Genomic DNA, 144179 nt, shown 5'->3' with positions numbered 1-144179 from the left:
GTATTTGCAGGTGAGCTTTATTCTTGGTTGAAATATGCCGTCTTACCATATATTCGTGCCCCTTAGTGGTTAATTACATGTTACTCCTTTATGAAATAGACGTAAACTTAACAGTTTTCTGTTTCCTGTAACAACTGCACTTCTGTCTTTGTTTGAACAACAAAAAACTGAAAGAATCCTACATGTTTCTAAAAATAAACACATCTGTATTAGTCAACCTTGACACTCTGGATCGCTGGAACCCTTATCATCAAATTCATGCCCCTTGGTTCCCACCTTTCAGCAAAGGTCTCTATGATCAGGGGAACCAGTTCTATACTTCACAACAAAAGTTTTTTCATATCACTATAGATTAATATAAATTACATGAAGTTTTGAAAGACATTGTGGTAATAAATGCAAATAACTAAAAACACTGCCCAACTATTTACTAAATTTTAAAGACAAAGTTTTAAATCTGAACTATGAATATCAACATTTTTTTCTTACTTTTTAGCTCACCTGTCACAAAGTGACAAGGTGAGCTTTTGTGATCGCGCGGCGTCCGTCGTCCGTCCGTCCGTGCGTCCGTAAACTTTTGCTTGTGACCACTCTAGAGGTCACATTTTTCATGGGATCTTTATGAAAGTTGGTCAGAATGTTCACCTTGATGATATCTAGGTCAAGTTCGAAACTGGGTCACGTGCCGTCAAAAACTAGGTCAGTAGGTCTAAAAATAGAAAAACCTTGTGACCTCTCTAGAGGCCATATATTTCAAAAGAGCTTCATGAAAATTGGTCAGAACGTTCACCTTGATGATATCTAGGTCAAGTTCGAAACTGGGTAACGTGCCTTCAAAAACTAGGTCAGTAGGTCAAATAATAGAAAAACCTTGTGACTTCTCTAGAGGCCATATTTTTCATGGGATCTTTATGAAAGTTGGTCTGAATGTTCATCTTGATGATATCTAGGTCAAGTTCGAAACTGGGTCACATGCGGTCAAAAACTAGGTCAGTAGGTCTAAAAATAGAAAAACCTTGTGACCTCTCTAGAGGCCATATATTTCAAGAGATCTTCATGAAAATGGGTCAGAATGTTCACCTTGATGATATCTAGGTCAGGTTCGAAAGTAGGTCACGTGCCTTCAAAAACTAGGTCAGTAGGTCTAAAAATAGAAAAACCTTGTGACCTTTCTAGAGGCCATATATTTCACAAGATCTTCATGCAAATTAATCAGAACGTTCACCTTGATGATATCTAGGTCAAGTTCGAAACTGGGTCACGTGCCATCAAAAACTAGGTCAGTAAGTCAAATAATAGAAAAACCTTGTGACCTCTCTAAAGGCCATATTTTTCATGGGATCTGTATGAAAGTTGGTCTGAATGTTCATCTTGATGATATCTAGGTCAAGTTCGAAACTTGGTCACGTTCGGTCAAAAGCTAGGTCAGTAGGTCTAAAAATAGAAAAACCTTGTGACCTCTCTAGAGGCCATATATTTCATGAAATCTTCATGAAAATTGGTCAGAATGTTCACCTTGATGATATCTAAATCAAGGTCGAAAGTGGGTCACGTGCCGTCAAAAGCTAGGTCAGTAGGTCAAATAATAAAAAAAAACCTTGTGACCTCTCTAGAGGCCATATTTTCCATGGGATCTGTATGAAAGTTGGTCTGAATGTTCATCGTGATGATATCTAGGTCAAGTTCGAAAGTGGGTCACGTGCCGTCAAAAACTAGGTCAGTAGGTCAAATAATAGAAAAACGTTGTGACCTCTCTAGAGGCCATATTATAGAAAAACCATATTTTTCAATGGATCTTCATGAAGGTTGGTCTGAATGTTCATCTTGATGATATCTAGGTCAAGTTCGAAACAGGGTCATGTGCGGTCAAAAACTAGGTCAGTAGGTCTAAAAATAGAAAAACCTTGTGACCTCTCTAGAGGCCATACTTGTGAATGGATCTCCATAAAAATTGGTCAGAATGTTCATCTTGATGATATTTAGGTCAAGTTCGAAAGTGGGTCACGTGCCATCAAAAAGTAGGTCAGTAGGTCAAATAATGAAAAAACGTTGTGACCTCTCTAGAGGCCATATTTTTCATGGGATCTGTATGAAAGTTGGTCTGAATGTTTATCTTGATGATATCTAGGTCAAGTTTGAAACTGGGTCAACTGCGATCAAAAACTAGGTCAGTAGGTCTTGAAATAGAAAAACCTTGTGACCTCTCTAGAGGCCATACCCTTGAATGGATCTTCATGAAAATTGGTCAGAATGTTCACCTTGATGATATCTAGGTCAAGTTCGAAACTGGGTCACGTGCCTTAAAAAACTAGGTCAATAGGTCAAATAATAGAAAAACCTTGTGACCTCTCTAGAGACCATATTTTTCAATGGATCTTCATGAAAATTGGTCAGAATTTTTATCTTGATAATATCTAGGTCAAGTTCAAAACTGGGTCACATGAGCTCAAAAACTAGGTCACTATGTCAAATAATAGAAAAAACGACGTCATACTCAAAACTGGATCATGTGGGAAGAGGTGAGCGATTCAGGACCATCATGGTCCTCTTGTTTGTAGATTTATTTTACAATTTTGATATTTTGATGTAGTTTGTCATTACTGCTGGTCACAGTTTAGGCATAGGAACTCTGCCTTATAATTTAATGTCAGAAATCTCAGATTATATAAGAATTTACTTTAAAGAGACCTCAATCTATAATTGGATTGTAATTGGCATTTTGTATGAAAATGCGTAGCGCAACTTTTCGGTGTAAGTATACGTTACAGGTAATTTTCCATGATCAGTATCACGTGACATGAGTGTGTCAAGTGTCTCCATGTTCTTGGAATGCAGAAGATTGTAAACTACGCAAATTTAAGGATTTATGGGCCATTTCAGACAGAATTGAACACATTAAAGACTTGAGGTGTTAGGGTATTGTTGTAATAGCACTATTTTTACATGCTTCTGTCGCATTTTGACTGTTAAATTGATGAATAAAAAACTTGTTTCGAAAGTTGATAGGAACTCGGACACGCGCAGTGGTCGCGCGAGGCGCCATTCCTTCCGTTTTTGGGGGCACGAATTTGATGATAAGGCACGAATCAATGATAACTGGCCATAAATAGCAAATATCTTAGTTGAAAGAATCTACAGGTCTTAATAGCCAGATGGTCTGTGTTTATAAGTTGACTTTTATCACAGGTTTAACGATACAAGTTGAAATAATATCGTTATATTTATATTCATGTTATTTATTCCATTTTATTGAGACATATTTCCAAAGATAAATAGAGTAGGGCTTGAAAAACAGGAATATCACCAAAAAACAACAACACTGTTTCACATTTTATTTTAGGAAAGGCACAGACAAATAACATATTGATAGCAGCTTTTTACTGGTAATAAATTTGGGTTCTGTCAAAAAACTAAAATAACAAAAAAAAAAAAAAAACACTGATCAAATTCAGTGATATACTGCACTTTATAATTTCTGTCTGGCTCTGTACTCTTTCTCAAAAATTTCTGTTTTTTTCCTACTATTTCTGTGTGTAGGCAAAGCCTACAAACCATGCATAAAGATGAAGTACAGTTTAGTACACCCTCCTTATTTGCTGTTGAATACGATATATAGAATTAAACTGTTTCAAAGAAGTCAATAATTGTTAAAGTGTATGTCAAAATTAAATGGAACATAGTAAAAGAACTATGATTTAGGTAAAAATGCTTTGGTATTCTTGATGCATCAATAAAATTTGTTGTTTCATTTTTAGCTCACCTGTCACAAAGTGACAAGGTGAGCTTTTGTGATCGCGTGGCGTCCGTCCTCCGTCCGTCCGTCCGTGCGTGCGTTCGTGCGTGCGTAAACTTTTGCTTGTGACCACTCTAGAGGTCACATTTTCATGGATCTTAGAAGTGGCAATGTCACCTTGTAACTGTCAATTCGAAACTAGTCAGTAGTCAAATAGAAAACTTGTACTCCAAGCCATTTCTCAAGATTTCAGAAATTATCAGTTCATTGATGATATCTAGACAAGTTCAAAACTGGGTCACGTGGGGTCAAAAACTAGGTCAGTAGGTCTAAAAATAGAAAAACCTTGTGACCTCCCTAGAGGCCATATTTCTCAATGGATCTTCATGAAAATTAGTCAGAATGTTCACCTTGATGATATCTAGATCAGGTTCGAAACTGGGTCACGTGGGGTCAAAAACTAGGTCAGTAGGTCTAAAAATAGAAAAACCTTGTGACCTCTCTAGAGGCCATATTTCTCAATGGATCTTCATGAAAATTGGTCAGAATGTTCACTTTGATGATATCTAGGTCAAGTTCGAAACTGGGTCATGTGGGGTCAAAAACTAGGTCAGTAGGTCTAAAAATAGAAAAAATCTTGTGATCTCTTTAGAGGCCATATTTCTCAATGGATCTTCATGAAAATTGGTCAGAATGTTCACCTTGATGATATCTAGGTCATGTTCGAAACTGGATCACGTGGGGTCAAAAACTAGGTCAGTAGGTCTAAAAATAGAAAAACCTTGTGACCTGTCTAGAGGCCATATTTCTCAATAGATCTTCATGAAAATTGGTCAGAATGTTCATCTTGATGATATCTAGGTCAAGTTCGAAACTGGGTCATGTGGGTTCTAAAACTAGGTCAGTAGGTCTAAAAATAGAAAAACCTTGAGATCTCTTTAGAGGCCATTTTTCTCAATGGATCTTCATGAAAATTGGTGAGAATGTTCACCTTGATGATATCTAGGTCAAGTTCGAAACTGGGTCACGTGCGGTCAAAAACTAGGTCAGTAGGTCTAAAAATAGGAAAACCTTGTGACCTCTCTAGAGGCCATATTTCTCAATGGATCTTCATGAAAATTGGTGAGAATGTTCACCTTGATGATATCTAGGTGTGGTTTGAAACTGGGTTACGTGTGATCAAAAACTAGGTCAGTAGGTCGAAAAATAGAAAAACCTTGTGATGTCTCTAGAGGCCATGTTTCTCAATGGATCTTCATGAAAATTGATCAGAATGTTCCTCTTGATGATATCTAGGTCAAGTTCGAAACTGGGTGACGTGCGGTCAAAAACTAGGTCAGTAGGTCGAAAAATAGAAAAACCTTGTGACCTCTCTAGAGGCCATATTTTTCATGAGATCTTCATGAAAATTGGTGAGAATGTTCACCTTGATGATATCTAGGTCAGATTCAGAAGTGGGTCACGTGCCTTCAAAAACTAGGTCATTAGGTCAAATAATAGAAAAACCTTGTGACCTCTCTAGAGGTCATATTTTTCAATGGATCTTCATGAAAATTGGTCAGAATTTTTTATCTTGATGATATCTAGGTCACATGTGCTCAAAAACTAGGTCACTATGTCAAATAATAGAAATAACGACGTCGTACTCAGTTCAACACTGGGTCATGTGGGGATAGGTGAGCGATTCAGGACCATCATGGTCCTCTTGTTACACTAAATGTTTAAGATTAGATGACAGATTGTGTTTGTTTTTACAGCTTTATGCTTCCAGGGGCTTTGTAGAGCAGTATCAGAGATCATATTGAGAGTTAAACCCTTGCCCTGCTAAATTTCTATAATGAGCTTGTCCATCTTTCAATTTGGACAGTACCATTAACTGTTAAAAGGGGTGCTTACCAAAAAGATACTGACTGAATGGTGAACAGTGCAAATCATGATCAGACTGCACGGATGTGCAGGCTGATCATGATCTACGCTGGTCTCAAAGGCAGAATTAATCATGTCCAGCATGGTAAGGGTTAAAAACACAGTTATAAAATTGACCAATGGATACTTTCCTGAATTACTTTGGTATAAGTTTTGTATTCTTCAGTATTTTTCATGCATTTCTTTTTGATTTATAGGAATTGCAGAACAGCCAGAGACAATTTTGTTTCAGAATTATCTTATCAGTATATTTATGAAGTAATTTCAAAGAAATCTATTACAAACCTTTATATAAATATTTGTTTTCATAAATTAATTATGTAGTTGATGTTTTTGTTGCAGGGCATTGGTTTTAATTTAGATTATATTGTATTTAGATTGTTAGCAGTTAATTGTCTAGAAATGAATATAAAAACATTTTGTTTATCTTTTTATATCTAAAATTTTGAATTTAGTACAGGTGGTTATAGAATTTATTTTGGCAGAATATACATCAGGGAATTTTTCTTTAAGGAAATAAAATTGCCATACAGGAATTGAATAGACAGAAATACTAAAAAAATGTACAATATTTGTACATTAGTAGGACATGTGAAGTCACATTTCATTTTGTTGGCATGCAATATTGAGTGTTTTGCCAAACAGCTACTTTCTGGGAATATGAATTCATGGATTTCAACTTTTGGAGATAAAAAGAATGGGAATTTTATTTGTTTATTTGAGACTGACCCAAACTTGAAATCCATGAAAGCATGTCTCTCAGGAAGATTGAAGTTTTCACAGTATGATATAAGGGAGTTTATTTTTCTGCTTTTTAGTAACAGTAAGTGTTCGCTATGTGCGATTTCTTTGTTTGCATTTTATATGTAGCATCATGTTAAGTATACTAGAGATATTTTCAATTTTCAGGTCACATACATAAATTCTACCTCTAATGATATTTCTTTTGATACTTGGTTATATTGATGATGCATAAAATATGTTTGCTAAATTGATTTCACAGAAACAAGGTGAAGATATTTTACTGCCAGGCTCGGCCAATTTTGATAAGAAAGAGTCCTCAAGTGGTCGAGCAATTTCAGATGGTAATAAAGCACTTGTGCATTGGGAATGGCTCATATAAACAATCTAACCTGTCTCAGCATTGTGATAATAACATGTGATTATAACATAAAACTTTACTTGAATGGTGACGTTGGAACGTAGCAAATCTACTTTATACTTTAAGTTAACATCTACTCCTTCTTTAACATAAAACTTTACTTGAATGGAACATTTGTATATATCAATACTGATACCCTAACTCTTTCGCATTTTTACCTTCACATAAAACTTAACATCTATTCTTTCTACATAAAACTTTACTTGAATGGTGATGTTGGAATATATATCAAAATCTGATACCCTAACTCTTCTACTTTATACTCTTGGTTAACATGTACTCTAAGACTTTCTACTTTAACATAAAACTTTACTTGAATGGGACATTTGAAATTATCAGTACTGATACCAAACTCTTCTACTGTTTACTATAACATAAAACTTTACTTGAATGGTGGCACTGGAATCTATTAAAACTGATACAAAAGTGTACCCTAACATTTATGCATTTTACTTTAAGATAAAACATTGCTTGAATGCAAACTAGTCTTAGTTATTTTCTTATACTTAACCAACAATCTAACATTATTCTCAAATAGACTGATATTTGTAGGTCCTTACAGGTGGACTAAATTTTGATCATAAGCTATACTATGATTACTGATTTGATGCGACACATATCTTATTCATAGTACATCCTCTTACTTAGTAAAGTTCTGATGCACAATAATAATGTAGGCATTCTGTACTGTCTACTTCATTCTGTTTTCTTAAAGATTCATGAAGGCGTCTCCAGATTACCAGTACGGTCCTTTCTTCAGTCCTGCAAAAACACAGAAATTTTACATTTATTATAGATTTTGCTCAAAGTTGCATGTTTGAACAAAGCTTTCAATAAATTTGATCTTATTTAATAGCATATGAATTAAATTTGATGATAGATGTGTTACAAAGAGGCTTCAGTTTTGAGAGTACCAATTCCGGAATGGTTTGGGAGGGTAAGAATCACTGGACATTTTGTAATTGGGTTGTGTCACACTTTGATAATAATATTTCCATGGGTTGTGTCACACTTTAATAATAATAATGTTTCCATGGGTTTTGTTACACTTTGATAATAATGATGTTTCTATGGGTTATGTCACACTTTAATAACAAAGATGTTTTTATGGGTTGTGTCACACTTTGTTAATAAGTATGTTTTAATGGGTTGTGTCACACTTTAATAATGATGTTTCCATGCCGGGTTGTGTCACATTTCAATAATGATGTTTCTATGGGTTATATCTCATTTTGATGTTTTGTGTCAAATGGTAGTGGCCAGGTTGAATATAGGATTGCATCTTGGACACATAATGTGTCATGTTTCTGCTTGTATGCTGCTCCAACATAGATGTGATTTTGTGTGAGTGTTAATGTTGACATCTTTTATACTAACTCCTATGTGTGTCATTTTCACAGAGTGGTAATACAAGGTGATATATCTTGAAAAGGGAAAACTGTCATATTATTATATTGTATTTTGGTTTATGATTTCATTAAGGAACAGTTTTCATTAAAATTCATTGGAAGATGTAATATAAATTATGATCTGCGGATCACTAGGTAGTGAGTTTGATACCTGTGCAAGGCATATGTTCTCCCATGATGATTTGGTAAAAGACATTTTGCATAAAATCATTCATCCTCCATCTGCTTCATGAGTTGTTTGTAGTTACTGCGGAGAAAAAGGTAAATACTGGTGTGGAAACCTAGAAAACTTGCCAGGTTAACTGCCCACTGTTACATAACATATACTCACATCAATAAATACTGCAGAAAGAAGGAAATTAACTGGCTGAAAAATGTATTAAGTAGCTCCTGTATTTAGTGGTATTATTGCTTTGTAAAGCTTGTGTTTGAAAAGATAGGAGACATTTTGTCCTGTCTTACTGACTCCGTCATGTGATAAGCGTTTGTAGTGTATTTTTATGCCCCCAGCATCTACTGATAAGGGAGACATACAGTGATTGTCCTGTCTGTCCGTCCGTACGAGGTTAACCAAATGGGACTGTTTCGTCTAGCATCAATACCCCTTACTAGAATGACTTGATACTAATGCAGATGTAACCTGTGACCATTCCTCATCTTCAGACATCACCTGACCTCAGTTTGACCTTGACCTCATTTTGGACTTAGGTTGCTTTATATGGGCCATCTCTTGGTTAACCAAATGGGACTGTTTCGTCTAGCATCAATACCCCTTACTAGAATGACTTGATACTAATGCAGATGTAACCTGTGACCATTCCTCATCTTCAGACATCACCTGACCTCAGTTTGACCCTGAACTTGACCTCGTTTTGGACTTAGGTTGCTTTGTATCAACAAGGATGCCACCGGGGACATCAAGCGTTTATTGAACGCAGCTTCTTGTTCCAGTTGTTTTGCTAACTGTTTGAGCAGTTATTTTCACAGTTTATGTACACTGTCATATTACCCTGAATGTGAAGTTTATCAGGTTGTACTCTCTTAACTTTGTTATAAACACTTAATATTCTTTCTGTACTAACCCCATTCACTATACTTAAATCATCTAATTACAAAATTAAACAGTCTTTGATGAAGACTTATCTCTGTTTATTACTAAATTTTTTATTAAGAATCATTGACGTTAGCGTACTTTGCTTTATTCTTTAAATACTGCATCTTGATATACATAAACTACATTTTATTGACATAGTCATTTTCTTTCTTGCATTTTGTAGAAAAATTACTAGATTTAAAAAAAAAAACCTACAGTAACTGTTCTTTCAATTAACCAATAAAAATGCATAAAACAATAACCAATGGAAATGCTTCATACAAATCATAAATAATCTCAGTAACCAGTTAGAATGTTTGCATGTGTATGAACATTTTACAGGAGAGGAAAATGAGGTAGAAATTGGAATATACCTTGGAACGTCTGCCGACTCTGATATTGAGTCTGATGACGACGATGATGAGATACTTTTACCTGATGATTCACACAGATCTAAGCATGGGCATGATGTAAACAGTCAGTATTTGAATCTTACGTATATAGGTGATGGGAATGTGTAATGTAATTTGATTGTGAAATATTATGCTGATGATTTGTGTTACTCTAAGATTTGATTATGCTTTTTTGTGTTGTATGTGTAATGGAGCTGGATTTATGAAAATAATTCTTTAATGTGAGATCTGTGTTCCAAACTTCAGTTACGGTTTTGTGTAAGCACCTATTAGTGATAATTGGTTTGGGTTTAAATAATCAAAAGCAGCTTGAGGGAAAATGGAGATGTGTAAAGTTTACTTTGACAACTTCATTCTTTGAGTATGCTTTTATAAAGAAATGGCCTTGGTCCATAGCATTGATTGATTAAAGTTTGATTTAGTCTTTGATTTTAATTTGATTTCCTTGACTGTCTTATCTATAGCTTTTAGTCAGTAAGAGTGCTGATAGGTACATTTAAACAACATTTGTACAGTTTAGAGCTGTAGGTTTTTTGCTGTTTAATTCACAGACAAAATACGTTGATGCAGACAAAGTATTTATTATGCCTTCCATTCAAAGAAGTGGGGGTATATTATTTGCACATTGTCGATTGGTCGACGGACCTTTTGGTGTCTGATCAATAACTGGAAAATGTTTAGGCCTACAGTGGTCAAACTTAATAAAATGACTGCCTGTGGTCAGTAGATAGAACCAGTTATTTTAGAGGTCAGTAAGTCAAAGGTCAAGGTCACTATGACCTTGAGACTAAAAGCTGATTCTCCAGGATAATACATTTAAAAAAAAACAACATATGCCTACAGTCATCAAACTTCATATGATGATTGTGATCAGTATATGACCCGTATTGTTTTGGGGTCAGTAGGTCAAAGGTGAAGGTCATATTGATCTTGAGTCTGAAAATGGTTTCTGTTCAATAACTGAAGACCACTTTAGCAAACAATTGTCTATCGTTTTGGGGGTCATTAGGTCAGAGGTAAAGGTCAAAAGTGATAATAAAACTGAAGATGGTTTCTGATCAATATCTGGAGAAATGCTTGGGCCTGCTGCATTAAGATTCATGGGATGTTTGCCTGCTGTCAGTAAGTGAACCAAGCTGTTGTTAAGATGTCAGGTCAAAGGTCAAGGTTACAGCTTAGAAAAAATCATTTATGCCAAGTATTATTTTAAACGCATAGCCATCATTTGTGGGGCCAACTAGGCAGTAATGGTGTTAGTGAATTATAACGGGTACGCTGCATTAAGACTTCATGGGATGTTTGCCTGTTGTCAGTAGGTGAACCCAGCTGTTGTTAAGATGTCAGGTCAAAGGTCAAGGTTACAGCGTAGAAAAACATTTATGCAGTTACTTTTAACATGCCATCATTTTGGGGCATCAGCAGTAACGTTGTTGAGAATTATAACATGTACAGACAACAGTTGCTAGTGTAAACAGGAAAAGTCAAAATATTTAGAATTGCTGGCTATAGGTAATAGGCGTCACATAAGGTATAACAGTAACAAATGCTACATATTTCACTGTAACATTTTTTCTGCATACTTAATTTATACCAAACAAAGTATTTGTATTTATCAGTTTTAATTTTGTCTAGCTTTTTATGTTGTTAATTTGACAGAATGTTACATTTATGTAGAACTTTAGAAGTTACTTACCTTTTAAGAAGTTCAGCTAACAGGTTGCCTCAGAAACACAATTTGCTTCATTGTTAGCATGATTGTAATACTGAATACAAATATTATTAGCATATTTAACAAACTATTACTGAAAGAATGTGGCAAAAGATAAAATTGAAATGATAGTATAGATGTAACAATGAATTTGATTGGGTCATATGTTGAATGTTTAGATGTAACAGAAGATTTGATTGGTTGTTAACAGGTGATGTAGCCCCGTTACCGGAGCCTGAGTTTATAACCATGGTATAGTAGCTATAGAAGCAGCAGGTACTTGCAGCAGACATTAATTTGATGCCTTTTGCTAATGTTGCCCTTACTTATGAGTGAAGTGTTGCTATACTGAATGCCATTGTCATCAGATTCCAAAATTTATCAGACAGTTTCTGAAAAAGGGGGATTTTAACTTTTAAAATGCAACAAAGTTATAGAAAGAAAATGTTCACAGTTCAAAGAGAGAATCTTAATTGTAAAATTACCTTGTTTTTAATTTTTAATGTCATTGAATGACAGTGGCATAAGTTTGAGCAAATGTAGTTATCCTGTTATCTTTACCTTGCGTGGTAATCATATAGTTACATGAATGTGCATTTCTTAAACCTGTTTGCAGTCTCATGCATTGTTATGTCTCCCACCACAAAGTGGTGTGGGAGACATATTGATTTACTCCAGTCTGTGTCTGTGTGTGTGTCTGTTACAAAGATTGTCCGCACTCTAAGTCGAACATTTCTCATCCGATTTTCACCAAACTTGAACAAAATGTGTTTGACCATAAGACCTCGGCCAAGTTCGATAACTAGCCAAATCGGTCCAGGCGTTTTGGAGTTATGGCCCTTGAATTACCAAAAATCGGACTTTTTACTCTTGTCCGCACTCTAATTCGAATATTTCTCATCTAATCTTCACCAAACTTAAACAAAATGTGTTTGACCATGAGACCTCGGCCAAGTTCGATAACTAGCCAAATCGGTCCAGGCATTTTGGAGTAACGGCCCTTGAATTATCGAAAAATTGGCCTTTTTACTCATGTCCCCACTCTTAATCAAACATTTATCATCCGATCTTCACCAAACTTGAACAAAATGTGTTTGACCATGAGACCTCGGCCATATTTGATAACTAGCCAAATTGGTCCAGGCATTTTGGAATTACGGCCCTTGAATTATCGAAAAATCAGCCTTTTTACTCTTGTCGCACTCTAAGTCGAACATTTCTCATCCCATCTTCACCAAACTTGAACAAAATGTGTTTGACCATGAGACCTCGGCCAAGTTCGATAACTAGCCAAATCGGTCCAGGCATTTTAGAGTTACGGCCCTTGAATTAACGAAAAAATCCATCTGTTTACTCTTGTCCGCTCGCTAAGTCGAACATTTCTCATCCGATCTTCACCAAACTTGAACAAAATGTGTTTGACCATGAGACCTCAGCCAAGTTCGATAATTAGCCAAATCGGTCCAGGCATTTTAGAGTTACGGCCCTTGAATTACGGAAAAAATCTGTCCGTTTACTCTTGTCCGCTCTCTAAGTCGAACATTTCTCATCCGATCTTCACCAAACTTGAACAAAATGTGTTATAGGGCCACATAAAGACCATTACGCCAAGGTTTCGATAAACTATGCCAAATCCGCCCAGGCACTTTGATTTATGGCCCTTGAATTACTGATTGGATCCACTCATCCAGACCATCTAATTGGATCCACTCTTCTAAAACATCTAGAGAAACTAACATTTTTCATAGGGGCAGTTGTGGGAGACATGCGCTTTTCTCAAAAGCATCTCTAGTTTTTAAATGTTAACAAGTTCACAAAAACTTAAATGTTATAATATAAACTTTGTTTGGAGATATTTGTCAAAGGTGGTGTGATAAAAAGTACCGCTTTCCTGTTGAAACTTTACAGAAAGATAGGGCTAACAGCAAACTCTGTAAATTTTCATCTTTCTTTGTCTTGATTGACTGAAGATTTCTTGTATGATTCATTCAATGTTGTCATAGGTACTTTAAGGTGAATTTTTTTGTAGGTGCATTTTCACTGCCATCTACTAAACATTTTCATGTTTATAGCCCAGGTTATTTTGTTATTTTTATGCCCCCGAAGGGAGGCATATAGTTTTTGAACCGTCTGTCGGTCTGTCAGTCTGTCTGTCGGTCTGTCAGTCTGTCCGCAATTTTCGTGTCCGGTCCATATCTTTGTCATCAATGGATGGATTTTCAAATAACTTTGCATGAATGTGTACCACAGTAAGACGACGTGTCGCGCGCAAGACCCAGGTCCGTAGCTCAAAGGTTAAGGTCACACTTAGACATTAAAGGATAGTGCATTGATGGGCGTGTCCGGTCCATATCTTTGTCATCGATGGATGGATTTTCAAATAACTTGGCATGAATGTGTACCACAGTAAGAGGACGTGTCGCGCGAAAGACCCAGGTCCGTAGCTCAAAGGTCAAGGTCACACTTAGACGTTAAAGGATAGTGCATTGATGGGCGTGTCCGGTCCATATCTTTGTCATCGATGGATGGATTTTCAAATAACTTGGCATGAATGTGTACCACAGTAAGACGACGTGTCGCACGCAAGACCCAGGTCCGTAGCTCAAAGGTCAAGGTCACACTTAGACTTTAAAAGATAGTGCATTGATGGGCGTGTTCGGTCCATATCTTTGTCATCAATGGATGGATTTTCAAATAACTTGGCATGAATGTGTACCACAGTAAGACGACGTGTCGCACGCAAGACCCAGGTCCGTAGCTCAAAGGTCAAGGTCACACTTAGACGTTAAAGGTCATTTTTCATGATAGTGCATTGATAGGCGTGTCCGGTCCATATCTTTGTCATTCATACATGGATTTTAAAATACCTACGCATGAATGTGTGACACAGTAAGACGATGTGTCGCGCGCAAGACCCAGTTCCGTAGGTCAAAGGTCCTAAACTCTAACATCGGCCATAACTATATATTCATTCAAAGTGCCATCGGGGGCATGTGTCATCCTATGGAGACAGCTCTTGTTTCTTCTAATACTCTTTTCAAGAAACTAATACAGTTATTAAAATATGTGTTTTTTATTTTCAGTTTTTCCCTATAAATGATTAGTTCCTACTAAACATATTAATGTTAACATAACTGTGTATGACTGATTGAGTTTTAACTAACATCATAACATTTTGTCTTTGTCACATTGCTCAATTTAGTCTCTTAATTTCTTTTGTTGGATTGACTTTAATTTGTATATGCCACTTTTTTTCTATAATTATATTTTCAGAAAATGTGTAATTTCATTTGTTTTATAAAGCTGTGTCATAAAATTGATGAAATGGTATGACCCAAGTACATTTATTATTAGAAACAGACACCTGAGAATATTTGCTTATTTTATAAATCACTGATTCTGTTGTTCCTGAAAATAGAGAATTTGTGAAAAACTTTGTTTTAAAATAACCTCAGTCACCAAATACCTTAGGGCCTCTATCATTTTATCAATACTCTTAGGTTAACATAGAGAATGAAATATGCAGAAAGTCACAAAAGTTATATATGGAGGATGCATTTGGACACAAAATGCTTGTAGTATGGCAAAGATATAATATAGTATATGCAAAAGGCGGCTGAAAACTTACATAGTACGTATAACCTCCCCGCTCACTATTGTAGGTGTAAAGAAATAGGGGTGACCTCTAGTAGGTAAGATTTGGTGGTAGATGCTGACCTTCGTAATGCCAGTTATCGTGGTGGTGGTCGCACTTGCATGCAGATTTTGCATGTGTACAAGTTTGCTATAATATACTCACATAGCTCAACTTAAAGTTGCAGTTACACTTAGTTGTTCTAAATTGTATTTTACAAGATTAATAATAATGAAAATTGCCCAGATAAATTAGACGGAGAGAGGTTGGCACTTAGAGTTGTTTCATTATTTGATTTAACAGTAACATTTTTACAATGCTGTGTCAGGAATACTGTTTTGAAGGATATCAGATCTCTTCATTTTATTAATATACATGAAGATGGGAGACTTCAGTTTGAGTGAGTTTTGCTGCCCATTTAGGACAGTAAGGGCAGACATCAGCTTTCATCAATGTTGTTCTGCTTTAGTAAAAAGTTTGTAACTTGCATAACACTGTTACTAACAAGAACATTATTTTAATATGTCCTTCAAAAATGGTTAAAGAATACAGATTGAAAGATGATGAAAATTCCTGAATTGGCAACTTTCAGTTGAGTGTTCTGTTGTTATTCTGGTATATCATGTTTTCAGTGACAGTTTACAGCAATATTACTCAGTACAGAAATATTTCCCATATACTGCATTTGTTTAAGAAAGCTGCACCACAGCTAAGTTATTTATCAAGACAGCTGTTTTTGTTGCCATTTGTTTTTGCAATTTTCCTAATTTAACAAAAATTTGTTGTTTTTTTAATTGCTTTTCTTACAGTCACTGAACACTGCGAGTACTGCTTGTTGACACACTACTCTTTTAGTTGAAAATAGTTTTTAATGAGTGTTAATGTTTTGAAAAAATGCGTTGTATGTTCTTATTTTGACATTCAGTAGAGATTTAAGGTTCTTTTTGTTTTGAGAAAATTCTGTTTTAATGAGGATATAATGTTATACATGAGTATTTAAGGATTTTAAGGCTAAAATTTATGGAATTCTTGTTTTCATTTTGCTGACTAATAATTTTGAATGTTGTGTGTATACAGAGTTATCCTTTAAGACAGTATCAGTTTCCATATTTGTAAAGTCTTCGGTGTATTCTAAACCTTCTGAAAATGTTAAACATGCATAGAGCTGTTAAAGAAATTAATACACAAGAAAGAGTAGTGTTGTGCGCTGCTTCTTCGCTCTAGTTGATGCCTCTGTAAAGAAATTCGAAAATAATTTCCATTTCATTTAACGATACCTTTGTGGTAGGCTTGACAAATTCCTAAAGGTTACCATTTCTTATAAAGCATTATGGCATTAGATTTTAAGTTCAGAATCAACCAATTGGTTACATAACCTTGTGCCCAGGGGTTGTCAGTTCTAATCGTTCAGGCATGAACTTTGTCTTCTCGCTCCACAAGTCTTAATTTTAGCAAGAACACACTCATAATTTATGAAAGGTCAGGCGCGTCAAAATTTAAAACGCTACAATGACCATGAAATTCGGGGATTTTTTTTACAAAGGCATGTAACTGCAGTAACATTCTTTTTTCAGATTGTTAAATGCTTTTTATAACAGCTCTGGCTTGAATATTGTTACAGTTTCCTAGCATAATGGTATAAAGATGAAGCTTGTGTTTGCATACAGTACCCATGGTTGTATTCTTATATAAACTTTTGGTGTTAGTCAGTTAAGCAGTGATTTTCTCTAGATCATTGTTTTTTTACACTCTTTGACTTTCCATCTCTCCTGTCTTTAAATTGTATTTCTGTTATTCATTTTTGCTGTTAGATGTGTTTATTACAACTACTATATATTTCAATATGTATACATTACATACAAGTAACATCAAAAATTCTCTGAGAATTCCTTTACATATATTTTCTATGTGTTCAAAAGTACATTATGATCTTAATCACTACATTATTTCATTCCTGCTTTTGCAAGTTTGAACTAATTCAAAATCCCTTGTTTGGGAAAAATTTAGATATTCACAAAAAGTAATTTCTTTTACATCAGAAGTGTACTTCAGATATTCTCAGAAATCTTATTACATTTATCAGTTTGTACAATGGTACAATTTTTGTTTATGATAGTACCAATTAGTTGTGTGTTGTACATTATATAGTCAGTGTCTGTTTTGTTTTGTTTTTGTGTTAGAAAACTTTCTAAAGTATATGAACGTACTAGTATATTTCATTAAGTAGATATTATGTGTTCAAGTTATGTAACCAATTTTTATTTCATTTCTGATTAGTATTTATTGGATTAAGAAACGTTCACCTTGATTTTTTATGTTGTAGAAAGCATTAGCTAGACCAGCAGATATAATGATTGGTCTTATGTCATGAATTTCATAATCAGCATATTTCTTGTATTTGATAGGATCTGGAGGTGGAGCTATAACGAAGAAGGCATGGGATCAGCGTTACATGACTCCGCCCCTTGCAACAAGGCACAACTCTGTGTCTCTCCGATCTCCAGCAAGTTCTCCGAACCTCTCAGTAAGATCTGTTATATCTTCCCCGCCAACTATAAAGATAGAAGACTCCGTCCTTGAATTCACCGACAGTGCCTCTGATACAGATCTACCCATCAATGAATCCGACTCCAGCTCATCATCCAATCAGAATAAATTGTTCCAACTTCCTCCTGTAAATACCTGGGTACCTAAAGGAGAAAGTTTGTTCACAAGCATTTTAGACTCAAGGTCCCCACAGGTTTATAGAAGAACAACACCCACTGGTAAAACTGCCTCTTACCCACCGTCCCCTCAAAATGGTATTCAGGGCTCTAGAGTATCTTGGCCCCAGGTCTCGCAAGCACAACCTTTAGAACTTGATACCAATGTCTCAGATAGTGTAGCTGTTGATAGTTCAAAACATGGGCAGGTTACAAAATCACCAAAACTTCTTACAAAATGCACAAGTTTTGATCTAGAAAGGTCTAAACCATTTCCATCAAGGTCAAGTATGACTTCACCTATGCTTCTAAGGAAACATATAAGTGCGGAAGAATCTGATACTGTCCCAGGTACTTTAGATCAAGATTCTAAAGAAGTGTCTAGACATTCAGAAATATATGAAATAAAGCATGACTCGGAAAAGATTGAAGAAGATGATGAAAATGGCACTGTTAGAAATGCTGAGGATGTCCCTCAGTGTGAAAGTGTAGCAAATACAAGTCATCATGATACAACTGTTGAAGCCATTGCTGGTGATAGTGCAGTAAAATATCTAGTTATGAGTACAGCAGATGAATTTGATGCATCAAGAATAAATGAATCTCTAGAAGATCCATCTATTCCAGAGACAGATATAGTAGATGATTATTATATAGGAAGTACGACTTTAGAAACACAGGATTTAGTCGTTACAGATGTCACAGAACAATCTGCAAGTAGTAAAACTGTTAAAAAATCAAAAGGGAAAATCTTGTCATCTGATAAAGATAAGGGAGCAAAGTTGAAGAAATCGAAAACAAGTGACATTAATGGGCATTTAGAGGGGAAGAATTCCCCAAAGTCTGACAAGAAGACTAAAAATTTGAAGAAGGGATCAAACCAACCTATTGATGAAAGTAGTTCCAGAGCAATAAGTAAATCGTCTTCGAAAGATCGTTCTTCTGAGAAGTCAAGGTCAAAGACTCCAGTTTCTACAATGAGGTCTGCATTACTTACATCTGCTGCAAAACTGAAATCTATCGGGAAGAAAAATCCTGTCACTTTATTGAGTTACAAGTCACATTCAATCAGTATTCCAGATCATAGTAGAAAAGCTTACAGACCAAGTTCTGTCTCAGAACGTGGTCAATCAGCAAGATCAAAAACATCAAAAATTCATCAGACCGAATCTAGTCCAACTGTCCTTGTTACTTCACATGAAGTACGACATATGTCGGACGATGATTGTAAAGAAATCTTGAATAAACCAAGGTCAGTAACGCCACCATTAAACAAATCAACTTTGAGTAAAAGACAGAAGGCTTCAGAAAGACCTCCGGTACTTCTGTCAGTCCAAGGGTTAAGGAAATCTTCGGTAGGTAAGTCTGCAGAGCAGACTGTTGTCAAGACAAAGCCAACTTCAGTATCAGAAGACAACCAAAAGACAGAAAAATCTGCATCAAGTATTAAGTCATCCAGTGGCAAGCAAGTGAAGAGCTCACAGGCCAAATCTAGTCCATCGGCAAAACAAGTTAAACTAGAAAAACATAGTCAAAGCAGTCATTCTTCTGTGGCACCTAGACCAGTAAAAGATTCACCTGTATCACAGAGTAGTAAGACCTCAAGTAAAACAGGATTGTCCACCACAAAAGAGGACAGGTCAAAGGTCAGACAAAGTACTAAAAGGGGCAGTATCAGTTCTGTGAACTCTGATTCTTCCAAACATACAGACCATTTCCGTGACTGTTGTCATGGTAGAAGAAAAACTGATAAAAAGTAATACAAGCTGTTTTATTGTCCAATCAATTGTGTTCTGTTCCTTTCCAGTGTGTAAGTTTAACATGGCTGCATCCAGTTTAAACAACTTAATGGGATATTTATACTATAACCACTGGGAGGAAATATCACCAAAAGCTCGACTTCATTGCTGTTTTATTTTTTTCAAGGTTGAAATGAAATACTATGTCATAGATGCATTCAGTGCTAGTTTTTTTTACTATAAGGTAATCTGGTTACTTCTAGTAAATTTCCTTAAATTAAGCATTTTAAGTGGGGGACCTTGAAGTTGATTACATGCATTTAGAAATGAGTAATAATGTAGCTCAAATTTCATTCACTGTTTTTTGTGTTAATGTTTACTGTAATTAAGTTCATGTATATAGGACATTGTACAATGTGTAACTAAACTTGTAACATTATATTTTATGTATGTTCATAATATGATAGTTTTATAATTGTACATGCATGATTCATTTATGTACAGTTAGTATGTGTTATTAGCATTTATCAACTTGAAAATGTGCAATATTTGTTTGGTTGTGTATTTATAGATAATCCTTGAAAATATTTTTGTTTGTATATCAAAATCATCAATGCTGCAGAGAAAAACAAGTTATTTAATGCTTAGTTGAGTAAAAAATCCTCTGGCTTCATTGTTTTGAAAATAGCCAAATCATATCATTTATCTGTTGCTTTTTTAATGTGGATGTTACTATGTTTTATTTTTTCAAGAATTTACATTGAATATGTTTTACAATTACAGTTTTAAGCTCACATAACCGAAGGTTCAGGGTGAGCTATTAGTATATGTTGATGGTCCGTTGTCCGCATTTTCACTTAAACATCTTCTTCCCTGAAACTACTGCTCAGAATAACACCAAATTTGGTCTGTAGCATCCTAGTGAGGTTCTCTATCAAGATTGTTCAAATGGGGGCATTTAGCCCCTTTTAGGGGCCGCTAGAGCTGAAAATAAAAAACCTTTAAACAACTTCTTCTCATGAACCGCTTGATGGATCTTCATCGAAGTTGTTCTGTAGCATTATTATAAGGTCCTGTCTGAAGTTTGTTCAAATGGGGCCCCATGTGGTTCTGGGACGATCTGTGTATGAAAAGAATTGGAACCACTGCCTTACCATTGCATGATCATAAGAGGCGGCTAATAGGGTCTTAACACTTGGTTTTGCTGTAACTCTGTGATTCCAGCAGGTATGCAAATTTTGATTCCATACCTCATGTTTTTATTTTGATGTAAATGAGATGTGAAACCAAAACTTATAGTCCTGTTTGGCGCCATATAACCTATACTGTGTTGGTGCGCTGTAAAACCCAAATAAATAAATAAATTGTTCAAATGGGGGCACTTGGCCCCATTTAGGGGTCGCTAGAGCCAAAATAAGTAATACCTTCAAACCATTTCTCATGAACGGCTTGAAAGATTTCCATCAAACTTGGTCTGTAATATCATTATAAGGTCCTCTCCCAAAGTTTTTAAAATAAGGGCACTTGGCCCCTTTTAGGGGCTGCTAGAGCCAAAATTAAAAATACCTTTAAACGACTTCTTGTCATGAATCGGTGGTAGGATCTTCTTCAGAAATGGTCTACAGCATCATTATAAGGTCCTCCCCACATTTTGTTTATATGGGGGCACTTGGCCCCTTTTAGGGGCCACTAGAACTAAAAATAGAAATGCCTTTAAAAGACATTTACTCATGAACCACTTAATAGATCTTCATCAAATTTGATCTATAACATCATAATAAGGTCCTCTCCCAAATTTGTTCAAATGAGGGCACTTGGCCCTGTTTAGGGGCCGCTTGAGCCAAAATTAGAAATACCTTTAAACGACTTCTTCTCATAAACCAGTGGAAGGATTTTTTTCAAAGTTGGTTTGTGGCATTATTATAAGGTCCTCTCCCAATTTTGTTCAAATGGGGTCACTTGGCCCCTTTTAGGATCCACTATAAATAAAAATAGAAATGTCTTTAAATGACTCGTGAACCATTTGATGGAACTTATCAAACTTGGTCTGTAGCATCATTATAAGGTCCTCTCCCAAATTTATACAAATGGGGGCAGTTGGTCCTTTTCAGGGGCCCCTTGAACTAAAAATAGAACTGCCTTCATAAGACTTCTTCTCATGAACTGCTTTATGGATCTTCATCAAACTTGACTTGTAGCATTATTATAAGGCCCTTTACCAAACTTTTTCAATTAGGGACATTTGGCCCCTTTTAGCAGCTGCTAGAGCTTAAACTTGAAATACCTTTAAACAATTTCTAATGAATAGCTAGATGGATTTTCAACAAACTTGGTGTGCAGGATCATTATAAGGTCCTCTCTCAAATTTGTTCAGATGGGGGCAGTTGGACCCTTTTAGAGGTTGCTAGGGCCAAAAGTAAAAATACTTATTAATGACTACCTATCATAAATCACTTGATGGATCTTTATCAAACCAGGTCTGTTTCATTAATATAAGGTCCTGTCAAATTTGTTCAGATCGGGGTGTTTGGCTCCTTAAAGGGTCAGATGGTTAAGGTCCTCTTCAGGTGAGTGACTTAGGCCCATATGGGCTTCTTGTTTATATTTGTTGTATATGTAAGGCAAAGATATTAAGCATTTATGCATCTTTTGTACCAAATGTAGAAATATTTTTTCTTGGTGTAAAGATGTTGATTTTGATGAATTATTAAATATATAAAGGGAGTACTACTCAATGTGGAAACATGAAAGTGAAAACAATGACGTGGTTCAATAAAAGAAGATTTTGTTTTTCATTGTTGTTTTTTTAAATTATGTATGTGTGTTTGTTACTGACTGTTAATGTATTTTATATTGACTATGTTTAGTGCCAGTGTTGTGTAAACAAACCTTACGTCAAACCAGTAGCTAGTCATTTTTGCATTATTTATTTAAACTTTAGATTTACAGGTAATAAGAGGTTGTAGGATGTCTTTGAAACCCTAAAAACATATTTCTATTTTGTTCTGATACAAATGCATCGAATAACTACACATTTATAGTTGTAGTATACTCTTTGCTGTGTTATTAGAGAAACCGTATGTATTACAACATGAAATGCTGTCATATGAACAGCATTGGACATTTCAGAATTGGGGCTTTTGTGTAAATCACTTAGTTTTGTCTGTATCAAATTCCTTTTCTTTGGACAAAAACAAATAATTTGTAAGGATTTGAATTTTTGTGTTTTAAGGTAGCAAGAAGTGGAAATTACCCAGAATTCTATTAACAGGAATAGTAATTCAACAGCATATTCATTAGCAGGCTGATTTCATGCTGAAGTCCACAGTTAAAGATTGAACCATTTTACATAGATAATTTAATAGCATCTTTAGTTGTAATCATCATTTACACTTGCAGTTTGAAAGTGTAGAGCTAAGCTAAAACTAAGTAAAAAATCCAATGTTTAATTATGTGTACTCGTATATGTACAAGAATCATATCGCAGTTTCTCTGATATTAAAAAAATGTTTTGATGTTTTGACATATTGGGCTTTAAATTAAATAGAATGGCTTTTGAATGAAATACTTCTTGGCTTGATTTGTATGTCAACATCTAAAATTAGAGAAAAAGAATATGTAACTCACAAGTTTTGAAATCTTTGATGTACTTAGATATTGTGAACACACTAAATCATTTCCAAGAAATTGTCAGAAAAGTGGAATTTTTATCAGTAAAAGATTTTAACAAATTTCTAATGTGCATGTAAATAGTACACATGCTGTTAAGATATTTATATTCTTTTCCATTTATGTTGGATCTTGTTTTCCTTTGACTACATCCTACAAATAAGGCTTTAATGTAATCTGTAATAATCGTGCTGTATACATGGTAATTGTGTGATGTTATTGTGATAGGTATTCATATATCTGTAGATGTTAACGTAGGGCTTATATGCTACCTTTTCTGTTATACACTTTTTTTTGTACATGAATGTTTTATCATGTTCATATTTTTTGCTATTAAAATTGTACTACCCTTACATAACTTTAGAAAATAAAAAATGTAATAATTAAAAAACTTACTGTTGTTTTAAAGCCAAACGATGTTGTTGAACTGTGAATTTAGGTGAAAACCCCATCCTTTGCCCTCTTCGTAAACAAGGTAGTGTAACAGATTAACATTGAAATGCTAACACTGCTTTAAAGGAAAAAAAATAGAGCAAATATAAACAAGAAGTTTATAAATACTCCTTGGCTTTTGACTTTCTGAAATATTAATGTCTCTGATATTCTGAGATGGGCTGTTCTGCAGACAACAGAATTTAGCACAGAAAGCTTTGACCTGAAAAAAGAATTGTAACTTTATATATGGCTTGACGTTACGGTTACACTGGCAGAAACTTGTAATCATTCGAGGTACATTTTGTATTGATGATAAACTATAGCAATGAGATGATGTGTAGAGCACATGAACCAGGTCAGTAGGTCGAGGTTCAAGATCACAAATGGAGCCCAAAGGTTAAATTTGTCCTTTACATTTTTAGTCTGGAGCATAACGTAATAACTACCGGTATTCAAGGTTAGGTATTTATTTTAAACTAAAACTTAAGGTTGGGATGAGAAGATGTGCAGATCACATGAACCAGGTCAGTAGATTCAAGATGAAGGTTACAAATGGAGCTCAAAGCTCAAAGCTCAAATTTGTCACATTTTGTGTCTGAACATAAGCATTCAAGTTGAATGTATTTACTTCAGTGTTAGCATATATCTAGTTGGCAATGAGACAATGTGCAGAGTGCATAAACCAGGTCAAAGGTCAAAGTAACGGAATGGTCAAAATGTTAAAATGGTTCCACCAGAGTTAAAAATAGAAAAACCTAAGAGGCTAACCCACACATTTTAGGCAAAAAATAATTTCTCAAAAATCCATCAGAAGTGAGTATTCTGAAAGTTACAAGTGGTACAAACTTATTGACATAAGATTTTTGCAGGATATTCTTTTAAATAACCAAAAATAAGAGTTTTGCAAGATATTCTTTTAAATAACCAAAAACATTGTGCAGAAGGCATTAAACCATTGTAACACTCATGACTAGAGCTGAATATAGAAAAAACCTTTAAACAACTTAAGAGCCAAATTATGGATCGTAGCCACACTTTGTTTGTAGCAGCCTTGTAAGGTCATCTCTCAATTTCCTTCAAATTGCTTCGTTTGTTCCGTTTTAGGTGTCACCAGAGTTCAAAATGCAAAAAGCTTTAAACCACTTCTTATCATGAACCATCGTTGTACCCTCACCACACATGGTCTTTAGCATTCTTGTAAGATACTCTCAGATTTGTTCCAATGGCTTTGCTAGGCCCTGTAGAGGCTGCCAGGGTTTAATAACTTCTCATGACCAACATAATGTATCTTTATCAATCTTGGTCTGTCGTCACCATTCAAGTTTATTCAATGGGTTTTAGACAAAGCTAAAAATAGAATTATCTTTTAAGAATTTCCTCTGATGTACTGTTTGATGTTACCTTTGATGAGACCTGTTAAATGACATATATACAGTTTAAAATGGTCAACAACAGGTCAGTGATTTTATAGATACTGTAGGAGAAATCATACTTGCTCATACAATCTTGACGAAAAATTCTTAGTGTCGGAAGTTGTTACAACAAGCGCTCAGCGACATAGTGAACCATTTTCATTAGACTGGTTCTTGTCTTCGTTATGTTCAGGCTAATAGCCCTTTGCTTCGAACACGGATTGGTTCAGCCATTAGTGTATTGTTCAGCATATTTATGGGTTGATAGGTGATGACGTGTCTAAATGTTTGTAAAAGTAAGTGTTTTATAAGCTTGTGCATTATACATTTCAAATACCCAAGATGGATTTGGTTTTATAAGGGGGAAATGAATGCTTTACTTTGGTTAAACATATTTATTCATCTATGTAGTATCGCATAGCAAATAACAATTATGCAGTTTTACACATAGTATAGACAAGTGGATTGAATTGAAAGCTTAAGCTTATAGAAATTCTCTCCACCTCTATGCTAAATACTTGGTCTAATATACAATTTTATGCCCTCCGCTCTTGGGGGCAGCATATAGAAATATGTATGTCCATCCGTCCCTTCAGTTTCCATTCGATCTGAACATAGTAGGCAGCGTGATCAAGACTTGCAGATGCCTGTGGGTCTGCTGCTCAAAGGTCAAGGTCGCGATGACGTTAACCAGAAAATCGTTTTCATGTAGATAATTGAAGAAACTGGCCTATAGTGGTGAAACTTCATAGGATGATTACCTGTTGTCAGTACATGATGCCTATTGTTTAAGGGGTCTGGAGGTCAAAGGTTGGGTGACATTGAGCTGAAAATCTGTTTCTGTTCGATAACTTAAAAGGGCTTTGGCCTGTGCCGGACAATTTCATGGTCAGTATGTGACATCTTTTCTTTTAAAAGGTCAGTAGGTCAAAGGTTAAGATCACAGTGACATCAAGGCTGAAAACATTTTCCTTTCAGTAACTATTTGCCTACAGTCATCAACCCTGATAGGCTGGTTGACGACACCTATTGTTTTAGGGGTCAGTGGGACAAAGCCGCAGTGATATTTAAACTGAAAATGGTTTTCCGCTCAATAACCAATGAACGCTTTGGCCTACAGTTGTTAAACATGATATGATGATCGCTTATGTCAGTAGATTATAGTGTAGATGATCCTTGTTGTTTTTGGGTCCAGTAGGTCAAAAGTCAAGGTCACAATGATATTCGGACTAAAAATAGTTTCTGCTCAATAACTGAAGATCGCTTTGGCCTACAATTGTAAAACTTCATAGGATGATTTCCTGAGGTCCTTATATGGCCGGTAGGTCAAATGTCTAGGCCACAGTGACCTCTACAGAAAATGATCTCGGCCCAGTAACTTTAAAACCCTATTGCCTACTGGCTTCAAACTTCATAGAATAATTGCCTGCCATCAGTAGATTACCTCTACGGTTTTGGGTATCAGTAAATCACAAATATAAGAGCTTGACACTGAAATCGATTTCAGCTCAGCAACTTAAGAAAGCTTTGACCTACAATCCAAAAATTTCATAGGATGATTGATGGTGTTCAGTAAACGATCCTTAATAGGTTTAGGTCAGTAGGTCATAGAGCTAGTTCACAGTAATCTCTAGACTGAAAATGGGAAAGGTCTTCACGGGGGATGACGGGATCTTGTTCAGAAGAAGCTGAGATAGCTAATTTAAGAAAGCAATACACGCACTTATATTGATCACAGACAAAAATCAATCAGCCATACGGGGTTGTTTTTGCATTGTGTTACTTTTTTTAGAAGCAACGATGTATTTTCTGGTTTGATAATCCTTAAAGAAGTGTGTTTAGAAAACTGTGTCCCCTATTAAATCACATGAGATAATCTCATACATGTAATCTGTCCAACCTACACCTTGAGAATATTTAGAATGAATATAGTATTTGGCAAACAACAAAGAAATGAATAATGTGAACAAAGAAATGAATAATGTGCTTTTCATGTTCAAAATTCTCAAATATCAAAGATTATCTCTACAGCTTCCTAATTTCTTTTTAATGCTTTTATGCATTTTCTGAAATTTCGATCCATGGTAGACCTCGAACAACTTATTCAAAATAACTGATATAAATGTAAGTCAACAGGTATACAATGTACTCTAAATTTTTATTTTCAAAATTTTCAGAAAATGAGATAGCTAGTTATGTAAAAGTGTTTTTAAAATATGCAAAATGTCCTTGAAGTATTTTTGTGTGTTTCCCTGTTGAATTTTCGTCCTTGCATTTCCCCCTGTAAAATGATTGCTAATTAGATAGAATTGTGACAATTTACAATTCGTTGACATTTTGTACAAAATTATCAAATAGTACAAGAATTATATTGTTTCTACAAATAGGAAAGTTATGCTTTTTCAGTGTTTTGACCAGAATTGATGCATCTGACTTTTTTCATGAATAATCAACGACCATCCACTTTTTGTTTATTCTGATTAATCGATGTGGTAGATGAACATTAATTTGTCCTACCTTTATGATGAAATAGATACTCTTTTCCAAAAATGGTGGGTTTTTCCTCAATATTATTCATTAGCTCCCTTTTTAAATATATGAATATTTTGTTAGGTCATTGATATAATTCTGAAGAAAATAATGGCTGTTGCTTATAAACTTTGAGATAAGAAAGTCAAAACAGCAAAAATGAGGGTTTCTCGAACTTCAAAATTTGACATAACTACTTTTTGCACTGCTGTTTGATCCAAGCTAAACAGTTCTATCTCAGATCTAATGACTTTTCTTAGAAAATAAATTTGCTAAAATTACAAGGGCAAAAATCAAAGGTCCATCCAATTTCTTCTGTAGGTGACAGATGTTTTTAAGAATTGTAAATACAATGAGGGATTTCGAAAAATGTTTTTGAAAGACCCTGTAAAAATTTTGTCAGACACTGTATATTTAATTTTATTGCAGTTGTTACGAGGGCCATTCTAAAGACACTGACAATCGTGCTTGAATCTGGTACACAGTCTGTGTACAGCCATCAAATTTTGTTTATCCCTTTATTCGCCCTTGACTCCCGCGCACTTCAAAAGCCGAAAACGTTGCAGACAAGTCTCCCCTTGGTATGGTCTTAACCACCCACAAGTGCTTTATTTGATCAGCCAGCATCTTTTTAAGACTTGGAAAGAGGATAAAGTCACAAGGACTTAAATCTGGTGAATAAGCGGGATGATTATTTGTACCACTTTTTCATCCCTCCGAAAAGTTTTAACGATTGCACTTTTGTAAGTCGCAGCGTTTTCATGGATCAACTGGAGACCGCAAAGGCCAGTGCTTGGAAGTATTTTTATTTGTATTTTTGTTAAACAGCTTTCAGTACTTTGTCTCCATAAAACTTTCCATTGACTGACTTTCCTGACGGTGTAGAAATGGGCACAACAGCACCCTTTCAGTTAAAGACCCCTTTTGACACTTAGTTCTTTTTGTAATTACTGGTATACAATCACCTTTTCGCAGCCTCTGTCTGTTGTCAACGCGGCTGTGGTTCATTAAAATGTACCCAGGGCTCATCTCCTGTTAGAAGCTGTGACATTGTGCGATCACCTAACTTTGAAAACTTTTTCAGCGTTTCTAGAGAATCTCCGAGTTTCACGTTTACATCCAAGAAAGACGCTAAATTTTGGACACGTGTACCCGACGTCTTCATCAATCAGCGTCTTACAGCAGCAATGCTCTTTGACGTCACTTTTGTTCAGGCTGGCTTTAAGGACTGCCTTACTTTTTTAAATTACGTACACACCTCGAACAATATGAAGTATGCCCGTTTACTGAGTATCTTCTTGAGGTACCTTTTTGTAACAACGTACATTAATGTACGCGTTTCTAATTTCAGATTTTTGCCAAATGTTTCGCTTAGGTGGTCACCTTACAAAATAATATCTAAACGGTACAATATTTCAGTAAACATTGCAGGATTATTTTGGAGTCATTCATTTTCTCGGTGTAACCGAGTTTCTTGCTGTCAACTTCTCGAACGCGCAATTGTCTTTTTGAATGCCCCTTTTAAAATGAGTTGACGTTTACTTTTATTCCGTTACAACGATAAAGAAAACGTTGTGAATATTTCAGTTGACGTTATGCGAAAAGCTGAAAACTCTCGATGTAGGATGCATATGTCACGGAAATCTTCCGTTTTTCCCCGGGCAGTACAAGGGTTTCGTCTTTCAGTATCCCTTTTCGAGTTTTCTTGCGCCCACAAGTTTTCTATAATTTACTGGGGTCTCACGCCAACATTTCTGCTATTTGACGGATCATATCAATCGTAGGCCGTCTTCTCTAGTACCGATTGGTAAAAATCTGGTACATATTTTTCCGTCGGATTTTTTTGTTGTAGATGTAAAGACCATCGTAAGCTGTTGGTTTTAAAAAGTGAGGATGATCGTTTGTCTGTAATCTGGTCTGGGTAATGGGTCTAACAGCCACTGCATCGTTGAAACACCCGAAAATCTTGGTCAGGGTTTTTTCTGTAGGCAATGGCTACCCTTTAATCGACTCATCTGTTACACCTTTATATATTTCACCGCGTCCTTTCGCACCTTGGTAAAACACGGTGTGCATTTAATGGTTTGCCGTTTCCCCAAATTTTTCTCTAGCATACATTATCGGAGGATGAATAGTTGGTCTCAAGGGGAAAGTGTACTTTAGAATATTTTTCTTCTGTATGGGTTGGGTTTGTCTATTGGTTTGGATAATGCTTGCAGGATCCTTTTGAGGAAATTTTCTTGTCTTTCGTAATTTCTCTACCAGTGTGTATCGCCCCTTCTTTTTGTCCGACTACGTCCCCTTCTTGTCCATACTTGATATTCTACTGCCCCTGGGAGAGTTTCGGACAGACATTACGGTGCATTTTTATCATTTTCTTTAGAATAGTCAGCGCTTGATATTCAAATTTCCCGGCTGACCGGCAACAATTACTGGGCATCATCGGGCCCCGTACGGGAAAACGAGATTTAAGTAAGTTTCGTGTGTGTATGCTGGAACACAATGATCAAAATATCTGACTTGAACAACGCTTTTTACATCTCTGGGGACTCTAAATTTTATTCTCCTGGCTTTGATAGAGAATTATACAAAAATTTCAAATTTTTGAAAAACCCATGCTCTTCATTAGTCTCCTCATCGTCACCTCGTTTCGTTCACATCATGCATAAAATTGGCGTTTTCAACTAAAGAAAGATATCCGGGAAGAGTTTTGGCACGTTTCACCCCGCCACAGATATCACGTTGATTTCTCGGAAATCTCGCCATCTCTTCTGCAAACACGGAAATTTTTTAAAAATGATGACCATTTTTGGGGTTTATTTTAGCTTACCCAAATTTTAATATAACAGGTATACAATACAGTTTCTGACTTATAAGAATTCCTTTATAACATGATAAGTAGATCGTAAGCGAATGTGATATTATTATTAGTGTTTTGAAAGGGTATATAGATGATAGCATTTTAATATGATTTTAAACATTTAAGAAACTAACTTTTATTAAAAGTTGTAAAAATTTTTTAAAATTTCTGTACTTACATCTTTAATTCTTCAAACCTAGTTATTGATGTTAACGCATAGCTATAAGGCGTTTCTACTGATAATTGTCGTTTTAGGACTACTATCTTAATTTATTCAAACACAATTTTATATACATAGTGATGTTTTCATGCCCCGGGGTTTGGGAAATTTGCTTTAACCCATATTCACATTAAGTATTCTACTTTTTTTCGGTTAAAAATGCTCTTCATTACTATTGGTCAAAAAATCTGGGTTTTTTAAGGCAGTTCGACACTTAAAATTCAAACGATTGACTAAGAAGAAAATGCCAAATGTTTGAAGTTAGCTTGTGGTGTTCAAGCAAGTGACTTCTTATGGAAATTTGGGCGCCTAGGCAGATTCAGCTGTTACACGTTAATTCTTTCTTCGTTTTGATTTGTTCATTTAAGTCATTTACACTTTTACCGTTCCTTAAAACTTCAAACCTTCAAAGAATACAGTTCATCGTAATAGTGGCGCCCTTGCCGGTTGTGTTTCGTAGCTGATTAGGTGGTACAGTTTGGATCCAAGGCAGATGTTTTCATTTCAATAGATCTTAAACGGCCTCACTAACTGGATATTATTGAAATATGAGTTATACTGAAATCATATTTTGTTTTAATTCTATTATTATTATTTACATTATATGAATTCTAAAAAGTACTCAGGAATTAGCTTATGTAAGTACAGCGAATAAGAGTGATAATTTCAATGCGACTTGTGAAGCATTTTATATTTGCCTTTTTTATGGTCACGCATTTGTGAAACCTCCTCAGATACTTTGGTTCTTTCTGTAAATGCAAATATTCTTGGCATTTTAACAGTTCAGATATATGATTAAGGAAATACCTTCTTTTTATTTTGACAGTTTTTAAATGTTTGCCTCTTTTGACATTCGTTTTGCATCATTTATAAAAATACAATGGTTATATATATGTTTTGAACCGTTAAAGAGGTTTCAACTATTTTAGAAAGGTTACACATTTAACAGTTATTATTTTCAGGCGAAGTAGCTCTACGTATCAATAATGTCCAGAATGGATTCTATATCTTTCTCAACAGTAGTCAGTAACACAGTTTCTTTTTCAGATAATTCAATTATATGTACTTTAAGATCATTCTAAATAATGCAGAATACTTTAAAGACAATTCAGAAATGTAGACAAATTATGTTTTTAATTTACTATATCTCAGTATGTTGAATATCTGATATAGTTCAGTGCTTCACGCAATCATTTGTTTTGTTGTATTTCAAATTTTCTCTATGCGTCTAAATTTTTACACTTTATAGATCAAGTCTTTCCTTCATTATTAATTATATAATTATAGTGTGGGGGTGCAATTTGTGCAACGACAAACCCCGCTGAAAACGTTGCCCCGCACAACGTCTCCACGCCGAACGTCCCCCAGCAAAATGCACTGTTGCAATACCATCATCATGATACTTATATAGTAAATTGACAGTGTTTAGGTCTCAAGTATCAAAAAAGTATGAAGTCTGTATTGTGTACTCAATAAATCTAGCCTACAGTTTACTTGCCTTGTAAAGATTGCATTCATCCCCGTTCTTTATTGGACCCATATGGGGGTGATTTTTATATCTAAATGATCAAAAGGAAGTTGTCGGTATTCTTCTCCGTGCTTTATTGTGACATTGGATCTTGATTCTCAAGGTGGTGCGAAAACTAGCATGTCGAAGATGCCTTATTTTACAGTGAAGGTAATTGCCAGAAACACATATGAAAACTGCTTAGTGTTTTGTACACAAAGGGGCACTGTTGTACAGCATAGCAATATTATTCATTTAACATGTTATTGATGGAATTTATGTTAAAGCTTTCATACAGGGTTTTACCAGCATTACAGCCCCAGTTTCCCTTTTGAATATTATATAAAAATCGGTTTCATTATAAACAAATTGTAAGGAAGTGTGTTTTACATATCTAACTAGTATAGCTACTGTCTAGATAACTTTTTTTTTACAAAAAATATTTTTTATATATCTGACTTAAACAGTCTTGGTTCTGATTATAAAAAGGAATAATTATAAAAATTTGAACACCTCAGGATTATCTCCATGAACAAACAAAACGGCCGAACACAGACTAATATCTACTAAAAGATGTGTTTGGTCCGACGGATCATTTTACAAATAAAATTAGTACCCGAGTCTCAGACTTTTGAATTTTATCTTTTTCCCTCAAGGCAATGCAAACAGGGTCAATGCTAGATTTTGGGCAGAAAAACTGTTGCCAGTTTTATCTAACACTTTAAATTTACATGGCATAGCTTTACAGATCAAGTGGTTCCACGTGTTTAGCGTGTGAATTTTACGCCGATCAGATGGAGAAATATGGCCGAACTCAAATTCCGAATGTAGTATGATTAAAGATTTTCTACCCGTTAGATAAGAAATCAAATGAAAACAGTGGGTGAATGGAGCGCAAATGTGTCTATATTTTAGCATGTGTTATTTATCTGAGATTTTTTTCGTTTATTAAAACAAATTCTTTTACAGTCGGCGGGGAAGGAGGGTTTTTGACAGTTTTTGACAATATCGCCTCAAATTTGTGTTTTCGGGAGCAATAATGTTTTTAAAACACTTTTTATGTAAAGGGTCCTCTTAAAGCAAAGCGTTGTTTTATTTTATGATTATTCAGGGTTGTTTCTGAAACAATCGCCGAAACCTAATACAAAAGCCGTTTCGAGTGGGTCGTTGCAAAACCCAAACAAGTGGATCCGTCTGTTTTCTTACTTGCGAAGTTTATTCGTCTTAAAAACAGTCTTATTTTTTAAAGTCTAACAATGAATAAATTTTTGGAGAGTTTTATATCTTTATAATGGATTCCGCCATTTCTATATATTGTCTTTTAATTTTTATGCTCAATTAAAAATTTTCACTATTTTTCGGACATTGTCAAAACACAAAAACAATTTATAAAATAAAGCCCGGATGAAATGAACAATATATTAAGTAAATATGTATTTGTTCGTTTTAAACAAGAACCCGTTACGGATATTTTTCTCTCCCGAATTGACTGAACGCATGCGAATCGGGTTGACCCCTTTAATCGTTTAGTTAAGTTGGTCATTTTATCCTTAAACAATACATTGTGTTTCATACTGATTGTTGTGCATTAAAGCTGTTCATACAAAAAATAAGTTTGGTCATGATTTAAAAAAATTGATCGGTTGTTTGTATATATTTTCATTCATATTCCTGGTGAAACGTTCATTTATTTTCAGAGAGATAAATCACGAGACCTTTAAATTGGCAGGGAAAAGGCAAGATTTTATTTGTCCCCAGAAAACAGAAACGGTTAATAAAACTCTATGGCCGCGTTTTAAAAGAAATACAAATGAAATCAGACACCAAAGAAAAAAAAATTTTGTTTGGGGCAGTTAAATAGTCAACTGTAAAAACTCTTCTTGTATTGCAGTCCGTTTATTTTCTTTATTTGGGGTCTGTATTTCTTTGTTTCATTATAATTGATACCCCACCATTAAATCCGTTACTTTTACTGTGTTTTATCCCTCGTACTGTGTTTTTCTATCAAAAAGGTTGGAAAAAGGTCAGCATACGCCGTTGAAATAGGTCCTATTCAAGATCGTTGACTTGGCATAGGGTGTAAAGACTTTTTGATGTATATGTTCTGTTTATGGGCATAATGAATATCTTTTTCGGCAGTTAACGTTGGGTTTTAAGAATTCAAATGTGGGTAAGTTTACAAAGTCATGATCCACATGGCGTCGGCGAAAACAGAACGTTTGCCAAGAAAGGTTGCTAGAGTGAAAGAATAGTTGCTACTGATCAATATATGCAGCAATAGCTAGTATGATTGGCATCTCCCTAACAGCAGCTCATAAAATTCTGAACGTTAATTTGAAAATGAGGAAGATTCCCCAATCTGTTTACAATGAGCAAAAAAAGGCACGGTGCATGCGCAAACTTGTTGCTTAAATAGTTTCCAAATTACAATGCACGATCTTTCGCAAATTTTCGTCATGGGACGAGACAGGTTCTTTTCGAGCCCAAAAAGAAAGATTCAGAAAAAAAATGGGCAACAAAACCTGGCAAAAGAACCCTGCATTGCAAGCGGACCATGAGTGTCAAGAAGGTAATGTATCATATTTTAACAATGGGTCTGCCATTCAGTTGCTGTTCCTAAGGCAAAACCGTAAATTCGAAGTTTAACAAAACTAAAGTTTTCGGGAAAATGAAGAAAAATTTCAAATTTAAAACCGCAATTTTTTTGGCCAATGTCAATTGCTCCCTGAAAATGCGTCCACACAAGGCGTCTTTTTGACAGACTTCTGAAGCGGAAAGTGTTGTTGGTCCCTTTATCACCCTCTTATTCGCTGACTTGCCCGTGTGGCTTTTCCCCTTTTTGTTTCTTAGTCAAAATTCCTTTCGGTCGAAACTTTTTTGCAGCGAAAAAACCTCGGTTTTGCAATATTCCAGTGTTTTCATAGTTTATACCTGAAAATACTAGAAAAGGGTTAAAGGATTGGATTTGAACTGAATTTTGCAAATTTTGGAGTGAATACTTCGAGGGACCAAATAAATTTAATTGAAATCTATCAAGGTCCCTTTTTTTGTGCTCAGATCATTCATATTTAACATCCTCATAAGAGTCAACCCGCTTTTGCAATGTGTTTAGTTACCAAATTTTTGGAGGAATAAATGTCCTTGAATGGTCTTTTTTTAAAAAACTATTACTACCCTTTATTAATGTTTTGTTGATGTTCTCTTGCTTTAAAGTTTTTTGTGTTTATGTTTTTGACAATGCAAAAATTTTTAAATGTAAGGGGGCTAAAAAAGATTATATAAAATTTTTGTCAAGATATTTAAATGCGGATCATTATAATGAAAAAACTCACTAAATTTATTCATTGTTGGCTTTAAAAGACTGTTTTAAGAAATGGGTACTTCGAAAGTAAAAAACAGAACGGTATCCACTTGGTTGGTTGCATACGGCCAAATCGGGAAACGCGTTGATTAGGTTTTCGGCCAATTGTTCAGAAACAAACCCTGGATAATCTATGAAATGGGACACGCTTGTTTAAGGTTCCCTTTACATAAAATGTTTTTAAAAAGTTATTGCTCCCGATTAAAACACATATTTGAGGCGATTTGTCAAAAAACTGTCAAAATTCCCTTCCCCGCCGGGACTGTCAGAAGGTTTAATAAACGGCACAAATTCAGCTAATAGAAACATGTGCTAAAATATATACACAAATTTTCGCTCCCGTTTCACCACGGTTTTTATTTGAATTTGTTTTTTGGGCCTATTTTAAAATTCCTTTAATATACTTACAAATTCGGGTTTTGTAGTATCGTCATATTTCTCCATCTGATCGGGGTAAAATTCACGCCTTTTAAACAAGTTGGAAACTTGATTTTATAAAGCTATGGCCAGTGGTAATTGTGCATCTTTAAATTTCATGAATGTCGCGCTATTGAATTAATTTACATACATTAGTTTGAGCAAATCCCCCGATCGAGCTTTATTATATATAAAATCATCTGATTACATGTACCTTATGTGACTTATGAAAGGCGGGCATTTTCGTATATTTTTCTCTTTGTTGAAAGAAAGGTCATGGGAATCTTATTTAAGTTTGCAATAGGTTAATAATAATTTATGTATGCATTTGCATCCACATGAATAAAACCGATATTATAATGCTACTAAGGGGAAATCTGGAAAGATCTGAGGAAAAATTCTTTTTATTCAATTAGATTTGAAAAAAAACAAGCTTTACGTCTTTTTTTTTTGGGACCACAAAAATGTTTTTTATTTGAAAACATGTTAAACTATATTTTAATTTTCAATCCAGTTTAAAAGTACCTTGAAGAAATTAAAGAATTCTGAATAATATGAATTATAAAGTTAAACTGAGGTTTCTTCATTTCCCCATTTACGCATTGAATGAATGCCATTAATACTGCTGGTTTTTCACTTCTTCGAAAAACATTTTTCATTTAAAATGAAATGAAATACTTGCATAAGATTGGTTATCAGATAAGCCTAACTATTTCATATGGTATAAAGTTTTACTACACAATGGCGTTTACTATTTAGGCCAAGTATTATGAATAGATATCTTAATGATTACAGCTAATCGGGAAAAAGTTTGACACGTGCTAAGGTGCTACATTTTCTCGGCTTCCCGGTTCTAAAATCATTTATTTTTGTTTTTTATACCCAAATTTTTATGGGTTCGCCGCAAAGAAAAATCGTCTCATTTATTAATAATTATTATTGCCCCGTAACTGGTAATCATTAATCAAAAGCAGTCGTTTAAAGATAGACTAAGATATTCTTTATTATCATGTATGATAATGTTAATACACAGAGAATAACTATTTTTGTTCCATTGCAAGACAGAAATATCTTTCAACGAGTGGACAACAGATGATAGAGTAGGAGTGAAGTAAAAGCTTTCAACAAGTAAAAGAAATCTTGATCTTACACGAAAACAATCTTTTAATTTTGTCTTTAAATAGTTTTAACCAAATTTGAGCAATCCATGAAAAGTTCACAACATGACATTTGTTGCTTTTGTTACTAGTTCATATCGTTTATTTCAAAGAAATAGTTTCTTAATATAATTACTGCAGCAAGAATTCATATATATTTTTTTAAATACTTTAACAGACCGCATTTTCTTTTATTTCTACTTTTTTCAAAGTCTATCACAGTTTATTTTATATTCTTGCCTTCACTGAAAAACATGTCCTAAAGTTCTTCGTATCATTTTGAATAATGAGTTCGAAAACAATATATATATATAGTGTCTTCCTATTACGTACAATTTCGAATGTTTAATATGAAAGATCATGTGTGTAAACTGAAATGTTTTTCGCTTTTACAACACCATGTGAAATTTCGAGAAAAAAAAAAACATAATTCAAAATGGTTCATTTTATATACATGTTTGACAACGATATCAGATGTTTTTCTCTAATAAACAGTTTTAAAATTACCGTAATTCTGTCCGCATTCTCAAAACGGATGAAAAATAAAACCGGCTTTCAGAGTTCCTTTTGCAAACCGCAGTTAGTTAATTAATTAAAATTAAAAACGTTTGGCAAATCTGTTATCAAAACAAAGCGACCGTAACAGTTTTTCTTTACATTTTTAGCATGTTATTCATTATTTCTTAACGAATGGTGTATTTCATTGATAATGTTGATTCTATTGTTCGTGTAATTCTTCCATTCTCTAAAGAAGTTTGTTCTTTAATTTTCATTTTCAGTACAATGTGCCTTTCAGTCGTTACCAGCTCTTATTTTCATTGGGTTACTTATTGCAAAGACCACGTTATTTCAAAACTTCGATCTTTGGCAATGATTGGGTTTTCCGTCAATAGTCAAAAAATTACCTACCATGATTAGTGTCCTTTTGAAAAATATAGAAATTGTATATTCAATTTTTATAGATCTATAAATTCATTGTTTAATTCAGACAAAAATGTGCTCTACACAAAATAGCGTTTTTTCCTTAGAATGTTTCAAAATATGAAATGATTATTTAAATTAGTATTCGTTCTGTTGTACGTTGTTCAACAAATAATCTATGCCTTCGAGTGGTTTATCGTCCAATTTACCACGGTTCAGAGTTCAGATGCGTAGGAATTAAACCAAGAGGCGCTACCCCCAGTGTTTTAAAAAATGAAACATGTGAACGTCTGATTTTGTTTCATTCTGAAGGTATTGAATAGTTTTTAAAAATTTCTGGAATTCATTACGGGAGTAAGTTCGGACGTCATGCGGGATTGACGTATAATTCCTGTTAAATATTTTTTTTTGTTTTAATAATAATATAAGAATTAAAAACTTTATTTTTGAAGGTTTACATACTAAATGTCAAATTTCAGATATTTTACACTTTTTTCCGTAGGGCCCTTTAACTGATTACATTAACATACACACAGTCATAAAAGTCATTTATAATTTAACATTTATACAAAAATAACATGCAGAATTACTTAAAATTTTTTCGACAAACACGTCTCAAATTAAGAAGGCTTAATAAACGTATGTAAATAACCCATGTTTTAAAAGATTTTTCTGCGTCACAAAGATTATCATACATTAAAATACATCAAAAAGAAATCTGGGCCCATAAGATAATAAATATTCCCCGATTTGAATATAAGATAGTATGAATATTATTATTTGGATAGAATCAGTAACAACAAAATTTAAAAAAATTTTTTGTAATTACAGTATTAATTGTTAAAACTATTTTAACAAGGGAAAATCTTAAATTATCTTGAAGTAGTTTTAATTTTTTTATATGAAGTTTAATGTAAAAAAGGGAAGTAATTCAATGTGTGCAGCTTTGTAGCTAATTTTGTTTCAGGTAAGTTCGTTTTTTTAGGTTTAAACAATAGAAGATCCTGTTTTCGATTGAGCCAGACTGTAATGATTCATTATAACAAAATGTAGTAAATCTGAAATGGGATATAGGACAATTCCTCTTTACTTTTTTTACACTATAATGAATATGGTATTTGCCGGGTTCTCAAAAGATAGAAGTTTTGAATTTCCTTATTTCTCAAGTTTCTATAATTACGGATAACGCATGTTTTTTCATGTTATAACACTCAACGTCATTAAATTTCCACGAAATGCGCGGGATTGTCTGAGTTTTTTTACGTTTACGTCATTTTGTTTTGAATTATCCGTTTTAGGGCCGAATGACGTTAACGCTTTGCCACGGAACGAGTACATATAAAAAGGTGTTATAACAGCACGTGAGCGCGAGAATCACTCTGTTAACACATGTTTTTTCTTCTGTTAAAACACAGCCGAAAAGAGACGAGAACAGCAGTTTTATGCTAGAATGACGAATGACGATGTTTAAAGGTGATCTAAATTGTCAAATGTAAATGTATGCTATGTGTATCTTTGATATGACACTTTATGTTTTGTAAATGTGACATGCATATTATGTTACGTTATGACGATGAGCTGTTTGCTTACTATTGTTCTGTTCTGTTCATAATATAAATCACAGGTTCATAGTTTACGCCTTGTCTGTGAGTAAACAAATATAAGATGTTAGAAAATTAAGAATATTTCACAGGGGCCATAGTTTTGACTACTGACAGGCAAACCATTCAATGAGTGCATACTGTCCGAAACTTTGATATTGCAGGCACAAAATCATTCGTTAATTGTTTAATCATGTTTCGGAAATAAACTCTCTGTTTTTCTCTTCAAGTTTTGACTTTAGCTCTAAAGAATTTATTGTTGAAGTAAAGACTGGACAATAGATAAAACACATGTAATTGACGTAAGATGTAATGTATAAAACGATTGGGCATATTTTGACATTATTCTAAGTTTTATATTGGCCTATGTGTATATTTTTATTTTTAGTTCCGTAGAAGGCTCTATCTATATCAAATTAGAGGGTCAGTGCTTTTGTTTGTGACAATTATCAAAGAAATTTCCTTTGAGTTGTGGTAGCCCTGAAAAGGGCTTGGGTCGTTTTCTTGATGTGGAGATCTATTGGCTGTCTTGTTCTTTATATTCCTGAAGCGCTTTTACAAACAACACAACCATAAGTGCCATCGTTTCGGTTTGTTTTTCTAGCAAAAGATTTGCGACATCGTGCGCAAGCGGCGAAGATTCATATGCGGTTTTTCAATTTTTTCTCTCGCGGCCGCCTCAAGTTGGTCACAGTGTTTCCATGACTGCTGCCTGGCATTGCTCTCTGCACGTGTTAAGTATATTATCCAGTTTGACCTCTAGTTTGTCAAACAAGGGCACAAGATGCGAGTTTGTTGGTTTGGGTAGGCGGTACTCTCCATTTTCGAACTGCCTCTGGAAGTAGGCTTTCCATTCCTTCGCTACGCGCTGGTTGTCAGAGGCCCTTGCAATCGCTTTTCCTTTCATGGTGCCGTCATGTTGCAGCTTCTCGATGGGAGTCGGTGCTGGAAGTGTCGAATATTTCTTTGAACGCTGGTACGGAGCCCGTTGATGGTTGTTAACTCTTCCTCTTTTGTTTAAGCGAACTCTGTTAGAGCCGTTTTTGATGTTTTCTCGATTCATATCTGCGGATTTTGATACATTGTCAGAAATTGGTGTTTTATTTATGCTTTAACACGTTAAAGTACGAAGTATGCTGTATCGCAATTTCATTGGTTCAACGGAGACAACCAGTCCAGTGTTTTCGTTAGGAAATCTGTCGAGAGTTTTCATTGTTTCTATGAAAACAGCTGATCTGCAGGGCGATTTTACTGGTTCTAGGGCATGGGGCGGGACAGCCAAAGAGTCAGTTATTACCACCACTGTAGACTGATTCAACCGGCAGAGTTCAACTAAACATTGAGGTCAGCATGAGCTGGGAGGGGTCCCCCCTAAAATTCACATTACATGTTACACTTTTTGTGTATTCCAGTAAAGAATGAAGTAACCGGTTTCTGCACCATCTGGAAACTTGTTTATCTTATACCTATTCAACTAATAATATAATTCAAAATAATAAAACAATGTAATGGAAAATTAAGTTTTTGGAAGTAACGGCGACAGTTGAACATTATTCTCGACAGACCGTGTCAGATTTTAAATTACATAAAGCAAAAAATGCATTTTATCCAGCGAGTACATGGTGCATGGGCAGAAAGATAGTGGATTCCATGGGTACACTGGATAATATTGTATTTGCAATCTGAACTCGCTCATAAAATGTAATGATATAACTGTTTGGGACGGTTTTTTCTAATTTTTTTGTAATTTTACATTATCATTGCAACAGCCCCTAAATCTTGGTGACCCGGTATGGCAATACCCAATTTGGTTCCCCATTATAACACCCACCGTCATTTGGACCGGGTTTGTTGTTCCGTCCGTCCCTTTTGTTTCTGTTTGTTTAGCGCTGTAAAATTTTTCTGCACGCATAATTTTCAATAACTCACGCCATTTTACTAGAATTCGTGATTCATCACAACTAGCGGGTACTTTCAATACTGAAGTCACGCTCACAGTCGTAACAGATTTACCGATGGGTTTTCTGTTGTAAATGGATCTTCTATATGCAGGACCAATGGGTTTATTTTAATTTTACATTTCCATAGGCTTTATAAGCAAAGACTTGTTATTCTTTATGGTTTTTTAAATATTTTGCCAATGTCCACTTTTTAACAGTGTGCAAGTGTAAAATCCGTCCCTTTCTTGAACTTAAGGTCTACTTTGGGTTCAAGCTTCTTATGAAAAGTTATATTGTAACAGCAAAACTTGTCTGGAACATAACAACACAGTAAGACTTAAGAAGGTCAATGTTGTATTTTGAATTCAACTTACTCCTTAGAACGGTTAAAGTCGTCTTTCTGATGCCGCCTTAAAACACTTTTCAAAATAAGAAGAAACTACATTAAATGTAAACAAGAAACATGGAATTTCCACAAAAACCAGGCTTTCAATTGCATCATGCCAACAGGTTCTTTAAACAAGAGCTGTCGGAGGACAGCAGCGTCGACTTTTCAACAGCTTGTTAATTAAATGAAAATATTTAAGTCGAAAAAAGGGCAATTTTTTTAAATTGCAAAAAAAAAGGTTATAATCAGGGAAACCCGTAAAATGCATATTAGCTCAGACAATGGGCCAAAAATTTTTGAAGTTTCAATTCCTTCCATTAGTGGGTACTGGATACCAAACTTACTACAAACTTAAAAAAAACTGTTAAGTCGAAAAAGGGCATAATTTGTAGAATGCAAAGTTTGAGTTATGGAAACTGTTTCACTGCCAGTGAACAAGGGGTGTGAAATTTTCCCAAACCATTCCATTGTGGGTACTGAGATCAATTGGTACATACAAAACTTAATCAAACTGCTATGTCGAAAAAAGGGCATAATTTTGGGGATTAAGAAAATAAAGGTCATTGCTTAGGCACGGAACTGGGGTTACTAGTTAACTGGTTTTGTTAAAGGTTAATGGGTTTGGTTTGCTCGTGAACCCCCAGATGCGATTGGGAGAAATATTAAAATATATCAAATGTATTCAAGCGGATTTTGTGCTTTGGTTTCTTTTGGAAAGGACATTTAAAAAAAAAACCCCAACTTCGACAAAAATTTAGCTGACCTTAACGGAATTGTGTCCCGAAGTTGGTCAGATACGAAACTGCGAACGTATTTGCAAAATGTCAAAAAACAAAAGGGCCTTTCAGCAAAGTTTAATCGTTGAGATTTGTTTTTTAAAGGAGAGGTTGTGTGCAAGGCGTTTTGCATTGTTGGACTGCTTTCCCTAACTTTTTGCCAAAAGGCCAATATTTGGGAATTAAATTTGGAAAATTGGTCATATTTTGGCGAAACCATGTGCATATTAGCTACGGGATCGAATCAGAGTAAAATGGCAAATATTTCTAATGGATTTTAGGAAAGCATACAAATACATGGTAGATCTAACTGTATGTTTTACTTCTTTCAAATCTCTTTGGGTTTAAATTGATTTTTGCTGAAAGAAGAAGACGGGCTCCGCCGGCTTCAACAGTCCAAAAACTGGCATCTGTACGAATCTTGCAAACCTATTTATTGGTCGTTAGTAGCGATACAGTTCTCCCTTTGTTACCATCCAGTGTCGACCCAAAGCCCCTCACAATCGTGGTAAAAAGGTTATTTTTTTTATAATTTCCACCTGTGTTTGCCTAGCATTAATATTTTATAAACAAGGCCCGAAATAGTATTTAAAGGCTCAGCTGGATGTTTAATTTTTTAAAAACGATTGTTTTAAACTTGTCAAAAGGTTAAAATGGACTTGAGTTGCATCAGGGCGTGCCCCATTTAAATTTGGCAAGGGGTACGGCAAGGAGATTGCTTCGCAACATAACCAAAATGTTGACACGTAGCCCGCAATTTTAAATCATGCATGAAAGTCTCTTTTTCTCGCAGTTTGTGATATTTAAGTGTTTTGCGACCTATAAAGCTAGTATGTATTTTCACATGCATGTAGATCTTGTTTAAATTACAGATTGATTTAAAAAAAACATTAATTTTTCGTTCTTACCTTTTAAAAAAGCTCGTTTCCCTATGTTTTACGAAAGGTATTTAATTTTCATTATATTTCATTACTTCATTGCCTGCATTATATTTTCAGTTAATTTGATTTAAATTTATGATGATTTAAACAAATGATTGTTTCGTCATGCTAAGAAACTTTGACTTCATTTTCATTTGTTGGTGGAACCCATTTCTAGGAATTGAAGTGTCAAAACTGGGGGGGGGGGGGGGGGGAGGGGGGGGAGCAAGGATATTCTGTCCCACTCTCATAATTGGAGAGGCCGCCCCCCCGTTTCCCCCTTCTCTTTCATTATGTATGATCTTAACTTTGTTTACATTCGCCGTAGCTTGCTGTCCCATTTTGTCATGTTTCAGACTTTAGAATATGTCCTTTCGGGGAAATGTTTATTGTGCCGAGCCAGTCTGGTTTTAGCAAGGGCAAAAGCTTTAAAAATTGGGCGAAAAAAGGCAAAATGTTCAACCAATTTATTCAGATTCTAAATAAGACTAGTTAATTGGGCATTTTGGGAAAAATTTAAATTAGAGGACGAATTTCCCTACACGTGCGAGTACTGTAGATTTATTATTTATTCGACTTTGTTCAATAGCGTTTTTTTAGTAAATGTTTCAAAAGATGGATTAGTATTACTTTCCTCTTAACGAGTATTCATTAAACTGAATCTTACCGATTTTCCGAAAAAAATGTGAAGGGAAGGGATTAATATGTATTTTGTAAAATTGTTTTTTGGGCTGTTTTCAGACTGGAGAGACTTTGTCATTATTAAAATTTCTTTTAAAGATCGTAAAAAGCGTTAAATTTAAGTAAATATTTGTTGCCGGGCACAATTTACGCGGGAAAACGCAACTTACCTGGTTCATTTGGGAAAAACCAGCTGAGAAATTAAGATCGGGGGGGAATTTATTTCTGTTCATTGACCACTCTACGGGCATGACGTCAAGAACTTTTGAACGGGTTTCTCGTGAGCAAGATGGAATTAGACTTAAATTTTGAATAATGCCTTCTCAGGATTTCATTTTATGCACAAACAACATAAAGTCCTTTCTGGGATTGCAGTGAATGCCTATGATCAATGAATGAAGTTGGATTTAGAAACCCTACCTTTGTTCCGTTTTCAGCTAAATTAATGGTTACCTGTAAAAAGGGACTAATAATTAATATATCAGGACACGGGGGTATGACATACACACTAAATGTGCCATATGGAATCGGTAAAGAAGGTTGCGACAGAATGGCTGTGGATTGTGCAAGAGAATTTTACAGCGCACAATTGGCGTTTATTGCCATGGCCCTTTCGTCGTCAAACTGAAAGGGGCCCAAAGCATGTAAATTTAAAAATCTATGTTAAATGCAGTGAGGCCCTTAAGGCTGGTATAGATGAAAAGATTTAAGTGCAAATTTTTAAGTTCGGTGAAGTCAACAAGTTATGTTGGTAATGTGTATTAACCTTGCACTAGATAAGGATCTAATGAAGAAATCCGGGAGAGTCTTCATAACATCTGATCTGGGCGACATTTACGGTTTCCGTGACGACGACGGGCACAAACCCATAAACTAAAACGGGTTAATGCCTGGTGAGATTTGCTCCCGCTGGATATCTTTTGGCCCGGAAAGGATATCCATTTTGTCAAGATTCTACTTTGGGTTATGTCATTTGCAGGACATAAACTATAAATAGTTAAGTTGAGTGAATATATGAATGGACTACATTTGTAATTAGTTCTTCGGTATCATATACATGTATACATGTATTCTTATCTTTAAAAAGTTATTATAGTTATAGGTATATTAAAACTAAATCTTAAGTCGAAGACGTGTTTAAACTTTATAATATGATAAATTCAATGTTGTATACGCATTTGTGGAGGAAGACGAAGGCACCACTCCGGACTATTTTATGCACAGACAGGCTCTTTGGTAGATCCAGAGACCTTTTAACAAGCCATCTGTATATTGTTATGAAGCATGGCATAATTCAGTGGAATTTCGAAACTGTTAGACGTTAGTGCAATTTTTCGAAACCGGACAAGACCATTAGATACGGGAATGTTGTCCCCCTCCTGTACGATTTCACTTTGGGGCATGCCTCCGTTAAATTTCAGTAGGGCAAATAAGCTATACAATGGCCCCCGGCTGGACTGATGTCGTATATAATTACAAAATCCTAATTTTGTAATCCCTGATCGTTATATTAAATCGGTAATGGTTTACTACCAGTTATAATGTATTCTTCTAATTCCTTTATTTAAAATGTTTTATACATTCATTTAAAAGTGTCTGTTGCTTCTTACATTAATTGCAAAATTGTTCGTTTGCTGGAACAATTAAATTTCATGAATGAAAACGAAATAAAAAACTGGGTTATTACTTTCTTGTACATATAATTTTCATCAAAGGCCCGCACAATACCCCCAGAGTAGAAACGTAATGTTAGCGTCCTTACTTAAACGCAAAACATTATTTCACACCGTTAGCTGAATGGTGTTACATTTATTGAATAACCCGTTTTACTCTTATATAAATGCTTTACAAAATGTATTGAAATAAGATTACATTAAAAAAATTTTAAATTGTAAATGTGTCTTTATATCACCCTTTTTTTTGTCGTACGAAATCAAAACAGCCTGCCATTTTCAAAAAAAAACATTCTCCAACTGTCCCTGTAGGGGGAACGGTACAAATTTTGCATTTTTAGTACTGCCTGGTTTGAACCGGACATGCGCAGTTTTTGTTTGCAGATGGATCCCTTTGAACTTTCTTTTAATGAAACTCGCGAGTTACAAGTCTAGTATTTATTATTGCATGTAACGGCACTAAACCCAAATTGGCATGCGTTCCTTTGACATCTTTTGTCGAGTTTTCATGTCAATAGGGTTTCACATAACGACACAAATTTTTCTTTCGTTTTGTCACATATTTTTGTTATATTTCCCTTCCCCTTCTTTCAATACGAAATGTGGCCACTGTTTTTCAACATGCTTTTATTTTCTCCTTTGAGTTGGGAGAATTCTTTACGTTGTTTAAATGCTGTAATTATGGAGCGAAAAACAGACACATTCTGCCCGTGTTTGGATTAATGCTGAAAAGAAAACCCAAATTGTGTGTTCTTTCATGTATTTCAGTAATTAGAAAGGATCGTATAGAACGAAATTAATTAACATGCTATATACACGTTGTACATAATTGTAGGAATTCAGCTCACTATTCAAAACAAGATCAAACATCACCTAGCTAAATGTTTCTGCTAAAGCTGTTCGAACTGGAGGACTGTGTAGTACAGGAAGAAGAGGAAATACTTATGTCTATGTCCTATCTAAAAAATACTGGTTTTGTTTTTCTTGGTAAATTTATTTACTTTAAAACCAAATATTTACTTGACGTTAGAACATCCTATGACATCTATGTCCGATTTTTCGATCTGTTTTGACACTTCGTCTACTTCTTTGTAATATACAGTTCACACAGTTAACCATGACGTTGTCCGTATTTCCCAAGCACTAAATACCCACTGCGTCATTCTCCTCAATTGGCGAGTGACTGTACAGGTATTCAGAATGCGAGAAAAGTTCTTCATTGGGATTTGGTGTGTATCTGTAAAACATAATTATTCGTTGAATTGTTCAGCACTTTTTTAACAATGTGGTTCCTCTTAGATTATTAGACATACACTATGTACATATCTGCATAAAACAATACATGGACAAAAAATAGAGGCTATCCCTTTCAGTCATGTTAGCACACATTCAAACATTATTTTGTTATCATTCCGCATCATTTCGTACTAAAGTTTGCTTGTTTTCAATTTCCTAGGTATATAGTTATTCCTTTGATATCAGACAAAAGGGAAATAGAATAAATAAACCTTGGACCTGTTGGATGACAAACAATAGTTGTGAGTTATTACAAACGCTATCATCACCTCATGAATTACCATGATGTAATTAATTTCGCACAGGTTATAAACAAAATTTAGAAAGATGCTCCAAGATACTGATTTTTCATTCAGTAAAACTACTCCAAAGTAAAAAGAACTAACCTCTGTCCTGTTGTTTTTGCTTTCTACAAAGTTTCCACTAAACATGGCTGACATGACATCGCAGCGGGCACTCAAGATACATTTATGTGCATAAATGTACTTTCCTGCAAGGGATCGTTAAGATGCCCAGTTAATGTTTTCAGTCGAAATATACAATACTGTACAATAAATTCAATATATTACAATACAATATACTAAAAAGGATCGTTAAAACCACATTTAAAGTCTTTCATCGAAATAAACAGTACAGTACAGTACAACAAATATATGATAGCCTGTATTTTTCTATTTTTGTAATGAACAAAGTTGTCTACTTTTGCAAAAAAAATATTAGGCGAGAAAAACGGTAAAGGGAACTTCAACTTAAAAAAACATCTATCTTTCTGGTTGATTTAAAGAAAATTCCTTCAGTCTGGCTCCCGTGTTCATCATTTAAGTATGTGCCGATCTGGGATTCAGGGAAATCTTGTTCATGATGATATTTTTACATATCGTCTGCAAGTGTGTCAGTTAATATTCCTGCCACGCGCTCAAGTTCTCGAATGTCTTCTTCAGATACATCGTCAATGTCTGGAAATCGTGGAACTCCTGTCACATGACGAATGAAATATGATAGTAGAAATAACAACCAAATAAAACTTAAATATACTCGTATATAGTTTCTATCAATGTTACATTCGCAAGCTGTTAGTTGGGGGCTCCCACCACTTACAACCATTGTGTGAACTAATTATCACCAAACATCTTCGGCTTTATATGATGCATGTCTGAACTAAAGGGACAATGCTTTTTTTAAATCATTTATGATCACCCTTTTTTTTATATATATTCATTACTGGTTTTAAAATAACCCATTGGGAAAAATTCAGAAGAAAAAGGGAAAGTACAAAGGAAATAAAAGGGGTCCCACATATTTTAAATATTTAAAACTTGTACATATGCCCATAAATAAGAAAACAGTTACATATTTTGCCCATAACTGAAAATACATTCACATTCCCAAACCCGCCTGCTTAGCTCAGTAGGTAGAGCGTCGGGTTTTACCCTCCCCGGGGGGCCGAGTTCGATCTTTGGGCGGGGCGTATCTTCTCCTGACTATTTGAAAAACGACATTGTGTGACCTTTGATTCATGTGGGAAGTTGCAGTTACTTGCGGAGACAGGTTTGTACTTTGGGACAGAATCCGGGAAAAACAGGTTAGGTTAACTCCCCCCCGTACATGACTGAAATACTGTTGAAAAACGCCCCTTAACCCAAAAAACAACAAACAGTTCACATCCCGGTAAGAAATTTTCCCGAACTCTAAAAAAACGTTTTGGCTGTTATAATCTGCACTTATTTACAGTTTATGTTGATGGGCTGGCGGTTGCCTTTGAAAGTCAAACCCCGTTTTGGAAGGCGGTTTGCCTTGTATGGCCCCGATTAACGTTCTGCACTTAGTTTTCATGCGTTAATCTCTTTCATTGATTGTTCTGTAAAAGTACATTCCGTTTCTTTTTTCCTTCTTAGAAATGTGTTAAAAGTCAATCACTAAATGTTAAATAGATAGCTTGCTGTTCTGCTTATAATGTTAATTTCTCGAAAGACGTTTATCAGCGCATTTTTAAATCAAAGAATCCCTTAAAATAGGTCATTCTTTTTTTTTTTAATTTCCAGTGTAACATTTATAAATGGTTTTCCTTGATGGATGGTTTGATCCCCAGGATCTTAGAAGAAAAATTTCGATGCAGCACAGAGCCACGTCTTGTGAGGTCCAGTCGATGTTTCTCTTCCGAACACGTGACGTCACCAGTGTTTCGGATTTGCAACATCCGGGTTTCCCAAAGTTCTAAATGTTATGTCTCAATTTTCAATTTTGTGCAAATCCCGTAAAAAACATTCGCTTTTATTCCCGAGTATAAACTGGGTCTCCCAAAATTTAAAGCAAGGGCGCAACGCTTTTTACAGTTATGTCGGAATATATACCGTTAGCTTCATTCCAACGTTGGCGAAATAACGATAATTAATCATGACAATGTATTTTCTTTCTCAGAATAACTTGGTTGAAACTTTTCAAGTTAATAATCATATAGATCAGCTGTATATTATGCGCTACAGTTTTGTAGTAGATTTTTGTAAGTTGCTGACTCCCGACTACAATTTTTACCCTTGTAGCTTTTCTTGATAATTGGTATAAAGTGATTCATGTCAGAAAGTTGTGAAATAGTAGGAATCCTGTAACACCGCATATACTGTATACTTGACTGAAATTGAAATACTATTGAAAACGATGTCAAACATGTGTCAAATTAACAAAAAAACAAGTAGAATGTAATATTAAATTGTAAAAAGTTACCAGTAGGTGGCATAACAGGCGGATTTGGGATCTCTTTCTTTTTACTGCCAAAAAAACTTGCACCTTTCCTCTTCTTGCTTGTCTGACAATTTAATGCACTTCGTATCTGCGTAATTGAAAATAAAATCATTGTTAAGAATGGTTCGTATCAAGAAAAGTTGTTTTAAGACTAGTTCGTATAGATCTGTGAGTCAAAGGAATTCCTTTTCAAAACTGCCATTGTTAATTACAGTTAATGTATATTTAATTTTACTTCACAATCGTAAACATTTCGTATATATTTTTAATTCAACGAACTTATTCATAGGCACGGAACCTCATTTTTTTGTGATAACATGACTTGGAAAATTGAAAAGAAAATTAAAATCAAAAGAAACTTGACTTACAGCTTCGTCAAAACAGTTTTTCAAGCCTTGTTGTGTTAATGCACTGGTCTCGCAAAATCTCATTCCCAGTTTTTTAGCTAATGCGAGACCTTCGTCGTAGCTGACCATATCTTTTCTTGAACTTGTTCCTCTTAGATCTGCAATGCAAGATTCGTCACATTACTTTATCAATTACAATTTTTACTACGTCATACTTCAAACTTACGAAGAATGAGCGACGCGCATGAAATACTTATAACATTAGATGTTTCTCAATAAAGCATAAATTGGCAGCTGGGACCAAGGTTATATATCTGAATTTAGTGACCAGTTTCAAAACGCGAGCATCTGATTGACTAGCTTTGAGCCTATACTGATATAAAATTTATATTAAGCTGCATTTTATAAACTGTTTTTGTTCAGTTCAAATTATTTCAGAGTCTACTCGACCGATAGGCCATAACTTGGGTTTATTTCTATGCAAATTCTATTGAGTACAAGCCCAAATCAATGATTTTTTAATCCAAAATGGGCCACTGTTCACGGCCATTGCGACTTGGACGTACAGTAACCCCGTCACAACATGCTATTAATACAAACTGGTTAGCAAGACGCCCTTGCAAGGGCTGTTGTAACCGCTGACTGATGCAGAGTTGTGATGCCACGCAGAGCCTGGAAGGTTTAGGGACTTCTCTGCAGGCCGTTATGTCATCAACTGGTAGGCATTCGTCTTCACAATTGTTCGCTTTCTGAGCCACATTCTCCAGCTTCAGTCAGGACATTGGCAATTGCCCTCCAACTTCTGTAGACGCCCTGTGCCTTCTTGCAATGTGCACGCACTGGAGGGCTTGAGAAATTGGTCTTCATATGCATTTTATAACCTTAGGCTCTTGTCTATTAACTCGAAAAGATAGGTCACTTGACACATACCTATTTTACAAGCAACAAGCACCAAAGGAACGCTTGGGCAATGATGATGTACTTCCGGCATCCATTTGTAGGAAATATTTTCAAATGAACTCCTACTTTCAACGGAATAACAGACAAAGAACACATCTGTCTGTGGGTAAGCAAGTGGTCGAAGCCGGTCGTAGTCTTCCTGAAAATAATATACATTTGATTTCAATTTAAATTTGTGTAGCCAATATTGATAAACTATATACACTTTCTGGAATTAAATGGTTCCAAGTGCCAAATATGACCTTTAATGATAAAGCAGGACCTTTATGACAAAATCAGGACCGCGTCCTTTAGTCTATTGATCAGTGACTTAAAATAGACAATCCTCCATTGACGTTCACCACATAATAGTGCAAACTCTGTAAAGCGTGTATTTCTTGCACAACTGTTCTTTATTTTTTATTATGCCGAAAAAAATCAGGTCATATGGTGACATTTCCAGCTTTCAATGGTGGAGACTGATACCAGGTGCCCCTCCTGGCATTTTTTCAGGCATGGGCGGGAACCTAGGTAGAACCACCGACCGTCTGTAGGCCAGCTAGAAGGCTTCCTCATATGAAGAATTCTACACACCTAGCGACATTTGAACACCATCGGTGAGTTGCATTTTAATGATATTTAATTATTTAAAGTCAGCAACCTTAACCACTCGGCCAAGGAGGCCCCCACATACGAGAGGTTAATTTACTAAGAAACTTGTTTTGAGGGAAAGAAAACATCAGTCGTGTCTGGGAGGTATCTGAACTTCAATGGTGTTATTAACTGAGGCATATTTATTTCAAAGACTTATTTCACAGCTAAATTATAATACTTTTTTCTCCATCTACACTTTAATGTTAAGAAGCTCAAATAAGCACTCACTTGACCAGCGGTATCCCATAAACCAAGACAGATGGGTTTCCCATCAACCATGATATTTGCACTGTAGTTGTCAAACACGGTCGGTACATACTCGTTTGGGAATGCATTTGTAGTGTAAGAAATCAGCAAACAGCTCTTGCCGACGCCACCGTCCCCGACCACTGTCAATTTCATATTTGCAGCCATTTCTAAAAGTGAAAAAAAAATGATTCTGAAGAACCTGTATTACGAGGGTTACGTAATCATGAGCTAATACCACTTGTTATAATAATGATGATAGGTAGGTTATTATACATGTAGCTTCGTACTGCGCGACTTTAGGGGCGCAATATTCTTCCGCTAAAGAACGCGGAAAGATAACTTTTTTATTACATATACGTATCTACACGTACAAATGTAATGTAAATATTATTAATTTGTTAAATAGCCTGAATAAGATTGACAATACTGAACTAAATAAAAGAATTAATGCTACGACACACATTAAATTACGTCACGCACACGATGAAATTTAGACGTCAGTGTGTATACATGAAAATATTGAAGTTTCCGGTACCATGGTAATAGAAACGAGTATGTAATAACAATGAATACGGACGCGACGTCATAAGTTGGAGAGCTCTAAGTCATTTTTGGCTATATTTTCTATTAAAGAAGTTTCACAGTCGCTATCTATGATACATATATTATGTAATATATCTTCTGAAACTAGAAACCAGGTCTATTTCATTTTATAGCTTTTAGTTTAATCTAAATAAGCTATCAGTGATTTTTGTGGGTCTAAAAAGACCTAACACAGAAATTCTGCTGTAGAGATGTAACGGGAAATTTATGCATCCACGGTTTGGTGTCAATATACATGCATTTTTCGTAACTGTTATACAAATTTACAATGTAAATTGTGACAATCTGATATAAAACGCTCTGGATTTCATCATGTATAGTTACCACATGATTTATCAAAATATCATTAATTCATTACAAACTCTGATAAGTTACAATGGAACTTTAAACGTCAATATTTTCCATACTGACGCTCTAATCGTAGCGCTATTAGTGACGTCAGTTTCATTAACGCCATACAGCATTGAAATATTCATTGACGACGGTGTTTCAATTTCACTCTATATAATATAATAAATCTATACAATTGTTTTAAGTGTACATGCGTATGTAATAAACACATTATTAGATTTGCATAGAAAAGAGTGCATTCATTCGTTCTTTCATAGAAAATATCGCGCAATATTCAGACGGTGTCCTATTAACTGGACATGTATAGATCTAATTATATCCAGTCTGCTGTGCGCTAAGTTACAATGCTGTATGAAATAAATTAGCAACTATTAGAGTATTTTGAGTGTTTTTTTATGTAAATTATATACTTAAACGTTTCTGTATTATCCTAAATCTAATTGATTGTAAATTGTTCTGTTGTTGCTACGTATGTGTTCGATTACATACAATCCTACGCCACGGTGTACAGTACCACGGACCTGGCAACGCGCAGGTACCCATTACGAATGATGTATCTAGAGCTATACTAAATTTCCATTGAGATTAGAAAATAAACGTAACTTACTGTGTGTCCTTCCTTTTCTTACTTCTCACTTCAACTTAGTATCACACCTGTCAGCAAGGAACTCGTATTATTATATTAAAATTTCTATGTTTAGTTTCACTTTAATACGGAAAGTAGGTACTCTTTAAAAATAACTACCAATCGTAATCAAGATGTTTCTTAATAACTATTTTTAGATTTTTAGTCGATAGTTACTTCCTTAGCCTAATTTGAATACTACTTTTCACCGTGTACAACCGATAAAGCCGATGTACGGTAATGACGCCTGTGGCGAAATCTGCACGGTATGATAGTCTGAAAAGATCTTTTTACATATTTTATTTACAATATCACAGCAATTGTAAAGAAAAGCCTATGTGCATCCTGTCAAGAAAGCTTATAAAGATAATTTGATTTGGAAAACGGTTATTTCATCAGACATTCTTGAGAACCGACAATGAGGAGTGTTCCCATTGCAGTTTTTTTTTTGTGAGTTACTCTCAGCATTAAGAGGATATTACTAGGACTGGTCAGCCCGGTGTCAGTATAATGTGACTGGGTGGGGTATCATGTCATGTGTCTACGGCGTGATATTCCAGTGAGGCAGCACTATAAAGTTGGGCATTGTGCTCACTGCTACAAGTAGACACCGTCGTTCATATGACTAAAAAATTGTTGAGAAAGACGTTAAACCTGAACACACACACACACACACACACACACACACACACACACACACACACACACATTTAAAACTGTCTTGAAACACGTACAATTAGCTTGATAGACTTTCGGTTGAGACTGTCGTCCAAATAATACACCAGGCAACCGAGGCGGTTTTAAGGGCTCGTTATTGCTGATGATTACTGAATAATAATGTTTCTGTTAAAAAATAGGACTCTCATAAGCCTGCAGAAAATCAAAATAAGCTGCAGTAAAACCAGTATTCCGTGCAAATCTATAGACATACAGACTTCAACTTCGGGCAAATGTGTGAAGAATCAGAGCAAATTTTTCACATATCTTCAAGATGTATTTTTGAGTAAGTATTTGATTTTTTCAAATGTGGGAGAGACGATTATTTCATAAGTATTTTTTTTTTCACTTAACGAAGGCCTTTCTTGTCCTGTACATAATTTTGTACTTTCAGTTGGTTAAAGACTTATTTTCTGTAAAGTACATTTAGGTTTTACAGATTTCAAAACATTCTTTATCATATCAACATTAAACGTTTTTAACGATCTGCATTGTGCTGAGGTGAGCTCAGTTTCCACAATCTATCTAAGAGGCGACTGTTTTGTAATATAACGAAAATGTAATACTAAATTTTACACACCAAATTCCATGAAAACGGCTAGTTCATTGTCGGAAAGCAATTGTTATCAATTTAGGATTCGTCTCAAAACCACGATGCAGACTGACAAACTGAATTTTTTCCATGAAATGATAGGCAACAATAATATCGATTATGTGATTTGACTTGATTTACAGTATCGATTACCTATAAATCAAGTACTAAAAGTGCATTTAAAATTCAAGCTATCATTGATGGTCGACTCGAAATTTAACACACCTGTTGCAGGTACCGGTAATTAGAATGCCTTCTCTATTCATGTACGATAAGCACAACTTAGTAATCCTCGACTACAAAACAAAAGACCCATAATGACCCTAAATCGCTCACCAAACATCGACATTGAAAGACGCATTGTACCGTGAATGGGAAAAACATGAAATATGACAGATATGTCCTACACAAGAAACCGGACATATAACCTGTTTGACCCTATTTATAACATGAAAACATTGCAGCAAAATATTTGAAATGTTTAATATTCTGAATAAACCTTCATGTAAAGAAAGATGATGAAATATAAACTTAAACAGCCTGTAAAAACCCGTGTAAATAGCGTCAAGTAGAACCATAAGTAGGAGGTTACGAGAACTCACTACAAGGAAACGACAGACAAAGTTTGGTGAAGATTTACGAGATGAACTTGCTTATATGTTTTCTATTTAAGTCTGGCGGCCCCTGTAAGGGGCCCTTTTTGCACAAACATGTGAAAGAACTTTATAAGGATGCCTCATACAAAGTTTGATGAATGTGGTTCTTGAGGTTTAGGTCTAACAGTTTAGCCCCCCCCCCCCCAAAAAAGACGTACAACAGAACCATTGGAATAAATTTTAAAGGAAAGAGGTCCTTACAATGATGCCCCATACCAAAGTTGGTGAAGATCCATCAAGTGGTTCAGGAGATGAATTCTTTCAAAGCAAAATGGACGACGGACACAGCTCTATCACAATAGCTGACCCTGGACCATTGCTTCTCGCAAAAAGTAACATCGTGTTAGAAAAATGCCATGACTTTCTGAAATGTAAAACAGAGTTACGGGAAATGTGTATTGCATGTCAGATAATGATTCAAAGATGCTAGAGTGGATACCGAGATACCAGCTTACATATTAAAACTAAACCAAGTCAGGTTGCGGACACCGATGTGATTTCTGGCTTGTATTGATTTTGAGGTCAGTAGGTCAAAGGTCAAGGTCACAGTAACCCGGAACAGTTAAACGGTTTCCGGCTGAAAACTCAAGAACGCTTAGGCACAGGATCATGAAAGTTGACTAGAACGTTGGTCATGACTAGCAATTAACAGCTACTGATTTTGAGGTCAGTAGGTCAAAGGTCAAGGTTACAGTGACCCGGAACAGTTAAATCGTTTCATGACGGTACCTTGAGAACGATTCGGCCTAGGACCATGAACGTGGATAAGGAGGTTGGTCATGAACAGCAAATGACCCCTACCGATTTTGAGGTCAGTAGGTCAAAGGCCAATGTCACAGTGACCTGGAACAGATAACTTGTGCATAAGGATCATGAAAGTTTATAGGGAGGTTGGTCATGACCAGCAAATAACCTCTATTGATTTTGAGGTCCGCAGGTCAAAGGTAAAAGGCCAGAACAATTAAACCGTTTCTGGACGATAACATGAGAACACTTGGGCCTAGGATCACGAAATTTTATAGGGATGTTGATCATGACCAGCAGATGACCCCTACTGATTTTGAGGTCAAATGTCAAGGTCACAGTGACCCTTAACAGTTAAAACGAAACTTAATAGGGAGGTTGATCATATGACCCTTATTGATTTAGCGGTCAGTAAGTCAAAGGTCAAGGTCAAAATGACCCAGAACAGTAGAACTTGTTTTGCCAAAATACTAGAGAATGCTTTGGTCTGAGATCACATTTGATACGGAGTTTACTTATGACTGGTAAATGACCCATAATCATTGATTTGAGGTCAGTTCGTCAAACGTCCAGTGCACAGTGACCAAATAATTTATGTTCTTTGTGCAATTACTGAATGCATCAAGGGGGCATTTCTTGTTCTACGAGCTCTTGTTTTAAAGTTGATACTTAAAAGAAGCAAACAATACCACGTATGTCTTAAATTTTGCGGAGGTGGAGGAAAACCGAAGACGCCCATTACGGTGTTGTTTAAGGCACAGGTGGGCACCCGGGTAGAATCCAATGTCTTTCGTCAAGCCAATTATGTAAGCTTCCATGTATTCTAGATTCGAAACGGAGTTTTGGGCCTCCGACAAAGAGGGGCAACAAAATGGAAGTCCTAGTCACTCGGGCACGGAGGTCTTGTGTGTAACACGTAAATATAGGCAAAGCATTACTCAGTATATCATGTTGGATGCAAATAGCTGTGAATTACTATCATTGACGCCTTTCACTTTAACATACAAGTGAATATCGTTACAAAACCTGTGGTATTTTACACATGTACATGGCATGAATCATGTTATGTTCCATTTATGTGTGTGTTACTTTGCAACATAGCAGTTTGCTTGGTCACTAAATAACAAGCGAACAAAACAACAAACGCGAGTTTTAAGTATCGTACAATTATAGCATTATATTTGTTCTACATTATATAAAAACAAATACGCATATTATATCAAACACAGATGACAAACAGAAAATAACGGTTACAATGCAAATAGTCCATTTGAAACTTTCGTACATATATTTATACAGAGCATTCAAGCGATGAACTTCACGACGTAAGCATGTGTATTATACATTTATATAATATCACATCTTTGGAATGATGAAGTCCAAATGCCCATATATATTATACTTGTATACCGGTTTATGTTATTGCACATAATTTCGGCATCACGTAATAAACAAATGATTATAGTGCTTACATAAAGCATAAATTAAACATGCCAAAACATGATCACGGTGGTGATTGTAATACTTATAATTACAATTTCAACTAGCATGTTTCTGAAAAAATGGATTCATTTTCTTTCAATTACTGCAGGCTTTAGAAGCCAATTTAAATCAAAACGTTAGGTTTCTTCCACCCCTCCATCTGTCGCTTCTAAAGAGATTCTCATCAGCACAGTGTGTGCAATTTAGTGAAGTCTGGTTTTCAAAACGGACATGCGCAGCTGTGCACGGTTACATATAATTGGTTCTGCAGACTGGAACCATTCTAAGACTGGAAACCAGATAACAAGAAATGATTTCGGGTTTCACATAACGACACATTTATCTGCCGTTTTGTCACCATATTTCTTGTTATATTCTTCCACTTCTTTCAGATACGACACTGGTGGCCATCTGTTCTCTTCAACGTGCTTTTTATTTTCTCCTTTGAGTTGGGAGAATTCTTTACGTTGTTCAAATGCTATGTAATTACTGGAGACGAAAAACAGACACCAATCTGCCAGCTGTTTGGCGTTATATGCCTGAAAAGAAACACAAAGTTACTTAGAGAGGTTCTACAATAGATAAAAATGAGTACATGTATGACGATTAATGTACATTGATAAACAAGTTAACACACTATATACATATATTTTGTATATAACTGCCAGACTTCTGTTCAAAACAATACCAAATGTATCTAAAAGTAATAAACACTAAAGCTCTATGTGTAGTATAAAGGGCGACGAAAAACTTTATGTTCTTGTCTTATAGTTCGACTCCTTGGCAAAGGGTAATTTAATGCCAAAATATTTACCTGTGACGTTAGTAACAGTCCTATGACATCTATGTCCGATTTTTCGATCTGTTTTGTGACACTTCTGTCTACTTCTTTTGTAATATACAGTTCACACAAGTTAACCAGTCGACGTTGTCCGTATTCATCCGCAAGCACTAAAATACCCACTGCGTCATTCTCCTCAATAGGCGAGTGATCGGTGTACAGGTATTCCAGAAATGCAAGAAAAGTCTCTTCAGTTGTATTAGGGATGTGTATCTTTAAAAGAAATGAGTCGCTTGTCAGCCATGGTTCGATTTAATCATATTTCGTTGCTTTTTTGTCACAGATATAAATAAATATAGTTCAATCTATTAATCTATTTCTAAACAGTATAATCCGAGGGAAAAAATAAACGTCACACAACAAATTCTGTAAACAATAACGGGCTGTCCTCTCCTTTAATCTTGTTTGAGTCCGCCAACAACTTCGTATGAAGTGCGACGAAATACATTATCTAGTGTATTCACATTCAGTAACGTTCCTCATACATATATCTCTTTGCTTTTATACACGGAAAAAAAGGCTTAAAAGTTTTATCATTTAAGAAAGAGGTCGTTTATGTTGTTAGTTCGCAAAGACTATGAAAAATGACGAGAAATGATCTAATATACTTTCTTAATTCAACGTAAAAAACTAACCTCTGTCCTGTTGTTTTTGCTTTCTACAAAGTTTCCACTAAACATGGCTGACATGACATCGCAGCGGGCACTCAAAATACATTTATGTGCATAAATGTATTTTCCTGAAAAGGATCGCTAAAAGCATCATTAAATTGTATAGAATAACATCATTCTATTTTCTCCCGTTGGCATAGCTTGAAAAATACTATAGCGTGTGTTCATTTCTTTAATAAAAATGTCGTCCGCTTTTCTAAAATATTAGACAATAGATTTGTGATAACTAGTATTTGTACAAACCTTCAACGTTAAAAACAACATCTGATCTTTCTGGTTGATTAAAGAAAAGTTCCTTCAGTCTGGCTCCCGTTTCATCATTCAAGTATGTGCCGATGCTGGGATTCAGAAATTCTTGTTCACTGATGATATTTGTACATATCGTCTGCAAGTGTGTCAGTTTAAATATTCCTGCCACGCGCTCAAGTTCTCGAATGTCTTCTTCAGTTACATCGTCAATGTCTGGAAATTGTGGAACTCCTGTCATATGATGAATAGAATGTTAGTAGAAATGATCCTAAAAAGAAAACTTAAAACAAAAATATACAGAACTTTGTATATAATTATATTGGCAAGCTGTGATTTGCATTTGGGTCCGATACCATTGTGTAAACTCGTTACCAGCTTCGACTTTACAAGGTCAGTGCATGAAGAAAAATCACCGGACTTAAAGGTACATGTTTTCATTATGTGCATCGATTTTGTCAATATAAAGATTCGTATCTTTTGTTTTAAAACAAAACAATGAAACGATCATAAGAATACAATAACCCGGTAAACGTTGTGTACTTTCGACTGTATATTATACATTCAAGCAACCGAAATATTACATCTGGCATACCTGAGTAGAGAAATTCCAGAACTCGAACAAAGGTTTTGGCATTTATATCCGCACTTAATTCTACAGTTGTATGTTGATTGGCTGCTGGCGGTTGACCTTTGACGTCAGCCTCGTTTTGGTAAACGGCAGCTATGCCTTGTATGGCGCCAGAATTTAACTGTTCAGCACTGTAGTTTTCAATCGCGTTAATCTCTTTCATTTGATTGTCCTGTAACGTAAAGATCTACGTCTAAATTTCACATTTGTTATAAGAAATATGTTGAAAATTGATGTAACATTAAACATTAACATTAGATCTAGTAAATGTGGTTTCTTGCTCAGAACAAATCTGATTTTCTATAAACGGGTCCGCTGGTTCACTTAGAAAAAAAAAATATTGTTTAAGTATTTATTCCTTTGTTTCCTACGGTAACAGTCTATAACGTGTTTTACCTTGACAGGTTTGGAAATCCCCAGGATTTTAGAGAAAACTTTGGATGCAGCACAGAGCACAGTCTTGTGAGCGTCCAGTCGATGTTTCTCTTCCAGAACAAACGTGACGTCACAGTGTTTCGGATCTTGCAACATCCGGTACCAATCATCTCCAAATGTTGATGTCTCGATCTCAATCTTCGGTGCAAATCCTGTGTTAAAACATTCGCATTTAGCCAGAAGTATAAAAATTGAAGTCCGAAAAGAATAGTTGATGTCCGTCTGGCCTATTTGGCTTCATATTCATAATTGTTCATAATGGAATCAAACAAATAAAATCACAGGTACGTAAATACACGAATGTTTCTTTCTTACATGGCTTCATGTATAAAGATTCGAACGGTAATAAATCATATAACGATGGAATAATATCACTTGCTCTCTTCTGATTTATTTAAATCAAAAAATTTAACCAACTTCATAATGTGCATTTTAACAAGGCTGCAGTCTGGGTATATACGGCAAATATGTACCATATGTCTGCATTATCATGGATATAGGTCCATAAGACGATGCGACAAAATATACAAGTAATGCATTGGAAATGCATGCGAGGAAGTTGTCACCTACTTAAGGTAGTTCTACACGTTTGAGTCGATTTTTTTTCTACAATGTAGAATTTGTTTAAACTCTGATTTTTCAAAACTTCAGAATATACCTAGAAATTTCAGCAAATAAAAAAGATATGGTCGTGTGCTTGATTTTTTGCTAGACTGATCTGAAAAATTTGGACCTCATTCAATATTTCATAATGGGAGTCTATGGGAAAATCATTACTTTCATAACATTTTCGCGTATAGAATTTTTTCTACAATGTAGATTTTGATGAAACTTCTCACGGTTGTTAATAAACATATAGCCTATAATGTGGTGAAATAAAATGTATAGGTCCGTGTGCTTATTTTTGAGATATTTGACCATAATTGAATTGAACTGGACATTTCACGCTAATTTTAAGACATTATTTTGAATTGTTAACGTGCCATATGTTTTAATATCAAATTTTGACTTAAGAGATATAGCAACAGTGCCATTGTAATAAATTTACTCACATGTTTCGATTAATTCATTAATTCATTTTCATTTCCGTACGCCGAATCCAGGCTTTGTTCTACGTTTTCCGGATAAATGACGTTACGCCATCACTTCCGGTTTTTCAAACGTGCAGAACTACCTTAAAAGGAAAATGTAGGTAGCCATCAAATTTTACCAAACTGGAATACTCTAAACTTAGGTAAAAATTCAGTTTAAAATATTTACCAGTCTGTGGCATGACGGGTGGGTTGGGAATCTCCTTCTTGCTGCCAAATAAACTAAAGCCTTTCTTCTTCTTAGCTGCCTGACAGTTTAATGCTGTTCGTATCTGTGCAATTAAGGGAAACAAATGTTATCTGTGGTTCCAAGAAAATCATATTTTCTGAACAGTTCGTAACCAAGGTTCGTAGCTGTATTATTAACAGATGAACAATCATTGTTAAAACAATGCCGACTGGATATAAATTCAACGAAAACAATGTTGTCAAGAACATATATGTGCATTTCAATGTAAAACGATTGTTATTAACGGTTTGTATACAGTTCAAAGAAAAATCATGGTTTGTAGGCATTTTGTGTTTGCATTTCAACAAATGGTATAAAATGCTTAATTATTTTTTTATAGCTCTTTGATTTCAATAAAGAATCTTTGTTAAGAACAGTTTGTATATATGAATGTGCATTTCAACGAAAAAGTCATGGTCGAAATGTATGTTTAACTAACGAAAACCTATGTTAAACGCTTCTTGTATTAATTGTGTAGTTCAACAAACTGTAAAAAAAACTGTTCGTACTATGACTCGTTTTTATTTCTTTTGTAATTCATCAAAACAACTGTAAGAACTGTTCATCTCTGTTACAAAAATACTTAATTGTGATAACAATAATATTATTATTAGCAGATTGTCAAAACTTAATTTTGATGCTTCACTGTGCAGAGCTTCAAGTAAGAAGAATTGGTACAGTTTGGTTTAGAGGAGCACACTGCATAAAAGTTGATTTATTCGAGGTTATAACATATAAGTAGCTTGCTTCCTTAACATTACTTTACATACACGTTAATTCTGTTCTGTCCTAATTGAATAAATCCTTCTTTCTTTTCTGGTAATATCTCAGAAAATTTATAAGGTCTTAAAATGATATCTTTACACAGTACTTACAGCTTCGTCAAAACAGTTTTTCAAGCCTTGTTGTGTTAATGCACTGGTCTCGCAAAATCTCATTCCCAGTTTTTTAGCTAATGCGAGACCTTCGTCGTAGCTGACCATATCTTTTCTTGAACTTGTTCCTCTTAGATCTGCTATGACAAATCCCACAAATAACTTTACTGATGTGACTAGTCACTACAATTCACACTTTACATTGCTTCAGAATATGTACCACGCGTAAAACACTTTTATACAAAATCATGTGCATTGTAATATCCTATATAAGTAAAAAATATATTAATGAATGGTAAAGCGATGTCACGTGATACTTACCTATTTTACAAGCAACAAGCACCAAAGGTATATCTGGGCAAAAATGACGTACTTCTGGTACCCATTTGTCTGAAATATTTTCAAATGAATCCCTATTTTCGACGGAATAACAGACAAAGAATACATCTGTCTGTGGGTAAGAAAGTGGTCGAAGCCGATCGTAGTCTTCCTGAAAAAAAAGATGACTTTTTTTAATTCAAATAGTTCCTGCGGTTTAACTGTATTGGTCAGCTATGGGTCTATTAAGAACCTCCGCAATAGTATCTACTATCCCAATAAGGGAAAGTGACACTGAGTTTTTGTTTGGTCTGTTGATGTCTTGAGTGTACAATGTACAGATTATTAGTATTTAACTACATATTGACCTAAAATGGGCATGTCTCCTAAGTACATTCACAAAGCTGAGCAAGTCCGATGCCATCTCTAATTTAAGGAAGTCGTTGCTCTCCACAGTTGTACACCCACCAAAGTAATACACCTTCTGAACAAAGTTTGATTTTAGGACGCGGCGAATTACTAATGAGTGACTCACCTGACCAGCGGTATCCCAAAAAGCAAGACTGATTGCTTTTCCATCCACCATGATGTCCGCACAGTAATTGTCGAACACGGTCGGTACATATTCACTTGGAAATGAATTTGTATTGTAAGAAATCAGCAAGCAGCTCTTGCCGACACCGCCGTCTCCTACCACACACAATTTCATATTAACAGCCATTTCTAAATAAGGAAAAGAAAATAAAATCATTACAAAATTAGTCCTACTGACGTAATATATATTATTGATCCAACTATGGACGAATAAATATCGCGGCTCAGAGAAAGGAATGAACTTTTAGCAATTTTAATCTACAATAATTATTAAGTCTACATGAAGAGGATCGAACCTATGATATATAAAGGTTGCATATTATGTAAAATTTCATATTGGTCATTGTGTTTTTGGTGACAGTATTTAAGAAAAGTAACAATACTTTCACAAAATAATTTATTATTCATTATTTAGTAGTATCAATCCACATAATTATGGGGCATACTATAAATAATATGCATGAATACAGTCTATAGTGCGCTTATATTCAAAGAATCACAACTAATGAGAGAATACGAACATATACTTCAGTAGGCCTTTCCAACAAGAATACTTCTTTATAATACAAACAATTAACACAAAATTTTACATTTATTATATATCCGACGATCGATGAAGCCAGCGGAAATTTCAGCTCATTCAGTGAACACTGAATATATAATATATGACTCAACATTAATATAAAATTTAAAAAATAGATAAATAAATAAAATAAAGAAGAAGAACAACAACAATAATAATAACATTATTATTAATATCAATAATAATGCTAGAGATCTAATATTTTATTATAATAAATTTCTAATACACAATGAATTACTGATTGCAAAATGCAAAAATGCAGCTATTACTAGTAATTAATGAAGACAAGCAATGTTATATTAGATTAAGGCCATTTTCTTAATGTTAAAATAAAAATAACTTACTGTGCTTTCTCTCAGTTCTCATTTAACTCGGGCAAGGAAATGATCGTATTTTATATCGGTTTCACTGTTATCTAAATATATCCGTTATACTCTCTCAAAATAACTACCAATCATAAGCCAATTGGTTGTATAACTATTTTTAGATTCTTAAACTATTGTTACTTCCTTAGCCTAATTTTAATACTACCTTAAGTGAAAATATAACTTCATAACTGCTTTTGAGCGCTGATATTTAAAAATGAAAATTTCAGTTTTATATTTGATAAGAAGAACGAGTCAATTTTAAAGTATTTCTGTGTAACTGAAAGTATTTTGCTTGTAATAAACACTTATTTTAATCTGTAATTTAGTGTTTTTGTGCCCTGCTTTAGGATGACAACGACGAGTATTTTATATTCGTGCCTTTATTAGGTAGTAACTTTCTCGTCCAATCAAATTGCATCATTCGAAATGTGGAGCGAACTTTGAAGCTCTTGGAAGACGGCGAATGTAATCACAACATCTCAAAGTGAATTTCAAGTCATTAACACTGCCGACTTAGGTAGTATTATTCTTAATTTAATGTAGCATTCGAGAGTTGATCTCGTTGTATCTTAATTTTTATGATTTCCTACAGCGGATAGATTTTAGTTTTGAAATTTATGATAAATTTTATCGTTTTTTTTTAAATGAATTGTATTAATTTGACTAGAATTCTACAAATCCTTACACAATTCTGTTATTTGGTTATTTAATATTTTATAAAAAGTTACGTGAGCAATCATTGATATTGATGCAAAAAGACTGGACTTTCTTGAACAGCTCAGTCACAACTACTGTTTGTATAATTTTAGATATGGCACAAAATGTGCACCTCTGCACAAGTGTGTCCATTTGTAACCTACTATATACATTTGGTTACTGGGGTTACTTACTATATTGCTTTGGTTACTCTTCTAAATGTGTGGCAATACACATAACCAATGACTTTTGTGAGATTTTGTTGAAAAATCATGTCTCTTTTCTGGTTACCGGGTTACCCTTCTTTCCTTTGGTTACTCCTGGTTACTTTTGGTTACTAGAGTATATACTTATGGAACATGTATTGAAAATAATTTCAGAAAAAAACATGTCTCTTTTTCTGGTTACTGGGTTACCCTTCTTTTCTTTGGTTACTCCTGGTTACTTTTGGTTACCAAAGCATTATACTTATGAAACATGTATTGAAAATAATTTCAGAAAAAAAACATGTCTCTTTTTCTGGTTACTGGGTTACCCTTCTTTTCTTTGGTTACTCCTGGTTACTTTTGGTTACTAGAGTATATACTTATGAAACATGTATTGAAAATAATTTCAGAAAAATACATGTCTCTTTTTCTGGTTACTGGGTTACCCTTCTTTTCTTTGGTTACTTCTGGTTACTTGCGGTTACCAAAGCATTATACTTATGAAACATGTATTGAAAATAATTTCAGAAAAAAACGTGTCTCTTTTTCTGGTTACTGGGTTACCCTTCTTTTCTTTGGTTACTTCTGGTTACTTTTGGTTACTAGAGCATATACCTATGAAACATGTATTGAAAATAATTTCAGAAAAAAACATGTCTCTTTTTCTGGTTACTGGGTTACCCTTCTTTTCTTTGGTTACTTCTGGTTACTTGCGGTTACTAGGACATTATACTTATAAAACATGTATTGAAAATAATTTCAGAAAAAAAAAAACATGTCTCTTTTTCTGGTTACTGGGTTACCCTTCTTTTCTTTGGTTACTCCTGGTTACTTTTGGTTACCAAAGCATTATAATTATGAAACATGTATTGAAAATAATTTCAGAAAAAAATGTGTCTCTTTTTCTGGTTACTGGGTTACCCTTCTTTTCTTTGGTTACTCCTGGTTACTTTTGGTTACTAGAGTATATACTTATGAAACATGTATTGAAAATAATTTCAGAAAAATACATGTCTCTTTTTCTGGTTACTGGGTTACCCTTCTTTTCTTTGGTTACTCCTGGTTACTTTTGGTTACTAGAGTATATACTTATGAAACATGTATTGAAAATAATTTCAGAAAAATGGTTACTGGGTTACCCTTCTTTTCTTTGGTTACTTCTGGTTACTTGCAGTTACTAGGACATTATACTTATAAAACATGTATTGAAAATAATTTCAGAAAAAAAAAACATGTCTCTTTTTCTGGTTACTGGGTTACCCTTCTATAATTTCAGAAAAAAACTGTGTCTTTTTCTGGTTACTGGGTTACCCTTCTTTTCTTTGGTTACTCCTGGTTACTTTTGGTTACTAGAGTATATACTTATGAAACATGTATTGAAAATAATTTCAGAAAAATACATGTCTCTTTTTCTGGTTACTGGGTTACCCTTCTTTTCTTTGGTTACTCCTGGTTACTTTTGGTTACTAGAGTATATACTTATGAAACATGTATTGAAAATAATTTCAGAAAAAAACATGTCTCTTTTTCTGGTTACTGGGTTACCCTTCTTTTCTTTGGTTACTTCTGGTTACTTGCGGTTACTAGGACATTATACTTATAAAACATGTATTGAAAATAATTTCAGAAAAAAAAACATGTTTCTTTTTCTGGTTACTGGGTTACCCTTCTTTTCTTTGGTTACTCCTGGTTACTTTTGGTTACCAAAGCATTATAATTATGAAACATGTATTGAAAATAATTTCAGAAAAAAACATGTCTCTTTTTCTGGTTACTGGGTTACCCTTCTTTTCTTTGGTTACTCCTGGTTACTTTTGGTTACTACAGTATATACTTATGAGTCATGTATTGAAAATAATTTCAGAAAAAAACATGTCTCTTTTTCTGGTTACTGGGTTACCCTTCTTTTCTTTGGTTACTTCTGGTTACTTGCGGTTACTAGGACATTATACTTATAAAACATGTATTGAAAATAATTTCAGGAAAAAAAACATCTCTTTTTCTGGTTACTGGGTTACCCTTCTTTTCTTTGGTTACTCCTGGTTACTTTTGGTTACCAAAGCATTATAATTATGAAACATGTATTGAAAATAATTTCAGAAAAAAACATGTCTCTTTTTCTGGTTACTGGGTTACCCTTCTTTTCATTGGTTACTCCTGGTTACTTTTGGTTACTAGAGTATATACTTATGAGTCATGTATTGAAAATAATTTCAGAAAAAAACATGTCTCTTTTTCTGGTTACTGGGTTACCCTTCTTTTCTTTGGTTACTCCTGGTTACTTTTGGTTACTAGAGTATATACTTATGAGTCATGTATTGAAAATAATTTCAGAAAAAAACATGTCTCTTTTTCTGGTTACTGGGTTACCCTTCTTTTCTTTGGTTACTTTTGGTTACTTGCGGTTACTAGGGTATTATACTTATGAAACATGTATTGAAAATAATTTGAGAAAAAAAACATGTCTCTTTTTCTGGTTACTGGGTTACCCTTCTTTTCTTTGGTTACTCCTGGTTACTTTTGGTTACCAAAGCATTATACTTATGAAACATGTATTGAAAATAATTTCAGAAAAAAACGTGTCTCTTTTTCTGGTTACTGGGTTACCCTTCTTTTCTTTGGTTACTTCTGGTTACTTTTGGTTACTGGAGCATATACCTATGAAACATGTATTGAAAATAATTTCAGAAAAAAACATGTCTCTTTTTCTGGTTACTGGGTTACCCTTCTTTTCTTTGGTTACTCCTGGTTACTTTTGGTTACCAAAGCATTATACTTATGAAACATGTATTGAAAATAATTTCAGAAAAAAACATGTCTCTTTTTCTGGTTACTGGGTTACCCTTCTTTTCTTTGGTTACTTCTGGTTACTTTTGGTTACTAGAGCATATACCTATGAAACATGTATTGAAAATAATTTCAGAAAAAAAATGTGTCTCTTTTTCTGGTTACTGGGTTACCCTTCTTTTCTTTGGTTACTCCTGGTTACTTTTGGTTACTAGAGTATATACTTATGAAACATGTATTGAAAATAATTTCAGAAAAATACATGTCTCTTTTTCTGGTTACTGGGTTACCCTTCTTTTCTTTGGTTACTCCTGGTTACTTTTGGTTACTAGAGTATATACTTATGAAACATGTATTGAAAATAATTTCAGAAAAAAACATGTCTCTTTTACTGGTTACTGGGTTACCCTTCTTTTCTTTGGTTACTTCTGGTTACTTGCGGTTACTAGGACATTATACTTATGAAACATGTATTGAAAATAATTTCAGAAAAAAAAACATGTCTCTTTTTCTGGTTACTGGGTTACCCTTCTTTTCTTTGGTTACTCCTGGTTACTTTTGGTTACCAAAGCATTAGACTTATGAAACATGTATTGAAAATAATTTCAGAAAAAAACCTGTCTCTTTTTTCTGGTTACTGGGTTACCCTTCTTTTCTTTTGTTACTGGTGGTTACTAGAGCATAAACCTATGTACTGAAAGTAATTTCAGAAAAAAAAACATGTCTCTTTTTCTAGTTACTGGGTTACACTTCTTTTCTTTGGTAACTTCTGGTGACTTGCATTTACTCCAGGTTATGTTCAGTTACTAGAGCAAATACCTCTATATTTTGATGAAAATGAACAGTATATATTATGGTGAATGTGTTACACTTCTGTATTACTTTGGTAAGCATGTGTACTTGGTAAATACTTGTATATACATTCATTTACATTTATTATTACAAGAAAAAACTGGTCATCATTTCTGTTTATAAATTCGTTAGCATACTCACTATGACTTGTGATAATCCAAGCCTATATATACTTTTTGTATAAGATTATAAGTGTTTTGCAAAAGACAAGAACATGTCTGCATCCTAATCCTAGTTATATTTAAGGAAACAGTGCAGTGGTCATCTGAACTTAGATTAAAGTAATATGGGGAAATCATACTCAGTGGTTCTTTATATTGGATGTACAAACTGAGGAGGATACTTGTGTTTTTAAGAAATGAAACATCTTTCATTTTTGGTGTCCATGGGAAATGAACGGCAGAATAGAATCGGCAAACTGTGAATCACGCTAATAATTTTTGTATAATGTGCCAATCCTATTCTGTTGTTCATTTTGCATGAGCATCCAAAAAACTTTCATTTCATTTATTGACATTTCATTTCCTCTCCATTTGTAAACAAGATTATATTTTAAATTTTGTTGCTAGAAAAGCTGCCAGGAGCGTAGACAGGTATACGCAAATATGCGTAAACGTATAAATAAAATAGCCCCCAAAATGCAATAAATATTGATGCCTATACTGGATTAGGCACAAAAACTAGAAAACGCTGCAAATCAAAAAGTTAAAGAATGAGTTTTTATTAAAAAAAAAACCTCTTGTTACTTCTTGTATTAACCTGAATAAAATGTTTTCTATTATTCACTTGGTATAAACTATACAGTACAGTGAGAAACAATTATTGCATGACAGTTTTTGTTTTATCATTGTTTTCAATAAGTATCTGAATGATGTTTTACAACCGGGAAACTTCAAAGATGTCTTTGACGGCACGTCAGACAAGTAAGCGTCAAGTAATAAGCTTCAGATGTTAAAACTGTTACAAGGAGTGTACAGGTTCCCTTCTAGGTATACATGCAGTAAAGCTATGATTTAAGGGTCTGACCAAATATTGTGAATTTCATCAGGAAATATATCATACTTTTAATGTAGACCTACACCATGTTTTATCTCAGAAATACTTCAAAGTTAACTTATGTGTAACAAAAACCTTGAAACTTGTTCAAAATTATTAAGTTAAAATTTTGTCTCAAAGTACTCCAGAATGCACCTAATTTGATCCAGAATTCATAAAGTTTTTGGGGGAGCAAGCCCGGACTCCCCACCTCCTAGAAATATACAGAATTCTCATGTGCGAAAGGTGATTTTCAGGCCAGCTACGCCTCTGGCTGCGAACATTCTTCCTGAATATACAACATCATCAAAACACGGGCACAAATTTAAAAAAGTATCATTGACGCATCTTTCCTTCTCAGGGTGATAGGAATTAGGGGGAGGGTTGGGGGGGCATAAACCCCCATCCCCACCCCCAATAATTTGACCGATTAAGGTAATTATCATATGGAAATTTCTGAGTCAGTTTTAGCTGTGCTGTGCCCTGCAGTTCTGTAATTATTGTTTTTGATGGGCTAAGCACGCACAAGAAAATGCTTCCTACGTGCCTACTGCCAATAAAAAAGAATAGGGCAATAATTGAAAATACTGGAAAGTAAAATGAACTTGTGTAAGAAGCAAAACCAGGTCACAGAATTAAGTGGTCTTTTACCCATTTTTTAATTGTATTCAATACATGACACCAAATATTCTCTTCATTTTGTTTCATTAAGTATTCTGGTTGTATGTAACAATTCAAACATTGTACCTTTCAAAAACGTATATGCATTTGTATATGTATCTTGGTATTTTCCCCCTCTCCTACATTCTATTCAAAATGTCTGAATAACCAAGCACACAAAACCAATCAGATTATAGTATTATCTGACAATTTTTTAAGTGACAAAAACAAAATGATATAATCTTTATTTCAGTTTATTACGTTAGAATTTTATAATTACGTTACATATTACAAACAACATAGAAAACAATAGCTGTCGTAGGACAGCAGCGCTTGATTATTCAATAGCTTTTTCAATTAGATAAATACAAATATCGAAAATGGGGGATAATTTGTAAAGTTGCAAAAGAGGAACCTGTAAATGCATATCTGTACATGAAAATGGATAACTGTGTCAATTTTCAATCCATTTTCATTAGTGGTTACTGAGATACCAGCTTACATACAAAATCTTAACTAGAATTTGCTAAGTCAAGAAAGGGACATAATTTTGTAAAAATGCAAACCTGTGCACTGCATGTCAAATCATTGCAGTGCACAAGTGTGTGAAGTTTCAATGCATTCCCATTACCGAGTACTAAGATACCAGCTTAACCAAAAACTGCTAGGCATAATTCGTTATGGAACAGTGAACAAGTGCCATTACCTTTCATGGGTACTAAGATACCACCTGTAACATACAAAAGCTTAACCAAAAACTGTCAAGTCAAAAAAGGTGCATACAATGTTTTAAGTTGTTCAGTTGTACTGTCCTGCTATTAAGTTAGGCAGTGCATCAAAATAAGTAAAAAAATGTATAAATTTCTTTTAAAGAAATTGTTGGCTTTTTAGCCAAAGGTGTTTATTGGCCTCAATGATTATACCTCAATATACACAAAAAATTTAAATATATGTATTAAAATGTAAAGGATATATATACATATATACAGCAATGAGAAATTACAAATAAATATTAAAGTGGTTTTACATAAGGCTTGAAAAAATTCTTTGTTTCCGGTAAAATGCTCAAGGGTAGGTAGGTTGGAAAATTTTTTGGGGGAATTTTTTTTTCTGAAGTTGAACCGAGACATTTTATTATTGTGTCAAGATGAACACATATATGGGGGTTATGCCTTTAGAGCATTAGGAAGTTGATTTCTAACATCACTGACCATTTTAATAGCATAAAAAGTGCAGTTTGGCAACTTGTCAAAAAGTTGAAAAAAATATTCTCCAAGGCCATAAAAACATTTAGGGTCGGGCCTAAAAATTTAAGGTAGGTCGGGATACCGGAAACAAACAATTTTTTATGCCTAATAATAGGTAGACTGTATTCTGAAAGTGTTTCTTATGTTTTACTCATTATGAAGCTCTTCCCTGACTGTTCAGGAGTACCTTACTGTAAATAATGAAACACAGTCATTGTCATCAAATGTAATTACAACATTTTTAAGGTATAAGTAATTGGCTTTCTGCAATTTCCATGTAATCATGTATTTGGGAGCAATTTAACATTCTCTGGATTGAACTATCACAATCATTGCTTTCTATGAAAAATTAATAAATACTTAGCGTAACTAATAACTTAGCATGTTATTTCATGATTTCTAAACACTACCGCAAACTAACTATAAGATGTTTTATTTATTGTGGTAAACAAAGTAAATGGGTATTACTCCCCACTTGGTATTCAAACAACAGCATGTTTATATTATTGTTTAATTGTCATGGTCCTCATGCTCCAAAAAATTGTCAGTAATATTATACAAAAATGTTTAGGTATTGAAATGTTTAAATGATGAAAAATCATAATTAGTTATTGTGTGGGGTTTATAACTTCAGATATATATAAACTGTTTTTTGTTTGGCCTTCTCATTTACAATTATCACCTAAATTGAGTGAAAATATTGATGGTAAAATTTTAAAGGAGTTAGTTTAAAATTTCTTTCATGTCAGTTTTTGAAATGGTCTGTAAAGCATGTAAAGCATAATGAAAAGCATGTCATTTTCTTTTGGACTCTTGGCTAGTCTTGGGTTTTGAATTTTCAAGAAAGTTCAGTATAGCCTCTTTCAAAATGTTGACAGTATAAAAAGATATACAATATTGTATTGAATTTATTAAGCTGTGGAAACGTTTGAATCATAAACTATCATTGGGGAATTCCTAAAATCATTGAAACACTGTCAATATAAGAGTTGTCCATTTTGCTTTCAGATATTTTGAAAAGGTCATTTTTTTGTATACCAAATATTTCTATTTTTATTCATATAGAAGATTAATCAGCAATATATTCAGTAAACTGGTGCAAAATTTGCAATGATCAGAGAACCTAACACTGAACTATTTATAATAGTATCAACAACATTCCCAAGTCGTTTCGTTCCTTTGAATTTTCATGTACTGTGTCCTTCCTATCTCCATGCATGTTGCATGATACCACTGTTCACATATCTCGCACTCAACCCACCGCATGTCACTTCTCCCTCGCTTAAAGCACTTTTTACATAATTCGTCGGCCGACACTTCAGTGGGCAGCAATAACATGTCTAATTTCCTTTTCCCCTTAACCAGCTGCACTGGGGCTTTATTTGAATGAGTGCTGACTGTCTGTAATGGAGTTGCAGCTGGTGGTGTATGTCTTTGATCAGTCAGTGAAGTGGATACAGGTGCTTCTTGAGTTTCAGATGTAGATCTAGGTGTATGTGAGGTTGTCTTGATTTCAGGAGTTGTTGGTGTAGATGTTGTTGCAGATGTGGTAGGTGGTGAATCTTGAGGTTCAGAGGTAGATCTAGGTGTATGTGAGGTTGTCTTGATTTCAGGAGTTGTTGGTGTAGATGTTGTTGCAGATGTGGTAGGTGGTGAATCTTGAGGTTCAGAGGTAGATCTAGGTGTATGTGAGGTTGTCTTGATTTCAGGAGTTGTTCTTGTAGATGTTGTTGCAGATGTGGTAGGTGGTGAATCTTGAGGTTCAGAGGTAGATCTAGGTGTATGTGAGGTTGTCTTGATTTCAGGAGTTGTTCTTGTAGATGTTGTTGCAGATGTGGTAGGTGGTGAATCTTGAGGTTCAGAGGTAGATCTAGGTGTATGTGAGGTTGTCAGGATTTCAGGAGTTGTTCTTGTAGATGTTGTTGCAGATGCGGTAGGAGTTGAAGGTGCTGTAGTTTCAGTGGGTCCCAGGCATTTCTCTACCTCTGAAATAACAAAAGATCATTTTTGTCATTGTAAACCTATGTTAAAGAGAATGATTTCGCTGTCAACTTGCTAGACATTACAGATCATCATTAAATAACCATTTTTGCATACAGTTATTTTTTTATTCAATGAAAATTTACCAATTAAACATGGTGTATGCATTTCATAACTAACATACTTCTCATTGCAATACACTAAAACTGGCAAAAAGCAATGCCCTTTAAACTGTAAATGTGCATGAAGTGTCTCATTAAAGTCAAACTCACCAACCACCTATTTTTAGCAGCCATTTGCCTTAATCGGCCATTCTGCTTACTTTTACTGTTATTAAAAGAGATAATGACCTAAGGCCTGCAGTATTGTCTTTAAAACTTAGTAAAGTATGAGTTCTTTAAGGTAATGAATTTTGATTATTACCTCTGACAAGGTCTGGATGAAGGTTCCTGGTAGGGATATGTACCATTTTTCTGGTCCTTCCATTAATCTTTGTTGGCTTGTTTCGGACTGCCCCATAGTTGCCGATGGTATCCATCTCCCTTATTATAGACTGATCCACTGCCAGAACAGATCCACCTTTGATGATTGCAGCTGTGTTTGTGGTGATTTTCTATTTAGAGAAATAACAACCATTTTTATCATAAAATTCCTTCAATATTCAACTTTAGTCTATATGCTGTGAAATCGCATGAGAAAAATATAAGTTTTGTTTATTCCTTTTTTTTTTTCAGTAAACTTCAGATTTATCTCAGTAACACTAAACTTCAGATTCATCTATATGTAACATGTTTAACAAGTAATCCTTCATAGTGGCATAGTTTCCAGATATTGCTGGAAAGTTATAATTCAGGTTTGCTTCCCAAACCAGCATCTTTTCTTTTGTTGATTTGACACTTTAAGATAGCTATTATTAGAAACCAAAAATTGAATTCTAATTTTCATAATATAAACTTCAGCTTTAAAGAGAAGTCATTTTAGTCAAAATTAAGAGATCAGTGCATTTAACCTTTAGCCTGCTGGCGGCAACTGAATCTGCCTTTGCAACCAGTGCAGGCTGATCATGGTCTGCACTGTTCGCTATTCAGTCAGTAAATTTTCAGTGAACACCCCTTTTAATAATAAATGGTATTGTCCATATTGAATGATGGACCAGTCTATATTAGAAATTTAGCAGGCTAAGGGTTAAGTAATCGAACAAACTATTTTACTTTCACTAAACATTTTAACATTTAAATTTCTGTTGGATAAATATATGAATAATTTTTATTCATATGTTTAGGCAAATTTGTATTGATTACATACCTCTACATAAATCACAGACTGCACATCATTGTTTGTTGGGGCTTGTACATTTGGCTCTCTCGGTAGTGTGGCACTAGACAACTGGCGTTTGTAATATGGAACCATCGTTTCATGAACGTACTCATTCACCAACTTCATATAACCATACCGCCCAGCAAGGTTTAAGATCTAGAATAAAGGGTACTTGTAATATGTCATCAAAGAAAAAATAAATAATATTGTCTGTCTTTACTCATTAGAACTTTTTGAAGAAGAGTCAGTATTTATCTTCATTGGAAATGAATACTTGGATTTACTAATAATAATTGGAAGTTTTGCTAGCGGAAAGATGTCTGTAAATAACCATAAACAAGAGGGACATGATGACCCTGGATCGCTCACCTGAGTAATATGAGCTACATGTTTCAAATGTAAAACTGATGATTTTTAGAAATTGTTTGGAAGATTTTCCAATGTACAATCAAGTAATCCCTGGGGCAGGGCCAATTTTACCCCGGGTTAATGATTTGAACAAAGTTTGTAGAAGTCTACTAGGCAATGTTTCATATCAAATATCTAAGATCTCGGCCTTCTGGTTTATTTTTAGCAAATTTATGAAGATTTCCTTATGTACTATCAACTAACCCCTGGGACTGGGTCAATTTGACCCTGGAGGGTCAAGATGTGAACAAATTTTGTAGAGGTCCACTATGCAATGCTACATGTCAAATATCTAAACTCTAGGTCTTCTGGTTTATTTTTAGAAAATTTTGAAGATTTTTCTATGTATAATCAAGTAACCCCATGGAGCGGGGTCAATTTGAACCCGGGGGTCCTGATTTTAAGAAATTTTGTAGAAGTCTACAAAGGCAATGCTACATGTCAAATATCTAAGACCTAGGCCTTCTGGCTATATTCCCAATGCCAAAAAGTACGTATTTTTCCTAAAACAAGTGCAAAAATTCCCAATCTACATTCTGAAAAAAAATTCATCAGAATTGCACTAAAACTGACCAAATTATGGACAATTTTGTAATGGAGGTGTGCTTAAGAGGTTCTACAATGTGAAACATGTGTATTACTATATCCTATGGAGCTAAATATTTCCCAATTTGGAACTTTTACGAATCATAATTCCCAATTTTGAGGGTATAGGCTATGTTCCCAAATTACCTAGAAAAATCCCTAAGAGTGTAAGTTGCTTAATTATGTCTCCCACCACACAGTGTTGTGGGAGACATACTGATTTGTGTGTGTGTGCGTGTGTGTGTGTGTCACAAGTTCTAATTTCAATTCAGCCAAGAGTTGTTAACTTGGTTATATTCAAAGGTTTAATACTTGGGTAGCCTTGTGTAAAGTTTCAGTCCATGGTTACTTATATATAAGTTGCAAGCAAAAGTATAATCAAGGTGTTACACTTATAGCAAAGTTAATAAAATTAGAGAGATTCTTCAAATCTCTGAGGTACAACTTGAGAACAAAAAGTACAACGAAATTTAATCATGTACTTGAATTTCAAAGAAATGTCCATCTGTATTAGAATTTTAAGGTGTCTTAAATTACATATTAACGAGACTTACCCAGATTCGCAGAGGAGCTCATGAACGTCTCTTGTCAAATAGACACAGTTTGATGAACTTATCACAGGTTGCTTTTCACTGTAGAAGAAAGTGCCTTTTGCAGGGCATGAGTATCTGTCAACATTATAGATGGCACCACAACCTTTCTTGCACCGTGTTGTTGTCTTCATACCTGGCTTTGGTCCATTCATGGTAAACAGAGTTACTTGAACTTTGTTTAAAGGATAAAGTGTCCCACTGCATTGTAGACATTCACTGATTGGAGGTACAAGAAAAACTAAAAAACCTTCATCATATTTGTTTGTACAACTCCACAATGTATTTCTGTCAACCTCAAAACCACACTGATTAGCATACACTTGCAATGATCTTACATACTTTTCTACAAGATTTAGAGATAAGTGATTTCCATCACAATTCACAATCTTAAATATGTATTGATACCGTTCTAAGAAAGAATTTGGCACATGGCGGATAGCACCTAATAATCTTACTACATAGTTTAAGCCATATGTGCACACTAGACTGGCTGTGAGAATACTAGGATCCTGTACTTCAGTTCCTCGCAGAAAAGTATCCTTCACAACTGATATTTTCTCCACAAGAATATCATTATTGTCCGGTTCATCAAACAGCTGACGGAATTTGGCTCTTTTTGAAGGTGTATTTACTGGTTCTCGCTTTTGTTTTGAAGGTGTGTTAATATTCCGAAAGGTATGTCTTGGGCTAGCCATGCTAATATCTGCAAATATATGGAACAAAAGCTGTCAGTGGACAGCGCGTTCAACTATTCTCAGTGCTTAATGGTATAATATAAGCAATGAGTTAATCTTTAACATTACAATAACCATATTCTAAGTCGAAAAGGGGTCATAATTCAGTCAAAATGCTTGATAGAGTTGCCTCCTTCTTTTAACAGACTAGGGTCATTTTGGCAAACAAGTATGCAAAATATGAAAGCAATATCTCAGTGGACTTTGAAAATATTTGAGGTGGTACGCAAACTTTAACATTTATTCCAAGTCGAAAAGGGGCCATAATTCTGTCAAAATGCTTGAAAGAGTTGCCTCCTTCTTTTTACAGACGGGGATCATGATGGTAAACAAGTATGCAAAATATGAAAGCAATATCTCAATGGACTTTGAAAATATTTGAGTTGGAACGCAAACTTTAACATTTGTGTGACGCTAACGCTCACTCCCACGCCAACACCGGGGTGAGTAGGATAGCTGGCCTATTCCTTGAATAGTCGAGCTAAAAATGATTAGTGTAAAAAAAGTTGTTTCCAATATCCTGACCTACCCTAAATTTTTGGCCTGTCCCTAAATGGTTTAATGGCCTTTTTTAACAAAAATTAAGTTGCAAAACAGCTCTTTTTATGCATTGTGAACATGAGATGTTGGAAATCAATGAATCAACTTTCTGCTACTCTGAAGGCATTGCCCTCTTATATGTATTGATTTTTTACACAGAAATAATTTCAGAAAATACCCACTGAATAACCCCCCCCCCCCCCACCACCCCAATTTTTTTTTTTAAAATACCAACCTGTAAGACGTATCCCAATATTTTTATTCCCCGCGGATGAAATCGGTAGGGGTACTGAAATGGCGTTGTCCGTCTGTGCGTGCATGCGTCAGTCAGTCCACAGCCATTTCTCAGTAACTAGGCTAGCAGATATTTCATGAAATTGAAATAAACATGAACCAACATACTGCGATGATGCCTGTCAAGTTTGGTTTTTTTATTGGTCAATTTTCCTTAGAGTTATTGCCCTTTATTTACTGAAAAATGCCCAAAAGTGTCTGTCTGCAGCCATTTCTCAGTAACAAGCAGATGGAATTTCATGAAATTTGAAATAAAGATGAACCAGTTATTGCCCCTGATTTAATGAAAAATGACCAAAAATATCTGTCTGCAGGTGGTACCAATTAATTAAATTTGCTTGTTTAATTTGTTACACTGGAAACACACAATTTTTCTGATGCCTATAAACTGTGAGAGTAAAACAATTCAATAAATAAAAGATGAAGTTTTACGGCAACCTTTGTTTTTGTGTCATATCTTTATTTTTATTGCTTATATATCTTACTGTATAGTTTACATAAACATTGTCTAGCATAAAAAGAAAGTATGTGCAGGGCTGGGCCCATTATACCAAAGGTCAAGGTCACCAAGATACTTAGGTTATTTTTAAGTTTAAAGTTTTTCGACAACTTTTGTTTTTCTGTCATATCTTTGTTACTATTGCTTATATCTTACTGTAAGTTTGTATAAACATTGTCCAGCATACAAACAAAATATGTGCAGGAGCTGGGCCCACTATACCCAAGGTCAAGGTCAGAAAATTGCTATACTTGGAATTAATTTCAAGTTAAAGTTTTTGGAAAGCTTTGATTATTGACATATCTTTGGTTCTTTAAAAGATCCTGACCTGAAATTAAAACTATTTCTTTATAACATATGTGTTACAATTCCCATCGCTCTAATTGCATTTTTGAAAGAATTATGCCCTATTCATACTTAAATTTTTTGAGCAATCTTCGTTTTCTTGATGTTACTTTAGTACAATATAAGATAAAGACTTGAAACTAAAAATGTATCTTTATCATCATCATCTGCAGGAGTGGTGACAATCCCCATATCTCTGATTTTTCTTGCATATACCAGACGGGGATTTCTCGTATATTTACCAGTGCTGGAAAAATGCTGTAAATGACGTATAACGAACTACATATATGTAGAAGATTTATGTAGTAATTTATATTTTATTTTAAAAATGGAATAAAAATTCAATACCTTGACAATTCCTATTGGTTCCTGATAGTATATTTCTCGGTTCAAATCACGTTATTTTATCAAAAATTCATAACGTAACGCTGTAACTGATAAAACAAAAGCGGAACTAAACATTGTTGTTTGTTTCGAAGCGTCATGATGTCTTTCCTGTATACGGACGTTGGTTCCCCGTGCTTTGTTTAAATACACTGCCATAAGAAATAGTTCTAAAACAAAAGCCGTTCGATTGATTTTATTTTTATTAATATTTCTTGAAATCGGTATGCAAGAAAAAGATTCTGTCACTAGTTATAGGTGCAGATGGAAATATCCGGCTCTCGGGTAACTGTTTAGGCGGTAACTCGGCTGGGAACATCGTTACCGCCTAAACAGTTACCCTCGAGGCCGGATATTCCCACCTGCACCTACAACCAGTGAAAGAATCTTATAGTATTTATGACCAAATTATGACCCTTTAATATTTAATGTTTTTCTGGATATAACTTTGATACTATATAAGGTTATGACTTGAAACTCAAAATATATATTTTACCATCATCATCTGCATGTGTATGGTAACAATCCCAACAACTCTAGTTTGTGTTATTGACAGAATTATGTCCCTTGGTGTATCTTCCTTTTAAAGTAGAGGTCTCTTATTGAGACTTATATTCATTTTACTGTCAAACTGCCGAATAGTGGAGCACGCTGTCTTACGGACAGCTCTTGTTTAATACCAAGTTGATCATAACTGGAGATTGCTTGTCATGAAAAATGCTAGAAGTGCACAAATGTTCTCACGTCCAGGCTAAGAATATATTAAATTTAGTATAGGAATTTATTTGGTATCAGAACTAAACATAACTTTTACAGTATGGGTGAGTGTATGAAATCAAGGCTAAGTTCAATAACCAGTCAGTTCGGATCAGTATCTTTAGAGTTATGGCCCTTGAACTGGTCAAATTTGTCCAGGTTGACAGTATCCCTTGATAACTATTGCAATTTTTGTATAAGAGCTAAACATAGGGTAACTTATAAGTTATCATCTGTAAGTTATAACAAATGTGTAACTGTTTAAAATCTAGGCAAATTTCAATTACATGCCAGTTCTTGCCTGAGTATCTCCAGAGTTATGGCTCTTAAATTGGTCAAGTTTGCAAAAACTGACATTTTCTGCTCCAAACATTTTTCTGACTATTTTTTTTAGAAACCTTATTTTTATTTGAAACAAATATTAGCCTATGCAGCAATGACTAAGAGTATCATGACTTATAGGCAAACTCAAGTATAGGTCAAGGCATCACTTAGGTCATATATACCTTATATAAGGTCATATAAGATCTTTAGCAATAAGTTTAACATACACTTTACAGCAACAAGACACAGATAAAATGTGAAATAAAGATTTTTTTACAATTACATCCCTTTTTGTTTTTATAAATAGCTTTTATTGTATTTTTTTTTTATTTCTGGCCGAAGGGAACAATCAATACCAGTTTTCTGTGGTACATCATGCATGTCACATTCAATTTTTAGCTTGGCTTAGCTCGGCTATTCAAAGAATAGTCTAGCTATTCTGCTCACCCTGGCGTTGGCGTCACACCTTGGTTAAGTTTTTGCATACAAAGACACACATCTATCATTCAAAGGCATATAGCTTTGAAACTTATTTTTCTTTTTCTAGGTCAATTACCAGCCTCACTGGGTAAAGTCCCATAACTCTGACATGTATTTTTGAGCAAGTTATGCCCCCTTTTGGACTTAGAAAATTCTGCTTAAAAGTTAAAATTACATGCAAGTTACTATCTCCAAAACTTATTCCCCCCTAGAAACATTCTGGACACCATAACTAAAATCTTCACGTCTGAACACCCCAAGTTTACTCTACTTTAATATTCTTCATAAAACATTAATTCTATCAATTTTAAATTCTGTATTGTTTTTGACCACTTAAATTTATATCTACACATCTATTTAAGTAAATATTTTAGGTTGTCTTTTTATACTTTTTTTTATCTGTTTCTGATACATTTGGCACAAGTTTTTTTGTTTTTTTTTCAATATGTCATTGTTTTTCTTATTATTTTCTACAAAAGTTTTATCTTTTCATAAAAATTTCACCAACAATTCATTACTCATGTGTCTATCATATTGTACCTAATTTTGGAGTTAAAAAAGTTTTCAGCTACAAAAAATGTGCAAAAATATTAATTTTCCTACCAGAATATGAATTTTTCATAAAATATATTTAACTTTTATTTTCTTTGTGTTTGACCATTCAAATCAATGTCTGTACACCCAAGTAAAAGAATATAATCATAGAGCATATTTAATTGTAATCTATGTTTTGAATGCTAACATTTTGCCAAAATTCCATATAGCGTTTCTTTCTTGAAAGCAAAGAGCTATAAAAATAAATGTATTTTATACTTCTTTGTTGAAAGCTGACTTGTTATCTAAAAGTCATACGGAACAAAATTAATGCTTTATTTTGATTGGCTGATAACCAATCAGTCATAAAGCACCAAGCACCAAATTTAAGTCTGCCCCAAGGCAGTGCAACAGCTGCTGCAGATCAAAGATCCATAAATCACAATGTTCTGATTGATAAGGGCAATATGACATAAGATTATGTAATTACTTAGGATCTACTAATTAGTTAGTATACAAAAGCACATGTTCAAAAGAAATTTCTTATTTGATTTTAAGGCTATCAGTCTTTGAAGAATTTAATTAATGAATATACATTCGCAACGACTTTTCAGACAATATAACTAACTTATATATAAAAAATTTACATATATATTTTTTTAATTTAACAGAATTAAATAATGAAACAGCCTGTCATATAGAATTTGATGATTTAAGATAAAGTAGCACAGAATCAGACAGCAAACTAAGATATATTTATTTAATTTCTTATAGTCTTATAACTGAAAGTATCACCAATAAGGCATAATTATAATTTGTAGATTATCAAGTTGTATAATAATGATGTCTTCTATTCCACAAAAATGCTTTGGCAAAATAATACAGAGTAAGAGCAGACCTAATATATACAGCTTGTTATAAAAATAAAAACAGGATGTCATTGATGACATTAGTACATATAGGAGTCTAGGTCAGATGTGAAGCACCGTAGGTTCACACATTAGGGCATTCATCTACTTAACTTATACTAAAACTAGCACTTGTTTTCATATTTTTGTAAATATCGTATTATTAACCAATTGATTGTGTTCATAATTCTTCTTTACGTAATTTAAACATATCAACTTTTCTGGATTTGTAGTGATTAAAGTCAGTTCCATAATTTGCCTAAAGTGTTTGTAAAATCATACTTACATTTACATCAACTTGTTGTTAATAACATGCCAAAATTTCAGAACACACAAAGATGTATTAAATTGGATTCCTTTAACTATGAAATCTTGCAAAAATCCTCATAAAAGTGTTTTTCAAAGAAAATGGATGAATACAATCAATAAGAATAGATGTGTAGATTTTGATAATTTACTAGAAACAGGTTAAATGTTATATGATATTAATTAAATTAAATAATAATGTCATTGTCTGATTTTGTCAAAATTTGAAACCATATTGTGTTCTCAATTGCAAAAAAAACACTATCTGTAATTTTTAAGGTATTATCAAAATTATAAATGGCAGGTTAGCTTGTTTTTCAGTAGCAAGTGTCTAGGGGTACGGATCCGTACCTCTAGAATCTGATTCTAGAGGTACGGATCCGTACCTCTAGACAAGCCTGTAAGGGGTTTTCTAGGGGTACGGACCTCCGATTTTCTAGAGATTAAGGGTCATTTACATTTCAAATTTTGTTGAAAATGAAATAACAAATAAAACTTCATCATAATTCACATTAAACTTAAACCTAAATGGTTTACAGACAACACCGTTCACCCGATTTGCTACATTTTCTTTCGAAACGTAAATAACCGAGGAACACCAAATAAATCATAAGGATTCGAACTGGCAGAAAAAAATACAAAGATTAAACAAAATAATGTTAAATATGTTGGGGAAAAAACTATTTTTAATGATAATTAACCCTTAGGGTATTTATGTTTTCCACTCATTTGGTAGCCGTTACGAGATACAAGGGACGTTTTCACAAACAATTTTCTTTACTTAATGTCGGTTAATTGATTATTAAACAATCAGTTCCGTGCCGATTATCATTATATCTTGTTAAATAACAAAATAAATAGGTGCATATTATTATGCTTAATTTATTTTTTTTCTGCTGAATTTCAAATAGAAATCATTTAAGGGTTACATGCACTCACTTATATGTTATCAACAGTTTATTTTACAACAAACTGATCGGCACGGAACATTTTATTCATTTGGAGTCCCTCGGTTATCTTGGTTTTGAAATAGAAGGTAAACAATCGGGTGAACACTGGTATCTGTAAACCATTTAGATCCAAATTTTAAGTGAACACTGGTTAAGTCTTACTTTTTTATTTCATTTTCAACAAAATTTAAGATATATATAACCCTAAATCTCTAGAAAAAGGAGGTCCGTACCCCTAGAAAACCCCTAACAGGATTGTCTAGAGGTACGGATCCGTACCTCTAGAATCAGATTCTAGAGGTACGGATCCGTACCCCTAGACACTTCCTTTTCAGTATAGTAGTAGTTACTTTAAACCTAAAAATAATCTAAAACATTATAATATTTATAACAGATTCAATTAAATGTTGTCATGAAATCCATTAATACGCACTGTAAATGTATCATAATTAAATGTCTAGAAAGATGCCAGAACAATATAATAATCGGGAAATGTGTAATAGTGATGCTCCTCACCCTTAAAAAATACACATTAAAGATACTTTAATTAATACAAATTCATCATTATCTACCCAATAGAGTATCCTGTTATACTTTTAATATTCCTATTTGAATAATCAGATGATGACCGAATGGTTATCACAAATTAATTAATGGTAACATGTACATACCTTAAAAGATGTTGACTGTATATTTCTAACTCATGCCAGTAAAACTCACACTTGTTACCCAGTTCTTAAAATATAAGTTTAAAACAAGCAAAAGAAAAACAGTTCTGACTGAAACAGTAAATTATCATTTAATGATAAGATGCAGTTATCTCACATAAATTTTGATGTTCTAATCTATTTTGATTGGCTGTTAGCTAGGACCAATCAGTCATAAAGCACCAAAGTCTGCCCTTAGGCAGTGCAGCTGCAGATCAAAGATCCATAAATCACAATGTTCTGACTGATAAGGGCAATATGACATAAGATTATGTAATTACTTATGTAATTAATTAGGATCTACTAATTAGTTAGTATACAAAAGCACAGGTTCAAAAGAAATTTCTATTTGGAGAAAATTACAAGTCTTAGAAGAATTCCTATATATAAATTCACACAGGCAATGTCAATTGATTCTTAATTTTCAGTCATAATATTAGGGAAGCAAGAAAAGTATAACAGAAATAACAGAAAGCCACTCACCTTACTAAGACTCTTTTAAACTAGTGAAATATGCACCAAAGAAACGTCCAAGCAGTGTGGGGGGGGGGGGGGGTGTAAAAGTCAAAACATTCAGTGGAGTCTTTTGCAATAATAATTATTAATTAATTAATACCTTTAACAACTAAATTAAAATTTATGTGACTTACCTTGAAATTTTCAGTAACAACACCTCAACTTCCTCGAAAACTTCTTGAATAAGAATGCCGCGCGAGTAATGCATAAAATAAGAATGCCATGTGATCAAGCATAAAATAGTTGTATAAACTCATTCCTCCTAAATGAAAAAAGGACAAAATCATTCTTCAATACTGCAGTAACCAAATACTGCAGTAACCAAAGTCATAGAGTAAGTAACCTTGGTAACCAAAGGAATATAATGGTCTGTAAATGGACACTGTGCACTGACACTAAAAGAGTACAGTAACCAAAGCAATATAGTAAGTAACCCCAGTAACCAAATGCATGTAGTAGGTTACAAATGGACACACTTGTGCAGAGGTGCACATTTTGGGCCATATATGTATAATTTGGTACAGTGCTTTAGGATTTTAGGATATAGAGGATAGGTTGATAAATTTTGTATTTAAACCTGAATTATTGTATAAATTTTCATATCATTCTTTTACTGGCATGCAGACAGACATTCTAACATACACGAACTCCAAATAAGCTTTTGGTGCAATTGGGTATTTACCCATCATTTTTTGTCTGAATTGGGGTATTGGAAATCTGAATTTGGTAAAAATAAGATTATTACTACATGTAACAAGGCTTTTCAAAAGTAATTGGGTAGTTGCTTAAACCATTTGGGTATTTCACCAGTCTTGCAAAAACATTTTTTTTCTTGCACAAATAGTTCATTTATTTTTTCTTTTGGCTAAATTGCACTGGATGAAACATGCTTACTGCTACAGTATATATCATTAACCAGGTTTGACTAATTTGCTACATCATACAGTACATGTACATCATGCCTGTAAGCAAGGTAAACGTGTGTACTTTAATTTATAATTCTAATTATGTGTAACTTTAACCAAGGATATTTTTTTTCTCCAATTGTTTAATGTTTTCTTGGATACTTTCGTTCCATGATTAATTGTATTTTTTGCACTTTAAATGCAGCTGGAGATCAGTTATACACAATATCCCGAACAATGTATTCACCACAATATGTGCACTCCCGTAAGATGTCAGCAAGTATCGATGACACAGTATTATCACAAACAGTAGTGGTCTTTTTATCGGCATAATGTTTTGTTTACAACACCAATTAGACTCGCTGAATGGCCCTGTGCTTTTTCCGATAAATAGGTACCTGTTCTGCCGTAACGTATAACCAGTCTGTTGTCTAGCGTTAAAGTCTCGTACTCGTTCTATAATACGGAAAATGCGATGCGCAAGCGATTTTTAATGAATTGGGTATTAGGAATTTTAATTGCTTTTCAGTACGCACTTTGTATGAATTCAGTCAAAATTGGGTTTCCTGCAACTTTAATTGCGTAAATACTTATCTGGAGCTCTTAACAATAAATCAATAAGTATTGAAAAAAAGTAAAAACTTACTAGAAAAAAGGGAATAGAACTTATAGAAGGAAAAAATTTGGTCCAAGTGGGGCTTGAACCTATGCGTATGCCCCTTGAAAATTTGTCAAAAGTAGGTTTATGGTAGGAATGTTCATTTACTCTTCAAAAGGAGGTATACTATTAGGTACACATGTATCTAATACCTTAAACTGTCTTGAAAGGTCCTGGAAACTACAAAATGTACTTTCGTTTCTGATTCTTAAAACTGTTTAAAATGTCCATGAATATGGTTAGAAAGTCCTTATATTGAGAGTTTATTGCATGAAAAAAGGTGTTAAATATGGTGGCCATATAATATATATATAGCAGCCGAAAAACTTTAATGTAGAAGCAAAACAGTCCTGTAAAAATACATTCCTAGATTTATTAAACAATGTCAGTAGCATGTAACTTACTGTTTTTTACTTAAGGTAGGTGTTGGATTTATGTGACTTGGGCAGGTATATTAAATATGTCAAACTGTCACTTGCAAACTATGTGTAAGTTGTTGCATTTCTTCAAAAGATCATGCTTGCTTTCACAATTATTGCAGATTATTTCCAAGAAGTTGAAACATGGAAGGTGGGAAGGCAAGGGGAAATTATGCAAGCGCCTATAAGTTGTCTCGTTCCACTATCAACCAGAAGGCACTTCGGCGAGAAAGACGCTCGATTGAACAGAAGGAACTTAGGCATGGAGAGATTAACAAGCGTAGGAACTTGTGTGACCTTTCACCTCTACAAGAAGGCGACTTGACAGCAACCCAGGATAAAAGCTACAAAGATAAAACTCCTCAGAAACCAAGAGGTAAACTTGTATCTTTTTATGCCCCCAAAGGGAAGCATATTAGTTTTCAACTGTCCATCAGTTCATTCATCACAACGTTAACTTTTTGCATGAAGGCAACGTTAACTTTTTGCATGAAGGCACTTTACTCGCGAACCACTGCACCCAGGACCTTCAAACTTCACATAATGATAGTACTTACAGAGTATACGACCCCTATTGACTTTGGGATCACCGGGTCAAAGTTCAAGGCGCTGCGGGGGCATTTGTCACCATTAGTGACAGCTCTTGTTAACTCGACTATTCGAAGAATAGTCTAGCAATTCTACTCACCCTGGCGTCGGCGTCACACCTTGGTTAAGTTTCCCATAACTCTGACATGTATTTTGGGCAAATTATGCCCCCTTTTGGACTTCTGGTTAAAGTTTTACATGCAAGTTACTACAAGTTTTTCGTACCAGTTCATATTTAGACAAAGTCTTTTAAGATAAAGCTTTGAAACTTTCAACACTTGTTTACCATCACCATGGCCAGTTATAGGCAAGAGTACGTAACTCCATCAGGGATTTTGGCTGAATTATGGCCCCTTTCGACTTAGAAATCTTGATTAAGTTTTTCGTACCAGTTCATATTTAGACAAAGTCTTTTGAGATAAAGCTTTGAAACTTTCAACACTTGTTTACCATCACCATGTCCAGTTATAGGCAAGAGTACATAACTCCATCAAAGATTTTGGCTGAATTATGGCCCCTTTTGACTTAGAAATCTTGGTTAAGTTTTCGTACCAGTTCATATTTTTAGCTCGACTATTCGAAGAATAGTCTAGCTATTCTACTCACCCTGGCGTCGGCGTCACACCTTGGTTAAGTTTTTGCATGCAAGTACATACAGCCATCATTTAAAGGCATATAGCTTTGAAACTTATTTATTCTTTTTCTAGGTCAATTACCAACCTCACTGGGTCAAGTTCCATAACTCTAACATGTATTTTGAGCAAATTATGTCCCCTTTTGGACTTAGAAAATTTTGGTTAAAGTTTTACATGCAAGTTACTATCTCCAAAACTAATGTAGATATTGAATTGAAACTTCACATGTGTCTTCGGGGTTATAAAACTAGTTGATAGCAGCAAGTCCCATAACTCTGACCTTCATTTTGGCCAAATTATGCCCCCTTTTGGACTTAGAAAATTCTGGTTAAAGTTTTGCGTGCAAGTACATACAACTATTACCAAAAGGCATATAGATTTGAAACTTATTTTTTCTTTTTCTAGATCAATAACCTACATCACTATGTCAAGTCCAATAACTCTGACATGTATTTTGGCCAAATTATGCCCCCTTTTGGACTTAGAAAATTCTGGTTAAAGTTTTGCGTGCAAGTACATACAGCTATTACTAAAAGGCATATTGATTTGAAACTTATTTTTTCTTTTTCTAGATCAATTACCTACCTCACTGGGTCAAGTCCCATAACTCTGACATGTATTTTGAGCAAATTATGCCCCCTTTTGGACTTAGAAAATCCTGGTTAAAGTTTTACATGCAAGTTACTATCTCCAAAACTAATGCAGATATTAAATTGAAACTTCACATGTGTCTTCGGGGTTATAAAACTAGTTGATAGAATCAAGTCCCATAACTGACATGTATTTTGGGCAAATTATGCCCCCTTTTGGACTTAGAAAATCCTGGTTAAAGTTTTGCGTGCAAGTACATACAGCTATTACCAAAAGGCATATAGCTTTGAAACTTATTTATTCTTTTTCTAGGTCAGTTACCAACCTCACTGGGTCAAGTTCCATAACTCTTAACATGTATTTTGAGCAAATTATGCCCCCTTTTGGACTTAGAAAATTCTGGTTAAAGTTTTACATGCAAGTTACTATCTCCAAAACTAATGCAGATATGGAATTGAAACTTAACATGTTTCTTCGGGGTTATTAAACTAGTTGATAGCATCAAGTCCCATAACTCTGATATGCATTTTGGTCAAATTATGTCCCGTTTCGAACTTAAAACTCTTTTGATATTTAACATTTTGGGTAATAATTTCCTGCTTCTGTGACAGTATTTCGAATAGTCGAGCTTGGCTGTCTTACGGACAGCTCTTGTTTTGAAAAGGGTATAATTTATACTGTTCTACAAACTACTCAATAAGTAAGTCTTATGCTATACACTGGTAGCACATTTTATGATTTATAATCACAACCACATGATTTTGTTTGCAAACAGTGAGTGTATCAGCTGAGGAACCTCCCAGGGCAATTGAATTTCAAATTTTCATGTGACTGGCTTAAACTTTTTTCTCAAAGTCACCTTTGTAAAATGAATGAAACATTCAGATTTTTTGGATGAAATGTAAAAAGTCACAATGTAAAATATGCTAACCTTCAGAAAAAAAATTCTACTGATATAAGGTAATTTCAGTAGAGTTCCCTGATGTGAAGCTTGCAGAAAATTATAGAAAAACCTGCCCCAGCTCCATTTTGTGGCTCCCTCTTTAAGCACTGAGATCCCTTCTGTAATTGAAATTTTACCTTTAGCTTACATTGATAATTTTACAACAGCAGTCAGATGTTTTGCACTTGCTGCAACATGCATGTAAAGAAAATTATTAGTTTATTACTGTTGTATTTTTCTCAGTCTTAAGTATGCATGCATTTTATCTCTGTAGAAATGCTGTAGCTTCGGTATTAAGTTTAATTACGATGTTAATAAAAAATAAATTACCATTTGTAGCAAATGAAAAGGCCAAGAAGGGCATGGATCGTCTTGAGCAGCTAAAAAAGTGGAAAGAGGAAAGAGAAAGAAAGCGCAAAATGGAAGAGGAAGAGTACAGAAAGAAAAATCCTGTATTCCGTGTTAGCAAGGCTGTAGACCATGCTGATACTAGATTGTTCGGAAAATCAGCTACTAAAGTAAGCATTTAATGAATGAAAAATGCTTTTCTTGCTGTTGACATTGACCTGAACATTTGTAAAAATGCATAATATTATATAGTATCATTTTACTCAGTTTTTTTTAACAAATAAGCATAAAATAAAAAGGAAGTTTGTTTATTTCCATAAAGTATCGAAATAGATCGTCATCAGTTAATAGGGAGACAGTTCTGATATTTTCACTGCATTCATGAAAATATTTGATTGTCTCCCTTAATGGCCTTATCAATGAAGTTCTATTACGATGCCACACTGTAACAAACAGATATATATCAACTTTATACTTCTTAGTTGACAATAAAATAATTTTAAGAGGCAAATGCTTGAGCCATTGAAATAGACTTTTAGAATGGCTGAAACAGTAAATTGTAGGGTTGAATTTTTATGTATACACCTGTGCAGTCATAATTCGTGTCCGGAGTATACCTTTATAACCATATAACCATTAAAGGTATTGACATTAAACTTGGCATATAGGTAGATGGCGATGAGCATTGTGCAGAGCGCTTGAACCGACTAGGTCAAAGGTTAAGGTAAAAAATGATCATTATATTTTGTGTCCGAAGCATAACTAAATAACCATGCAAGGTATTGACTTCAAACTTGGCATACATATGTAGGTAGGTGGAAATGAATGATGTGCATAGCACATGAATATTGGGTCTGTAGGTCAAAGTCACAAATTGAGCTCAAAGGTCAAATCAGTCCGTCTTATTTCGTGTCCAGAGCATAACATTAACCATTCAAGGAATTGACTTCAAACTTGGGATGTATGAAGGTGGTGATGAGACGAAGTGCAGAATTCATGAACCAGAGTGGCGGGTTAAATGTCGAGGAAATAGCAAGGTGAAATCTGCCTCAGTTCATATTTCATGTCCAGAGCATTTATAACTTAAAAAATATTAAAGGTATTGACCTGAAACTTGGAGCATACTATGCTGCTTATGGTGATAAGACGATGTGTAGACTGCAACAGTTTACATTACCCCCACCCACCCCCAATAATCATTAGGTTATTGCCCTTTACTATCCTGTCGACAACACTGCACACACACCCTGCTTCCCCACCCCCACACCAAATAATACCTTTAAATTTAACTTTTTGTTTAAAGTTTGCTTTTGTCCTCTGATACATTCTTCAGGCATATACTGCCCTATTTGTTTCTTTATACCTAAATGTTGTACCATTCTATTGCTCAGAAACATCCAGTAAAACCAAAGCCAGCACCAGTTGGCAAGCCTATTAGTCATACTGGACCAGCTTCTCATCACAAACAAGTTACACACAGCAAACCAGCAAGTCAGACCAGTTCAGCAAGCAAACCAAACACTGAAAACAGATCAAGGCAACTTTCCGGAAAGCGACAGGCTGCTGGATACCAACATACAACAACAACTAAAGAAAAGACCAACAAAAAAGTAGTGAGTTAAAACTTACATACATATTGTGACAGTTATTCATTAAGAATTATTAATATACTGAGCAAACAGCATTAGCATACTGTTAATCATACTATGTCAGTGTTTTCCCTTGACTTTTGAAAATGAGGGTCATTGTGACCCCCAGTGTTTCACATCTGGGGGTCATTTCCAAATTTTGGGTGTCATACAGATATACTAAAATTAGTATTTTGAATAAAACTTAGTTCACTTATACTAGTGATTATACAGATTGAAATCTCAGGAAACCTCCTTTCCTTATATTTGTCACTGAATAAAATGATAAGAACAGCTATGTTTGACTTTTATTTATATATGTGCTAAAATAGGTTTTAGTCCTTTTTACCAGGCAGTGTTATAGTAGAAACAGGCTTTCTGAACCACTGGGTCCTATTGTACTTGCTGCCGACGATGTCATAAACATCGTCAGCTTGCTTTGCTTTCGAGTCATTTTTAGCAAACAGCAGACTGGTACTACTGGTAGTAGTAGCGAGCAGCGATAACATCTGTTATTAAATGTTAATCAGTCAAATTATCAGACTGGGTATTAAATTTGTGAAATGTGAACTGGTGAATCGACGCAAATATAGAAAATTGGTGACACAGTCTGCATATAATTACAAAACTGAAAGAACATTTTCAGAAAATCGCTCTTTGTAAAAAAATATTGGCCTGATTTAGATTTTCAAGAAATTGCGTCCACTGTGACGCACAGAATTTATTTTTACGGGTCATTTGTCAGAAAAGTGCGACTATGACGCAGGATTTGTGCGTCAGGGAAAACCCTGCTATGTTTATGGTATGCTAATACTGTTTGCTCAGTATATGCCCTTGAAATGTATCAGTTTAGTTCCATTAAACAAGTTGTATTTGTATTAATGTACTGAAGGGCAGTAATACATAAGATACCCAAACATGTCATTATACAGAGTTGAAGACAGAGGTGCTGGGCCCTTTGCACTCTCTTAACAAACGACAGCACCATGCAATATATTATCGCTATGACTACGCGAACGAGAAGAAGATGCCATTATACATGTTTCAGTTAATAAATTTATCATTACAGATATAATAAAGATGATTATTTAGAGAGAAGCGCTGTGATTGTAGATACAATGTGGGTTTCACATTTTCATAAAACAAAGGTCCTCTGTTTGTTCCTTGTAGTGTTGCAATAATACTTTACATTATCACTTATTGGCACTTAAGCATTGTACTGATTATACCTTCAAGATCTTGAATTCAATAAAATTTCTATTGAACAAACTTGTTTATGCAAGTATTTAAGAATAAAACAATCTCTGTAATAAAGGAGAAGGCCCCAGTTTCAACCACTCGAAGTTTGCGCAGTTCTAGACAGCCAGCTCCGGAGCCAACATCCCGTACTACCAGACAGAAAGCTAAGAGTAAAGGTACAAGTTTGTGTTTTATGTTGAAATTTGATTGTAAATGTTTTGTCTCTATAGCATTTTTAGCTCATCTGATTTTTTGAAAAAAAATGATGAGTTATTGTCATCACTTGAGCGGTTGTCGGCGTCTGCGTCAGCGTTGCCTGGTTAAGTTTTATGTTTAGGTCAGCTTTTCTCCTAAACTATCAAAGCTATTGCTTTGAAACTTGGAATACTTGTTCATCATCATAAGCTGACCCTGTACAGCAAGAAACATAACTCCATCCTGCTTTTTGCAAGATTTATGGCTCCTTTTGGACTTAGAAAATATCAGATTTCTTGGTTAAGTTTTATTAGCTCGACTATTCAAAGAATAGTCTAGCTATTCTACTCACCCTGGCATCGGCGTCGGCGTCACACCTTGGTTAAGTTTTTGCATGCAAGTACATACAGCCATCAATGAAAGGCATATAGCTTTGAAACTTATTTCTTTTTTTTCTAGGTCAATTACCAACCTCTCTGGGTCAAGTCCCATAACTCTGACATGTATTTTGAGCAAATTATGCCCCCTTTTGGACTTAAAAAATTTTGGTTAAAGTTTTACATGCAAGTTACTATCTCCAAAACTAATGCAGATATTGATTTGAAACTTCACATGTGTCTTCGGGGTTATAAAACTAGTTGATAGCAGCAAGTCCCATAACTCTGACCTTCATTTTGGCCAAATTATGCCTCCTTTTGGACTTAAAAAAATTCTGGTTAAAGTTTTGTGTGCAAGTACATACAACTATTTCTAAAAGGTGTATAGATTTAAAATTTCTTTTTTCTTTTTCTAGATCAATTACCAACCTCACTGGGTCAAGTCCCATAACTCTGACATGTTTTTTGAGCAAATTATGCCCCCTTTTAGTCTTAGAAAATTTTGGTTAAAGTTTTACATGCAAGTTACTATCTCCAAAACTAATGCAGATATTGATTTGAAACTTCACATGAGTCTTCGGGGTTATAAAACTAGTTGATAGGATCAAGTCCCATAACTCTGACCTTCATTTTGGCCAAATTATGCCCCCTTTTGGACTTAGCAAATTCTGGTTAAAGTTTTGTGTGCAAGTACATACAGCTATTACTAAAAGGCATATAGATTTGAAACTTATTTTTTCTTTTTCTAGATCAATTACTTACCTCACTGGATCAAGTCCCATAACTCTGGCATGTATTTTGGGCAAATTATGCCCCCTTTTGGACTTTGAAAATTCTGGTTAAAGTTTTACATGCAAGTTTCTATCTCCAAAACTAATGCAGATATTGAATTGAAACTTCTCATGTGCCTTCGGGGTTATAAAACTAGTTGATAGCAGCAAGTCCCATAACTGATATGCATTTTGGTCAAATTATTCCCACTTTTGAACTTAAAACTCTTTTGATATTTAACTTTTTTGGGTAATATTTTCCTGCTTCTGGGTCAATATTTCGAATAGTCGAGCTTGGCTGTCTTACGGACAGCTCTTGTGTTTAGGTTAGTGATGGGCCGATTAGCGGATATAATCGATTGACGGCTAGAAAAGTCCAACTGATTCCGATAATCGATTATGTTTTCTCAGAGTCGATAGCGGGTAGGAATCTACACGGGTATGAACGAAGGTTTCCGAAGGGAAATACGGTGCGTGAGAATTTATGTTTACCTTAGAAATATCCGAAATATGGACTACCTGCATGCATAACGGATAAAACAGATGTATGCCGACACTCAAACGTTAGTATTTCGTTTCAGTTATCCAATGAAAATGGATTTAACATCTTACAGTTAGGATCAGCTGTTAACATGGCGGCGTCCATAGCGTCAATAAAAGTGGGGCCAAAAAAATTAGCGAAACTTTGATAAATTTTCGTATTTTACAACGGTATGCCCGAGGGAATTTATCTGTTGAAACTGGACACTAATGCCGTCAAATTTTTGTGTCCATGACGTAATTTCAATGGAAAGAACTTTGGTGTTTTTATGCAGTTGCAGTTGTCATCGAGTTGTCATGATTTTGTTCTGCCAAAATTCCGTTTACCCAGTATCGTTGACCAGTGTACATATGGAAACAGATTAAACTCTGATTTTTATCTGATCATTTTTTACCAAGCTTCATGACATTGTTATATGCCATAGCAACAAGTAGTTGGAACATGGTGCTCAGTAGTGTCAGGCTATGGTAACCATTGTATGAAAATATTTATATTACCGAAAAATAAATGAATTCATTTAATGATTTTCTACAATCACGTTTTTTGGCAGCCAGAGAAAGACTGTACTTCCTTGCTGTATGCTAGATATGTTACAGGTACAGGTATACCAGTCAACTGTCACAAATGACAGCTATGAGTCTATGATACATGTATGTAAACCAGATTGCAATTTATTGTTGTTTCCCTGTCTGCAACTAATTAGGCATTACTAAACAAGTTTCTGTTTACCATGAACCAGCTTTAAAACATCTGATTAATGGTAGTTCTTTATTTTTCAAAAGAGCATATGAATTTTAAGAAAAACAGTCACTTTAAAGACATGACTATCTGAATAAACAAGTATGAAAATAAATTACATTCAACCGATTATTTTTCCGATACATCGCATCGGTTTGCTAACCGATTCCAACCGATAATCGGTTGGAGTTTTCCAACCGATGTCCCATCACTAGTTTAGGTCAACTTTTTCTCTTAAACTATCAAAGCTATTGCTTTTAAACTTGCAACACTTGTTCACCATCATAAGCTGACCCTGTACAGCAAGCAACAGAACTCCATCCTGCTTTTTGCAATAATTATTGCCCCTTTTGGACATAGAAAATATCAGATTTCTTGGTTAAGTTTTATGTTTAGGTCAACTTTTTCTCTTAAACTATCAAAGCTATTGCTTTGAAACTTGCAACACTTGTTCACCAGCATAAGCTGACCCTGTACAGCAAGAAACATAACTCCATCCTGCTTTTTGCAAGATTTATGGCCCCTTTTGGACTTAGAAAATATCAGATTTCTTGGTTAAGTTTTATGTTTAGGTCAACTTTTTCTCTTAAACTATCAAAGCTATTGCTTTGAAATTTGCAACACTAGTTCACCATCATAAGCTGACCCTGTACAGCAAGCAACATAACTCCATCCTGTTTTTTGCAATAATTGCCCCTTTTGGACTTAGAAAATCATTTTCTTGGTTGAGTATTATGTATAAGTCAACTTTTCTCATAAACTATCAAAGCTATTGCTTTAAAATTGCAACAGTTTTTCACCATCATAAGTGGACACTGTACATCAAGAAACATAACTCTATCCTGCTTTTTGCAAGAATGATGGCCCTTTTTAGACTTAGAAAATCATGGGTAGGACAATATTTCTATTATACAAAAAAAAATCAGATGAGCGTCAGCACCTGCAAGGCGGTGCTCTTGTTAGATTTTAACCCCATTTATATTTTTCTTAAAGCTATTTTTGGTCGTTGTATTTGAAACAAAATGACAAAGACATTTAGGTAACTGAATTCCAATAGAACTTGGTAACTAGTTAACACAGTCTTTAGTCTCCAGCAAATAAAAATGTGCAATTAACTAAAAACAAATTATGAAGAAGTGGTTTCTGACAGCAGAAGTTAATTCAACATATGAGGGTCAGTCTTACAGATCTATGCATTGTATATATGTGAGATTATTTTTTTTTTTTTGCAGCAATAGAGTTTGAAGCAGCAGCAGTCCCGGAGTCAAGTTTTGGGTTTAATGCTAGCTCGTTTGTGTTCCGTCCATTGAGTCCAACCAGTGCAGCAGGCTTCCTTTGTCCAAACCCAGACAGCTCATGTGTCTCATTCCTTGAGACAAATCCAAAAAGGTCTGTTTTTAGTATGATAATGACTGTTTCTTATATATTGAAATCATTGATTTGTGTACAAAACTTCTTACAACTGTTAAATGAATAATATAAAAAGTTTGGCTGCATAGATTGCTTTAGTTACTGTTCAGACTGATCCTGCTTTTCAAAAACCTTAGGCTATTTGTCTGGTCAGTAGATGACCCATAGGTCAAGGTCAGAGTGACCTTTAGACTGACAAGTGGTTCCGCTCAATAACTGCAAAACTTTTTTTACTGTATAAAGAGGCAGATGTGCAGTTACTTTACAATTAAAAAACAGCCTCTTCACAATCAGAAAAAGTTGGCCAGTTTCATACATTTTGTTCCATTTTACATGTACTTGTTGGCAGGTTTTATCCTCACTAGCTACCATCATTCAAGCATATGTAATATTCTGTCTGCATCATGCCAAAATTGCAGCTGAAAGTAGAGATGGTATTAATGGTGATCAAATAGAAGGCTTACTTCAGAAGAAAGATTTATAACATAATAGTCCCTCATAGTACTTTGTTAAATCTGAACTTTTTTACTCTTTTTTTTTAGCTCGACTATTCGAAGAATAGTCTAGCTATTCTACTCACCCTGGCGTCGGCGTCGGCGTCGGCGTCGGCGTCACACCTTGGTTAAGTTTTTGCATGCAAGTACATACAGCTATCATTTAAAGGCATATAGCTTTGAAACTTATTTATTCTTTTTCTAGGTCAATTACCAACCTCACTGGGTCAAGTTCCATAACTCTAACATGTATTTTGAGCAAATTATGCCCCCTTTTGGACTTAGAAAATTCTGGTTAAAGTTTTACATGCAAGTTACTATCTCCAAAACTAATGCAGATATTGAATTGAAACTTCACATGTGTCTTCGGGGTTATAAAACTAGTTGATAGCACCAAGTCCCATAACTCTGACCTTCATTTTAGCCAAATTATGCCCCCTTTTGGACTTAGAAAATTCTGGTTAAAGTTTTGCGTGCAAGTACATACAGCTATTACTAAAAGGCATATAGATTTGAAACTTATTTTTTCTTGTTCTAGAACAATTACCTACCTCACTGGTCAAGTCCTATAACTCTGACATGTATTTTAGCCAAATTATGCCCCCTTTTGGACTTAGAAAATCCTGGTTAAAGTTTTACATGCAAGTTACTATCTCCAAAACTAATGCAGATATTAAATTGAAACTTCACATGTGTCTTCGGGGTTATAAAACTAGTTGATAGAATCAAGTCCCATAACTCTGACCTTCATTTTAGCCAAATTATGCCCCCTTTTGGACTTAGAAAATTCTGGTTAAAGTTTTGCGTGCAAGTACATACAGCTATTACTAAAAGGCATATAGATTTGAAACTTATTTTTTCTTTTTCTAGATCAATTACCTACCTCACTGGGTCAAGTCCTATAACTCTGACATGTATTTTAGCCAAATTATGCCCCCTTTTGGACTTAGAAAATCCTGGTTAAAGTTTTACATGCAAGTTACTATCTCCAAAACTAATGCAGATATTAAATTGAAACTTCACATGTGTCTTCGGGGTTATAAAACTAGTTGATATAATCAAGTTCCATAACTCTGACATGTATTTTAGCCAAATTATGCCCCCTTTTGAAAATTCTGGTTAAGTTTTGCGTGCAAGTACAAACAGCTATTACTAAAAGGCATATAGATTTGAAACTTATTTATTCTTTTTCTAGGTCAATTACCAACCTCACTGGGTCAAGTTCCATAACTCTAACATGTATTTTGAGCAAATTATGCCCCCTTTTGGACTTAGAAAATTCTGGTTAAAGTTTTACATGCAAGTTACTATCTCCAAAACTAATGCAGATATGGAATTGAAACTTAACATGTTTCTTCGGGGTTATAAAACTAGTTGAAAGCATCAAGTCCCATAACTCTAATATGCATTTTGGTCAAATTATGTCCCATTTCGGAACTTAAAACTCTTTTGATATTTAACATTTTGGGTAATAATTTCCTGCTTCTGTGACAATATTTCGAATAGTCGAGCTTGGCTGTCTTACGGACAGCTCTTGTTTTTATATGTGACAGTGAGATGATCAATCAATGATGACATTTTGAAAACACCATGAATGAAAATTGGATCTGACAATAGTAAAAAAATTCAGTCCAACTAGAAATGTTACTTTAAAGAAAAAAAAATTCACAATTTAAAAACGGCTTCCAGAATACTGCCATACACAATAATTTTAAAGCTGAATATTTGAATATGAAGAGTAAAACTAAATCTAGTACAAATTCATCTACTTATATTCACAAAATTCTAGGAAAAACAACTCCAGAATTAGCACACTTGTTTTTCACAAAAAAAGGCTGGGGTCACAATTTGTGGGAAAAGGCCTACAGTAGCCAAACTTAAGGATATTTACCTGTGGTCAGTAAATGCCCCCCCCCCCCCCCAAAGTATACAACAGTACAATTCTTGTCCGGAGTATTTCCCAACAAACGCTGGTTGGTACATGTATTTGTTCCTGCCAAATAATTTTTCACCAAGTTATTGCTCTTTGATTATTGAGTATTTCTCCATGACCACTGCTTTGAATTTAGGGAAACTTCATAGGAATGTACATTATCAAGACGAGATATGCATAATGTCTTCATGTTCTGGCCTGATGATTTTTCACGAGTTTTTCCGTACCACAATATTGTTTACCTGCTATTTTCGCATGGTTTTCCAAAGTAATTGGAAAATGTGCTTAGATTTGCTGGAAAACAAATAGCATTGAGTATTCCTCAATGTCCGTAGCATATCTTGTGCTGTATGCCGTCTTTGACAATACTTTCAATTTAAACTTTCAAAATAACTAAAAAAGACGCTTTTCTTCCCCAAAATCACCAAAAAAACGCTCCATTTGATCCAAGGTCATGCGTTACTGATTCGGTTTCTCAAAGTAACGATTGGATACGGTCATATTGCCCTTTGATTATTCTGACAACATTAGTAAACTGTATAAATGTGCCCAGTCAGTGAATTCCACTTTTGTTCTGTTAATGAGCAATGATCATATTTTGGGGAGCATCCATTGGTTTTACTGATATTTTCTTGTTTATTTTTACTGTAGAAGCTCTACACCAAAGAAAGACCAGGAGAAGAAGAGCAAGGCTGATGAGACATGCAGTGACAAAACAGCATTCAACCAAACAGACACGAGTTTGACTCAAAGTAAATAACAGTGCTGATGTACATGTTTAATCAAGTAACTTTTGTTACATTTCTAGAACCTGAAACCATTTTTTTCATTTTAATACTGTTAAAAGGTGGATGGGTAAAAAAAATTTAGAATTAGATAAATGCAAACACTGGTTTGAACAACACTTAGCCTGACTGAAACTGACAGGACCATTCTTACGCAACACACCAAAGTAATCTTGTATTCCTGCAACATATCAAATCTGCAGATGTCATTAAATCTATGTGATTCATGAATTCTGATGTGTTTATGTGAATAATTTTCAATTTTTGCAGACATTACGCATATGAACTCCACCACCATTGAACAAAGTGAAAAAACAGTCGTAGATACCCCAGGTACAAAGAACAGAAGTGTCCGCAGATCAAGGCGTTCTGTTAAATGTGTTGACAGTGATGTGAACACAATAAAAGATCAAACAAACGTTCCAACAGAGACTGCAAAAAAAGATTTAGAAAAAGAAGAAACGCCTCGAAGAAAATCAAGACGTTCAGTTGTATCTGTGGTAAATGAGGAGAAAGAGGAGTTGAAGAATTTGGAGAAGGTCAAAACAACGCCCAGAAGAAGCCTTAGACGATCTGTTTTGTCGGTCAATAGTGAAGTAGAGGAAGGTACCAAGTCAGAGGAGGATGTTCAGAAACCAAGGCGTTCAACTAGACGTCGCTCTGCTGCTGCATCTGTAAGCTCAGACTCTGACGCTAAGGAAACTGAGAGTGGAAGTCCAGTAAAGAATGGTAGAAGTCTTAGAAGTTCTGTAGCATCTGTTGGTTCTGACAGTGAAAACATAGTTGAGAAAATTACACCAAAGAACAGAAGAAAGAGTCGTAGATCAGTTGCATTAGTGCATGAACCAGAAATTCTACCTGAAATTTCTGAAGATGCAGATACTTCTAATGGTAGTAGTGACGTGTTTGAAGATAACACAGATGAGGATAAAGAAAATTCAGGACCTGCCAGAAAGACCGATGCGGTTCACATGAAGCCTTCATCTGATAGTGGTGTTGATCTGGCCATACCATTGGAAGAAAAGACCCCAACCAACAAAAAGACTAAGAAAGGAAGACACAAGTCATTTGGGGGATTCAGGTATAAACAGAATTCTGTAGTATTTTTAGCTCACCTGAGCACGAAGTGCTCAAAGGTGAGCTTTAGTGATCACCCTGTGTCCGGCGTCCGTCGTCGTCCGTCCGTCCGTCCGTCCGTCGTCAACAATTTGACTGTTAACACTCTAGAGGTCACATTTTTGACCCAATCTTAATGAAACTTGGTCAGAATGTTACCCTCAATAAAATCTTGGACGAGTTCGATATTGGGTCATCTGGGATCAAAAACTAGGTCATCAGGTCAAATCAAAGGAAAAGCTTGTTAACACTCTAGAGGTCACATTTTTGGCCCAATCTTAATGAAACTTGGTCAAAATGTTACCCTCAATAAAATCTTGGACGAGTTCGATATTGGGTCATCTGGGGTCAAAAACTAGGTCATCAGGTCAAATCAAAGGAAAAGCTTGTTAACACTCTAGAGGTCACAATTTTGGCCCAATCTTAATGAAACTTGGTCAGGATGTTACCCTCAATAAAATCTTGGACGAGTTCGATATCGGGTCATCTGGGGTCAAAAACTAGGTCACCAGGTCAAATCAAAGAAAAAGCTTGTTAACACTCTAGAGGTCACATTTTTGGCCCAATCTTAATGAAACTTGGTCAGAATGTTACCCTTAATAAAATCTTGGACGAGTTCGATATTTGGTTATCTGGGTTCATAAACTAGGTCACCAGGTCAAATCAAAGGAAAAGCTTGTTAACACTGTAGAAGCCGCATTTATGACTGTATCTTCATGAAACTTGGTCAGATTGTTAATATTGATGATCTTAAGGTCCAGTTTGAATCTGGGTCATGTAGGATAAAAAACTAGGTCACCAAGCCAAATCAAATGAAAAGCTAGTTTACACTGGAGTCCACATTTATGACCATACCTTAATGAAACTTGGTCAAATCTTGATGATCTATAGCTCAAGTTCAAATCTGGGTTAGGTGGGGTCAAAAACTAGGTCACTAGGTCATATCAAAGGAAAAGCTTGTTAACACTCTAGAGGCCACATTTATGACTATATCTTCATGAAACTTAGTCAGAATGTTAAACTTGATGATCTTTAGGGCAATTTTGAATCTGGGTCATGTCGGGTCAAAAACTAGGTCACCGGGTCAAATCAAAGGAAAAGCTAATTAACACTGTAGAGGCCACGTTTATGACCATATCTTAATGAAACTTGGTCAGAATGTTAATCTTGATGATCTTTAGGTCAAGTTTAAATCTGGGTCAGATGGAGTCAAAAACTAGGTCACTAGGTCATATCAAAGGAAAAGCTTGTTAACACTCAAGAGGCCACATTTATGACTGTATCTTCATGAAACTTAGTCAGAATGTTAAACTTGATGGTCTTTAGGTCAAGTTCGAATCTGGGTCATGTCGGGTCAAAAACTAGGTCACGGGGGACAAATAAAAGGAATAGTTAGTTAACACTTTAGAGGCCACGTTTATGACCATATCTTTATGAAACTTGGTCAGAATGTTAATCTTGATGATCTATAGGTCAAGTTTAAATCTGGGTCAGGTGTGTTAAAAAACTAGGTCACTAGGTCAAATCAAAGGAAAAGCTTGTTAAGACTCTAGAGGCCAGATTTATGACTGTATCTTCATGAAACTTAATCAGAATGTTAATCTTGATGATCTTTAGGTCAAGTTTAAATCTGGGTCATGTGGGGGCAAAAACTAGGTCACCGGGTCAAATCAAAGGAAAAGCTAGTTAACACTTTAGAGGCTACATTTATGACCATATCTTAATGAAACTTGGTCAGAATGTTGATCTTGATGATCTTTAGGTCAGTAGGTCAGGTGAGCGATACAGGGCCTTCATGGCCCTCTTGTTATATATAGTAGAAAATAGCCATTTGTTAATACCTTTATGAAGCACAATACACTCCAGTCAAAAGAGAACAGTTGAAACTTTGGTGGATATTGAATTGTAAAAATATTTGTGGACCTGACATAAAATCATTGGATTTTCAGAAGTAAAATTTCATGATTTTACATAAATAATTGGTCGGTTCCGATAAACAAGGATTTTCATCATAAATTTGTTCATGTAAATATCAAATGATTGAGATGTAAAATATAAAATATTAATGACTTAAATGTTTTTCATGTAAATTTACGATATATACAAGCAAAAAAGACATAATTCATGAAATTTCTTTGTAGACTGCCAGATGCTGAATCGGTTGTGTTATCTGCAAGAAGAAATCCGCGGAGAAAGACTTTAATGCCCAAAAGCCCGGAAGAATGGTATTAAAGTGTTTTATATTCAAAATTCAGCACTTTTCATGTTGATTGGAAATGAAATTCAGTGCTTTGTATTTTAATGGGGAAAAAGGACCAGTGTTTGATAATGATCATTTAATTATGTATCACTTTTATTTTGAATGTATCATTGTAGAAATCCTGTATCTCTAAATATAATAATTGGACAAGTTGCCAATCACTTAGGTGACAGCAGCTTAATGGCTATTAAAATGATTTAATAATTGAAAGATAATTTATCCACATGTAAATTGTGAGAGAATTCATATTTCTTTACACATTTTTAGGCTATAAAATTGCTGTTTTCCTGTCAATATATAATTGCATTAATTAGTGCCTTGCATTTCCCTTGATTCTTTTTTTGATAAGGATGTCTATCTTTAAGATGTGTGACGATGCTTTGATATATATTTAAGCTTAAACTTTTCATAGATATGTCATAGCTTTAAAAGACTTCACACAGTATTAGTTAACAGCTAAGTTTGTCGATGAGTACTTCAGTATATTTGTATTATATGTGTTTCAGTTATTGTGTATATGCTGGAAAAATATCCACATTTTCTAAGACTAGCTTCTTCTTAAAGTGAATTGTTTATCAACGAAAAAGCAAAAGATTTAATGTGTGCAAATTGATAAAGGTTCTTGACACACTTGACAAAAGAAAGAATGGCTTGTTATTTAGGAGGTTATAAAGTTAAACGATCGATTGATTATGTTGTCAGGATAGAAGTGCTGAGCAATAGTCCAATGGTAGAGATGTCAAGACGCAAACATAAGTATGGTATGATTCAACTTCTTTCACTTTTTGCCAGACAATTTTATTCATTCTCAGATTGATTTTATTTTATGAAATGTTTATTTTCATGGATATTGTGGAGGTATTAAATTTCGTTGTCATTACAAGATTAGATTTTGTGGATTTTGCTAAAGCAGTTTAAATTTGTTTATTTCACAGATGTAACTTATCTCTGTTTGCTTGTATTTAAAAGCTAAGAATGTCATTTTCTACCGTTTTACTCATTGTCTTCTAAAATTATGTTAACTGTAACTTGAGTAAAATTTTATCAACACAAGAATTTCAGGGAAATGTTGCTCATTTGGTCAAGGTCCCAAAATCTTGGGATACAGGCTGCATGCACATTTTTGTGTTAGTTTACATTCTAACTCGTCCAGTATATTGTTTAGGAAACACATCTCTACCAACCCTTGACTTTGATAATATTGACCTGGAAGAACCTAACAGCGCCATGGTAACTGAAGGTACAGAGGTGAAGGCCTCAGAAGCAGGCTCAGAGAGTCCACAAGGTGTTGCTATGGAGGGGAATGAAGTATCTCCTGTTGCCATGGATATATTGAATGAATCTAACAAAGAGAATGAGCCTCAAGCTGAACTTTTGACAGAAACAAGTAAGGCATTTGATTTAGTTAGTATCATAAATCCTGTCTATAAAGATCACCCTTGGGACATAATAAGTGAATTTTTATAACTTGTAAGCAAACTAGAAGAGAAAAATGGTGATCTTACAAAGCTGGTTATAAACTTTAAATCTATGTTCAGATGATTTTTGTATACAGGTTTTACTGTTTTAGTATAATTTAAAAAAAAATGTTACAACTACACAAATATGAAAAAGCTTTTATTAAGCAATGACTTAAGTTTCTTGAGTGTTGTCTTAGCCATAATGTGTTATGTTAATTTAACCAAAATGAAAGTGACTTGCAGACCAGTTGAGGTCAGATTTCATGTTTCGAATACAGTAATTTATAGCACTTTCAAGTACATAAACATTCGCATATTTATTTGTAGATGACCAGGCTGTGGTTCAAGTTGGTGAAGTAAGCAGCACACAGGATGGACCACTTAACGAAGGTCTTTACTTTACAATATGTTTATTTCAGTTTATAGAAATTGAAAATAATATATGTGAATTGAATTGAAAAAATAATATATCATAAACGGTTATTTGTTGTTGAATGAAATCATTGGAGATGTGAAGAAATTATATCGTAAAAGCGCAACATGAGCAGTTGAAACGACAGTGATTATATTCAAGGACAAATCAGTATCTCTAAGGTGTATTATTTAGATTCTAACACATTACCAAGGATTATTATGTTCATCCTCGAGGACACCACTAAATATTTGCTTGTTCTGTGTGGGTTTCTTTTCAATCGCGCCACTAAAACATTTGACGCTATGACGTAATAACTGTGATATACAAACAGTGAACTGTTGCATAATAACACACAATTTAGTCTTTTTTGTATGTTAGGAAAATAAATCTAAAATAAATCTGGTCATTTTAGAATTTGTCTTAAAATGAAATTTGTCTGTTACTTGTACACACCATGATGAAAGCCTTTTGGTGTATTTTTAAAAAGAACTTAAGGTACCAATTGCCATATAAGTAAAGCAAAAAACAAAAGCTAATAATGTTGATAACATCTAATTACAGATAGCAGCAGTGACTCGGAGCAAGATGTTCCCTATTTCCGTAAGCTATTGTGTACTGAGACTAACAGACTGAATGGGCTTAGTGATCACTGGAATTTGATAAATGAAAAAACGGAACTCACAGAAGAAGGTATGTTTACAACTTAAAATTATTACAGTTTTGGCTGTTACAGATTGGGACCACAATTGGAACCAACATTGACATGTTATTACTGGCAACAACTTTAAACAGCCTATTAAAATTGGAAGAAACTAAGGCAAACACATGTAACAGTTGATTGTAGCTTTCCTTTAACTGTCATTTTCATTCTGATGTTTGTTTAACTTCATGTTTACAGAAACCTCGCAGTTTTTTTGGGTATACCCAAATTTAGGTCCTTCGAGTGGCCTGTGCCTGATGTGATATGGTGGTGATTACAGGTATTTGAATGTAGAACGGTTGAATTAGAAAATTAAAAGGTGTTTGCATCATCATTCATGTTGGTTTATTTTACTTATAGTTCATGGTCAGATCCGCACAACTGTAGGGCAGGCAAAGTTACTGATGAACCAGAGATTCAAGCAGTTCTCAGGTCTTGTAGACAACTGCGAGTTCAAACTTGGGGAGAAAGAAACAACCTGTATGGACCTGAAAGGATTCTGGGAAATGATCTATTATCAGGTTGGTTTACCATGAAATTTGCATACAGTCAGACCTGTTTTAAGCAGCCAGCCAAGGGAGCAATACAGTCTGACTGCTTATGGCAGATGGTTGCTTAAGACAAGCTGAAATTAGAACAAAAAGCTAGCGTGGAATGTTAGCTTACTGGCTGCTTAAGCTGAGTGGCTTTATAATACAGGTGACTGCAAAGGCAGGTTCAACTGTTTATCAGTGAAGGAAAATTGCTCTGGCAGGAAAAAAACACTTCTAATCTAAATCTTGTTGGTCTCTATGTTACGTTACTATAACGTTGCTTGGGATTTGTACTTTCTTTCTTCTTTTCTTGTGAAGAAAAATTAATGATTTATGAGGTCAGCTTGGTTTTCTAAAGCCTTGAAACAATATATATTCAGATAGAGCAATCTTTGACTGTCTCAAAGGTGTATTATGTAGTTTAGTTTTGCTATAGTTTATTTGTTGTTTGCCATATCGTAAACTAGCCATCAGTACTTAACAGAATGTCAGTAAAGAATTACAGGGTCTGTAAATTTATTGTTATTATCATGTTTTTTAATAGGTTGAAGACGTAGATAAAAAGTTTGATGAACTGACTAAACTGAAGGAGAATAACTGGGTAGATGATAAACCTAAACCTGCTGTACAGAAAATCAAGGTAATATGAGTTTAAAAAGAAAGTAGTTATTAAGGAAGTATGAGTAACCTTCCGTTTGTTTGATATTTGTGTAATATTGGACCTTTTAAAATGTCTGTATTTCATTTTATAAGCAATCACATTGTTGCAAGATATTAGGACTGTAACTGTCAAAAAGTTTGCTCTCTTAATTTCCAATTCAATTTTTAAGGTTTTCATTTTATCTCTGTGTTCAGACATGGGATAATTAAAAATGTAATTGTAATCTAATTACCCTTCATTGTTAATTCAATATAATTTGTAATTGGGTCAATTACTTGTCAGAGCATTGTTAGTTACTTGTTACTGCCAAAAAAAGATACCTTTGAACCTGATATTCCAATCTGCATCTACAACTAGTGAGTGAGATATATTTTACTCTGTACCTGCAGAAAGACTGTATTTGCAGTTTTTAACCAGTATGATGTATGATATGTGCCTATGTCAGTATGTGTAATTCAGTTGTTTTTTTAGCTCACCTGTCACATAGTGACAAGGTGAGCTTTTGTGATCACACTTCGTCCATCGTCAGTGCATCCGTCTCGTGCGTCCGTCAACAATTTCTTGTCTGCACGATAGTGGTTTCATTTATGATTTTATTTTAACCAAACTTGCACACAACTTGTATCACCATAAGATCTCGGTTCCTTTCTTGAACTGGCCAGATCCCATTACAGATTCCAGAGTTATGGCCCCTGAAAGGGCCAAAATTAGCTATTTTGACCTTGTCTGCACAATAGCAGCTTTATTTATAATTTGATTTTTACTAAACTGGCACACAACTTGTATCACCATAAGATCTCGGTTCCTTTCTTGAACTGGTCAGATTCCTTTATGGGTTCCAGAGTTATGGCCCCTGAAAGGGCCAGAATTAGCTATTTTGACTTTGTCTGCACAATAGCAGCTTCATTTATGATTTTATTTTAACTAAACTTGCACACAACTTGTATCACCATATGATCTTGGTTTCTTTCTTGAACTGGCCAGATTCCATTATGGGTTCCAGAGTGATGGCCCCTGAAAGGGCCAGAATTAGCTATTTTGACCTTGTCTGCACAATAGCAGCTTCATTTATGATTTGAATTAATCAAACTTGCACAAAACTTGTGTCACCGTAAGATCTCGGTTCCTTTCTTGAACTGGCCACATCCCATAATGGATTCCAGAGTTATGGCCCCTGAAAGGGCCAAAATTAGCTATTTTGACCTTGTCTGCACAATAGCAGCTTCATTTATGATTTGATTTTAACCAAACTTGCACAAAACTTGTATCATCACAAGATCTTGGTTCCTTTCTTGAACTGGCCAGATTCCTTAATGGGTTCCAGAGTTATGGCCCCTTAAAGGTCCAAAATTGGCTATTTTGGCTTTTGCAGCCATATAGAGACTTCATTTATGGTTTTATTTGATACAAACTTCCAAAATATCTTCAACAACAATAAATCTTGGATTCCATGACAAATCAGATCCATTTGTAGGTTCCAGAGTTATTTTATATCTGATTACCGCCCCTGATTGTAATCAAAATGGATTTATATCAGTAAGTGCTTATAGGACTTATTTGAAATTTCATTATTGTCATTAATTGGACTGAGCCAATGAGGGTAGATAACTATGGACTGATTTTATTTCAAATTACCTCCCATTATTTCAAATTAAAATGGGTATATCTCCGTAACAAATGAAGATACTGATCTGAAATTTCATTTATGTCAACAGATTTATTTGGCAGATTCTTCTTTTGTTAACTTACAATCATTTTTTTTAATTACTTCGCTTTTATGTTACTATAAATAGCTTGTTTTTAGTAACTTTTTTTTTATTGGCCGTAGGGAAAAACCGAGACCACTTTTCTGTGGTACAACATGGATAGTACCTCCAATTTTTAGGTGTATTTTGACATATCTGTACCTTGTAAGAATTTTTTTTTTCTTTTTGGTTTAATTTCTTCCCTTTGTTGTTCCTGTCCTTTGGACTTAGATATTTTTTCTGAGGACCTTCTTGTCCTCAAGTGCAATGATAACAGGTGAGCGATATAGGGCCATCATGGCCCTCTTGTTACATTTTAAATTGACATGATCTTTTTAGAAGTAAGAGAAAAAATTTGCATGATTTTATATTCATTTATCTAGAAAAAAGTTTCAAAGCCAGTGGTCAGTAAGCCAGCAGTTAAGTCGAAGTTTGCAGCTTTCCGTGCCCAAATGAAGAAGCAAAAAGAGTCAGTGAGCAGTCCAGTAGCTCAAAAGGTGGAGGAAGAAAAGGTGTTTGAAGTACCGGGATTCTTTACTGTCGCATCACCAGTGAGATCTCCAAAACCACATTGTGAAGGTAAAGTTGTGATGTAGAACTTGTATTCAGGCATCAGTTTCTTCAAAAAGTTGATGTTTATATATTTCAGTGGAATTATGTCTTTAATTTATTGCACACTAATATGTGGTGAAAAAGCTTTTATAGCAAGATTTCTAGGTTGTTTGATTATTACTACACTTACACACTAATTAAGTAGCTAGATTTCTAAGTTGTAAAATTTAGCATGTAATTTATGTTAAACTGTCTACTGTATGTTTTATGTGATCGTCTGTTTGTCCACAATTTCTTGCGAACAATATAGAGAACTTATTTTGCAATCGATTTAATCAGACTTATACACACTTGAATTGGCATAATATCTTGTTTCCTTTCGAAAACTGGCCAGATCCCATCATGGGTTCCAGAGTTATGGCCCCTTAAAGGGCCAAAATTTGCTATTTTGGCTTGTGAATAAGAAATCACATTTTGCAATTGATTTGAATCAAACTTGCACGCAACTTGTATTGGCATAATATCTCAGTTCCTTTCAAAACCTGGCCAGATCCCATCCAGAGTTCCAGAGATATGGCCCCATTAAGGGGCATAAGTTCCTATTTTGACCCTTTCAGCCATATAGAGGTTTCATTTATCCTTTAGTTTGACACAAACTTGCACAGAATGTTTGTCTTGGTGATCTCTAGGCCAAGTTCAAAACAGCGTCATTTGGAGTCAAAAACTAGGTCACCAAATCAAGTCATGTGTCCTTTTCAGTTTTTGAAATACATTATTTCAATTAATGACAATTCAATATCTTGGATGCATTCTTTTAACATTACTCCTTCTATTCAATTAGGCGGTACCCCAAGAAAACCTACACCTACATTTAGCAGTGCGGAGAATAAGATATCTAAGGACACACTGGTTGTCCAAAGTAGCAGTGAAATGCTTGCCAATAGAACACCATCAAGAAAGAGCTATATCCCTGCAGTGCCAAGTCCACTATTAAAAGATACCACGCCCCTCCCACGGCCCACTAGGACATGCACTCAGAAGACTCCACTACCAAAACGTATAATTGATGAAGTAGACAGGTCCGAGCATTGTAGTGAAAGTGAAAGCAAACGAGTGAAGAGAACACCTGCTAGGTAGTATATTTTTACTAATTCTTGGTATTAACTTATATGAAAAGAGTTAAAATAACTCTTTCAAGGATAAGAGAGGAAAGTCTTGAGAATGCTTTATATTTCAAGGGAATGTCACATAAATCTGTATTAAGTGATGTATTGTAAATTGTTTCAGGAGAAGTCTTCGTCCAAGAAAGTCTGTGAACTTTGCTGATGAGATAAGCGTTGGTCAGGTATCTTCACCAACAGTTGAAGGAACAGATGCTGATTTTGCTCGTCTTTTACAGCCTATGACAGAAGAGCCTGCAGGTGATAAGGCTGGAGATGTTTTAAACGACTCCTTATCCAGATATCTTCAACCACTTAGTAGTCTTGAGAAAGGTCTGTATTTTGTTGTTGTTTTCAAATAAAAAGGCTGGTGGCAGGTGGGGTTGGGTTGGGGAGGAGGGGTAGCAATGCTTAATAGAACAAAATCAGTTTGATTTATTTCTAGACTGAAGATTCTGACAGAAGTTGAACAACTGTAAAACTTGGGGTTTGGATGTGAAAGGATGATGTCTTGTACCTGTATGTCCATTTCCAAAAAGCATACTTGTCAACTCCATATAAATTTGCATATATATTTTTTTTTTTTCAGGGTGAAATAATATGATTTTTAAAATGTGCAAATATACTTTAAGAAAAAATTATTGGATGGTCAAGAGTTTAAACCCTTATAGTTTTTAGCTCACCTGTGAGTTTTTCTGATCGCTCGATGTCCGGCGTCTTTCGTCCGTCAACATTTAGCTTGTGTATGCGATAGAGGCTGTATTTTTCAACTGATATTCATGAATTTTGGTCAGAATGATAACCTTGATGAAATCTAGGCCGAGATCGAAAATGGGTCATCTAGGGTCAAAAACTAGGTCACTAGGTCAAATCAAGGAAAAACCTTGTGTATGCGATAGAGGCTGTATTTTTCAATTGATCTTCATGAAATTTTGTCAGAATGATTACCTTGATGAAATCTAAGCCAAGTTTGAAAATGGGTCACCCGGGGTCAAAAACTAGGTCACTAGGTCAAATCAAGGAAAAACCTTGTGTATGTGATAGAGGCTGTATTTTTCATTTTATCTTCATGAATTTTGGTCAAAATGATTACCTTGATGAAATCTAGGACGAGTTCGAAAATGGGTCATCTAGGGTCAAAAACTAGGTCACTAGGTCAAATCAAGGAAAAACCTTGTGTATGCGATAGAGGTTGTATTTTTCAATTGATTTTCATGAAATTTTGTCAGAATGATAACCTTGATGAAATCTAGGCCTTTGAAATGGGTCACCGGGGTCAAAACTAGGTCACTAGGTCAAATCAAGGAAAACCTGTGTATGCATAGAGGCTGTATTTATTTTATCTTCATGAATTTGGTCAGATGATACCTTGATGAAATCCAAATTCGAAATGGGTCATCCGGGGTCAAAAACTAGGTCACTAGGTCAAATCAAGGAAAAACCTAGTGTATGCAATAGAGGCTGTATTTTTCAATTGATCTTCATGAAATTTTGTCAGAATGATAACCTTGATGAAATCTAAGCCAAGTTTGAAAATGGGTCATCCGGGGTCAAAAACTAGGTCACTAGGTCAAATCAAGGAAAAACCTTGTGTATGCGATAGAGTCTGTAGTTTTCATTTTATCTTCATGAATTTTGGTCAGAATGATTACCTTGATGAAATCTAGGCCGAGTTCGAAAATGGGTCATCTGGGGTCAAAAACTAGGTCATTAGGTCAAATCAAGGAAAAACCTTGTGTATGCGATAGAGGCTGTATTTTTCATTTTATCTTCATGAATTTTGGTCAGAATGATTACCTTGATGAAATCTAGGCCAAATTCGAAAATGGGTCATCCGGGGTCAAAAACTAGGTCACTAGGTCAAATCAAGGAAAAACCTTGTGTATGCGATAGAGGCTGTATTTTTCAATTGATCTTCATACAATTTTGTCAGAATGATAACCTTGATGAAATCTAGGTAGAATTCGAAAATGGGTTATCTGGGGTTAAAAAGTAGGTCACTAGGGCAAATCAAAGAAAAACCTTGTGTATGCGATAGAGGCTGTATTTTTCAACTGATCTTCATGAAATTTTGTCAGAATGATAACCTTGATGAAATCTAGGCTAATTTTGAAAATGGGTCATCTGGGGTCAAAAACTAGGTCACTAGGTCAAATCAAAGAAGAACCTTGTGTATGCGATAAAGGCTGTATTTTTCAATTGATCCTCATGAATTTTGGTCAGAATGATTGCCTTGATAAAATCTAGGTCAATTTTGAATATGGGTCATTGGGGATCAAAAACTAGGTCACTAGGTCAAATCAAATAAAAACCTTGTGTATGCAATAGGGGCTGCATTTTACACCGGATCTTCATGAAATTTAATCAGAATGTTTGTTTATATGAAATCTAGGTGGAGTTTGAATATGGGTCATATGGGATAAAAAAACTAGGTCACCCGGTCAAATTAAAGAAAAACCTTGTGTACGCAATAGGAGCTGCATTTTACATTGGATTCTCATAAAATTTAGTCAGAATGATTGCCTTGACGAAATCTAGGTCGAATTAGAATATGGGTCATCTGTGGTCAAAAACTAGGTCAAACCAAACAAAAATCTTTGTATATGCAATAGAGACTGTATTTTTCAATTGATCTTCATGAAATTAGGTCAGAGTGCTAGCCATGATGAAATAAAGGTCAAGTTTGAATATGGGTCATCTGGGGTCGAAAAACTAGGTCGCTAGGATATATCAAAGAAAAACGTTTTGTATGCGATAGAGGCTGTATTTTTATGCCCCTGAAGGGAGGCATATAGTTTTTGAACCGTTTGTCCGTCTGTCAGTCTGTCCGCAATTTTCGTGTCCGGTCCATATCTTTGTCATCGATGGATGGATTTTCAAATAACTTGGCATGAATGTGTACCACAGTAAGACGACGTGTCGCGCGCAAGACCCAGGTCCGTAGCTCAAAGGTCAAGGTCACACTTAGACATTAAAGGAGAGTGCATTGATGTGCGTGTCCGGTCCATATCTTTGTCATCGATGGATGGATTTTCAAATAACTTGGCATGAATGTGTACCACAGTAAGACGACGTGTCGCTCGCAAGACCCAGGTCCGTAGCTCAAAGGTCAAGGTCACACTTAGACATTAAAGGATAGTGCATTGATGGGCGTGTCCGGTCTATATCTTTGTCATCGATGGATGGATTTTCAAATAACTTGGCATGAATGTGTACCACAGTAAGACGACGTGTCGCGCGCAGGACACAGGTCCGTAGCTCAAAGGTCAAGGTCACACTTAGACATTAAAGGATAGTGCATTGATGGGCGTGTCCAGTCCATATCTTTGTCAACCATGGATGGATTTTCAAATAACTTGGCATGAATGTGTACCACAGTAAGACGACTTGTCGCGCGCAAGACCCAGGTCCGTAGCTCAAAGGTCAAGGTCACACTTAGACGTTAAAGGTCATTTTTCATGATAGTGCATTGATGGGCGTGTCCGGTCCATATCTTTGTCATTCATGCATGGATTTTAAAATAACTACGCATGAATGTGTGGCACAGTAAGACGACGTGTCACGCGCAAGACCCAGCTCTGTAGGTCAGAGGTCCTTAACTCTAACATCGGCCATAACTACTCATTCAAAGTGCCATCGGGGGCATATGTCATCCTATGGAGACAGCTCTTGTTTTAATCGAGGTTGATGAAATTTAGTCAGAATGATTGCCTTGATCAAATATAGGTCAAGTTCGAATGTAGGTCATCTTAGCTCAAAAACTAGGTCACTAGGTCAAATTGAAGAAAATGCTTGTTTACACTTGAGAGACCACATTTTTGATCCAATCTTAATGAAAATTGGTCAGAATATTTGTTTCCATGAAATCACTATGTCAAACATGTTTACACTGTTATGGTGTGTTTATCAGGTGAGCGACCTAGGGCCATCTTGGCCCTCTTGTTATTATACACAAATCAGTAAAATTATAGTTTATGAGGACAACCATGTTTAGTTGAAATAAGTTGTCTTGTAGTATTTAAAACCTTATTAAATTAGTTTGCAATATTAATCAGAATTTAATGAAAAATCTTTGCCAACAGAGTAGTTTGTTTACTGACAAAATAATATTTAGTTTTAGGTAGTATCATTGTTTTTGAATTTTATTAAAAAAAAAATTGTCTTAAAATCTTCTTGTCTGATATTCAGAAGACACCCCAAAACAAGGAAGAAGCAGGAGAACAAGTCTGAAGGGCTGTCGATCAACAGAGAGACGTAGATCTCGTCAGCGTAGTGTTCACTTTGTCTCACCAACTGCAGAAGAGACTTCACATATCAAACTACCACATACACCTTACAATAGAGATTCACTTGGTACGGATAATACACAGTTCTGTGACAGTAGATACTTTCTTTGAAAAGTTGCATTTCATTAAGCTGGACACCTGCTTCTTAATATCATTAGATTTTGTGGGCATAAAATTCTGCGGTTTTGGTCAGTGTTGCTGTTTCATGGATGTAAAAAAATATGAAATACAGGAATTACTTGTTTTAGTTGGGATTTGATTTTTAATACAAAAATTAGTGGCCTGCAAATATTATTGTTTAATATTACAGTATTGTAGTTCAAACTTATAGGCTTGTCAGTTTGAAAACAGAAAAACCTCAATAAAATTTGAAAAAATATGACTGCTGCTACTTTTTTTTTTTAAATGATTGCTAAAATGAAACAATATTAAAAATGGTTTCCATATTTTCAGTAAAACAGAAGAGAGTGACCAGGAAGTCCCAGCAGCTAGAAGAGGATATTTTCAGCATTGATAACATTGATAACGATGAAAATGTTCCCCCACCTTCTTTTAGATCCCCAGTAAGTTTTCTTGTTCATTTGCATTTAAATCAGTTGCACTCAGTTTAGATATTTATAGAACTGTTTTTGGCCTCTTATTAAATGAAGTGAGATTTATTTGATGTAAACATGATCTTTCTATCAAAACTGTTGTTGTTATTTTGCTTTAACTTTTATCATTTCTTTAAAATCTTTTGCCTTTAGCATGTTAGACTGTAACTGCAGTTTTATAAACTCCAGGGATTCTAAAATATTTACCCAGCTGAATCCCACACACTATATTGGACAAGAGGTCTGCAAAACAGATATAATTATGTAATATTACCTGATAGGACCTTCAGTGTTATATGTCATTTCAGCCAAGATGATTATAAGACAAGTAGGTAGAACATTGAAAGTGCCACCAAGTAAATGACTGTTAAAGGAGTTTTCCTTAATTAGATTTATGTGTATTATTAAGTACTGTGAAATCAGTAGTATTTGTGGGATTTTTTTTTTTTTCGTAGTTGTCAGTCCACAAAAATTAACTGCAACAACCAAGTAAAATACCCCTTACAGGTAATTTTATGTTTAAAAATGGAAATTGAAATTCATATTTCCTTGAAATGGCCTTTTTGGCCAAACCCACAAAATTTCTTAACCACAAAATCAAATGATTTCACAGTATGGGATTCATATACTGGACAATACTGGTAAAATTTTATTTTGTTTTACTTCAGAGGCCTAGTCTGTTGGGCACACCACCAGACATGAAGCGTAGAGAACCAAATACATCTGCCTATGTACCAACAGGAACTCTTATTTCCTTTACACCATGAAGTTCTGTTAAAAGATTTAGGACTTGTATCTAGATCTGTTTAGTAATCCTGTTGAAGTGACTGCTAAAAACCTAATGCTAGTGCAGAACATGCAGGATAGACACTGGAGAATATAGTGCCTAAATGTCTCATTCACATAAACTCTGCTGCTGCCAATAGTGACCTACATCAATGTGCTTTGGAGTATGTTTGCCCCATGATAAGTGGAATTTAAAGGACATTTTGATCTTCCAAAAATATATTGCCAGGTCAAAGTTAATTGTCATATTTGAAGTATAGAAGCAGTTGCACAATGTGAACTGTTCCATGTCTTCACTAGACTGGATTAAAAACAATTCCAGCATAAATATTTATGAGAAACACAGTCTTAATCAGTTCATTTGTTTGACCTATGTCCTAGAGAAAGATTGCATTGAATATTATGTGTGCTAAATGATAAGGATATTCTTCCATGGTGCTAAGTTTGACTGCTTGTTGGTTAGCAGAGGTAATGGCTGACTGAGGGACATTAATAATATGTATATACTTGTATATTAAAATTTGTATACAGAGTTTTATCTATTTGCATACAAAACTAGATGACAGGAATATTTTCCTTAAAATATGTTATTTAGTAGAAAGTCTGATGTATGCTTCATTAATCAATATCAGTCTTCAGTGATGCAGTCAATTAAAAATTATATAATTAGTTACTTGTAAACAGGTTTGCCACCAGGCTAAAAAAAAGTCAGGGAAAATTAATTTTTAACTACATCAGTGAATTCTCAGGGAATTCTGAAATTTTTTGAAATTTCAAAAAAGTTTGGGGAGGGGGGGGGGAACAATTTTGATGGTTCCAGTGAGGAATATCCTATCCTCCATTTAAACAAACTGACATTTTTTACACTCATATGTTTGCATTTAAAAAAGAATTTGAATAAATAAACAGTAAATTGGTGGATCGTTAAACTAAGGAGGAAGATGCAGACAAAATTAGGTGGTATTGGTCTGTGAAAAGCCAGCAAAGTTTATTGTCATAAAATTATAAGATCTGCTTTTTTCATGGCATTTTGATCATACACTTTAGAGTTGTTAGTAAAAGTTAATTCATCTTTATTAATATATAAGGAACAGTTGTATCGTAGATTTTGTTTAAGTTTTGTTCCAAGGATAGAATTTCTATTAAAAGTAACTTTGGTAATTTTGAAACATTTTTAGACTACGTTATTAGGAGAAATCATTTAAGAAAGTGATGTGATTTAAAACAAATATTTTGAATCAGTTTTCTACCCAGGTTTCTGTTCTTTCTGTTAAACGAGTTTTTCTTATTTAGTAACTGAACTTTCAATACTTTCTTATTTGTCATGTTTACTGTTCTTACATTTTCTTGTTCTTTCATTTTTCTTCCTATCTGTGTGTTTGAATTTGTAAATTTCTCTAGAGATTTCTTGTTGTATATCTTCTCTTTTGATATAAAATCATTGTCATTCTTGTCTATATTGTTTACTCTTGCCCTGTAAGCTCATGATGCTTTGAAATATGGGATTTGATGAGGTATTCAGTAGTGACTGCACCTGGTGTTACAATAATAATTCAGAATACTGTAGTTGGAACTTGTGTTTGAATTCTGCATTGCTATGTAACATTCTATAATTTGTTTCTAATAAATTGTTTCAAATTGTATAGATCTATGAGTTGTTACATTTTGAATCCTCTGACAGTGTTTCACAGGAAGGGACTTTTGGCTTACCCTCATTGGTCAGTCTGTCCATCACAAAGAAGTGGGATCCTGAAATAACTTTTTTAAAGTACAAGGTATTCTGATACATGAATAGATAACAAAATGGAGATTATGCTTGTCTTTATATTTTTACTGCTATGGTTACAAGTAGTCCAAAAATGCTGATTCTGTGATAACCTAAAGGGTGAAGATATTTCAGAAATTTGGTAAATAGCTTTTAGAAAATGTGGAGAACCTTCACATTATCTTATTTTGTCCATCTGTCTGTCACAAATAGTGAATTCTGTCATTACTCAAAGTACATATTTAGCTCGACTATACGAAGTACTTCCACATCCGCACCTTAATTAAAATTTCGATGCACTTTCTCTTTATCTCTGTAATTACTTGATGAAATTGTTTCAAACTTGAAGTTATTCCTCATCATCACCCATATCATATGACACAAGGGCCATAGCTCTAGACCAATATTTTATGAATTATCCCCCCTTTTTTAGTCCGCCTGAGCCAAAGGCTCATGGTGAGCTTTTGCGACCGCTCAATGTCCATCCGTCAACATTTTCTAAAAAAATCTTGAAAACCACTGGGCAGAATTACACCAAACTTCACAGGAATGATCCTTTGGTGGCCCCCTTTCAAAATTGTTCAAAGAATTGAATTCCATGCAGAAGGAAAAACTTTAAAAATCTACTTGTCCAAAACCGCATGGCATAGAGCCTTACTATTTGGCTTGTGACATCATCTAATGGTCCTCTATGAAGATTGTTCAAATTGTGCCCCTAGGGTGAAAAGAGGCACCGCCCCCGGGGGTCACAAGTTTTACATAGACTTATATAGGAAAAAACTTTAAAATTTTTGTCTAAAACTGCAGGACCTAGGCCTTTGATATTTGGTATGTTGCATTGCCTTGTGGTCCTCTACCAAAATTGTTCAAATTATGCCCCTGGGGTGAAAAGAGGCCCTGCCCTGAGGGTCCCAAAGTTAACAGACATATAGGGAAAAAAATCTTTTGTCTGAAAGTTCAAGGACTAGGCCTTTGATATTTGGTATGTAGCATTGCCTAGTGGATCTCTAACAAGATTGTTCAAATTATGCCCCTTGGGTGAAAAGAGGCTCCGCCCTGGGGTCACTTGTTTCATGGGTTATATAGGAATAAATACTTCAAAAATTATCAAATCGTATTTCCTAGACTGTTGGATTACAATTACCCGATGACCCCGAGCGATTAGGGGTCACTTGACCTACTTCCTTGTTTTTAAGATACAGCCTTGAAATTTGGATGACATGTACAGTTTTGCACACCGATCTTAAAACTGACATTCAGTGACCATGAATGTGACCTACTGATCTACTTTCTAATATTTTAGCATCAGTTTGCCATTTTAAACATGTGGCTCATACTACTCGGGTGAGTGATTCAGGGTCATCATGAACCTCTTGTTAAAGCTTTAGCTAAGAAATTTGTTCAAACAAACAACTCTACTCAGGTGAGCGATATAGGGCCATCATGGCCCTCTTGTACTTAGAATTTCAGGTTTTGGTTCACTTTCACTATGTTATTACCAAACAGATTTGATTCAAGCTTCTAATAGTCGTGCTACATCATTACCCACATCATATGGCATAAGGGCCATAGCTCTTGCACCAATATTTCACGAATTATTGCCCCCATTTTACTTAGAATTTCAGATAAATTGTGATGAAACTTTCACTATATTGATTAAAACTTAAATCAGTTCTTCCACATTGATCATCATCCTCATCAAATGACACAAGGTCAATAACTCTGGCATAAATATTTCGGGAATTATATCCCCCTTTTTACTTATAATTTCAGTTTAATTTTGATGCTTTTTCACCATATCTCTGTTACTAAATGAATTTAATTAAACTTAAAACGGTTATTCAACATGATCACCCACATGGTATAACAAAATGTCCATAATACTGCCACCAGTACGTTACGAGTTGTGTCCTTTTTTTACTAATAGAATTTCAGGTTCAAGTCGCTCTATCTCGGTTATATTTATTTATTTATTTAAGGTCAGTAGCCTAAACACAACACACGGCCATAAGTATAATATCACAGCATATAAAATCAATTACATGTACTATACATAGTAAAAAAACAAATCTTTAAATAGTATAATTAAGACTAGGATCAAATGCATACCTTTAATAAAACTGAAGATTCTAAGCCAGGTGTTATGCTTTAGAGAAAGCTAGAGACCTATGGATAAACCCATTAAGCTAAAAGCTTATTTCCAATGGGGTCCATGCCAATCTACTAAAAGATAAAGTGTAAGAGAGTAAAAGTGTAATAAAAGAATTATAACTAAATAGAATCGATTCAAACTTAAATTAGTTGTTCCACATCATCAGTTGAGACAGCTCTTGTCACATTATGTTATGGCTGGTTAGGCAAGGAAGAAATACCGTTGAGCAAGTTAAAAGAAAAATATAAGAAGACTACCTTCCTAACTTTGGTTTTGCTGTAACTCTGTGATTCAAGCAGGTATGCAAATTTTGATTCCATACCTCATGTTTTAATTTCGATGTAAATGAGATCATGTGAAACCAAAATTTGTAGTCCTGTTTGGCGCCATATAGCCTAGACTGTGTTGGTGCGCCGTACGTAAAACCCAAATAAATAAATTGTCGTTCCAATCTGGCAAGCAAGTGAAAGCTAAGCTGTCTAAGTCTAAGATCATCTTTGCAAGCTCCTGTTATAAAAAGTCAAGAGCCTTAGCAGAGGTTGCTGGTAGGGAAATACAGGGGGTGAGAGTTGTAATTTAGAAGAAGTTGTATTCGTAGATATCCTGGATGAGATTTGCCACAGTCGAGGAGTATTTTATAATTTAGCTCCTGCATTTGTAAATGCAAAATGAAGCTGGTCTGTTGCTTTTATTCCCACAAGATTATTCAAGATTTGATACATCATGGTGACTTGGAGTTTAGTGCGCCTGGACTTTCATGGCTCCCAGTTAATTTCATCGAGCTTGTCTGTAACACTGCTGGTATTCCTGTAGTGATTCAGGTGTATCTAGCTGCTCTTAAAGTTAAATGTTTAGTTCATCTAAACCATAAAAAGTTCCAGTTCATAATTTCTGGTGGCATAGGCCAAAGAATTATAAAATTAAGAAATAATATATCTCTTCCAGTGATTTGTCGTTGAATAAAATCATTGTTTGGAGTTCAGATGCGAAGGAATTAGATTAGATCTAGATCTATGCGCCCTCGTGATATAATACGCATCTGAAAGGCAAACAATGATTTTATTCAAGAGAAAATCACTAAATGAGAAATATTATTTCGATTCTAACACGTTACCAAGGAGTTTTAAGTACATCCTTGACGTCCGTCAAATATTTGCCTGTTTTTTGTTGGTTTCCTTTTCAACGTGCCGCTATGCTTTTTGAAGCTATGACGTACAGTAATAATTGTGACGTCAGAACAGTGAATTGTTGTAAAATAACACACAACTTCAGACTTCTTTGTTTGATAGGAAAATTAATCAAGTCGTGTTAGAATATATTTTTATAGCTCTTTGCATATGCTAAACGTCCTCTCGTCATTTCAACTGTTCACAAGGATTTTAGAGGACTAACAGTATTTGTACACTTTAAGCATACACGTGAATTTACATTACTAAACTGTGAATATACTTTTAATTAGAACAATTAATTATTAATTTTTAACGGATCAGACTTTTCAATAAAGTCATACATTCGTGTATTAATTTAGTGTATTTGTGTCTAAAATTTGTAAATATCACAAATGCTTTAGTTTTACGAGACACTAAAAGGAGTTTGTAAACTTCCGGTGTGAAAAATGTCAAGTTTGCAAAGACAAAAAAGTAGTAATTTAGACAAACCCTTGAGTAAGGGCAAAGCAGAGGTAAGTAAAAATTCGACACATTTTTAGCTCGACTAGTCGAAGAATAAGGAGAGCTATCGTACTCACCACGGCGTCGTTGTCGGCGTCTCGGCGTCACACCTTGGTTAATTTTTCTTCTTAAATTTTTTATATCTGTATTGATACTCGAAATTATGTCACTAAATGAGCAAAAATTATCGAGGGTGTGTGTGCGCTTGATGTTAGATGTTAATCGCGCGATCTATAGTCAATCTATGTATCTTATGCTTCCTCCTAACTTCATCCCTCGATCATACAAGATACAAGATACAAGAATCTTTATTTTGAGTCGGATGTTTTAACAATATAACATTAGCATTAGTAATAAGCTATTTGCCGACTATTTAACAAAGACATAAGAAGCAAATAAATATAACAAACAGCCTGTAACTAAAAGATTAAGTTATGATTATAAAATACATATACATATTTAAAACATTACATATGGTTTTAAAAAACAAACAATGACAAGCAAAGTAAGGGTCCAAAGTAAGATAATATACTATTAAAATTAATCATTTTCGACACTATTTCCATATACATATCTACACGTACACCCATACACATACATACGCATGCACATATATACATTACATAACATACATATACATGTTTACGAGCATACATACATGTATGCACTTGCCCACACATATAATAAGTATACACATATAATCTAAAAGCACATGAAATATAGCACATTTAAGCACATTTAAAGCACATTTAAAATTTTAAAAATCTGTGGGAGAGCTGCTGATCCTGACCAATGGCCTAAAAACTGCTATAAAACTACATGTAAATAAGAAACTGAAATTGCAAAACCAGCACAAAAGTGCGACAGGGAAGAAAAATAGTCTTAAGAAATCAAATATCCCCTCAAATTAGATTTGTGAAGAACTGATCAGCAACTATCTCACAGAGAGTCAAGATACAGTATAGTCCAGCGGCATGCAAACTAGCTGACAAAAGCTGGAGCTAAAGACTGAATCATTGTAAAACAAGGTTAAAAATACATAGTCTATTGGCATGCTGACTAGCTAACCAAAACTGGAACTGAAAATTGAAAAGATATAAAAATAAATAGCAACAAGAGGACTAAAAAGCAAGCAAAAAAGGAAGCATGCAATAGGGCATCAAGATGAAATGTAACTGAGGATGGGAAATACAGGGGTAAATAACTAGTGGCACATTGAACATTTGCAGCTTGGTCCGACCCATGTCCGGATCAGCCTAACAAACTCCTTGTAGTTATCTACTTGGCGTATGTTGTTTGGCAGACTGTTCCAGACCTGGGTCGCCTCAAACCGGAAAGATCTCTTACCGTAGGTAGTTGTTCTTACGTTTGGGATTTCAACTGTGTTGCTGTACCTACAAGAGTATTTAGAGTTTTTGAAAGTGACTAAATCATGTAGATATGGTGGTGAGAGGTTGTACAAACATTTAAAAGTTTCAATGGCTAAAGTTCTTAATCTGCCAAGGTGTAGTGTTGGCATATTCACTATATTGAGGAGTTCACTGTATGATGAGTCAAAATCATTATAGACGATCCTCAAGGCTCTATGCTGTAATTTTTCTAATTTATCTGTATTTGTTTTACTGCAGAAGTGCCAGATAACTGGACAATAGTTGAAAGTAGATCTTACAAAGGATTTGTATATAAGTAATTTGCATTCAAAGTTTAAGAATTTGCTTAGTCTTAGTATAACATTTAATTGGTTTGCGGCTTTTTGACACATTTTTTTTATCTGCTGATCAAAATTTAGGCTATAATCTAAATCAATACCTAGAAGTTTTACAGATTCTTCACATGTAATGTTGTTGCTTTCAATGGTAATAGTTGATAGTTTAGAATTTGTGTTTTTACCTACATATCATATTGAGTATTGTCGAAAATTTAAATTTTAAGTCAGTATTTATAACGTCGCTGAGAATAATCGCGGTGCCAATGGTAAAATATCCGTTTGTACAATTAAAAAGGAAAAAATCGGTGGAAGTTCTACACGACCTCTTGTCCTTTGAATCTGATTGCAGCTTGACCTTGAAGCCCTCGATGATATTGGCTGCAACCACGCTAGAGTCTAACCTGTTCCATAACATTATGTTACTCAGAAAAAGTAAGCCTTGGTGAGAAAGAATTCTTGAATATGATACAAGGTAGAGAATTTCATGACCTCGAGTGCAGGTCTTCCAGGCCCTTTCAGCTGGGCATGTGTCCAGCTTAAATATCTAAGCACCCGGCTATAAAATTTCAATATATAAATTTTCATGTATATATTTTATCACCTGTGAATGTTACAGACTGAAAATACTTCAGCCTGGACCGGGAATCGAACCCGGGACCTCTCACACCTAAGGCAGATACTCTACTACGTCGCTATAAAAGCTAGCTCAATAGCAAGGAAGTATACGTGCACCTTTATATCCTCTACCCTACTACATAAACATAACCAGCCTATATAATAATTACCTGTTTTGATCATGCCTAGAGGCAAAATCGATAATGATATAGTTGCAGAACTTTGTCACGGACAGTGTTACAAACAATCGGTTTATTTTACCACCAACTGTCGAATTGTACTTTCATTTTCGTGCACGACAATTTTTTGCAAACCACATTTTATTTTGAGCGGAAATACATCGGGTTCAAATACTTATATATATCGAACAAACTTTGATATTGCATGTAATCAATTTGGCATAATGTAAAATGAAACCAGCCGGCAGAAATTGACGAATCTGTTCAGTTGCAACCAAATAAAATGGACGCTGGTAGGACATACCGAACCATTAATATTGTATTTTCTATATGCAGCAAGAAACTGCAAGGTATTTCGGACGATACAAATTTGGATTTATATGTCAATGCATAGTGTCAAAAAAGGTAGAACACATCAATAATTTGATTAAATTACCTTGACTTTAAATATTCTTTCATGAAATTAGCTGCAGATTCAACTAAAACACGAAACACAGAATTATTGGTAGGTTTAAAAGATAGATTGTGTTTGACACTGTAAGGACCAAATAGATTGACATTTATATTTTGTTTCAAAACTGCTATGTTTCTGTAAAAAACTTAATTAATGCAAGAAAAATATTTTTTTTCCAGGTAAATGTTGCAACTTTTGCCTTACTGTTCTCAGAAATTGTACAGTACTGCCAGAACCGAGTGTATACAGTGCCAGAGTTACAGACCAAGTGAGAAAATAATTAAACTATTAAAGATATGTTTACTGGGCTTTTCATATCAGAGGCTGATATTTGACCACTTCCCAATTGAAAAATAAAAGGTTTTTCCCAGCTGTGGCAGAGACACTTATTGTTTTTGTAATCTGGGAATTTTATTTCATAAATTTGGAAATAATTAGCCAATTTCTGATTGGGAGCCACCAAATGTCAGTATCTCTGACACCTCTGTTCTCTGACAACATAATATAAACATAATTATTTTTTAAAAGAAACATAAATGTTTTTGCTCAATTTGAGTACCAGTAGTTTATTTATAGCTCAGTTTCTGTGATGAATGTCTTCTTAAGATTAGTCATATGATCATAATTGCTGACCATGTGCGCAAGGTTAAGAGCTACAAGTACATTGTAAATGTAAATTCAGTTTAATGCTTGCTATTCATTCCGTCATATAATTAATACTTTTTTATCTATTTGTTTTTAGACTATCAGATCTGGGACAACATGTTGGGAATCACTTATTAGATATATTATTTCTGAGGGATCGAGGTTTTAAGAGGGAGGTGAAGCTGCTCAACATGTTACTGTTTATCAAAGGAAACTTCTGGCGTGTAAGTAGTCAACTTTATTGCTAAATTTGTTTCACCTTGTCACTAGGAGCATTTGTACACAGGTGAGCAACTTGGTGCAATTGTGATCCTCTTGTTGATATTTTCATTAAGGTATGACCCACCTAATGGTGAATATTTCAAATGTTCAAAACAATGTTACAGTAATATAATGTATCCAGTGAGAGACTTGTATGCAAAATTTAAACAACTTTTACCGTGCCGTTTTTTTATAAATTTTGTATAATTCATGATATTTCCTCAAGCTCAAGTAGATACATATTTCAAAGTGATGGCCACTGTTCAAAATGTTTGCAGAGAATTCATTATACCATCAATTTTGATAAAAGAAACTTCAAAGTATTGGTAAACAATTATAAAACACAAAATAAAATTGTGAATATCATTGGTTTCTAGGATGCCTCAAGTAAAAGGAATTCTAACTCCAACATAGAAAAATTAAGGTTGAGTCCTGTGGGACTGTTCTAAATTTTGCTCACTTTTTGGGACAGAAGTAAAACCTACCTACATTTCTTCCACAATATGTAATCTAAAGAGTAAAGGCAAAATAGAGAACTTTTACTGCATGTAACACAGTATTTTTAAAGATGTCTAACTCTGTCCCCTTCTGTTTCAGAGGTAAATTCATTTTGAACAGCACGAAATCACTTATCGAATGAAAATTTTTCACTTTTGTACAATAAATCAATAATAGGTCTTGAAAAAAGTAAAAACTTACCAGAAAAAAAGAAAAATAAGGAAAAAAAATTTGGTCCAATCAGGGCTTGAACCTATGCTCCCTGAAAAATTTAAGTAAAAGTAGGTTTATTGTAGGAATTGAATACTGTTCAAAAGGAGGTACACTATTACACGGGTCATACCTTAAATATTGTTACCCCTGCAAGTAAAGTGCACTCAGTAAATGTTTTTTCTGGTAGAACATTTAATCGTATTACATGACTGAAAACTCTATAAAAATTTTATTATATTAAGTACAAATATAATGATGCTTAATGGCCATTATGAATATAAAATTTATATATATATAAAAATACCTTTACCGTTTACCTTTGCCAGATTGACAGCCTATTTTTAGTAGCTATACAATACTACCATTTTATTGCACAATATTTCAAGAACGTTCAATGTCATATTTGAATTCTTATTTATCAGTTAAACAGGATGTTTTTAGTTAGTGTGCAGTGTTATAATTTAGTGCATTGAGGAGTCTTTCTTGCCAGTCAGAATTTGTTTATTTTTAGTTAATATACTAATATAGATATTGAACAAAAATGAACTTGCCATTTCATGTATTTTACAGACATTGTTTGGGAAAGATGCTGATAAACTGGAGCAGGCGAATGATGATGAAAGAACTTGTATCCTTAAAAACATTTAACTTTTGAAATTCTTCCTAATCTTATATGTGCAAAATTTTAGTCTTGCCTCATTAATCTACAGGTAATTACAAAAAAAGGAAGATAAAAGATTGATAAAAACATTTTATAAAATAAAAGGTTAAATCAGTGACATATTGCAAATGAAAGGAAAGTTGTGACAGAGTCATTTTAAGCAACAAAATGATTCTTAACACTGAATAATCAGATTATATTATAGAAAAGGAGCCTTTGGTTAATAAATTTATCTCAGTCCCAAAAGACAAAGGTTTGTATGAAAGAAGTTTATTGATATTGTATTACCGTTATCGTATGAGTATAGTTCACACTTTTTTTTACCGAGATTCATGTCAGGAAGGACCGATGCGACCTATACATAGGTATAGGACAAGACCACATTTTTTCCCTGGCTCAAAAAATTAAAAAAATCAATCTTTCTTTACACCTCGTACCATTACATTGAAGAGAATCCAGAGCTCCCACAAAAGCTTTAAAGAAATGCTGTTTTCCATTAAAACATATTTTACAACGCATTTCTGTAGCTAATCATTAAGTTTTTAGCAAAACCTGTGTAAAACTTTCCCAAGTTAGGGTTTTCACACATTTTGCAAGAACATCAAACTGATCATAATTACAAGTTGCCGCAACACACAAGTCGATAATTAGATGTTTGAGAAGGTGATGAGATCGAAAAGGTGTTGAGAAGATGTTGAGATGTTTGAGATAGTTTGACCAACACTTAAAATATAACTTTGTTAAAATTACGTGTGCCGCAACAATGGCCGACCGATGCCGTGAAAATCGCTTATCCTTACAAATTTACATGTTTTTGAAATTCCTTTTTTTTTCTGCGACCAGTACATGGGTATAAGCGTCACTGCATCTTATACACGAATGCAACCTATACTCATATGTGTTTTTGTCCATTATTTTCTAGATAGTTTGTGTCATGTGGGCTAAATAGGTATATAAAAAGATTCTTTAGAAGCATAGAATGCAACAGGCAAGATTAGCAATAACAGAATGTCTGATATAGTTACCCCACACGCCTCTAGTACTGCAGAATACTGATTGATCCTCTAACCTTTAGTCTACTGGCGGCAAGTGAGTTTGCCTTTGCGGCCAGTGCAGACCAAGATCAGCCTGCACATCCATGCAGGCTGATCATGGTCTGCACTGTTCGCTATTCAGTCAGTAAATTTGTTTAGTGAACACCCCTTTGAATAATAAATGGTATTGCCCAGATTGGATGATGGACCAGTCCATTTTAGAAATTTAGCAGGCTAAAGGTTAAGATAGTTGACCTGTAATGGCAACCGGCAGTTTCCATTCAATTACATATTCTTTGTATGCAGTTTAAGCATTTTCTAGTTGTTATGAAAAAGCAGTTTTCTATAAAAGGCCAAATGATAAAAGAATACCTAAGTGTTGCAATCAGATGGTAATTACTAATGGTAATTACTGATTAGTATCACAGGTCTTCTACCTTTTATATAAGACAATATCATTTTTATATTATACATTAAAATTAGTGTTACATTTTGAAAATATTTTTATTTGTTTAGAATTGATCATTAAAAACAATTTTGAATAGGATACTTCTAATTTCCATTGTAAATTTCATCCATTTTTGACACCCAGAAATTTGAAAATTTTGACTTTGTGTAGGGACTGGATATCTTAGTCAACATAGATGCAACATCCTATGTTGAAATATTGTTCAGCTTTGAAAAAAATGTGATTTGGCTAAGTTTATACACATGGCAAAATGCATTTTTGTCAATAAAATTAAAATTATTAAAATTGATTAAAAATTTAAATAAGATCCTACTACCACATATAAAGACTTTTAGATTATGTACAGAATAGCTGATATCTGTATCTATCAAAAGAAAGCAACAATTAAAAAAAAAACTGTTAGGTGGATTAAACAGTAGAAAGTTACAGTTTCAGAGATAAATGAGCCGCGCCATGAGAAAACCAACATAGTGCATTTGCGACCAGCATCGATCCAGACCAGCCTGCGCATCCACGCAGTCTGGTCAGGATCCATGCTGTTCGCTTTCAAAGCCTATTGGAATTAGAGAAACTGTTAGCGAACAGCATGGATCCTGACAAGACTGCGCGGATGCGCAGGCTGGTCTGAATCCATGATGGTCACAAATACACTATGTTGGTTTTCTCATGGCGTGGCTCAAATGTTCTTTATGTAATATAGTTTATAAAACATGAAACCACAGTTTATACATTTGCTGTATTTGATATACTGATCATTAGATATATACATGTGTCGAATTATAATTTTATTTTCAGATGAAAATGAACTAATCGGTTAGTATATTAATTTTGCAGGTAGTTTGAATTGTGCAGCATTCACTGCAGGTATTATAGAAGCTGTGCTAAATGGAGCAAACTTTGTAAGTAGTTACATTCTGAGTTTAAGAATGTTTGTCTCCATGAAATAAAGGTCAAGTTCAAAACTGGGTTACCCCGAGTTCTTAAAGTAGGTCACTAGGTCAAATCATAGAAAAACCTTGTTAACACTAGAGGCAACATTTTCTATTTGATCTTCATAAAACTTGTCAGAAACTTTGTCTTAATGAAATCTAGGTCAGGTTTGAAACTGGATTATCTAGTTCAGATACTAGGTCACTGGGTCAGATTATAAAAAGACATTGTTAGCACTCAAAAGGTCACAATTTCTACCTGATCTTTATGAGACTTGGTCGGAACGTTTGTCTGTTTTAAATGTAGGATTAATTTGCAACTGGGTCACGTGGGTAAAAACTAGGTCATTAGGTCAAATCATAGAAAAATCTTTGTAAGGACTTAAGAGGCAACCCTTTCATCATAAATCTTCGAATGTTTGTATGTATGAAATCTAGATCATGTTCAAAAGTTGGGTACTTAAGGGTAGAGTTCTTAAAGTAGGTCACTAGGTCAAATCATTGAAAAACTTGGCGAATGATCTACCTGATTTACATTTAACATGGTAAAAATGTCTGTCTCTATGAAATCTAGGCCAAATTAAAAACTAGGTTATATAGGGGTAAGAACTAGTTCAGATGAGTAATACAGGGCTTTCAGGGCCCTCTTGTTTTATGCTAGGATAGAGGAAATGCATATTTGTTTCATGTGTAACATCAGCAGAATCCCTTGCGAATATGTTTGTACCTTTGCCCTACCAGGCTTGAGCACTAGCCAGTCTTTCAGAATTGTGCAGATATTATTACAGGAAAAAACTTTTGCTGTCCCTTCACCAAAAATTGATTTCTCATTTACTTACTTCATAGACTATTTTTTTAAACAGTATTTATTATGAACAACTTTTTTTTATTGTTTAGAGTCCTACAGACGCAATACATGTCATATAACAAACCTTCCAGCTTTTGATGGAAGAGGAAGACACAGATGCCCCTCCCAGTACTGTTTCTGGCATAGGCAGAACCACAGACCTTCTGTAAGCAAGTTGGATGGCATTCTCACATTCTGCCCTCAAGTAAACCCATTTCAGTGAGGGGCCAGAGATTCAAAATCAGCAACCTTACCATTTGATCAAAGAGGCTCAGAACAACTTTCCTAACTCTACACTTTATATTTCATTGTTATTTTTGTCAACTATTGACATATCTCAGAAAAAAATAGACACATTATTCAATGGTCATTTTATTAGCTCGTCTGACTTTTTGGAAAAAATCTATGAGGTATTGTCATCACTTGATCGTCGGTTAAATTTTTGTTTAGGTCCACCTTTTCTCAAAACTATAAGAGTTACTGCTTTGAATCTTTGCACACTTGTTTAACATCATTAGGTGACTATGTAGGCCAAGAACCATAACTCTAACATGAATACATGAATTTACGACCCTTTATATACTTAGAAATTCTGAACTATAACTCTTTTCTTACATACTGACCAGCACTTGCAGACATGCGATGGCACCTGTAGGCGGTGCTCTTGTTATAATAAATCATAACAATGACTCTCAGCAGAAGTGAGATAACTGAGCCATCACGGTTAGAATAAAGTCACCCTAAAGTCAAAAATAAACTTTATAAGTGCATCAGTACCAGTTGTCCTTATGACATAAAACACGTTACATTGATGTTCTTAATAATGTAAAACTGTTTGCTGCAAAAATTTGGTGTAAATTGTTTAATCTTGCTGAGAGCACTTATTACCAGACAGTGTCCAGCACCCAGATGTACTCGTTATATGAATCTTGACGTAAGGGTTATCTTAATGTAACAGTCACAGCTCAGTGAATTTACTTACGATTGTTAACATTGTTATGTTTTATAAAAAATGAACGATCATTAAATAGTGTGTCCAATTTTCTTTGACGGAGGTAACAACAAAAACAAAAGTGTGGTGTTAGAAAAAATTGTTACGTATATTTTGCTGAATTCAATGTTGTTAAGTAACCTCATTATTGAGAATTCTACCTAAAATTGCAGTATAAAGAAATGAAGAAGTAGTTTATATCTGCAAATTATTACACAGAACAAGAAGTGGAATAAAGGTTGTTGTGGACTTTGTTTGAACTTTGATTTGCGATTGTTATTATTCATTTCAGCCTGCCAAAGTAACAGTTCATTGGCACAAGGGAACAACTTTCATGATAAAGTTTGATGAATCTGTGATAGCCAGAGATAAATTAGTGGACGGAAAATAGTGCAATGATATGTTAATTATTGAGAAAATATTTTGATTTTGTTCGCAACACAGAAAAGGGAACTTTGCAATGTCATAGAAGAGTTGCCTGTTTTACTTGCATCGTCAAGATGAAAATTCTGTCAGTGAAAGCTATATTCTGACAGTTTTAAATTACTTCATAAAGGTGCAACAGTAAAAAAAAACATTATATCTACAATATTGTTTTTGCTCAGTTTCAGAACTTAGAGATTTATGTATGTAAAGATTTAAAAGATGATAATATATGTTTCTCTTTTGTTTTGTTCGGCACTACAGCTGTGTTATGTCTGTTTTCAGTAAGTTATTAGGAACTGCCATATGTAAACTGTAGTATTACTGTTCTGTTTAATTTTGTTTAAATGTTAACATTTTTATAAATGAGCCATGCCATGGGAAAACCAACATAGTGGCTTTGCGACCAGCATGGATCCAGACCAGCCTGCACAGTCTGGTCAGGATCCATACTGTTCACTAACAGTTTCTCTGATTGCAATAGGCTTTGAAAGTGAACAGCATAGATCCTGACCAGACTGCGCGGATGCGCAGGCAGGTCTGGATCCATGCTGGTTGCAAAGCCACTATGTTGGTTTTCTCATGACACAGCTCAAATACTTTGCTTTTTTCTTGGGATGCTTAATCGAGAACTTACTTGTCAATATTGCATTAAGTTAATTTTCACGAAACTGTAAAATTTAGTCTGTAGACAGAATAATTTGGTTTAATGTCCTTAAAGGAATTGTGCTTTATTACTAACAAAATGTTAAGGTTGTATCATACAAAAACTTACCATTTCTTGTTTTTTATTTGCACATTAATGTCCTCTGTGCAATCTTTCTGAAAACATAATAATTTTAAATACAGGTTTATAGAAGTTGGCACTGTGTGTATGAAATGCAAAATTTTGAAGATTTCTTCATAAAATCTATGGCTAGTAAAAAAAAAAAATGCACTTAGTAAATGGGATGCCCTCTGTAAATTTATTGGGATTTCTTGGTAAATTCTTGTTTCAATTTTTTTTTCAAATTGTAATGTGTATTAATCAGTTACTGATTTACACAATATATAGCAGCATTTTTCCTTTAATGTCTTGTGTTTCAAATATTAACAGATAAACTATTTTTGACAGAAAGACATATATAATAGCTTTTGTTCAAGATGTCTTAATTTCATGCCAAAGAATGTTAAAATTTAACTTTGCAAAACTTATTATAATACATTTTATCATAATATCATCAACTGCTATCACTAAATGCTTTACAGTTAGGTTTTATATTCTGATTAAAAAGTGGTAACATTGCATAAATTGCAACAGGAAAGAGTAAACTAAGAAAGAAATCATGAATTGATATTGTTACAATTTGAAAATCTGATGTAGCTATATTTACAAATTCTTTTGTATGATTATTTGATATGACACTGTAAAAGGGTAGTTAACATAAACAGAACAGTTCTTGAATGTAGGCTATTAAAGGTGTGTTTTGAAATTATTAATAATGATTTAGACTTTTTCCTAGCATTTTTATTGTATTGTATTTTATGTATCATTAATTGTTGTTGACACTGTAATAAAATGTCTTTCAGAGATTGTCTAATTCTTAGCTCCTGTACACAAAGGATATGGAGAGCAATCCTACTCACCCTGTCAGCATTGGTGTCCACAGCTTGGTTAAAGTTTTAATGTACTTTCACGTACACATATGATAGGCACAAGATCCATTAAGCTCACATCAGTATTTCATTAAAGGTGCCTCCTTTTAAGTTTGAGCTTAGATGCATATTCACACTATCTCTGTTATAACTGGATGGATTTGACTCGAACTCAAAATAGTTGTTTCACATTATATGACACAAGGTCCATTACTAAGGGAGAAATATTCTATAAATTATGCCCTCCTATATGTTGAATCTCTGGTTAATGTTCTTTTTCTCTATTTTGCTGAATGGATTTGATTCAAATGTAAAATAGTTTTTAAACATCATCACCCAAGAGTGACTTCATGTTTGACATAAGATCTGTAAGTAAAGATGTTTGTGACTTTCTTTTTTTTCTGGTATGGACAAAGGTAAGGGTGCACCTATATACTCCAGTTTTCTTCACTTATTATACCCCCAGTATATGGGGACTATATTGGAGTCCCACTTGTCTATCTGTCAGCTCAATGTTTTCTAAACTGCTGGGAAGAAGTCGTGCATCAGTTCTTAACCTTATCAAAACAATCTGCTCAGTGCACAACCCCAGCCATTAAGTCTAAGGTCAAGATCACACTTGAAGGTTCAAAGGTCAAATAGCTCAACTTCATGTCCATCCATATTATCTAAACTGAAAGATTTTCTTAAAGGTAGTTGTTTGCCTCACCAAGATGATGTTCAGGGTCACACTTGGAGGTTAAAGGTCAAATAACTTTACTTCTTGACCACACCATATCTTATTAACCGCTTGGGAGATTTTCATAAAACTAACATCTGTTGTTAACCTCATCAAGATGACATGCAAAGGCCACAACCAAGGTCACTATGTTCATGGTTAAGGTCAGAATTTGAGGTGAAATGTCAATTACCTAAACTTTGTGTCTGTTCCATATTGTCTCAGTTGCTTGGAAGATTTTCATCAATTTAGCATCATTTGTTAACATCAACAAGACCATGTGCAGAGTATTTGACCTAGCTCAATTTTCATTTCAAGATTACAGGTAGAGCTCATAGATCAAAATACTTATAATCATATCCACTTCTTGTCTTACAATCTGCTTGAATGAATTTCTTGAAATTAGAATTCTTATCCTCATCCAGACAACATACATAGTACAAATCAAGTTATATTCCAAGGTCAAGGTCAAACTTAAATGTCAAAGATCAAATACCTTATCTTTGTGTCAGCTGCATATCTTCTTAACCTCTGAAAGTTTGTTTATAAAGCTGTTCATCTAACCAAGACAACTTGCAAAGTGTACAACCCAGGTCACTAGGTCCAAGGTCAAGGTACAACATTTTTACTTTCCCTGTATCACAGCAGCATCTTGGTGTATTAATTGCCTTATATGGTAGCTTTATTTTGAATTTATTCTATAATTCAGCAACTTAACCTGTGATACATTTTGTTTCCTCTGTTGGGTATTGATCACTCGAATGTTAGCTCTAGTTTCCTCAGGTATTACCACATTTTTTACTTAATTATCATAAAACTGTATAAAAATGCTTCCCTGTATAAAATCGAGGGAAATTTGAAAATGGATTATCCAAAAACATACATCACTGTGCATTTATAGAAAAAACTTTGTTAACGCTTTAAAGGTCACGTTTCCTATGTGATGTTCTTGATCTTGTCTGTAATCTCATAAAGTTTGAAACTGAGTTATCTACGGACAATAACTAGGCCACTTGGTCAAATGATAGAAACACCTTGTTGACTCTTCAAGACACATTTTCTACTTGGTGATCATAAATCTTTGTCAGAATGTTTGTCTCTGTGAAATCTATGTCAAGATCTACACTAAGGTATGTCAGAAACTAGGTCACTAGGTCAAATAATTGAAAAACTTGTTGACACTCAAAAGAGCTTAATTTCATTAGCTTTTAATGATTGTCTGTTTATAATCCCATGTAAGTTTGGTCTTAGTCTTAACACTATGTCAGTAGGTTAGATTTAAGATAAAAAGTTTTCAGTACTCCATTAGCCACATTATCTACGAGATCTTAATGAAACTTGCTCAGAAATGTTATTTAAATGAAATTGAAGTCAAATTTTAATCTGGATAGGTTAAGTAGTGTCAAAACCTAGGTGAATAGCTCAAATCATACAAACAATGTTGTGGACTCTAGGAGCCACATTATCTACACAATGTTGATGAAACATTGTCACAATGTTTATATTCATGTGGTCTAAATGTATCAACTGAGGTAAAAAAAACTAGTTTACTAGATCAATTCGTGGGAAAATCTTGTTTACATATTAAAGGCCACATTTTGTTTGTTTGTCAGGACGATTGTCTTTATAAATGCTCGATTAAGTTCGAAACTTGATCAGCTAGGTCAAAAACTATGCCATTTATAATCTTGGAACAGCTCTACCTGATTTATTTAAAACTTGGTTAGAATGTTTGTTTTTGTGATATCTAGATCAAATTAGAAACAATGTTATCTGGAGAAAGAAATAGGCCGGATGAGCAATTCATGGCTCTTTCGTTTTTTATTTCTTCATCCAAGGATCATATATTACCAGACCAATGTGTTGCCTGTACTAATTTTCAACGCTGGACGTGCCATAACATATAACGCTTCAAGGGACTTGCAGACAACTGGGAACTGTTTTACAAATTCCTGTAACTGTACTATGAAGTTCTGTCTTACATACAAAGCAGACATTCATAAAAAAAAATCGTATTTTGAGGTCTGTCAGATGAAGAAACTTCATGCAGGCGAATCAATTTCAGGTCACTTAAACTAAAGGTTCAGTGAGCTTGCCCTTCATCTGCCGTCCAAAATTGTATTCTGTTCTAACACCGCTCAATTTGGTTGAAACAGTAGAGCTAACGCTGTGGTAAACATTAAATTGTGTAAAATATTTCTAAATATCTCAAGGAATAACAAAGTCATGCTCTGGACAAAGGACTTTGCTTTATAAAGCTGTTAAACACTGTGAAGCTACTTGAAAACTATTCCGTGAGGTCCGGACTTATACTAACGGGCATACAGACAAAATACTAACAAATTTTGAGCTTAAGTGTGACGTGTTTTTTTTTTTGGCATCGAAGGTAATCGCTTGAGTGTGATGCACTGAAAATCCTTACACTATGGATATCACCTGTGTGAAGTTATTTGGAAATCGGTCCATGCACTTAGAAGCTACAGCCTGGACAAAGAAGCGCGGGCGGACGGACGGAAGTAAGGGTGACGGAAACAAGCAAACACGGTCTACGACCGATAGGGACTAATATTGAAGCCGACCAAAATTACCAGAGATGGCAATAATTAAGGGATCGTACATCATAAGTATATTAAACGTCCACACTGCAAAAGCAAAAGAACATTGCATCAACAGTATATCAACACGGGTAGAAAAACCAGCATACTGCTTCAACGACTGCGTCTTGCAAAAAGTACACACTGTTTTCGACAGTCATATATTTGCACACACGCCTGTTGAACGGCTAACACTTTTTGCAGAAAGAATGTAGAACCCAGAAATTTCACATAGATACTTCGAAAAGATATATATGTTAAACCAGTGGCTAAAATTTTCACAGATTGTTCATAAACAAAGACATTTGTGTCACACTTTGGAAATTTGTTTGATTTTTCATAGTGAAGAAATTTTTAGTGAATTTCTCAAATCATTAACGATCGTTTTCAGACCAGACGTTGTAAATGTAAGCAATATCTATTCCAAAACAAAACTGTCAAATTGATTTGCAAGGACTGTTCCCATCTCAAAAAACATCAACCTACCCATCTACATCGGGGTTATTTTTTTTCAGGGGGTTTATTTGTCCATAGCCAGTTATCGAGTGTAATATACCTATAATTACCATAATTGTAAGTACACAGTAGCTGGTTTCAGTCAAAACAGTGATCTATTGGGGCGCACACGAGGTACAATATGGATCTAGGGTGATCAAATTCCAAAACGTTTTTCATCCATTTCATCTTTCTTCAGTGTACATGTACTAAACATCAAGTTTTTTATTGTATTATTTTTCTTTGTATAACAATATTTTGTTTATATTAAATTACCGACCCATCTGTTACTATAAACTGCTCTTGGAGGAGCGCCGTCACTAATCAACGGTTGGAAAAACTTAGTACTGTTTGTATTTTTTCAGAGAGTTGTTATTTTTAATCTGCGAATCGTTAGTTTAGCCCATGTAAGCATAAGATTTAATTCGTGCAATATGTCAACAAGTATAATTTTCCAGCACATGTACTGTATACATAACATTAAGTCACAATGAATGAATAGTCAGTGAAATGGAAATAATTTAAATACTGGTAGACTGACTGACTATTTAAGTTTAATAGGGGTCCATCCGTCCTGTCGGACACAACATTGCTTTCGCTATTTAGAGTATAGACCCCCGGCATGTCACCAGGCATGCCGTTAAAGATGCTTTTTGAAGCCAAATGGTGAAAATTTACCTCTATAGATGCAATTTCCTTAGAGTATATGCCAAAGATAAGTAATTTTGAAGCGGCCAATGAGACATAAATGACAGCTCCCCCATGGTAGCCAATAGACAATATGAGAAGGTGCGGCAAGGGTTGCCCTTAAAAGGGCGGTTGATGCCGCAGGTGCAGGCTGGTCTCCCGTGGTGTTGATGCCCCTCCCCGCTCGCCCCTCACGTTGAGCGTGAAGTTTGAGAAGCTCGGAGTCTTCTCTGCATGCCGTCAGTGGATCCGTCGATGTACTGGCAGGTCTTCTATCCGGTCTACACGACTGTGCTACTCAGAGGTGTCCGGCGAAGATCTGCCGAAGCGTTCGGTTGTTCATTGCCGTCTATCGCCATGCAGATGTTCCATCATTACCACCCGAGTTGAATGGAGCCGGTTGGCCGAAGCCTATTTGTTGATAAACAACCGAAGTTGAGCAGGTTGGCTCCCCCGGGTACAGTCGTTGGAAGTCTGCATGTCCCATCCTCGTCGTCCCATCCTTTGCAGGGCCACTCCCTCCGGATTAGTCAGGACACCGACAGTTGTCTTGGCTCCACATCTGGCGATGCCCTGTGCCTTCTCCGCGACGTGCACGCTCCGGAGGGAAGGAAAAGTAAATACTGGCAGATCGAGTTCTAAAGATTAAATGTAAATGATATAACATTCATCTTCTCCGACCCGCCGGTGAGTGCACGTCTCGAGAAGTCTCAGGGCATTGACGGAACTAGGTCATAATATATATTGCCCTTTTCCTGTTAGTGTCCTGGTTGAAGCCAGCAGGAGCGGCCCTAAAAGAGGTGGGGGGGGGGCGTTTTGTGTGAAAGAGCTACCTTCTTGATCTCGGCCTGGCGATAGACGGCATACAGAGAAGACCCGAGCTTCCCAATCCCTACGCTCAACGTGGGGTGCGGGAGGGGAGGGGCACATCAACTCTACATGCAGCGATGACAGCAGCGGCTTGCGGTTCCAACCACCTTTTTTAGGGCGACCTGCAATACCTCTGGTATTTTGTCTTGCAACCACGTCTCGGGTCTCTGTCGTTTATGGTGTCACGGGCCGTGACAGTGATCCACTTTTGGCTTCAAAATTATTTTGATTTTTCGGCTAATACTCTACGGAAATTGCGTAGAGGTTAATTTTCTTCATTACTTTGGCTTCAAAAATTCTTTAACGGCATGTCTGGGGGTGTAAGATGGAGTTTTCCAGCACCGGTGAAATCACCAGGAATCCCGGTCTGGTATGCAAGAAATGTAGATTACAAAAATATGTTAGCACAGGATAACCGTCATGATCGTCCTTGGTCTTTAATTAATTGTATCATTACAGACATGGTTTACACTTTTGGGGGAAAATGCACAGATTTTAAAATATAAGAAGGTTTGTGTTACTCATTTAAAGAAATGTTAAAGACAGCATAGTTTTTAACTAGAATTTTGTGAAAGGTAGGAGCAATTGATCTTCTTACAATACAATACAATACAATACAATAAGTTTTATTTCAAGTCGACAAGACACAAACATATGAAACATAAACTCTGATGAGCTTTTTAACCGACCATTAACAAATATATACGAGGTCAACAAGAATGTAAATAGCTGTAAATAAAAGTATTATCTGTATATATATATATATATCATCTAAAAGGACACAAATTAAGCACATCTAAAGCTGTGGAAAAGCTGCTGATCCTGACCATAGGCCTAAAAACTTCTATAAGAACTTCATGTAAATAAAAAACTGAATTAGCAAAACCAGCACAAAAGTGCGACAGAAGAGAAAAATGGTTTTAAGAAATCAATTATCCCCTCAAATCAGATTTGAAAGGAACTGATCAGCAACTTTCTCACAGAGAGCAAACACATTGAATATAATATTTAGGAACATAGTAAAACAATCAGTGAAATCATATATAAAACAATGCGACACATATAAAAACAGAAAGGATATTATGAGGACATGCAATAAGTTACCATGCATAAAATAAAGGAATAAGAATGACAAGTGTAATTGCTGACTGCAAAGTTGCACAAACTATTACAAAAGCAAGCACAAAACAAAAAATAAGCACAAAATGATATGCAAGACTATTACAGAAGCAAGCACTAAGCACAGAGTAATAAACGCCAATCATATGCAAATGAAACAAGCAAAAGGAGAAGCAAACTGAAAATAAGGAATACTAAGGCACAGGACAACTAATATAATAAATAATTAATATTATTTAGGTATACGCACCTGTGCTGTGATTAAATTAGAAAAGGAGAAAAATATTAATTAAGTTTGATGAGGAGTTACAGGCAATACATCTACAGTTTTGACCATTCCAACAAGACATAAGAGATTTAAATTGATTAAAGTTTGAACGAGTTCTGTAGCTTTCCGGTAGTGAGTTCCACAGCACAGGGGCAGCATACCTAAAAGAATTCTTACCAAATTTAGTTGCTTTCACTCTAGGAATTTCTAAAATGTTGGTGTATCTGAAATTATATTTGGATTTTCTTTTTTGTACTAATTCTGATAAAACAGGAGGTGCCAGGTTATTTAATACTCTGAAAGTTTCAATTGCCATGGTTTTCATTCTTCTGATGTGTAAACTTGGTAAATTAACTTTAGCAAGTAGGTCATTATATAAGGAGGCGTAGTCGTTGTAGACAAATCTTAGCGCTCTTTCCTGATTTTTTTTTTCATTTTTTTTTTGTATTATTTTCAGAACAAAAATGCCAGGACATTGGACAAAAGTTAAAATTTGAAAGTATAAAAGTATGGAAGATAGTAAGCTTATTTAATTTACTTAAGTTACAGCCAATTTTTTTTAGAACATTTAGTTGTCTTGCTGCCTTTTTACAGATGTTGCTTATATGAAAATCAAAGTTTAACTGGTAGTCTATATCTACACCCAGCAGTCTAACAACCTCATCACAGGTAATATCAGCTGGACCTATGTTAAAAATTGTTTTTTTTTTTCAAAAGTTCTTTTTCCAACGGCTATAGCCTGAAATTTATCCGGGTTTGCTTGCATGCAATTAAAGTTAAACCATTCAATGAGAGTTTGACTTTCTTGTTCTAATACATTTTTAACTTCAGTAAAATCAGGTGAACTAAAAGATAGTGTATTATCATCTGCATAATTATGAAGTGTTCCTTTCTGTATAAAATAGAATATATCATTTATAAAAACGTTAAAAAGTAGGGGGCCTAAAATAGAACCTTGAGGCACACCCTTTTTATGTTTTTCCATGTACTGACTACATTACCAATTTTGATTCCTTGTTTACGTCCAGTAAGATATGACTGAAGGAGAGTTGTTGCTGATTCGGATAAGCCATAGGCGGCTAATTTACTTAATAAAATGTTATGGGGTAGGCAGTCAAATGCTTTTGATAAGTCCATTAGGATAGCAGCTAAGTACAAATTTTGGTCTAAAGCATGTTTCCAATCTTCTAGTAATTTTAAAAGAGTAGTTTGGCATCCATGGCCTTTCCTAAATGCACATAAAAAAATTATCAAAGATTTTGTCAAAATAATTTGATAACTGCACAGACATAACTTTCTCAAATATTTTGGATGGAATTGATAAGATGCTAACTGGTCTATAATTTGATTTTGCCATTGTATCATTTTTCTTATGTAGGGGAGTAACCTGGGCTTGCTTATGTTTATCTGGAAATACCTGTGTTGAGATTGAACGATTGACCAGGCTAGTTATTGGTTCAACAAGTGATTGCTTACCTAATTTTAATAGTTTGACTGATATTTTGTCTGCTCCTGTGGCTTTTTTTACATTAAACTTGTCAATAATTTTAGAAACAGTCGCGGAGTCAGTACTCTTAAAACTAAAATTAGTATCAATGTTTTGTTGTTTTATTTTGTTTAAACTTGGATGGTTATTCTTATCAAAAATATACTCCTTCCCTATACTATCTGCTACATTTACAAAAAAAGTCATTAAAAATTTCTGCAACTTCACTATTTTCGGACACTATTTTTTCATTTTCAGTTAAAATTATTTTCGACTGCAAAGTACTTGATTTATTTGATAAATAAGGTTTAATTGTATCCCAAAAATCATTTTCCTTACAACCACCTATACAACGTATTTATCGATTTCTTTCGCTGCCAACGGAAAATTCAAAAGATGCCAAAGTGACGTCGATGACGTCGAAAACCGTTAGAGAATCTTGACGTCAGCGGTCATGTTCATGCTAATTGATGCTTTAATTGAATTGTTTTACATTGCGATTATAATTAGGGTTTTTTGTCAGTAAATGAAATTTTCTTAAATCCGATCATATACAGGTTATTTGTTTGTGTGAGATTAAAGTATCTTTCACGAGTTAACACCGAATACAATATTTTCATGAGTGGTTTACCCACAGGTGAAAATATAAGATATGGCGTCCATGAGTGAAAGATATTTAGATATTACATGTAAAAACAAAGAAATTTTCTTTTTTATTTCTGTTTTGACTAACTTTACCCATTTTATAGTTTCTTACAAGTGAAAAATATCTTCAGTATTTAATATTTTTCACTGAAAATACCAGCTATATTTCACTCTAACATTTCGATAAATCACTGAAAAACATTTAATAAGACAGGTAATTCTATATGTTTAGAGCTAAAATGAATACTTTGGCAATACCCTTCCTTAATTCTCTGTTCATATATGGGAGTTGTTTGCTTCTTCTGTACATTTCTTTTATAGGAACATGATTATTGAAAACGTCTGTAACATCTGATTCAAATTTCTCATAAATACTGTCTATACAAGATTGTTCATTTTTGTTTAGATCAAAAGGTTGTATATTAATGTTTGAAAGATCATCATTAAGTGCTTCAATATTCAAGTTTTTAAAACTTCTGTACTCAATTTTTTGCTTTTCATTCTTTGGAGTATTGTTGTTTATAACTGTACATACTAGGTTGTGACAGTCACTTACATCTGTTAGAAAATTTAAAGTTTTCATACATAGCATTTTGGAATTTGTAATAATTACATCTAAAAGGGATGGTGTACAATTTTTCATAAAACAAGTAGGTTTTTCTACCAAGTTTGTTAAGGAGGTAGGTTACCTTCATATTTGTATGTGCGCATGTCCAACCGGAAGCTAACGTGACGATTTACGACGACGTTTACGATAAACTAAATGTATTTGTATATTCATTCTTCTCAAAACAAATCATGAACCTGTCTTCGATCTGATGCTTTATGGTTTAATAATGCAGAAATAATGAAGGAATTGCCGCAGAAACGCTTCAAAACAATGTTGCCTTAAAATGACGTCATTGACGTCATGACGTTACGTGTCAGTTACCGCGCAAAATTAATAGCTTTTATCTTGAAAGTACGTAATTCTGTGCATTTTCTTTATTTTAACTATTTTTAAATAACCATTATTTGCTGAAATATTTTTTGAGTCTTTTGCTCTGAATAATAATCAATATTTTGCTTCTTTTATGTAGTTATATTGAAATGTTATGCGGAATGTAAGAAAATGGATGATGATAAGCAATGTTATTTGGATATAGTTGGGTGAAAGGTTACTTGTTACGGTCATTTTCA

The 144179-nt window shown here is 34.6% G+C and overlaps 6 protein-coding genes across 18 annotated transcripts; 3 read left to right on the top strand and 3 right to left on the bottom strand.

Moving 5' to 3' along the window:
- The first annotated feature begins 4153 nt into the window (after positions 1 to 4153).
- Positions 4154 to 22012, top strand: LOC128555475 (uncharacterized). Of its 10 annotated transcripts, none has more exons than XM_053537790.1 (4): positions 6658 to 6744; positions 9666 to 9800; positions 15107 to 15136; positions 17484 to 22012. In XM_053537790.1, exon 4 carries the CDS (start codon positions 17531 to 17533, stop codon positions 19538 to 19540), a length of 2010 nt encoding a protein of 669 aa, XP_053393765.1. In that variant the 5' UTR covers positions 6658 to 6744; positions 9666 to 9800; positions 15107 to 15136; positions 17484 to 17530; the 3' UTR covers positions 19541 to 22012. The 10 variants fall into 10 exon arrangements, with proteins under 10 accessions (XP_053393763.1, XP_053393767.1, XP_053393765.1 ...); XM_053537794.1 differs by lacking the exon at positions 9666 to 9800 and adding an exon at positions 11656 to 11720 and having other exon boundaries at positions 6696 to 6744; XM_053537789.1 differs by lacking the exon at positions 6658 to 6744 and adding an exon at positions 11656 to 11720 and having other exon boundaries at positions 7728 to 9800.
- A 25272-nt stretch (positions 22013 to 47284) lies between these two features.
- LOC123525534 (rho-related protein racA-like) lies at positions 47285 to 64930 on the bottom strand. 3 transcript variants are annotated; one of them, XM_053537782.1, is made up of 11 exons: positions 64839 to 64922; positions 63853 to 64040; positions 63321 to 63489; positions 63000 to 63139; positions 62065 to 62167; positions 60766 to 60956; positions 60334 to 60541; positions 59736 to 59972; positions 59457 to 59560; positions 58795 to 59034; positions 57646 to 58519 (listed from the first exon to the last, which is right to left on the bottom strand). In XM_053537782.1, exons 1-11 carry the CDS (start codon positions 64858 to 64860, stop codon positions 58304 to 58306), a joined length of 1818 nt encoding a protein of 605 aa, XP_053393757.1. In that variant the 5' UTR covers positions 64861 to 64922; the 3' UTR covers positions 57646 to 58303. The 3 variants fall into 3 exon arrangements, with proteins under 3 accessions (XP_053393758.1, XP_053393757.1, XP_045160594.2); XM_045304659.2 differs by having other exon boundaries at positions 63000 to 63136; XM_053537783.1 differs by lacking the exons at positions 57646 to 58519; positions 58795 to 59034; positions 59457 to 59560 and adding an exon at positions 47285 to 47772 and having other exon boundaries at positions 64839 to 64930.
- On the bottom strand, positions 49869 to 53922 carry LOC123525535 (ras-related C3 botulinum toxin substrate 1-like). The gene is made up of 5 exons (XM_053537787.1): positions 53772 to 53922; positions 52190 to 52377; positions 51299 to 51467; positions 50390 to 50526; positions 49869 to 50109 (listed from the first exon to the last, which is right to left on the bottom strand). Exons 2-5 carry the CDS (start codon positions 52373 to 52375, stop codon positions 49957 to 49959), a joined length of 645 nt encoding a protein of 214 aa, XP_053393762.1. The 5' UTR covers positions 52376 to 52377; positions 53772 to 53922; the 3' UTR covers positions 49869 to 49956.
- Positions 64931 to 65251: 321 nt separating the features above from the next.
- LOC123525537 (uncharacterized) lies at positions 65252 to 118612 on the top strand. The gene is made up of 21 exons (XM_045304662.2): positions 65252 to 65379; positions 87610 to 87863; positions 90584 to 90762; positions 91984 to 92205; positions 93536 to 93635; positions 97313 to 97469; positions 100569 to 100669; positions 100973 to 101783; positions 103960 to 104043; positions 104781 to 104839; positions 105244 to 105465; positions 105866 to 105928; positions 106515 to 106643; positions 107014 to 107174; positions 107731 to 107826; positions 109976 to 110171; positions 110986 to 111277; positions 111432 to 111637; positions 115493 to 115657; positions 116044 to 116153; positions 116852 to 118612. Exons 2-21 carry the CDS (start codon positions 87632 to 87634, stop codon positions 116948 to 116950), a joined length of 3684 nt encoding a protein of 1227 aa, XP_045160597.2. The 5' UTR covers positions 65252 to 65379; positions 87610 to 87631; the 3' UTR covers positions 116951 to 118612.
- LOC123549013 (uncharacterized) lies at positions 71337 to 85951 on the bottom strand. 2 transcript variants are annotated; one of them, XM_053537784.1, is made up of 6 exons: positions 85640 to 85951; positions 84954 to 85017; positions 77190 to 77931; positions 75631 to 75798; positions 74749 to 74938; positions 71337 to 74330 (listed from the first exon to the last, which is right to left on the bottom strand). In XM_053537784.1, exons 4-6 carry the CDS (start codon positions 75766 to 75768, stop codon positions 73495 to 73497), a joined length of 1164 nt encoding a protein of 387 aa, XP_053393759.1. In that variant the 5' UTR covers positions 75769 to 75798; positions 77190 to 77931; positions 84954 to 85017; positions 85640 to 85951; the 3' UTR covers positions 71337 to 73494. The 2 variants fall into 2 exon arrangements, with proteins under 2 accessions (XP_053393759.1, XP_053393761.1); XM_053537786.1 differs by lacking the exon at positions 84954 to 85017.
- Positions 118613 to 122189: 3577 nt separating the features above from the next.
- LOC123525540 (trafficking protein particle complex subunit 5-like) lies at positions 122190 to 134053 on the top strand. The gene is made up of 7 exons (XM_045304665.2): positions 122190 to 122567; positions 125692 to 125780; positions 126255 to 126381; positions 127700 to 127757; positions 127984 to 128043; positions 130128 to 130192; positions 132353 to 134053. The coding sequence occupies exons 1-7, from the start codon at positions 122502 to 122504 to the stop codon at positions 132449 to 132451; spliced, it is 564 nt and encodes a 187-aa protein (XP_045160600.1). The 5' UTR covers positions 122190 to 122501; the 3' UTR covers positions 132452 to 134053.
- Positions 134054 to 144179: the final 10126 nt, after the last annotated feature.

Source organism: Mercenaria mercenaria, chromosome 3 (genome assembly GCF_021730395.1).
Source record: "Mercenaria mercenaria strain notata chromosome 3, MADL_Memer_1, whole genome shotgun sequence".
Classification (NCBI taxonomy): domain Eukaryota; kingdom Metazoa; phylum Mollusca; class Bivalvia; order Venerida; family Veneridae; genus Mercenaria; species Mercenaria mercenaria.
Note: the sequence above shows the minus strand (reverse complement) of the source record. Positions and strands in the feature narration are given on the sequence as shown.

Excerpts from the sequence above, each read along its gene's own strand:
- LOC128555475 (XM_053537788.1), top strand. The coding sequence starts at position 6,639 with ATGTTTGCTAAATTGATTTCACAGAAACAAGGTGAAGATATTTTACTG. Across the intron at positions 6,745-17,483 it reads TGGTCGAGCAATTTCAGATG|GATCTGGAGGTGGAGCTATA; the intron begins GTAATAAAGCAC and ends TGTATTTGATAG.
- LOC123525535 (XM_053537787.1), bottom strand. The coding sequence starts at position 52,375 with ATGGCTGCAAATATGAAATTGACAGTGGTCGGGGACGGTGGCGTCGGC. Across the intron at positions 50,527-51,298 it reads GCTTGTTGCTTGTAAAATAG|ATCTAAGAGGAACAAGTTCA; the intron begins GTATGTGTCAAG and ends CTTGCATTGCAG. Across the intron at positions 50,110-50,389 it reads AAAACTGTTTTGACGAAGCT|ATACGAAGTGCATTAAATTG; the intron begins GTAAGTCAAGTT and ends TCAATTACGCAG.
- LOC123525534 (XM_053537782.1), bottom strand. The coding sequence starts at position 64,860 with ATGAGAACTGAGAGAAAGCACA. Across the intron at positions 63,140-63,320 it reads GCTTGTTGCTTGTAAAATAG|CAGATCTAAGAGGAACAAGT; the intron begins GTAAGTATCACG and ends GATTTGTCATAG. Across the intron at positions 58,520-58,794 it reads GACTGTTACTAACGTCACAG|GCATATAACGCCAAACAGCT; the intron begins GTAAATATTTTG and ends GTTTCTTTTCAG.
- LOC123549013 (XM_053537784.1), bottom strand. The coding sequence starts at position 75,768 with ATGAAGTTGGTGAATGAGTACGTTCATGAAACGATGGTTCCATATTAC. Across the intron at positions 74,939-75,630 it reads AGTCTGTGATTTATGTAGAG|AAAATCACCACAAACACAGC; the intron begins GTATGTAATCAA and ends TTCTCTAAATAG. Across the intron at positions 74,331-74,748 it reads TCATCCAGACCTTGTCAGAG|AGGTAGAGAAATGCCTGGGA; the intron begins GTAATAATCAAA and ends TTGTTATTTCAG.
- LOC123525537 (XM_045304662.2), top strand. The coding sequence starts at position 87,632 with ATGGAAGGTGGGAAGGCAAGGGGAAATTATGCAAGCGCCTATAAGTTG. Across the intron at positions 101,784-103,959 it reads AAGTCATTTGGGGGATTCAG|ACTGCCAGATGCTGAATCGG; the intron begins GTATAAACAGAA and ends ATTTCTTTGTAG. Across the intron at positions 106,644-107,013 it reads AACGGAACTCACAGAAGAAG|TTCATGGTCAGATCCGCACA; the intron begins GTATGTTTACAA and ends TTTTACTTATAG.
- LOC123525540 (XM_045304665.2), top strand. The coding sequence starts at position 122,502 with ATGTCAAGTTTGCAAAGACAAAAAAGTAGTAATTTAGACAAACCCTTG. Across the intron at positions 127,758-127,983 it reads GAATGATGATGAAAGAACTT|ATTATATTATAGAAAAGGAG; the intron begins GTATCCTTAAAA and ends CTGAATAATCAG. Across the intron at positions 130,193-132,352 it reads TGCTAAATGGAGCAAACTTT|CCTGCCAAAGTAACAGTTCA; the intron begins GTAAGTAGTTAC and ends TATTCATTTCAG.